The sequence below is a fragment of the Vipera ursinii genome, assembly GCF_947247035.1.
Source record: "Vipera ursinii genome assembly, chromosome: 2".
Lineage (NCBI taxonomy): Eukaryota > Metazoa > Chordata > Lepidosauria > Squamata > Viperidae > Vipera > Vipera ursinii.
In genome coordinates, this window is record NC_139513.1 from 56,408,947 (window position 1) to 56,553,125 (window position 144,179).

General features: G+C 37.2%; 2 protein-coding genes across 18 annotated transcripts; one reads left to right on the top strand and one right to left on the bottom strand.

Annotated features, from left to right (window-relative positions):
• Positions 1 to 1,772: 1,772 nt before the first annotated feature.
• SLMAP (sarcolemma associated protein) lies at positions 1,773 to 85,384 on the bottom strand. Of its 17 annotated transcripts, none has more exons than XM_083353866.1 (25): positions 85,298 to 85,384; positions 83,783 to 85,131; positions 50,952 to 51,099; positions 47,981 to 48,053; positions 47,004 to 47,040; positions 43,139 to 43,201; positions 41,419 to 41,514; positions 41,159 to 41,230; positions 38,538 to 38,678; positions 36,274 to 36,411; positions 34,023 to 34,191; positions 33,885 to 33,935; positions 33,386 to 33,436; positions 30,297 to 30,359; positions 24,923 to 24,982; positions 20,237 to 20,317; positions 19,973 to 20,032; positions 19,128 to 19,250; positions 18,486 to 18,560; positions 15,616 to 15,936; positions 13,754 to 13,871; positions 12,906 to 13,077; positions 10,566 to 10,700; positions 5,199 to 5,288; positions 1,773 to 3,596 (listed from the first exon to the last, which is right to left on the bottom strand). In XM_083353866.1, exons 2-24 carry the CDS (start codon positions 83,978 to 83,980, stop codon positions 5,205 to 5,207), a joined length of 2,529 nt encoding a protein of 842 aa, XP_083209992.1. In that variant the 5' UTR covers positions 83,981 to 85,131; positions 85,298 to 85,384; the 3' UTR covers positions 1,773 to 3,596; positions 5,199 to 5,204. The 17 variants fall into 17 exon arrangements, with proteins under 17 accessions (XP_083209992.1, XP_083209990.1, XP_083209985.1 ...); XM_083353864.1 differs by having other exon boundaries at positions 19,128 to 19,253; XM_083353859.1 differs by lacking the exon at positions 33,885 to 33,935.
• A 23,181-nt stretch (positions 85,385 to 108,565) lies between these two features.
• DENND6A (DENN domain containing 6A) lies at positions 108,566 to 143,454 on the top strand. The gene is made up of 20 exons (XM_083351610.1): positions 108,566 to 108,919; positions 111,228 to 111,266; positions 111,344 to 111,386; positions 114,595 to 114,707; positions 116,077 to 116,157; positions 117,194 to 117,299; positions 117,599 to 117,678; positions 118,674 to 118,736; positions 122,849 to 122,904; positions 124,768 to 124,890; positions 125,898 to 125,993; positions 134,652 to 134,746; positions 135,516 to 135,581; positions 135,671 to 135,735; positions 136,525 to 136,614; positions 137,282 to 137,335; positions 137,422 to 137,531; positions 138,934 to 139,036; positions 139,330 to 139,404; positions 140,416 to 143,454. The coding sequence occupies exons 1-20, from the start codon at positions 108,731 to 108,733 to the stop codon at positions 140,539 to 140,541; spliced, it is 1,773 nt and encodes a 590-aa protein (XP_083207736.1). The 5' UTR covers positions 108,566 to 108,730; the 3' UTR covers positions 140,542 to 143,454.
• Positions 143,455 to 144,179: the final 725 nt, after the last annotated feature.

Genomic DNA, 144,179 nt, shown 5'->3' on the forward strand with positions numbered 1-144,179 from the left:
CAAACTCAAAGGGCAGATTCAATAGGCCACTAAATCTTTTTCTGCCATTAGTTTTCGATGTGCCTATGAAATTGCGAATTGGAGGTGAGCATTAGAGATGGCTCTCAAAGGTGGTTGAAATTCATCTATTTATTCAGTCAAACTCACACCTTCATGAAAATATATTCTCTGTCAAATTAGCTCACTTCATTAAACCCCCTGGCTTCTGGCATGCTGTGCAGAAGAAAATTTTAATTATCAGCAGGACCATGGCAGCTGATAATAAAAAGGCATGGTGGCCCATTTTAGTTAATGAACCACAGGAGGGCAAGAGACTTACTGCAGGGTTGCCGTTTTTCATCAAGTGACACGCTTTTTTTCTTAAAATAACCAACATAACGGTTAAGATATTAAGATGCCAGATGTTAACAAAACATCTGGCATCTTTCTTCATATCTGGACTTAACTTATATTACTTATATTGCCAAGAAAACACTGTTGTGATGTTAGTTAATGCAGTGGTTTGTTTTTTGCTAGTAAAGTCTTATATTTCATTTTATTCACTATTCACCAGCCAATAAAGATAATGGATTTGTTAATTTCTGGCAAGGACTTGGGGAGATCCTCAACATTTTGGAAGCAGTTCTTTGATTTCTTAATGGCCCATTGAAAACTGAGGCTTGACATAATTTGCTCCAGAGTGGGGTTTTTCATTGCACCAAACTGGTTTACTGAGCTCTGCAAAATGAAGTAGAAATAATCCCTGAAGTGTCAACAGAGGAAGAGGATTTGCTTGAGCATGGCTTTATGTTCAGTTTAAAACCTGTATCGTTGATAAAGAAAGCTAAGTGTCATTACTTCTCCTGAATTGGGTCAAGGGGTCCAATTGGCCTGAAGCTTTGTGTGGGTAATTCCCGTCTTACTAGAGGGCAACAGGCAGCTGTCCTACTTGTGACAGTTTGCACAGCACTTTGTTGATAAAGTCACATTTACTATCTTCATCATGCCATTGGCTTTGATAAAGTAATAGGATGCCCTAAATATGGCTATATTTGATATTTGAAGACTTCTTCAAAGTTTCAATTGGTTCAGTATGTAGTAATTCAGGTATTGGTTAATGCTTTTCACCACAAACACATTACCTGCTGCATCAGATCCTATACTGGCTACATGTTGCTTCTAGGAGCAGTTCTGCCCAAGTAATGTCTCCTGAAAGAAACTGTTAGGGGTTCTCCACTTCTGTGAATTGAGACGGGATGAAATTCACAGGAACTTCTTTTTCAATAACTCCACCTATGTTAAGAAATAGCCTTCCTCTGGAAATCAACCTTGCCCCCACATTGCTGATCTTTTAAATTGATTAAAAACTAAACTATTTTGGAGCATCTATGGAGGCTGTGATGACACCATTGAGGGGCTTATGATCCTCTTTTATTATCTTATGTTAAATATTCACTTCAATGGATGATGTATTATTTATGTTACTTGTATTTTATTCTTAACTATTGACTGGTAAAAATGAAATCAGATTTCATTTTCCTGTTCAGAGTCGCTTCAAACTGTGAGATGGATGGAAAATACATTTGATAATAATGATAAAAATTAATGAAGAGTTGCCTATATTAAATCTCATAATCAGGTAATAAACCTATATGGCAAATATGGCAAGTAAACACACCTTTCATTATAAGCAGATGTAATAGAAACATAGAAATAGATAAGTTTTGATTATCATACTCTGCTGTACAAAATAAAATATGTGGTTATCAAAGAAGATTCAAATGAGATTCATAGGGAGAGTAAAGTTATTTTATTAAATCATGCACATCACATGTGTTAGTGCAAATAGTTCAATCTGTACTCCAGAAATTCTATTGTTTTTTATATCTTTACAAAATAGATTTAAAACAATTATTTACTTTTAAAAATGTAATTCTGAAGTTAAGCATTTTCAGAATAATATTTGCAATAACCTATATACAAGAGGTACTGTGTACCACTGGCATGTGTGTGTTGTGGGTGAGTTACAATTTCCTGCAACTGAAAATAATGAAATAAACAAAAATGACATTTTCTACATTTGTGAAGTAACATTAAATCTTAAATCTAAATGATCCTCCCATTAACAAATTCCAAATAGCTTAAGACAGAACCTTTAAAATAAAAATGACCCTCAAAGGCAAATAATCTAAAAACTCTATTTAAATATTGAACTAGATTTTGATTGCCATTAAATCCTTGAAACCAACTCAATTTTAGTTGAGAAAAATCTTCCTATGAATTTTCTACCAGTTGAATCATTTCATCTTTCAATTCTTTTTATTTTATTACAGATCTTAATAAACTGAGCTACTATGTACTGAAACCAGCACAGTCAGATGTAAGTTATGATTGCTCATATTCATAACTCAACTAGAAACATTCATATTAAGGTGAAACAAATTGTGATATAAAGCTTCTAATTATGGACACCACATTCTTTCAGCATAAATTGTTGCACAGAGGACCAATTAAGATATTACACCCTTCCTGAAAGCTGGCCCAATTTGATTTTCTTCCTCCTTTCCCCAACACTAAAAGCACCCAAGAACCTCACATCATGAAGTTATGCCAACGCAAGTACAATTAAAGAAACAAATATTTCCCCAGTTTGGTTCTGCAAATAAGTGACTGAAAAAAAATCATTTTTCTAATGTGATATGTGAGAAAATACATTGGGTTTTCATAGTGTCTATATACATGAAATTTAATAAATTACATTCAAACTAAAAATTGGATTACTGCACTATGTTCATCAGAAAATCAAGATTTTGCTCCCAGAAAAACCTTAATTCACTCAGGCACACACATGCACACAAAAACAGTCTAGACTTTTGCTTTTCACTCATGTTTTTTTTCTAGAGCTCTTTAAGGCTGACAATGAATTATACAAGTTCCAAATCATCAATAAAATAGGGCTTTTACTGAACAAAAATATTTGTTTTTATCAGAAGATATGGAAAAAAAGAAAATTGTTCCCAATAGCTCAGTGACTCACAGCAAGTAAAGATAATGATATGTTAATGTACAAATAACATCAAACTGAAAGGCACTGAGCACACTGCATCAACTTCCAAGTCTTTAAAGGATATTTGGCGTGGATATCCAAATAAGGAAAATGCATTGCTTTCAACTGGGCAATCAATTTTTAAAGTAAAATACCCACACACCTAACCATCAATTTGGTACCAAGAAGCCTACTTGAGGCCACCATAACAGTATTTAGGACTCCGACATATAATCTTAAGAATTATATATATGTGTAAGCAATAATATTGCTTACCATAGAATGAAATAATTATTTTATTCCCTCTTTATAACAGATACATTTTGTACAGTGTAAAGCAACGACCCTGCTGCTGCCAAACTCTGAAGGACTAAGAGGTAAAAAAAAAAGGGTTAGGAAGAGGATGATTCTCTGATTCCCTCAATGTGTGAATGATGCCAGCTTCTAGATGGAGGATGGGGTAGGGATTCAACAACAGTTCTCATGGAGAAGCTCTGGTGAGGCCTGGGTACAGCACCATGGCTGTCACAGCTACCAAAGCTGCCATCACAGGCATCCAAGGCCATTGGCTCTGTGTAGGAAAAAAAAAGAAAAAGAAAAAAGAAAAGAATCAATCTCTCATTTGTTTTAGTTGATATTACTTCTTTAACTTTCTTGGCAAGCCTAGAATGTTTTCCGTCAGATTTAGGTTTTGGAGAAATGTTGGCTGCATTTCAATTAATTAAGTATAATTTCATTTAAAAGAAATTCCAGTGGACGCAAATGTCCACGATCTAACTTTTTAAATTTTATTTTGGTGCTTTCTGAGTTAGCGTTGACTCTTGGACCGGTGTCTTCAGTTTCCTGGCAAGATTTTTAGAAAGAAGTTTGCCACTGCCTTCTTTCTAGGAGAGTGACTAGCCCAAGGTCACTTAATTGGCTTCATGCCTATGGAACTAGCAGTGGCGTAGCGTGGGTTGTCAGCACCCGGGGCAAGGCAAGTAATTTGCACCCCCCTTCCACAGTGGGCGGCGACCCAGCGGCTCGGATCGGATTCGCACAGCCAGCACTGCAGTGAGAGTGAGTGAGTGAGCCAGGGAGGGGCAGAGAGCTGTGAGTGCGAACGCGCCCCCCCAGATGTTGCGCCCAGTGTGGCCGGCCCCCCCTGCACCCCCCATGCCACGCCACTGGGAACTAGAACTCACAGTCTCCCAATTTCTAGCCTGGTACTTAACCACTAGACCAAATTGGCTGTCTCTTAATCGCATTAGCTTTATAATTACACTATGTAATGTGACTGCAATTCCTTTTGTTATAAATGATGCTGCCCAGAATTAATGTAAGGTATCTGAAGTATGCATACTGCCTTTTCTTATTTTAAAGTGTTTCCTATTAGTTCTTTGAGAATTTAATTCATTAACAGCATTTATGCTTTATCCCAAATAAACCTAGATAAGTCCCATGCCGAATTATGAATTCTTCTAAAATGTCTTCAAATCCCTTGAAATAATGCATGTTTAACTTTTCTTGCCTAGGTTTAAAATGAGTCAGAATATTAACATGCAGTATTATTACATGTATAATTGTTCATGTCCACTACTTAAAACATTAACTATTATGATTATTTTACATAAGTGGTTATGGTCTTACAGAATTCATTTTGGAAAGTAACAAAAACCACTGCAAGTTTAGAATTGGAAATGCAAACCCTCTACCTACTGCCCTCATCTTTGTCCTTCCCCCTCCATCTTTGTCACAATAGTGAGATTTTTTTTTAAAAAAAAAGCATTCAAAGAGAGAAATGTTGGAATTAGTTGACGGTAAAGAAAAAGAATTCAAGAACCAAATTGAAGCAAGCAAACATCTGATTTGCTAAGACTGAAATAAATAGTTAGGTTTCCTTCCAGGCCCTAACTACAGCACCTTATGTAAGACAAATGTGTATCGGAAAAGGAACAGAAAAACACGTTTACAATAGGATACTGTTAGCATTAGCACAGGGAAAACAGACAAATGTTAAATGATTAGTTTGCTTGGTTTGCCAATATTATAAATAATGGCTTATTAAATGAAGAATTGATTGGAGTCAGGTAAATAAGTACTCCCTTTTCATCATGCATTTTTTTTTTTACAAAAATGGTACACACAGGTGACAAGGGACGAACATAAATGGACCGAATAGTGCTTGTAGTACCTTTCTCTACCACAATGGGCTGTAACACCAAAACAGGAAAGCCAGGATAAGGCCGATGAATACGGCTGGGACAGGTGGAAATATGGAAGGCTAAAGGGAAGGGAAGGGATATTAAGATCACTTTGTGCTATACAAATCAATAAGGTAAAGATGATTTAGATAGGGGGATAGTTTAAAGATCAATTCTTGTTTCAACTGAAACATAAAGACATCCAACAAGACACAACTACTTTGGCATACAAAGTTAGTATACCACTGTACAGAGTAAACATGAATAATGAAAAATGAAACATTATTTTCTTGTCACATGGAATTTGCTACAGCAGCCTTCTTCAACGGGCTGGATGACTATCTCCCTTCAGATAGTCTCTACCCAGCAAGTCCAACATATCTGAAGGTGGGTAGGTAGGTAGGTACACTAGATGATAGTGTGCAGTACATTTTACATGTACAACAAATGCCAGGGTTTCACCCATACTCAATTCAGAACTTCAAATACTGATCCAGAACTCTGTCCATAAAGTACTCTTCCTCAAACTTATCTTTCTCTTCATCAATTTATCACTGTAATAAAATACAAACTCTGTAGCCAAATTATTGGTGGAGGTCACTTATATAATTTTTTCTTACATACATATCATTTCTATGAAATAAAGGTTATGAAATAAAGGTTATCTCCGAAGGAAAACAATGTCCATTGTAAAGAACACGCGATTTTGTATAACTATATGTATTCTTCAAAATGATGCCTCATTGTGTAGCTATAATTTTGATAATACTTTTTTCTGGGCTAAACATTAAGTTATGCACAATACTTTTCAACAGGGAAAGGAATAACAAGCATATTCACAAGCAATATTATTTCACTGTGTATAGTCCTATCTGAATCTAAAATGCTATTAACATCTAAATCTGATTTTAAAATAGAAACTAATTACTCAGGATAAAGGGGTTGCAGCAGTGGGTGAAACAACTGCACCCCAAGATTTGCTTCTGATTCAGCAACTCTTATCATGAACCTCATTGATAGTTTCTCATTATGTTCTCTTAAATAAAAAAGCAAAGACTTTCTAAGTCAAGTTCAATTGTTGGCTGACTATAGAGACATATCCATGCATTTTTCCTATAAACAATACAGAATTAGTTTGCCATTGCCTCCTTCTGGGATTTTTTCTTTTCTTTTCTTTCTTTTCTTTTTTTTTTAAGTTTTCAATTTAGCCCAAATTCTGAAGGGCACCTAATACTAACTAGTACCTTACTGGTTAGATTCTTAGTTCTTTAAGGTCAACTAAGATGATTAAAAAGTATAATGGGATATTTTGCAGTGAAAAATAACCTATACTACAGTACATACAGCATTATTGTGTCGGTAATGAATAGTATATGGTCCTAAACAGAATGAGAAAAATCAGATTGTGTGCACCCCAAACCACATGAGAATCAAAGGTAGAAAAAACAAGTGTATATTTTACTTCTAAAATTCTAATCCCACATTTAGAGAGTCTTATGACCTAATAATCAAATCTTGTTAAGGCATGTTAACCTATTAGTAGTATTTTCCTAAAAATGACCCATTTACATAATTGCATCCATTTCATATCAGAACAATAGGTAGGTAAATGGAAATTATGGATGATAAAATTAAAATTTTATTAGGTCTTATTATTATTAGGTCTTATCTCACAGCGATGAGAGCGGCGAGGTCTAATTACTTCTCCGCCCTCATCGCGTCCGCAGATAATCGCCCGGCCGCCCTGTTTAGGGTGACCCGCTCCCTCCTCAATCAGGAGGTGAGGGAGAGCCCTTGCAGGGTCGTGCTGAGGAATTTGGTCAATATCTGTTGGATAAAATCGCTCGGATTCGGACCGGCCTGGACTCCAACTGGGCAGAGTCTGACGAACAGGACACGGGCGGTCTTGTCGATGTTATCTGGGAGGAGTTTGATCCTGTGACTCCGAAGGAAGTGGACAGGATTATGGGGAGATTGAGCTCCACATGTTTATTGGACCCGTGCCCTTCCTGGCTGGTTTATGCAGCTCGGGAGGGGACACGAGGCTGGTTCCAGGCGGTTATATCTGCTTCTTTGAGTGAGGGTAATTTCCCCGCCGCCTTGAAGGAGGCGGTGGTGAGACCTCTCCTCAAGAAGCCCGCCTTGGACCCAGCTGTGTTAAATAACTTTCGTCCGGTCTCCAACCTTCGCTTTCTTGTGAAGGTTGTTGAGAGTGTGGTGGCGCATTAGTTCCCTCTGGTCCTGGATGAAGCGGATTATCTAGACCCGTGCCAATCGGGTTTCAGGCCCGGGTACAGCACGGAAACGGCATTGGTCGCTCTGGTGAATGATCTCTGGAGGGCCCGGGACAGGGGATATTCCTCTGTCCTAGTCCTATTAGACCTCTCGGCGGCTTTCAATACCATCGACCATGGTATCCTGCTGCGGCATCTCAGGGGATTGGGAGTGGGAGGCACAGTTCTTCGGTGGTTCTCCTCCTATCTCCTGGGACGTTCGCAGTCGGTGTTGGCAGGAGGGCAGAGGTCGACCCCAAGGTCTCTCGTTTGTGGAGTTCCTCAGGGGTCGGTCCTCTCGCCTCTCCTGTTCAACATCTACATGAAACCGCTGGGTAAAATCATTCGTGGTTTTGGAGTGGGTTATCATCAGTATGCTGATGACACCCAGCTTTTCATCTCGACCCCAAACCACATCAGTGATGCTCTCGACGTGATGTCCCGTTGCCTGGAAGCGGTCCGGGAATGGATGGGGAGGAACAGGCTTCAACTCAACCCGGACAAGACTGAATGGCTGTACATACCGGCATGTCAGGATATTCAGAGTATTCCATCTCTTAATATCGGGGGCGAGTTATTACCCCCCGTAGATAAGGCTCGCAATCTGGGTGTCCTCTTAGATTCACAGCTCTCCTTAGAAGATCATATAGGAGCTGTGACTAGAGGGGCCTTCGCTCAGGTTTGTCTGGTGCGCCAGCTGCGACCCTATCTGGACCTGGATGCCTTGCATACAGTCACCCATGCACTTGTGACCTCTCGTCTTGACTACTGCAACGCTCTTTACATGGGGCTGCCCTTGAGAACCACTCGGAAGCTTCAGCTGGTGCAGAGTGCAGCTGCACGAGTGCTTTTGGGGGTCTCCCGATACTCCCATATTACACCTCTGCTCCCTGAGCTGCACTGGCTTCCAGTTGCCTTCCGGGTGAAATTCAAGGTGCTAGTGATGACATACAAAGCCCTACATGACATGGGTCCGGATTACCTACGGGAGCACCTACTGCCAGCGTCAACATCCCTCCATCCTGTGCGCTCCCACAGAGAGGGCCTCCTCAGGGTGCCACCGCTCAGAGAATGTCGGCTGGTGACCCCCAGGGGGAGAGCATTCTCGGTGGGTGCGCCAATCCTTTGGAACCGCTTACCAGCTGAAATCCGGATGGCCCCCGACCTTCGCTCCTTCTGGCGTGATCTAAAAACTTATCTATTCCAACAAGCCGGCCTGGCCTGATGGATTTGGGTTTTAAAAATTTTTCACTCTGTTGCTTTATTGTATTCTTACTTTATTGCTCTGTACACCGCCCTGAGTCCTCCGGGAGAAGGGCGGTATATAAAACAAACAAATAAATAAATAAAACTGTAAGACCTGTATCAGGCAGTAGATCAATTAAGAAAAAATACTGCCAGCAACTTAATTAGTGAAAATATTTTGGCAATAAGATGTGCTTCACATAAAAATATTTACTGAGTGAAATAAAATAACACTTATGATTAGGTGTATGCAATGTTTTGGAATGGATGTAGGCATGCACACAGCATCAATTTGGTCTCCTTAAAAATAACTGCAATTTTTCCTGAGTTCACTGGATAGCCACTCAATCTTAGAAAAATACTTATTTGAGTTAAGAAACATACCCTGTCTCTCAAACATCTACCTGCATCTTGTAAGAGCTGCCTTAGCTTACATATGCATTTTTGAGTTAAGGAACATACCCTGTCTCTCAAACTTCTATCTGCATCTTAGCTTACATAGGCATTTTGCTGTTCTTGTGAAGATACCTTACAAGTCCAGGAAAAGATGCAACTTCTTCAAAGATGTACTAACAGGTATAGCATGCACATCATGCGCAATTCAGTGGAATTCCACAATACTGTTGTTTATGTTGCCTACATTTACTTAAACATGAGGCTGAAGTAATCAGACATTCTGTAAGCACACCTGTCAAATGCTTTCAAAATTCCAACTTTCCCTCTTGCTGAAAAAACCCACCTGGTTTATGATACAATGGGCCATATAATTTTTAAATGTTTTAAGTTTCAAATTATTTTGAGACTGTCCCCAATAGGAGTTAACATTTTAGTAAACAGTTATCAGTTTTAAAGAACATACAAACATGTTTGAATTTGTGATCCTGTATCTGTTCTTTATTCACTATTGCCTCCTTGTATAATCAGAACTTTGAAAACACTTTTTGTAGAATAAAGCTTCCAATTATATGAATTATTTTTTCAATATGCAAAAGAGCAAACTGGTTGCTCTACCAAAAGTGCAAGCTTATTAGCTCTATACTATTGATGCTAGTATATACTAGGATCAATAGCAGGCTAGAATATGGATATTTTATTATATTGATTAAATTATACACTGCTCAGAGCCCTCTGTGAAGGAGATGGATAATAATTTTGACAGATAAACAAACACAAATACATAAATAAATGATTCTATATTTTTCATAGTGAACTCTGGGTTAATTTAAAATTATTTTTAAAATAACTTTTTTGGGAAATTCAAGGTCTGTTGCTTTTAATATTAGCAACACAGTTCAGATGCCAATCACAATATTTATACAAAATGAGATGTCACCATTGGTCAAACTGTTAACATAAAAAAAGAACAACAATCAGATGCTACTTAAGCCATGATGCCTAAGAAAAAGCATATTTTTCAAGCCTCAGAATTAAACGTTTGGAGGGACAATAGCGAGGGTGAATGAGTGAGATCATCCTAATAAGCATCTTTATCTGTTTCTTAGTTTTTGTACCCCCATCTATTTAATTTCATCTTTATTCAACATAAAACTTTTCTTTGCACCTGTAAAATGGGTGCTCTATTGTAAGTCAGATTATATTCAGGAAAGGGAAAATAGTGGGGGAGTAGGAAGAAAAATCAATGTTTGGACCCTTCCAACTGGATCTGAAAAAAATATTCAATTTTTGGATAATTCACAAACAATTTAAAATTACTTTCTTAATGCTCTATCATCTATATCCAGGAAAATATGAACCAACTGCTTTCATATATATCTTATCCAAATACCTTCACAGTGGAAATTAAATACAATCTGGCATACACAATCTTTATTGACTTACATTATTTCCTTTTTCTTGAAGTAGCTTCAAGTTCTCTTTACACTGTTTAAGTTCATCTGTGACTGATTGCTTTTCCTGCTCGGTGATTTCAAACTTTAACCTCAGCTCTGAAAGCATGGTCTGTGTCTTTTCATACTAAAAGAAATAAAAATAGCAAAAGCAAAAACATATTTAAACTCTGAAAATAAGTTAAAAACAACTTCTGAATAATTTTTAATTCTTTAACAAATTACTACTCTCTATTATAAGGATTTGGAATAAAAATTTAGATGTTCACATGCTTTATACAGACTTAATTGGCTGATGCGTCTAATATTGGCAGAGAACTACAAATCTTCCGAGGAAATAGTGATCCAACAGAAACTCAGCCTCTATAGTTTCTCCAATGATGCCATCTTAAGTTCAGAATCTGACTAAGCTACATCATTACTAAAGCAAAAATTTAGAAAGTTCAGATTTAAATATAAAAGATCAAATAGAGATGGATGATTTTTCTCTTAATAGAACTAAAATTACCAAATTTTAGTGCCTAAACCAGTTTGACATAATATCACAGTTCCCAAATTTAGGAGAGCTTTAACTTTAGCTCAATTTAATACTCTCTCATCCTAGAAATATAGGAAAACCCCATTTGAATCCTGATAACACCCGTGTTTTATGTATACCACTCTGATAACTTTTATTTACACTGTCTGTTAAGCAATGAAAAAAAATATTTCTTTAAAAGAAGCAAAGTTTTGCTATGTTATGTGTAAACAAGTGGTTGTGAATTGTTAGGGATAATTTTTTTAATGTATTTTTATTGGTCAATAACTGAAATAGAGGTCCAGATAAAGACAAAATTCAAGAATGCATGCTCAACAGCCGTCAGGAAGAGAACTGATTTGCCAGTGATCACTGAGTAAGAATCCTGTTTTAGAGTTGCTGTGAGTTGGTGAGTATATAAATTTAATAAATTATCTTATTGTTAAAAGAAAAGTGACAAAAGACAAAAGCATTTCTTTGACCAGAACTCTTACATTTTTTCCATCAAGTGATAAAATGTGATATCGCTCATTAACTGTTAGAAAAGTGGGAATGCAGACCTGAAGATTTTGAAGTCAGAGGTTTGCCTAATTTCTTAAATAAAACTGATCACTTAAATATGCCTTGTGTGAATATATTACTATAATTGTACCTTCTCTAACCAGAACTATAATCTATAAACTAACTGTCCAGACCTATAAACCTTAATTTCAAATTTTATTTTCTATTTTTAAGATAACTCAGTAAGAGAAATAATTCAATAATATTAATTGGATGGCTTTAAAATAAAGATCTTACCTCTCCCAGACTTAAAAGCATCAGTTTAAGATGTGCAAAGCTAATCAAATGTCTGAAAGAATTACTATTCTCTCTGATATTTATCAATATATATATTCTTTACTGGCATACTACCAACTGATCAGGAAAAATATATAAAAAAAACTTGATTAGAATATTAATAAATTATTTATTATTAAATTTATATGCTGCCCATATCTTTTTCCAAAGTGATTCTGTGCAGTTCATATGATTCTTCACATATTGTCATTCAAAACAACCAGGAAGTTATTAAACAGCCCTGCACCAATGTGTTATTTTACGTTCTCTTGGCACTGCTCTAATTTGAATGGGAATGTTTGTTTATTTGGATAAAATATATCATGAAGTTAAAAGGATTGAAGAACAGAATATTTTGCACAAATGGAAACTTGAAAGTTTGTTTCTGAAAGAATTAAGACCAGTATATGATGAAAGTAGCACACAATTAAGAATATATTACTTAGTGAAACAACAGTGACCAGGGATATGTGATTCTGCCTTAGTTGTTTAATATATTTAATGCAGATACCCATGCTTTATGCCTAGCCATTTTATGTAAAATATCATTTTTAAAATGGTGCATAGTTTATTGCACTGAATAACCCAGGCACCAGCTATATTTCTCTGTTTAATGAAATGAGCAATGTTATTTAAAACTGAATAGCGATACAACTTTCAAATCTCTTGCTCAAAGAAATACTGGGAGAGAAGAGAAAGAAATCTGAGCTTGATTTCATTGAGTTATTTCATTCAAATTCATCCAATAAAAGGGCCAATGTTAGGAGAAGAAAATAGTACCCTAACTCTAGGCCTCTTTAAAGAAATGCAAATAACCATGTAATCCAGGGGTGTCAAACTCGCAACGTCACATGGTATGTCGTGACATATCACGACTTTTTCCATTGCCGGCAATGGGGTGGGCGCGGTTTCAGCATGATGCATCCGGCCCACGGGCCGCCAGTTTGACACCCCTGATGTAAGCAGTTTGAAACTTACCTCATTCTGAGCATCCTTAGCTTGATTTTCTGCCTCATTAAGAAGAGTTTTTAGAGTAGTTGCATCACGCTGATGTTCTTCTTTTAAAGAACCCATTTTATTTTCAAGTTCCTTTCGGCTTCCCTCCAGAACACTAAGATCACTGGTAAGTGCTAAACTCTGTTGCTGAGAGCTATAAAAGAAAGTAAAAAATCACAATACTTCATATTTAGAAATAAGTGTTTACACCAATGCATTATAAATGTGTGCTCTTTGTAATCGTAATATTAATTCTACTGCATAATCTTATAATTAAAGTTCTTATATATAGGCTACTGAGTACAAAAGAAGACATAATGTTCCAAACATGTATTGGTTTGAACAATCAGCTCAAAATAACACCAAAAACCAACCAAGCAGATCCCAACATTTAAAATCTAAAGTTTATGAAGTTCAATTGTTGTAACAATAAAGGCTTAAAATGTTAATTATATTGGAAGAAAACAGAAGGAAAATGAGTGAGCCCAAGAGGCTTATTTTCATAATGTTAAATGAAGCAAAGCTTATATATAATAAAATCAGCTGGGATTTGGAAAGAGGAATGATATGGGCACCTTCTATATATTTTCTAGGGTAGAAGACACTTTGGTCTCACATAATTATACTTTTTTTAATTAGCTCACTGAGGTGAATAAGTAGAAACAGAATTGTAGCTAAAACAGGTCAATTGAATAAGAGGGAAAATTTAGATGAACTGTAACATTCACAATAAATAGAAAGAAATCTATAAGTACTAACCCCTAAATCAGGAGACACTGTTTTGAATTTAATGCCTTTAACCTTTTTCTATTTGATTCAATGGCACTTACTTATGCAGCTCCTTCTCCTGTTGCTGAAGTTCACATGCAAGCAAAGAATTCTCCTTCTTTAATGAGACACATTCAGATTCAAGAACAGCCCACTCTTTTCTTAACTTTTCAAGCTCACCTACAAAGCAAAGAATGCTATAATATTCTTGAAGCTAGCTAAGAAATAACTATTTTTAAAGATTTACTAGTGCCAATTATATTAGGATTAAAAAACTGGTTTTCACTATGACAAATTAGTGTTTTGTGGGCTAAGCTTTTTTAAAAAAAACAACTTGAAATTAGTAATATGTTAGGCTCACTGATTTGGGAATGAACATTCTGGAGAATTCTGGAAATTTCTGTTTCCCCTTTGGACCTGGGAGGCTCAGCAATTTCCAGAATTAAATCCTAAAAATGAGAAATATATTCCAGATATTCCATGGGTAGTTCAGCCCAAAATATGCCTGTTTTGTCCAGAAGTTCAAAACATATCATATTGCTTCTTTTCCAAAGAATTTGTTTCCAGAAACCAACAAACCACCTCCAGAACAGCATTGGTCCAGAATAGTTCTGTCATACTCCTAAGGCAGAGGTCCCCAACCTTTTGGGCACCAGGGACCAGTTCCATGGAGAAAGGTTTTTCCACAGACTGGAGTGTGCGTTGTTTTGTGTGCTGCCTGAATCTCATGGATGGGGTTTTGCTTGTTTTGTGTGGACCGGTTGCTGGCATGCTGCGGTCCGGTACTGGTCCATGTACTGGTCCGGTACTGGACCCCTCCCCTAAATGACAATCTGGAAAATTAGTAAATGTTGTACATCCTTATTTGAAACCTTTCACACAGATTGAAGAAGCACCACTACATTTTTTTTAAATTAATCACTGCTTGTTCCTCCATAATATCAATCTCAAGCTGAATGATTTAACTCGAAACAGAATATGAAAAGATCCTGATAGGGTCTTACAATGTAATAATTTTTAGAATTTCATCAATAATTTGATAGGAAGAATGGACTTTTAGAACATCATCTTAATACAATGAAAACATTTGAAAACTAGAATTAAAAACTCCTTTTTCTATTGTTCTATAACTTTACAGGAGACAATTAAAATGTACAGTATAGATATCCATTGCAGTGAGCTTATGGCATGATTGCTGTCAAGACATATATAAGAAATGTGGGCCATTTTACTGCCTGGCCTTGAGTCACCAAATAAGCTTCCAGTGTTAAAGGTAAAGGTAAACTTAATTTTCCCCAATTTTATTCCAATTTCTTAACCACTACACTTTATAAGTTACCGTATGTAATGATACATTGTCTCCAATGTGGCGCAGTAAATCTAATACTTACATTTTGATTCCAGTAATAGTTCAATCTAACAAGCCACAGCCAGAATCACAGTATTTTATATATAATGCACTTTTAATTTGAGGTTATTATGATGGGACCTATATAATAATTTACAATTTTGTGTATTTTTATGGGGGCAACTCCTGGAAAATATACTTGAAAAACTTTTCGTTACAAGGCATTTGAGTTTTGGCTCACTTTTATGGAATGGCTGTACTCATGAACTACACTGACTACTGGCCCACCAAAGTGGACTAAAGATTTTAATTTTGGACCCAGCTTTCTTTCCAAAACTTGTGATATGCAGCAGCAGACAGTTGAAAGAACTAAAGAAACTGATTCTTTACTGTATCAAACTTTAAAGTTCATTAAGCCCACTACTGTCTTTACTACTATGACATAACTAAAACTCAAATATTTACTCTATCTCAACTTCTGTAATTGTTAACTTAATTTTTGTTAATGAAAAAGCAATGTATCCCCCCCCAACCCACTTTATACAAATTATTATTATTAAGACAGTTGTGCTATACCTTGTAAATGGGTGGCTTCCTCTCTCTGCTGATTCTCATACTGCTGACATCGTAGCTGAAAACTGGCTTGCAGACTGACAATTTCTTTTTCATATTTAGAAGCCTCTTTGTGCCATCGTTCAAGCTTAGCTCTTACTTTTTGAAGCTCTTCTTGTAAAATAGTGACATCCGTGTCCCTTTCTGATGTGGCCTTTTCTGCCACATCTTGCAACAACAGGATCTCATTCTGAGCACTCAATAATTCACTCCGTGTACTGGAGATCTCATTTTCCTTTTCTTCATGAAGACGTTCAATATCTTTTTGTAATCGATGCAGCTGAGCTATAAACATTTATTAGAAATTATATATCTTAAAATTGTAAGTACATAAATTCATATTATTTAAATATAACTATAAAATGTCCTTATGAAAGTAATACTACTGTATAAGATAAAAAATGCTTGCATTACATTACAATATTGCAGCATAAATTTTTACAAAGCTAAGTCTCTTATTGTTATATTTAAAATATTTAGACAAAATTAGAAAAATATCCATAAAAAGGGACTTTTTGAGTGGATTTATGCGGTTTACCATATTAAGCTTATACATTTATCACAACACTCTAAGTTTATATCTGTTTCTTGGAATCTATCTTCTTATACATATATACTCTTAGACAAAAAAAAAGATGTTGAGACTCTAGAAAGAGTTCAGAGAAGAACAACAAAGATGATTAGGGGACTGGTGGCTAAAACATGTAAGGAAGGGTTGCTGGAATTGGGTATGTCTAGTTTAATGAAAAGAAGGACGAGGGGTGACATGACAGCAGTGTTCCAATATCTCAGGGGCTGCCCCAAAGAAGAGGGAGTCAATCTATTCTCCAAAGCACCTGAAGGCAGGACAAGAAGCAACGGATGGAAACTAATCAAAGAGAGAAGCAACCTAGAACTAAGGAGAAATTTCCTGACAGAACAATTAATCAGAACAACTTGCCTCCAAAAGTTGTGAATGTTCCAACACTGGAAGTTTTTAAGAAGAGATTGGACAACTATTTGTCTGAAATATAAGGTTTCCTGCATGGGCAGGGGGTCACTAGAAGACCTCCAAGGTCCCTTCCAACTGTTATTCTGTTCTGTTCTCAGACATATTAGTTTTTTTTTTCAAGTATAAGAGGCTGAAAGGTGCTTCAATTATTAAATATAGGTAAAAGGGGAGTTAATTCAGCTTCACAAAATTCTGGTGAATGGCAAGAGATAATCAGAATGTACTGGAAAGAGAGTATAGTTGAAGTCAGCTCAGGTACTTATAGTGTAACCTTGTCCTGCACTTCAAGAAAACCATAGCAGCTGTTGCAAACCTTCCTTTTTTACAGCTATGTTTATCTATTAAAATAACACTTTTGTTTGCTTCTATAGCAACCAATCCCCTGCAGCTTATCTGTAATTATTAAATGAGCAGCTGCTACTTAAGGAGAGCAAATGCTTATATTTGTAATTTATTTTATTGTTCTTAAACTACAATCTATTGAGACTAAAGAGTCTCAATAGAGTTAGCTATTTTATTTTTTTCTTCTTAAAAATGTATTAATAAAAGTGGGTATAACTGTGAAAGACTAGAGCAGTAATAGTCCTATTTATTTTTTTCTCTAATACAGAGTGCAAAGAAAGGTAATAATGAAACTCTACATCGTCTTCCTAAAGCTTACTGACTGTGAATAGGAATACCAATACAATATCAAACCTAATTAAAAGAGAAAGTTTAAAGGTTCCCTTCAGCAGGCCTGATTTTTTAATAAGGATTATAATAAGAAAGATGTACACTCAACATTATTATGATGATGGGAACTTAGAAGTTATGAAAATAAAAAACTTGAACAAGACCAAAAGGACCAGAACAGACTAAGAATTATTTTTTAAATGAAAACTCTGTTACTTTTTAATTCAAATTCAAATTCACAGCTGAAGCAAATATTATGCTAGAAACCTAACTATGTTCTTATAATGCAATATTTTTAAACATTGATCAGTTTCATATTTACTCTTAAATGTTTTAAGAGTGAAAATTGCAAAACAAAATAAACCAGCAACCTATTAAGACAAATAGCTCAAATGGACTCTAGTGTCATCTGACAGGTCAATCAGCTATTTATAATGGCTTTCTCCTAGTATGCAATAAAAGTTGATATCAAGCTTTGCCTTCGATAATGTCTGGGGAATTTGAGCTAATCTCAAAACAGGATTCCTGACAGTCAAAGTCACTGTGCAGGATGAGCATGATTCTTCCCCTATGGAATATCCTCTTATCAGATATAAGAACTGTATTCTCCGTGTAGTACTGTTTTCAGGAAGTGTTTAGAAACATAGCTTTTTTAAATGTGCCCTTGAGGACTGAAGCAAAAATGAGAGATAACTGAGTTAGGTTGGATCTGGCTGCTTGCTTTGAATTGTTGCAATACACTATACGTATTCTTTGTTTTACTGAAAAGCACTTAAGTTACATGCCTGAACTGCCACAAAAGCATTTGCAATAATCACACAATATGGAACTGTACATGTCATGCAAAACCAACACTGACAATAGCACTGTTAGGCAGATTTTTAGAATGTATCTCCAATAAGAGCACATGCTACGCAATCATTCGTTAGAATAACCACTAAAAAGTATTCTTGTTCATTTAAATAAATAATTTATTTACATATTTATTTTGCTGCCCATCTCACCACATTTTTATCTCCTGTTACTGATAGTAGTTAATTTTACAAACCATTTTACTAACAGACATTTCATTCTACTTAAAGAATTTTGTATGGAAAATTATTATAAGTTCTGTTCTTTTCAATGACAACATATGTATTTTTCTATTAATTTTTAAGATTCTTTTTTTTACCTTGGAGAACTTGGATTTGTTTGGTGGACTCTTCAGCTTGCAATCGATATGCCTTTCTCTCTTCTTCCAACAGAGCTGTAAGTATTATGAAAATATTCAACATACCAATTTATTATGACTTTCATTATCAATTTTACAGTATATATTAGGTATTAGTTTTTAAACAGATTGCTTAGTTTAGTATGTCATTAAATTTTTGTCATAACCAATGTAAGTAAATTACCATATTTACATTGTTACTGTGCTAGTTATTAAACTGTCTAAAATTGTTTAAAATATCATGCACTCTTTTCAATGCATTCATGATACCATTCCACTTTGAAGAAAAAACTGACTATGAGAAAAACGGCTGATTCCATTTTAATTGTTTAAGCTAAACATTTATTTAAACTTAAAGCAAAAGGTGCTATTATATATCTCTAGGCTGAATCAAGTTCTACTAAGTTCAATGGGACTTATTCCCAATTAAGTGTGGATAAAATAGCAGCCTTTCCCCCCTTTGCTGAAAGTATGGTATAATCATATACCACGCATCTAGATTAAAAATAAACAGATCACAGACTCAAACGCCATCTTCAGTCACTGTATTGGGGCATAATAATTTCCTGTGAATTCTACAACTCAAAGGACTCTTCATCTCACCTTGCAATTCAAAGCATTTTTGTTTACTGGTTCTAGCTAGCTCTTGGGCTTCAATCAGTTCCTGGCGCAGCTGCTGAATTTCCTGTTTACTTTCAGTTTCTGATTGTGCACCCTGCAATTCATCTGCTAAAAGAATATTTTTCTTTAAAGCATTATTTTTGTCAATAGCTTAATTTCTATTACTTTGTGAAGTAACAGGAATCAGATCAAATTGGTTAACTATACATTATGAATTAGGGAAAGGTTAGGAGATAAATAAGACAAGTATCTATATACCCAAGCCATGCAAGAAGTTATAAAATATAAATTGGCAGCAACAGGTTGCTAATTCTAACCGAAACATATTTAGCAGTCTTAAGATTTTATATACAATTTTATATAAATATATTTCAAAATAATTCTAGTACCACTGATATTTCATTTCAGATTTTTTCATATTTATTATTCAAAGTGAAATACTGGGTTATTTTTTTTAAAGGGGAGAAAAAGACTGAAAGTTATCACTTTTGCTAATTTCTTGACATAGCTATCTTCATTTATAAGAGGTGAGAGTGATGGAACCTACTCCTCTAAGGACTTGATATATTAAAGAAAAATAATGCTTCATGTGCAGAATTAAAATTAGAGGATAAGGTACACTGAAATTAATTTGTTTTCTGTTTTGGATTATAACTACATTTCATATATAGATAAAGTACCAGTTTGCACTTTAGCAACAGTCATCAAAAGCAAATTACAGAGAACAAAATAAAATTTTCAACCCATGTTTCCAACTAATATTAATTCCACTATTAAATTATTTGCTAATTGAAATAGATTCAATATTAAGGAAAATAATGATTTACCTTTTAAGAGAGCAATTTTAGCAATAGGTTCATTTAATTCATGATCATCCATCTGAGCATCTAAAAAAGTGAAATTATTTTAGAATTTGAAGTAATATTTTTAAATCAATTTAAAAACTCAGCACAGGGCAAAAAGTATAAAAATTCAACTGAATTAGAAAATTAACAAGCTGTTTTAAATGATTTTTTAATTTTGCTTTTTCAAAAAAAAACCTCATTACAAATTATCACTTAAATCCAGGTTTACTGAAAGATACGCCATACCTGTAGTGTCGTCACTGCTTTTCTCTTTGCTTGGGCTCAAAGTATCTGAAAGCTCAGCTTCTTTTGCTTTTGCCTGATTTTCTGTAAAATATAAACACTAATTCCATTCAAATAAATGTGCAACTGCATGCATGCTTTCAGCATAAATTTTAACAAGTGGATTAAATTCCTGTTTGAACTGGATTAAATGGTTCCAGATCATGCATTTAATATTAAAAAAAAACCCATGCAGGATTAAGTTGGTTCATGCATTGCTTAGCCTTTTGTCTGAAACTTGTTCTTTGGCCAGTTGAAACCCAGAGAAATTAGTTGTTTTGTTTACTAATTCTGAGTATAAATCAAGAAAGAGGGATAAAGAAAAGGAATTCTAAAACAGTGAACATTGAAAAGAGCTACAGTATTAGGAATAAATGCTGCTCTGTAGCACTTAAGTGGATAAAGTAACAATAAGTTGACACATTACTTATAATACCATGTTTCAAACAACACAACAGTTAAAATGAAATGCTTTAAAAAGACACTGATAGAAAATCTATTTTTCCATTCTTAATGAGCTATCAACTATATCCTCTGATTCATCTACAAGTTTTCATATTTGTATAATGAGCTTTAAGGTTTAAAGAAGCCATTACAATTGAACAAAATACAACATCATTATAGAGAAAGGGAATTTGATTAGGAAAATATTTAATGTTCCATAATGCTGTTTAGCAAACTCATTTTTATTATAATTAATTCTATCACAATAACTTCACATTAGTTATATGCCATGTTCGAACAACAAGACAGAACCAAATAGCAGTGAAGTGTCTACTAACATATTAAACCCAAAGCATTCAAAATCTACCTTCACTTTGCAGAGAATAACTATAATCTGCCATTTACAAAATAATTCTTTTTAGGCATAATGGATAAATGATCAAAGTAGCTCTTCTGTTCCTGTTTTTTCATAGCTACAAATATTTTTCCCTGAAAATTCTTTACTGTGCTAAAAGCTCCCCAATATATTTATTAGATTTTTATCATGCCTTTGTATAAGAGCCCAAGGAATGCCTTCTTAAATAAACAGTGCAAAAAATAGATGAAAACAATAGAATAGGCAGGACCAGAGATCTCTTCAAGAAAATTGGAGATATGAAGGGAACTTTTCATGCAAAGATAGGCATGATAAAGGACCAAAATGGCAGGAACCTAACAGAGGCAGAAGAGATTAAGAAGAGGTGGCAAAACTACACAAAAGAACTATACAAGAACGAGCTTAATGTCACAGATAACCACAATTGGGTGGTCACTGACTCCGAGCCAGAAAATCTAGAATGTGAAATGAAATGGGCCTTAGGAAATCTGAGCAACAACAAAGCTAGTGGAGGTGACAGTATTCCAGCTGAGCTATTCAAAATCTTGAAAGACGATGCAGTAAAAGTGCTACACTCAACTTGCCAGCAAATTTGGAAAACTCAACAGTGGCCACAGGATTGGAAAAGGTCAGTTTACATTCCAATTCCAAAGAAAGGCAGTGCCAAAGAATGTTCAAACTATCGCACCATTGCACTCATTTCACGTTCTAGTAAAGTTATGCTTAAAATCCTACAAGCTAGACTCCAGCAGTATGTGGATCAAAACTACCAGAAGTACAGGCAGGATTTCAAAAAGGCAGAGGAACTAGAGATCAAATTGCCAACATACATTGGATCATGGAAAAAGCTAGGGAGTTCCAGAAAAACATCTATTTCTGCTTCATTGACTATGCTAAAGCCTTTGATTGTGTGGATCATAATAAATTGTGGCAAGTTCTTAAAGAGATGGGAGTAGCAGGCCATCTTATTTGTCTCTTGAGAAACCTATATGCGGGTCAAGAAGCAACAGTGAGAACTGGACACGGAACCACTGATTCTGAAGTTGAAACTCAAATACTTTGGCCACCTAATGAGAAGGAAGGACTCACTGGAGAAGAGCCTAATGCTGGGAAAGATTGAGGGCAATAGAAGAAGGAGACGACAGAGAATGAGGTGGTTGGATGGAGTCACTGAAGCAGTAGGTGTGAGCTTAAATGGACTCCAGAAGATGGTAGAGGACAGGAAGGCCTGGAGGAACATTGTCCATAGGGTCGCGATAGGTCGGACACGACTTCTCAACTAACAACAACAACAACTCCCTCCTCCCATGTCTGAAATGGCTTGGGTTGATAGGGAGATTCAAAGTGGACCGGTGAGCTGTTGTGGCTGAGACGGATTAGAACCTAGGTTTTCCTCCTCCAAGTGAGACACCTAGACCATATTGCTGCCATCCCCTCCAAAACACATATCAAAATTTCAAAAATGCATACACTGACATTAAAGATAGAGCTTGTAGAAAACTGATGAATACTAAAGAGAATTCTCTTGACATAGGTCTGGGCAAATATGGTAATTTGCAAATATGAAGACACTTTCACTGTATGAGTCATATAGTTATACAAAAAGAATATTTTATGACAGCTAGAAGATTAATGGCCATGCTCACAAAACAAACTATTGAAAGCATTTAGCTGTGAATAATGTGAAATGCCACTTCTCTAGTATTGAGCATATGAATTCTTTTAAACAATCCTTAGCTTTTATTTAAAGCTAAGTATTTTCTAATTTCTAACTAGCGCATTTAAAACTCTGAATAGCTTGTACTCGGTTCTGGAAAATATAAATGGATTTTTCCCATGCAATGCTATCTGCTGTGGGTTCATAAACCCTTCTCTTGGTTCCTTTACTTCTGGAATTAATTGAGACAATTACTACAGAGAATTTTTAATTAAGAAACTATAATTGTTTAAATTCTTCCTTTGCACTTGCTTGACTACCTTTCAAATATTAATCCAAGTCCCTTTATATTTTAATGGCTTTTGAGAAGGCCCAACATGCAACATTACTGTTTCTCATTCATCTGATGTTTTAAATTGCTTTTACTATTTCTTTTGAGGCTTTTTTTTAAAAAAAATTGTACTTATTTACTTGGTTTGTTTCGGGACTGTAAACAACCTTGAGATTTTTTGCACAATAAGTTATAATTAAAATGGGAGGATCTATCACTCTTAAATACCATTATCCTATGAAATTATTTTACTGCAAATAATTCAAAATAACCAAAAATGCTACAAGGTTTCTTGCTTGCCCATTAATTTGAAAATATTAATTTAAATGTGTTACATGTAGTTGGGTAACTGATACTTCCTTATATGGAAATAAAAGGAACAACTGGTCTCTCAGTATACACTAGTGATGAGTCATTTAAAGGCATGAAAAACAGCAAAATCACACATTTTTCTTCCACATTTTCAATATCTCTTTCCAATCTTAATTTACAGAATTTACAATCCTGATGGAATATTTTTTTCTGAATGACAAAAAAAATTGTACTTCAGTGAAAGATAAAGCTAGAAAGCAATACTGTACACACAACTAATAAATATGGTAAAAAGAGAATTATGCTTGTTTAAATTATCTGAATTCTATATTGTTAACCTAGTACAGATTCATCTTTCAAAATTTTGAGATTGATTCTAGACGTCAGTTACAACTCACAAAATATTTTAATGAAGTTGAAGTCTATACAAACCCAAATAAAGAGTCAAGAATGAACCCCAAAATTTAGTAAATGCTAGCACATTATACTTTGCTAAGCCATATCAATGTGATACCTGTTACTGAAATATAAGATGATTCAGTCCTCAGATCAATTATCAATATTAAACTTAAAGAGAATAGCAACCTCTCTTACAAGACAATGACCAACACCTTTAACTTCAAGGTTTTGGATAGAGAAATTTCTCATCACTGATAATTTTCTAATTTCTTTTTCAGGAAAGAGATCTGGCATCTAATATATTTATATTTAAAAATAAATTTTGCCTACTAACTCTAAAAGCAATTTCTTTTACATTTCATATATTTATTATATATATAATAAATATAATTTAATATCTATCAAGAATTATGTTCATAATATACAGTACTTTATTCTTTTTATACTTTATATTATTCTCTCTAGGAAAGTCTTATAAAATATAGGATACAAAATTTAATAATTTCATGACTGAATTATTTTCAAAGTAGAATACATTACATATTAATGCAAAATAATTCAACATTCTGCAAGATACTAGCATGCAAGCATTAAATTACACTTGTATTTATTGTCTGCATTCTTTTCCAAATATGGCATGCTCTCCTTGCAAAAACAGGAGAGCAGAAGCAGGCAAGATCTGAACTGTGATTTTCTAGAGACGAAAGGCAATAAATCTGACAAAATCAAAAGTTTAAAAAATGGAATATTTAATTCATAACAAGCTAATATTCAACCACTGATATTTACTGAATGGAAAATCTAAACATGAGAATGCTATGTAGTGAATGCTAATTCACTACAATCTGTAATAGGCATGTGTTTTAAACTAATTAATTCCATATTCCAAATATTTTTTTTAAAAAAAACCAAAGCAAAAAATATCTGCTTCAAACTTTTCTTCACTCAAATCTTGTAAAGCAGCTCACATTTTTAGGGTATATTTTATTTGGAAGCCCTTTAACATTACATAAGTAATTTTATGTATCATAATTCTTCAAATATGTTTCCCTTACATGAAATAAATGTCCAATGTCTAGGTCTGAAGATAAAATACATATTTCAAAATACAAATATTGTAATAAATCTGACCTTTCAGTATCTTTGTTTCATCTGTTCTGGAAAGATGTCCTTCGTCCATGAGCTTGTCTGCTGAACAAAATAGGGATTACTAACGAAGCTCAAATTCTTTGTACGTGTCTCTAATCTACATTCCATGCCCAAATTTAAACAGGGCAGTATTACCTCATACTTCCCTGCACAAGAATTAATGGACTTTTCCAGTTGAATAAAAGAATTGTAAAAATACTGTTAATCATCCGCTCATAAATAAAATATTAAAACACTGAATTGAAAGACAAAAACATTGTGTTGGAAGAACACAATAGGCCACCAAATCCTATCCCCAGTTCAGATAATTAAAGAATCTCTAACAGACAGTTGTCAGATTCCTGCAACATATGATAGAAGGATTACTAGCCCAGCATTGTTTCCATGATATCACACCACTGTAAAGACCTATGAAAAACTCTTAAGAACAAAGCATAAACGGACCTTTTCATTTGTAGATTTCTGCATACTGTCTGTAATAGTAAAGTTAATTTAGAGCTATCAGGACTAATAGTCATTGAAAGCATTCTAATCCGTGATTCATTTGCTGATATTTTATCAAAAAGAATTACAGCAAGACAGCTGAACTTTATAATAAATTTCAGGACAGACGAGTTTAAGCCATTGTACCAAATATAATGTATACAGAAAGAAAATTCATATTAATATTTATTCCACAATTCCTACCGAGTCCCCCATCCCCACGAAATGGTTATGCATGTACACATTAACTGATTTCAACCATGGAATTTTATTTAAAGATTTTATATGTTAGTACAAAAATATGGTATTATTCAACATAGTGAATATAGGTCACATTTCTTTATTAGAAGTATTACTAATTAACTGATAGTTGATTCTTGACACTAAGAATACAGGAATAAAGACAATTTTGAAGAGGCACATGTAAGAGGTAGTACAATTCCCACTTACAGCTCCTCCATAGACAGATAACAATTTTTATTAGCTTAGCCCTTTATTTGTCACTCATTATATTCCTATAATGTTGGATTATGTAGCATTTCAACTATTGTCTCATATAACTGAAGGGACAGAGTATATTTATGTTCTTTTATAATAATCTCTATTAAATTGATTGCAGAAGATAGTGTAATTTCTTGATTATTTGGAATAATGATTCCTAAAAAGGCTTGTAGATGGAACCTTTAAGACAATTAGGGGAAAATGTAGGGGTTTGGTAGCTTTCTTCTATATTTATAAAGTCAGGAAAGCACTATACAAGAGTCAGATCAAGAGACAAAAAGACAAATCAAGAGACAAATAGGAAGTATCAGTGGAGAGAACAAAGACAGAAAGTATAGTAACCTGGTAAATCAGAACAGACAAGACATAACCATTTGTAGCATAAGACAAACGGGGCAGAAAAAAATGCAGATTTTGCAGTGTGTTGAAGGCACAAAAAGCAAAAAAAGAAAATGATAAAATGCGAGAAGTTGTGGAAATAAATCTGAAGATTTACAAATACTAATGTTCATTGTTAAGTTAAATATAATTAGAACACCAAATAACTGAAACACCATAACAAAATTTCCATATTAATTTGCTCAACAAAACAAATCCATTTATTCAGGTCAAAGTGTACTGCAGAGTAATTAAATTATACGATAGATTTGTGAGATGCAAATGCTTGTAAGATTTTAAATTTTAGTAGGCATTAAGCAGTTCTATGTATAGTTTTGCTGTATAATATTAAGAAAAGTTTACAGCTATAAATGGATGGCCATAAAAGCCAATGCTTTTGCACAAAATGTCTTTTGAACTATTCTGGAGGGTTTTTTTGTGTTTGAGAGAGATGCCCTTCTCCCTCCCCTTCTGAAAGGTCCATGGAACACATGCAGCAGGGCTGAAGAATGAATTCAATGAATACAGATAACCAAAGAGCCATAATGACCAAAAAGATAATTCAAAGTATGAAATATGAACAGGGAAAAAAGAATAAAACCACAGAAATCAGTAATTTGAGTCAGATTTACAGAATGGGCTATAAATAATGTGAGAGGTGGTATCTATCAAAAATTCAGCTCTAGAACTTTTTCATTGAGGGTCTATACCAGGGGTAGGCAACCTTGGCTCTTTTATGACTCGTGGACTTCAACTCCCAGAATTCCTGAGCCAGCCTGAGTCTATACAAATGTAGATGTGAGGCACAAACTCATATGTGATGCACAAAGACCATGAAAATACTTCCAAAATAAACAAAACTATTTCAAGGTTTTAGGGTAAATAGACTAAGAAAGACCAGGCTATATTTCAATGTATAAGTCTAGTTACTGAAATAAACGCTGGTCAAACCTGATACTTATGCTCAATCATAAAGAATTTGAATATATTACTTTATGACTCAGGTAAAACAATTCTTCTTCAATCCTAAGGGGTTTTCTTTTAAATTTTGGGACAATGTATTACCATTTCAAGAACAGACCACCAAGGACCTCTGATAATATAGCAGAACCACGAGTAAAGTAAAGGTAAAGGTTCCCCCGCACATGCGTGCTAGTTGTTTCCGACTCTAGGGGCTGGTGCTCATCTCCGTTTCAAAGCCGAAGAGCCAGCGCTTGTCCGAGGACGTCTCCGTGGTCATGTGGCCGGCATGACTAGACGCCAAAGGCGCACGGAATGCTGTTACCTTCCCACCGTAGTGGTCCCTATTTTTCTACTTGCATTTTTACGTGCTTTCGAACTGCTAGGTTGGCAGAAGCTGGGACGAGTAACAGGCGCTCACTCTGTTACGCGGCACTGGGGATTCGACGAGTAGAAAATGTGTAATGTGCCTTTCCTGAATAAATGCAAGTGACTGTGATTGAAAAATGTCCCCATGTGCTTCTCAACTGTGTTCCTAGATGTATAAAATTATATCATTCTTACTAACAGCAAAGGTTCATACTTGAGATTGGAAAGTAGTTTTAATTTTAAATACAAATGTACCATCATACAGAACTAAATGTCTGAGGGACAAATCCCCCCCCCACAATTACTAGTTTAGCTAGCCTAGTTCATTTTTTCTTCCACAAACTTATTTTTATTATCTTTTTATAATTATTATTTATTTGTAATCAAATTATCCCATTATTATTATCTGGCAGCATTTAGAAATTAGAGCTATGCAGAGCATTCCAAAGAGGTGCATTGTAAAGTACATCAGTATAGCCCTGAACTGCGAAATCAGCCGTGTCTTCTGGAAAGCCCAAGCAATTGCTTTGAAGGGGTCCCCATGCTTCTGTTGGGGCTCTTAACCTTTGAAGGGAAACCACTGTACATACACACATACACTAGTCCTTCAACCTACAATTCATTTAGTGACCGTTCGAAGTTACAATGTCCCTGAAAAAAGTGACTTATGACCATTTTTCACACTTACGACCGTTGCAGCATCCCCATGGTAACGTGATCAAAATTTGGATGCTTGGTTTATATTTATGACGGTTACAGTGTCCTGGGGTTATGTGATCCCCTTCTGTAACCTTCTGACAAGCAAAGTCAATGGGGAAGCCAAATTCTCTTCACAACCATGTTAACTTAATACCTGCAGGATTCACTTGACAACTGTGGCAAGGAAGGTTGTAAAATGGGGCAAAATTCACTTAACAACTCTCTCAGTTTGGTTCAGTTATGGTCGTAAGTCAAGGACTGCCTCTATTGTACACCTGCAAGCAGTTAGGATAGCCTTCAAAGTAGCTAGATCAGGGGTGTCAAACTACCAGCCCGCAGGCCAGTTGCATCATGCAGAGGCTGCACCCACCCCAGCTCTGGCAATGTGAAAAAAGTTGCAATACATCACAATATGTCACGTGGCACAGCAAGTTTGACACTTGTGAGCTAGATCTTTTGGAAGTCTTATGCTCTGCTATAATATTTTGAAAGGAGATGCTTTGCTTGTGCCAATACACTGTGAAGCGCCTCTTTTAAATATTTTATCTGATTCCCAATGGAATTTTTTCATGATTCTATAGCTGTACAGTATCTTGCTTCTCTAAATTCTACTAAAATCTACCACTAAAATCTCTTCAAATGGCTGAAAGTATTCCATAATTTTGCTATTGTACTTGCCTCCACTACTAAGAAATGAACACTTCGTATGCACTAAGCGATTTGCTTATTTACAGAAGTTCTTGAACTCTGTAATACTTTCCTTGAAGTATTATAAATTGTAATCTTCTCTATTTTCCTTCATCTGGTTTTTGCTTAATGTACAGTAACTAAAATATATTAATTTATGTAATTATAATTACATATGTAGGTTAATAACAGACACTTTTTAAATTCTGTTTTCTTTATATTTTGGTTCATGTAATATTAAAATATTTCATCAACAACATTATTATCAACAATAATTCCTTAATGTAAGAGGTTTCATTATTGGTAGTCTAGAATCATTTTTTGCTTCTAATTATTTTGATGTTTTTCTATACGTATGATGAATCTGCCTTACAACTTTTGCTTGTTCTCTAATGTTAACTACTGGTTGTGACAGTTTTTCTTATGCCAAGAAACATCAAGGAGTTTAATTCTTCTAAGTTTAGAAAAGTGAACTGTGAATTAAATATATAAATTAGGGCCATTTATTTCCAAATCAGCTTGTGCTGAAAGTTTTGGTGTATGTGGTAGCTATCCTAAATATATATGAGTGATATTAAGATTTGAATTAGTAGAGCTTATAAGCAGATTCAACGGTCAGTTTGATATAGTAGTTAAAGCATCAGGCTATAAACCTGAAGATCATGAGTTCTAGTCTTGCCTTGAGTACAAAGGCAGAGGGATGACTCTGAGCTACTTTTTCTCAGCTCTTAGAAGAAGTTAAACCATTTCTGAAAAACCTGGCCAAGAAAATTGCAGGGATTTGTCCAGGCAACATTTGAACAGAAGAAACAAAAAGATTCAATATATATTACATTGTGGGATTTAGCATTTACCGAATCTATAATACTGAACCAAAAATTTGCCAGAAGAAATCCCTAATCTTTTCAAGATTTGTTTATCAAATAACAATTTATCCCTTCTTTAACCTTTATCAGGATTACTGTGTGAAGGTTGGGAAAAAATAAAGTTTCCACATGCCTTATTGTCTTTCACTGGTATTCAGTAGTTATTAATACTGCATATGTTACTCAGATTGCAGATTATATTTCCACAGCATTACATAGCTATCATAGTTACTCACCATTAAACATGTGAAGTAACATATTCCGTTAGTTAAAGGGACCTGAGTTTTTAAAACCGATGTAATCAATTTTTTAAAAAAAGTTTCTCATTGTCTGTTTTCTCAACAAAATTATCACTATTCCCATTCTATATAGGACAGACTTTTTAGTGAATGTGATGAATGCTGTGTACTCACTCTGACACTCTATGAATTGATGAATAAAAGTGCAGTCCCCTCCACTCTTTGAAAGAAAGTGCTCTAGTAAAGAAAGAAAAACCTTTAGGTTATATCTCCGTCTTTGAGGGCTCAAAAGAAAACATACAAGCCTCAGATATGAGGAAAGGGATGCCTCAAGAAGGCACAAACAAAAATACTTCTGCAATAAGTACAAGTGATATACCATGTATCAAATAAATGAACTGATCTGTAATAAGTTTATATGATCAGAATGCATAAGCTTTATAATTTAATAAATGAATTTAATAAATGTCTGCACTGGACATCTGTTCAGGAACATCTGTTAACAGGGCATCTATTTCTGAAATAAATGTTATTTACGTTTTTCCTCTTCTTTTGAAGCTTTATTATAAATGTGGTCATTTTACATACTCAGGCTGATAGCAAAAATCAATAGGGATAAGGAAAATAAAAAGAATTTTTAAAAAATCTCAAATATTAAAAAAAAATCTTTAAAGGGGATCTTTAAAATAGCTCACTTTGCCCTTCTATTCCATTATCCCTAGCCACTAATCATTACATAAGTATTTGTCCTTTTCTTGAAGAGTTGACGTTGCTTGTTTATATTTATTTAAACGATTTCATCTATTATTTTTAATTCATCCCCTAAAACCATATTTTTTTCTTAAAATTATATTCCAGATGTCTGAATTTTCTTTGCAATGCAATTTATTTTAGATAACATTCCTGCTTGAGTTTAGTTAAACTTTGATTACAAATATATATTCTGGTGCCATTACTGCATAATCTCCAATGTTGATCTCCCATTCTTGTATTGTCAGCAGAGCTTCACTTTTCTAATGTTCCAAATTGGATGTTGTTTCTGTCAGCATGTATCTTAGTAGATTGCTGTCTGAAATTATACATAATAAAGCATTTGTGGCTTCATTTCAAAGAGTGTAGTCTCTTCTAGCACTTCTGGTTGTGTGTGTGTGTGTGTGTGGTAAACTACTTCTGAAATGTTGCCAAGACTTGGTTTCCCGTCACATATTGTTTTTTGCAAATAATTTACTATAATGTGGAGTCCTAATTCTGGTGCTAAAGGCTGACCTCTTTTCTTGTGATAGGGAACAATAGTGCCCTGACATTCTGGTAAAACAAATGCAAGGCCTAATCGCAGGTGGTGATGAGGAAGTGGTAGAACACAGAATGGAGTGCCTGAAGCAGAATCTAAAGGAAATCCTATAAGATGGTCCCTTGTTAAAATTATGTAACAGAACCAAAATACTGGGAGTTCTGAGGCAACAACAGAGCAGAATGTGGCTTATCTCTTTAAAAATAAAGGTAAAAGATTGGCATCTGCAACTTCGACAGAAGAAAATAGAATTGGTAGTTTGGGCAGTGTTCTTAAAATAATTAAGATCCCATTTGTGGTGTTTCTTATAATCTCTAAAAGGTATAAAATCCAAGGTAATGAAAATGAAAAGAATGTGATAAAGATTGAAAGATTTTAATAAGAAAACTGAGTGTATCAGAGCAAGAGAAAAATGTTAAGGCAGAAGATATTTTGATGAGTATCACAGGGAGAAGGGCAACATGCAAGTAAAGTGTTGAAAAAAGTTATGAACAATGAAAGAACAGCAGACAAAGGGATACTGATAATATGTAACTAAAAGAATAAGTAATACTAGTAATACTTAACAAGAAAGAAGATAATAATTTGTTAATACGTTTTGAATGGAGTAAAATAGTCTGACCCTAACCCTAATCCCAACCTTTTACTCAGCAAAACAAGTAAATATATCTGCTAATAAACAAGTAAAGATGTAAAAAGATTTCAATATGAAAGCAAACACTACATCTTATTAACTTTAAATATATGTTATTTTAGAAATTAAATTGACTGTCAAACTGCAAATATACAAAAATAGTATTTGTGTGTTATTATTGGTTATCTACATGGCTAATCCTTACATTTTTGCTTTCTGAATAATCTAGAAACTATGTAAAATAATTACCAAGAAGAAAACTAGTTAATAGAAGCCATTATTAGTTAATTTTTAGTAACATTTATCTCTGCTTTGGCTGGGTCGGGACGTAAAAGGATCCAGATTTCAGACAGTAACTGACAGGTGTACTTTTCCATTTTTATTATTATTATTACATAGATTTAGCAGTTTTCGTGCAAATTCCAATTATTCTCCCCTAAATAAGCATAATATTATATATTTATAACGGATTAGCAATTCTGGCTAAAATGAATCCAGATGCACCTTTAAACTGAATGCGGATATGATTTTAATCAAGTTGTTTAAGTAGGTAAAAGGAAGAGTGAAGATTCGTTTTGGCTAAGATTAAAAGTTATACAATACCAAAAAGCTAGAGGAAGCCTAACCTTGATTTTGGCATCTTCGTTCTTTTATAACCATATTATCACCCTAGCTGACTATAAATAAGTCTTGCTGCATTAGGTATGGAAGATGGCAGTAATATTATGCAGAAGGCCCAGATATCTGAAAGCTTCTATGGAATTTGGCAAGAGTAAAAAAAAATTTTTTTAGCAGAAATTAAAAAAACAAATGGCAAATAAAACATCTACCCTAATCCAGAAAGACAATACAGATAGAAGTTAAAAATCTAAAAAAAACTCAGAAGATTTTATTAACAATATACATTCCCCACATTGTAAATAGCAATACACTATTAACATCCGAATAAAAGATACCATCTCATACACACCTGCCTAGGAGGAAATCCAAGTGAATTCAGCGAGGTTGACTTCTAAATAGTACACTGCAACCTCACTACAACACACTCTTTAATATAGATACAAAATTTTGCTATTAACATTTTCTCTGCTGGCATTTGAAAGATACAGGATCAGTCCCCTAGTAGAATATTTAGACATTGTACATTTGATTTTACTTTAAAGTACCATGCTTACATATTTTAAAGTATTTTAAAATATAATAAAATATTCCATGCTTAATATTTTAATCTATAAAATATAGTATTTGCATTTAATTATATTTTTATGGAACAAAAGTGGTTCATAACCTAAAATGCACAAATCACTGTAAGAAAAAATACCATCGAGAATACCCTACCTTTTTCTGTGCTTCCATTAATTTTAGGAACGAAGTCATCAACTTGTATGCCTAGAATTAACAAATTACATTAATTCTAAATATTCAGAACATATTCACTTGCACACTTATGCCTTTCTAATTGGATGAATTATAGTACTGAAAATTTAGCTTTCTTCTGGTGGTTCTTAAAACTGTTTGACTCAATTGCCCCTTTTCCTGGTCTCAAAAAATGTCATTATTCCCACAAAAAAACCACAGTTGCAGCCAAGGTTCTTAGCTGCATCCAAAAATATTCTATTCTTATTTAATATATTTTATGAAGTTTCATGAGCTAACACTATGAAAAATTAAAACCAGAGTACCCTACTATTTGCTGTAAGTTATTTATCAATGTTCCAGAAATGAAGGTATAAAGAACCAGAATATTTTTAAAATATTCCCACTGGTCAAGAATTATAACAATATGTAAATTATTCTATAAAAATTATTAAGCAAAGTACTTTAAGGTTATACCTACCTAAGCTGTTGTGTTCTTTAAGAGATTTCTCCTGAAGATGTTCTAACCGGACTGAAAACAGAATTCCAAAATATATATATATTTCACAATTTAAAAGAAAAACATGTAACATCAATATATTTGGACTACTGGACTTACCTTGTAAAGCAGTTAGCCGTTCATTGGTAAAGTCATTATCTGCTTGCAAAGCCTCTATTTTTGCTTGAAGTTCTTGCTCTCTTTCTTCCATCTCTTCAATTTTATGTTGCAATTCCTTTTTTTCAGCTTGCCCTTTTTGTTGGATTTCTTCTTGTCTACCTTCAGCTACCTATCAAAGCAAAAGAAAACAATCATCTCTTAATAAAAGCTTTTATGGAACCACCTAATAATGTTTTCATTTTCTACTAGCTGAAAACAAAAATGAAATGGTGGTTCTATAAAGTATATGATGCTATACCATGAAACAATACCCTCCTCGCTTTATTTATTTTAATCAAACATCAAATACCCTTCTTCATGTTTCAGGAGATTTCCATATGGCACTGTCAATTTTCCCCCAAACTCTAAATCAGGAGTCCCCAACCCCCGGTCCGTGGACCAGTACCGGGCCAAAGCATGCCAGCAACTGGTCTGTACAAACAAACAAAGCCCCATCTGCAGGATGCAGGCAGCACACAAAACCACACCCCCTCCGGTCCGTGGAAAAAATTCTCTCCACATAACCAGTCCCTGGTGCCCAAAAGATTGTGGACCTCTGCTCTAAATAATTTTGAAGCCAATTGTGCATCCTCATCACTGCAGAGTCAGAAAACAAGGAAGTTACACACAGTAAGTCAATGAGTCCTCTTTCCAGCTGACCAATAGGAAAGTATTTAAAAAAAATCATTCATTTAATTCCCTCATCAAAGCTTCTAATTCCAAGAGCAAACACAAACATACAACAAAAGAAAAACAAAAAAGGGTCATCTTATACTATAAAAAGGAAATAATTTGCTAGCCATATTCCCAGAATACATTCTGTGTTATTAAAAAAAAATCTAGAAACTGATGTAAAAGTTAGCTGCAGAGGTGATATGGAACTTATACTTCCTCTGTTGCATTTAAATACCCCATCATGCTATCAGTTTTGCAAGGAAACTCCATTGCCACATTGATTTTAACTATAGTTGCAAGTTACATCAGTGGCTGCAGACATATGAAAGACATAGTGTTAGCAGACAGACTTCAGGAACACAATGCTGAAGTCTGCCTAACAGCATGGTGGAGGAAGAGACTATTTAGAAATGACAAGAATCAAAGGAGAAAGAAAAGAAAATGCAGTGTCCAGGAGGCATTCACTCCAAAAGAAACAAAAGTTTGCATACTGTTACATTGTCAAAGAAATGAGAAAGCTGAACTCTTTCTATTTTTATTTGGGTTATTGTGTGCACAATAATAGTTGAAAGGACTTGCAGTCAAAAAGCTCAAATAAGTGCAGCTGCATTTTAAAGTGGCAGGTGGCATATATTTGTCTGCTTATAGAAAATGGAAATAAGATTATGAGTTATATCTGTAAAGGTGATCTGTGAAGCTCTCCAGTCATCATGTCCCTTGAAGGATCTGTGAATAAAATGCTATTTCAGCTGAACTCAAGGGAACACAATTCACCATCATAACTGGGAGCTTAGTTACTGAAAAATGAAATACCTACTTTTTTACCATTTCTGACATTTTAGCTGAGCTAGAAATAAATTTATTCAGCTGCTCAGCATACCTCTCTATGTGTGATTCTGCCCAAATAACTGCTTTCACTTGAGCTTGGCTCAGAATTATTTTGAACATGCTTTTTGCTAAGAAGTAACCTTAATTTTACTCTTTCTGATACGTGCCTAAAAAATTCCACTACTATGAAACCCCCCAAACTGCCTGGCACAAAGGAATTAATGGTAACAATATCAATGTCTGGAAGTATATGAAGCACTGGCATTAGAACACGAATAGTGATGACGAGGAAAGACATATAGAGATTATATTACTTTTTTATCCAAAGCATTTGGGATCTAATTTTAAACTTGACAGATGAGTTGGAGATGGTGATGTTTGGCGGTTTTATCTCTCTTTCCCTGTTTCAATATCTTGCCTAGAAATAATTCGTGGAGGCTGACACCATTCTTCCACCATTTGTAGAGGGTGCCCTCAAGCAATTATTTTTATAGCTTTTGTTTTTTGTATACTGCTAGTCATTTCTGATAGATACTATTTTAAATCTCAGCAATAGAGAAGGCTTCTTTTAAAAATCATAACTTTACATTCAAGTCACTAAACTCAGAAAGAACATTTATATCAATGGACAGCCTTTTTTAGCCAATGACCATATTCATATTCTGTGTTAATTGGCATAGAATAATAAATAAAAAGTGATAATCTCTACCTTTAGTTTGTCAGCGAGATCTTTGATTTCATTTACAGCTCCATTGTATTTGTTAGCTAATTCCCGCAATTCTTCCTGAGTCCGTTCATTCATTTCTTTCAAATGAGTACATTCATCTTCCGTGTTACTTAAACTTCGCTGCAAGGAGAAAGAAACAGTACTTTAAACAGAACAGTTATTTTGTGATCTAACTTTTGTAATCAAAGCAAGTTATATAAGAATTACAATAATTTTCTGAGAAATGCATAAGGCATTACTTAAAACATTCTTCTGCCAAGGTACACCATCCAAAATTGATGGCATAACTGATGGCATATTTTTTTATAGGACACATGTGAATAAAATTATATCCTTTATTAAAATAGAAACTAGGAATAACTGGTTAAGTACTAATGATGAAAGTCATCATGAACTACAACTTTAAACCAAAAAATAAGTTACATCAGGAACTGAAACATTTAAAGTTTAATATCCAAAATTGAGGACAACTGATTGCCAGATCAAACTGAAAGCAGCAATTTCACCTTCCAAAGAGATGCCCAAGAGATAGGCAGAGAAAAGATGGCATTGCCTATCTGCTTTTCTTTTATGGTTTCATTATCTTCAAGTATAATTTCAAGTTTCATTAATTAGTTGTGCTAGAATTAAATCACTAATGGCCAATCTCAGATTTAAAGACAGTGGCTACAAGAAGCATATCCTAATTGTATATCTTTGAGGCACACATTAACTGAAGAAGTATACTCTGTCTTGTTATATTGGTATAATTTTAGACTCTCTTCAAAAGCATTAAAAACACTTAACACTGTATTTACAATGAACACAGTGAATTTAGATAACAACTAGTTATGAATAACAGAACTTCAAATTATGTGTTTCAATAAATGACTTCAAAATCATTGACATGTTTATCTTTTTATTTTTGTTTATATATGTTTATATTCCTTAAAATATCATTTAAGATACTTTCAACCAGCATTTCATTAATGCTACTACTCATATGAAACTTATTTAAGAAAATTAGATAGGTTGGATGTTTACAAAGCTTATTTTAACATGTATTTGCAGTTATTAAATATCTCTGTGACAGAACAAAGAGAAGCAATGTCATACTACTAGTATCTCCCAGGCATACAACCATAATCAAAGTTGATTATAAATGATAATCTGAGGCTGGGAGGGAAAAGATCTTGCAGAGTCTATCATGAGGAAAAGAGGCTAAAATGAGCTAAGGAGACGGCAGAAGTGAGCGGTATTATATGCAGAGAGTAGGAAGGGAAAAAATGGCTACCAAACAAAAATTAAATTAGGCAGTCTTGATGAAAAAAAAAACGCAGGTCCAAGCTGATTCAACATCATTGAAAAAGGATTGCAATAGAAATAACTATGCAAGAATAGCAAAGCAGCAAAGATATCCATAGGGAAGAAAAGAACTGAAAGCGGAAAATATCAAAGTTAGACTAGCCAGGACAACAGTTAAGCTTCAACTGAAAACTTTTGAATATTTAGGAACATTGGTAGGCAAAGCAAGCAAATAAATAAATAAACAAATAAATAATCTCAGAATAGTATAGCATGTGTGTGAAAGCCCTAATAAGCAGGCATATACATAGAATGAAGGCTACTGCTAAGCTTGTAAGCCGCCCTGAGTCTTCGGAGAAGGACGGGATATAAATGGAATTAAAATAAAAATAAAAATAAAATAAATAAATTTAGGCATAAAGCAACATACATTTGTTATTCGAAGACAAGAGGGAGAAGAGAACTGAAACGATCTTGTACACAGGGGCTAAGTACTGCTTGCATAATTATCTGACTGAAACAATCTTGCAGACAGACCAATATCTTTCTAACCTTGATGTGCTCCCCCAGCCCCCCAAAAAACCCCCAACTTGTTCACTGGAAGGTCTTAGCATGCTGTATTCTGATCTGATCAATCCTAAGAACTAACAGCCATCCCCTGCTATGAAAGATTAAACACATAAAAGTAAATGAAAGATTTGAATGTATTTACCTAAATAGCAAAACAATTAAATCAGAGACCATATAAGCCCAACATATGGACCCAATATTTTCTGGGAACACTAACAATCGAGTGGAAAAATTTAGGAGAGAAAAATCTGCAAAGCATCCTAGAATTCTCAACACAAGTACAAATCAGACAATCAAATTGTTATGAAAAGTAAATACACTAAAGATTTGCTTGCGTGATCTGAACACTGAATTTATATTTAGAAATCTGGCAAAATGTAATTAGTAAATACCTCTACTTCTGAGAGTTTTCTGACCACTTCAATTTTTTCCTGAAGGACCCGCCTCAGGGATTCTTTGGCAGTTGTCTCATAATTATGCTTGTCTTCTTGTAATGCTATAAGTTCCTTTCGTAAACTATCTTCTGTTTGATTCTGAAATATAACATGGCAGAGAGTTTAAGCCCATAATTCTTATATAACCCCATATATTTCCTTATATTCTCAATGTTATAAAATATATGATCCTTTTTGGAATTTAAAAGCTTTGTCCAAGGAATAAAACCTTCAACTTTCCAGTATTTGCCATTTCGTGATTTCAGAATTATTTCTAGCCAATCACCTCAATATGTTCATTTAACTGACTTCATTTAATTGATAGTTCATTTAACTGACTTCACCAACAAATTATTTTTTTCTTATTAAAAATACTATGAAAACAGTGTCTCAGGCCATATAAGGATGTACACATAATGCTAACTTCTCCTCGATCATGTTAAATATCAGAAATCAATGTTAAGATTGATTTTATGTTTTTGCTGCTTTCAAGTACATAATTTTAAACCACCTAGAGATGATTACTTAGATGAGATGGACAGTGTGGAAATTTGGCAGAAAAATAAATACTTCTTAAATCTGATTAAGGCAAATATCAACACAGATTTAACTGCTGTTAATGCTAACATAGAAAGAGTAACATTTTAGTTTTAATTTTGAATCCTAACTGAATTATAATTATTAATCCTAATTAATTTGGATTAATTTGATTTCTAATTAAGTTTTAATATTAATCATAACTCGTGTATTTTCATTTTCTTTAATTTTAAAGTGAAAAGGTTATAGATAATTAACTAGTAAAAAAGAATGAAAAAGTACATATTCCCAATCTCTTAACAATGTTAGATCTGCACTAGACCATAGTGTTTTCTGAAACTCAGAAACAAAACAAAGAAATTAATACTAATATTACAGGACTCTTGTGTTATAACTATATCTCTCTCTGCACTTCTCTACCATTCTATGAGAGCCTGGAAGTTAATAATCTAATAAACACCAGAAGGCACACAGATTCCCTAGATACATTTGAACATCACAATAAGGCCTTAATAGATAAATTACCAGATATTGTTTCTATTCCAATTATATGACTCAACTGACATATGGGGTGTTTTTAACTGATTTTACTCTGATTTGTTTATAGTTTTGGTTCTGATGCATAAGTCTAAATATTACTTCAAATATAGGCTGTAGAAAGGGAAAACTCCATTTAAATTAATGATAAAATCAGCAGTACATTATTTGGTGATGTTAATTATGGCTTAAAATTTTAAAACTGCTATAATATAAACTAGTCCATTCTTCTTTACATGCAAATATTAAAATACAATCAGAATGTATTAAACTGTGTGCATCTGGTCTCAACTTTCTATTTTATGTAGAAGATTAGTGAAGTGTTTTGAATTTTCAATATTGCTGCATAAATATGACCTAAAACATGATGTTCTCCACCCAAATCCTAAAAGTAGACAAAGAGAACCGAATTTAAAAAAAGAACATTAGACCTGGTCATTTATTAATAAGGTAAATGATCCAAAACTACATATTTGGGGGGGGGAAGGAAATACCAGTTCCTTTGAAGGGGAAATTTCCAAAATTTCCCAAAAGAGAAACTAGGATGTAAGAAGACTAGGGAGAGGGTAAGAGAGTCGATTGGAATCCTGGATGAGAAGGATTACCTCAGGTGAGACTGGAAATAGTTTCTCTATAGCTAGAATTGTTTAAGGATGGGGTGGTTTTAACTTTTTTTTATCTATGCATTGTGTAACTGGAAGCTCAACTTCTTTGGGGACCTTTAATAAAGCTGATTTGTTTCAATCCTGGAGATAACTGGTGACCTTCTAGCATACCACTGTTTAGCTAAGCTGCTGATCCCCAGTGTTTTGTTTGGTTTCTCTCTCTCTGCCATTTAGCCAGACTTAGGTAGGGCAAGGATTTCTCTTTCAGCCTTCTTCTCGTCCCCAGAAAGTTGGTGGTAACGGGAGAAAGAGGTCTGTAGCAAAGGGGTGGTGGGAGTGGCAGCAAGAAGACCTAATCTTTCAGGAGCTGTTCATCACCAGGCACAAGTCGCTTCAAATTGACTCTGAAGGTGTCTTCAATACTACAACATAACTTGGATTACAACTAAAACAACAGAGTAAAAACAAAATACTGAAATAGTAACAGGATCCTTAAGCTCAACTTTATATTAATACTTTTGTTAGCATGGCAAGATGGTGGCTGGAAATGATGATACTCATAGGTTTAGACAGATTTAAAACTAACTATTAAACAGTTAATTCTGGAAACATCTATTAGGGAATATTAGGCATTTTTATTGATAAAGCCTCTATATTCAGAGATGTTGTGTTACTTAGTAACAGTTGCTAAAGGGAAGACAACATAGTGTGGGAATATTTCATTCCTTGCATGTAAACTTTTCAGAAGCACCTACTTGGTCACTCTGGGAAAAGGGAACAGATAGATCTTTGGACTAAATTAGCAAGGGTCTTCTTGTGTTTGCCACTAAACAAATAATAAATATTTTTATATTAGTAAGTTCCCAAAAGCTAGACGTCTTAACCGAGTACGGAACCTACTTTTGAACAAGCTTGTAACTGGTTTCCCATAACCTCTAACCTTGATAGAAGTCTATCTTCATCTATCAAAGCCTGTTAAAAAAGAAATCCAAACATGTCCTTAAATCAACACCAGTAATATAATAGAAACAATATTAACAATAGAAATTCACATAGTATCCCCACAAAGTTTAAATTAATCAGCAGAGTTCTATAATTTTGATAAATAAGCAGGTGTACTATCATGTTAATGAAAGGGGGAAGGGAATGGGACAAAATACCTGCCAGCTTGTATCTGATGCCTCTTGTGTCACAGCTAGCAACCGCTGTAAAGTGGCCAACTTCTGTTCTAACATTTGTTCCCTATGTAAGGCCTCCTGCATTGAACAACAACAACAACAAAAACCTCTTTAGTTTTAACAGCAGCAAATAACATTATTTAATATTTAAAATTCTGCATGGATGCTGTTTTAACTTTCTCTTTTACGTATCTATGATGTTTATTTTAAGGAAAAATTTAAAAGTAACAGTTTAAAATGGGAATGTTGCCTTTTAGAACTCACTGCTCATGCCTAAAACTGATTTCTTTTCTGTTGGTTTCAAATACTTGGCACAGGAACACGTTTTAATATGGTATGATAGTCCCCTTCTTTCCAGTAAGCAGGTAACATCATATATGGTATCTATACAGACACCCGTTTAATATAATCAGACTTATATGGCAAGATATTCAGAAGCACGTAGAATGATTTGTTTGTGCAAAAATGCTGCAATGAAAAGCTCTGCATATATCTTAACTTTTTTTCAGCCTCGCCATAATTATACACATAAGCATTACTGGAGACAGATAAGTTTTGGTAACAGCTTTTCTTTTTCTCTCTCTTTAGTATAATGATCAGAATAACTTCAAAACAATGGATGCATTATTTTAATGTGCTTCATAACTTCAAGATACCTTATGCGTGCTAAAGTTAAATATAATTATTATGACTTCTAGTAGTGCAAGTTAGCGGCACAGTCCTGGAAACCACTGGAGTTGGCAGTCAATAGATTTAAATTAATAAATAACCACCTAGGGGAAAATATTGCTTTCTGCAACTGATATGGAGTTCCAGACTGCTGATATACGAGTGCTGATATATATGTACAACTTATGTTTGGGCCATTTACAAATGTTTGTGTTCCTTTTGCTGTAAACCTTTCATGATAATAATAAATATATCAGGCTATTTCTGCTACAAGGAAAACAAAGCAGTTCAGTTATCAAACATCAGTTACAGAATTCTGAAAATAACACCCACTTCCTATGAAAGGATTACTGGTCTCTTCACAAACAGCCACTAGATGGCACACCTCACTCTTTTCTTTTCAACAGGCCATGTAGATAATAATACTTTGAACTTATCCTTAAATTTTCTGGAAAATTAGTAGGGTCAAGGCCAATCTAACTTTGAAGGGATGATGTTCCATAGGGCAGATGCCATGATAGAAAAGGCTCTCCTCCAGGGTTCCGCCAGATGAAATACTCTAGTAGATGGAACCCATATACCTTCTCTGCTGAGTCTGATAGGATGGCTAGATGTATCCATCAAAAAAAAGAGAGGCAGTCCCCTAAATATCGAGGCCCCATGCTATGTATGACTTTGAATATAATAAACAGCAAGGGGGGGAGACTGGAATGTTAACATTTTACCACTATTGTTATTTATATTATAGCTATATGTTCAGATTAATATAGCTAATTTGACAACTATGACTAAAGCTATGCTGTTATTTAGTTGTGCACCTGGGGTCTTAGATTAGCAATCTTTTAAGTTTTACAGCAAGAACTTTAGTTGTACATATTAGCAGAACATGATTATCAAGCTTCAGCCTAATTTCTTACATAACTATCATATTAGAACTCTTATTTAAATTTTATAATATAGTTTTATAAGTCTGAAGTTCATAGAACTTCATAGAACTTCAGAACTTTATATAGAACTGTACATACAATATTACCTGAAGATACTGAGAAAGCTGAAACAGTTCCTGAGAGTAAATACTGGGAGTGTTAGCAGCAACCTGTAAAAATGGGAAACAAAAGCCTCTATTATTCCTCTGGTGTCAGATTTCAACTTCTTTAGGGCCTTATATTAATATTTTCTATAAATTCTGGGCTACCAGATTTAAGCTGCAAAATTTCAGACAACCTCCAAGTAACACCAAAAAGGAATTTAATACACCTCTTCTATGTGTATTAGGGCTACCTCAGAATGGGTAGCCCTAATAAAATATTACACTAAAAATTCTGTTCCTTATTTTGATTGTGCAGCTTCCTTTCTTTTAACTTTTACAAATAACTTCTTCATACTATATCAAGTGGATATCTTGTCATTGTTGATATTCTCTCAAATTAACATGCAGGAGAAATTATTTGCAAGAAGTGTTTCAGAGCTCACTCAAGATCAAACGTCGATCCTCTGCTTTTTCTTAAAGCACGAGCTATATAAAGATGCTGCTACTTTAAACAATCCATCTTTTTAAAGTAAAGATGACTCTTGAAGCAGAACTTTTTTTCAAGCTGAAAAAAGTCAGATTATTTTAATAAAACACAAGGTGATGCTCATTTGTGCAAAGCCTGAAGCAATTCTTCAAGATACAAGAAATTGGAAAAAAAGACTATATTATAGAGATGTGCTATTGACCACCAAGCAAGACAGATAATCTGTATAAAGTCCTTATTGACCAGACAATGCTTCCCAGAATTTTTATGAAGGCAAAACATAATAAGGGGAAACTTCAATTACATGGACCTCGATTAGTAGACTGACTTTGCCAAGAGGAAAGGTCCCTAAAATTGTTTTATTTCCAAGAAGAAGATACAAGGGGATTTTTTTTTCTACTTCACTGCTAAGCAATAAGAAAAAACATTCAAGAGGTAAAAGCAATGGCAAACTTGGGAGGAAAATGATTCCATTTTGGGAATCAAGATAGTATAGAAAGAGAAATTGAAGCATAGTAATATAGAGTTTCGCATGAGCTGAGAGAATACATAAGAAATGGATAATGGCTGTAATCACTATGGAGGTACAGTATGTACTATCAGTTAGGCACATTCTATTAATGGTATCCATTTTTATATTTTGAGCTCTCAGACTTGAAAAACAGTTTTTATCTTACATCATGCATTTTACACTAGAAATTACATGACTCCACCACCCAAGAGTAACAAAAAAGAAAACCTAGGTAACCACAAATAGTGGGGGGAAAGCTCTGGAACAGACTATTAAATTGATAGTAGAAACCAAAATGGAGATTTATTAAAAACAAGTAATGTCAAATCTATCTATTCTCCTTTAATTACAATATAACCAGTTTAGTTGACAATGAGAGTGGTAGATAAACTATACTCTGATTTTAACAAAGCATTTGACAAAATCTCCTGTGAGATTGCAGTAAAGAGGATAGGAAACCTATGTGAAGGAGACAGGCCATTTCAAAATTAGAAGGATAAAAGATGATAGATAGATAGATAGATAGATAGATAGATAGATAGATAGATAGATAGACAGACGGATAGATGGATAGATAGATAGATAGATAGATAGATAGATAGATAGATAGATAGATAGATAGATAGATAGATAGATAGATATAGGGATGGATGGATGGATGGATGGATGGATGGATGGATGGATGGATACAGAACAGATTGTACCAATGACTCTATGACAATGACTCTGTATAAAGCTGAGGGGGGGGGGAAGAAGAATCAAGTGATACCTCATAGGATCCATTCTAAGCCCCATGCTGTTCAACATATTTATGGATTATATTAGGGGTTAAATATAATTATGAAAATAGCAGATGATACAAACATGGACTTGTAGCAAACAACTTACAGGCTAGTATCAAAGTTTAGGAACATTGTAATAAGATGGAATGAAGGGCAGATATCAGTAAGACTTTCAATAGGGATAAAACAGAAAGACCCACATTTACGTAGGAAAAATCAAAGGCAAGGATATAGGATGGAAGAATGATACTGACAGAAGTATATTCACAAAGGATCTGGGTGTCTTGGCAGATCAGCCTGATACAGTTGCAAGAAAAAGAAAAGAATCTTGCGCTGCTTCAAATGAAATATAGTGTAAGATTAAAAAAAAGTCACTGATCCTCTGTTTTCTCCATTGGTCAGACAGTCTGACTTAGACCACACCTGGAACGCTGCATCCAATTTTGGGTAGGAAGGGCATTGTCAAATTGTAACATATTCAAAGGAGTGTAATTAAAACGGTAAGGAGCCTAGAAGCAAAAGTTCATAATGAATGGTTGGAAGTAGTGAGTATGCGTATGATAAGTTATTTCCAAAGTATCTGAAGGATTGTGTTATGTTCCAATAATAGAGGATACAGGTAGCTTAGTGTTGAATTGTTACATTTTTACTTTTTAGCTTGCTTATTTTCCTGTGGATGTTTCACTACCAGATTAAGTAACATCATCAAAGTTATATAAAAAATGGATAGAATTGTTCAGAATAGTACAAATAGGATTAAAGTAAACAAATGAACATGTGTAATGTTTTTGATTTATTTAATTGGGATCTTTTTATCTAACTGTATGAAAAACAGAACATTTTAGGTCATATTTATGCAAAAATACTCAAAATTCAAAAGGTTTCTCAAAATGCTATGCACCACTATATACATTTTGATTCAATAAGAAAAGAAATCAGAAATGAATTTGAATTTGTAAACTTTTACAAAGAAAATTGGGGTTATTATTTTTTGTATTCAGAATAATTTGTATGAGGCAATATAAACACAGGAGAAATCAAATGTAATAACATATGACATTCATAAAAATGAGTTTGAACATGGAATGACTTCTACATCACATGCCAATCAAAATCCCTTTTTAATACATACAGTTTTAACAACTTTGTCCAGATATACAGACAATATAAATCTAAGAAAAGCCACACACGCAACATAGTATTAAGTCTAATAAAAGAGGAAAAAAATGTAATGCAGCTTTCTCTAGGGCTCAGTTTTCTTCCTTATATGGAAGAAGATAATCTAGTAAAATGCTTATTACCTTGGTAGAGTACTTAATATACAATTAGTCATTGTGCTGGAATGTTTAATGTTCAAGAAATTGTTTTTACATGGCCAACTGCAAAAGTACACAAGAATGTACCTGCACTGCAAAAGTCAACTTTCAAATCCACATTGGTATTTAACCTAGCCTCTATTAGTATGAAGATCAGACATCAAGAGTATTGATAATTAGATTGTTATTGCTACAACTCTTGAAACTGTCCATACATTCTAAATAATGTAAAACATAAGCAGTATACTATAACAACACCAAAACTTTGTTTTAGTTTCTCAGCAGATAACAAAATTCAGGAATAAAATTTAATCTTTTAATGTTGGTTAAAATTTAAAAATATTTAAATTAATCTTTTAATTAACTGATGACATGAGGATTCAAAAATTATAGTAATACAAATATCTATTTGATATAGTAATTAAAGGCTATCCCATGCAATTTAATGTATTTTGTGCCACAGCAAGTGAAACAGTTATTTAAGTGATGCTAATCTGCCTTCATTAAGTAATCTGAAATAATTAAAAATGTTGACAAAAGGCAAAAAGCACAACAGGAAGCACTGACCACCCAATAACTTTTTATTTATGTGTATTTATCTTAAACAGGAATACCACAAAAAGGCATCTACATTTATACTGCAGTATCATTAGTTTAAGTTTGAAGGGTTAAGGAATTATATAAAACAATAAATCATAGGCCTGATCTGTGAGAAATATCCTGTCTCCCTTGTCATCCTGGGGTACCGAAGGAGAAATGTTCTGAGGCTTACCTTATCAACAGGACTTGGTAATGGAGCATGGATGACACTATAGGGTGGAGAAAACAAAATTTATCAATTAAAAATCTTTCCACCATATTTAGCAAAGAGGATAGATATAGATATAGATATCTCCTCCCCCCAAATGATAGGATTAAGAGAAAAAAATATTAATGAATAACTAAGATATCAGGTTAACTGATTTCTATCTGCACATATCAACCATTGTCTTACATACAAATGCAGACCCTAGAGAAATAAAATTACAAAATTGCCTCCTTCCTTTTATCAAGAAACAGAAAAAAGGGGAAAGAAAAAATATAGGATGGAAATGAAATAAATGGAAGAGGTAGCTGCATGATTGCCTTAAAACTTTATGAAGATTAAGAAAGATGAAGAAATGATTGAATGAGGAAAGAAAAAAGGAGGCAAATGTTTATATTAGTGTTTCTTTATGCTAATATTCATGTTAACACCATGCCTGCATTCACTGGAATCTTTTGCTCAGTTCTTTGCTTTTAACATCTTTTTTTTATCAAGGAATGTATGAGTACCTTCCCAATTATTAGATAATTATTTTGGGAAGTACAGCATTTGTTATGTATTAGCATTCTAGAAATTACTATTATACTGTGCTATATTCTATAAGATTTCACAGATGCACAAAATTATGCATTATATTTAAAAAATTCAATAAAAAATTTCAGAAATCTTGGTTTGTCATGCAATAATAACATTGCATTGTCCAAACTGTTTATATTAAATAGATACATCATATTGAATACTCCAAACTGTACTCCAATATATAAAAAACCATTTACCAAAAAAGATAATATTCCTATTATCTCTCAAAATGGGCTATTCAAGCATGCCAGCCATAGCTCATGTATTAACATTCTTCAATAAAAAACAGACTATCCTTATATATAGGGTAATTCTCTAATATCCGAATATATTGGACACTAAAATAATGTTGAAATTGCACTTACTCTGACCGTAGCCTAGCTTCCATACCATCAGGGAGAAATAGTTTTATTGTTGAGACAATGCATCCATGAGTAACTGTAAAAAAATTAAGACTTTAAGTTCTAAGTATCCAGTTACTACAAATTACATTATTAAAGCAATTTATTATAATTGCAATAATGTTACCTTGAAGGGACAAAAGCAATACACAGATGAAAACTGAACACTTCAGGAAAAAGAAAGATCAAATATTCTCTTTCCAAGAAATAAAAAGTAGCAAGCCATTTAAAAATATCTGGAAGACCCAAGTCCCATACTATTTCCCACCTTGTGCTATGGATCCAATTCTGAAATATTCTGACATCTCCTAGAAAATTGAAACAATTTTCAGATAATTCATCTGGGATCACAAAAACACCCAGCAGATCATTTCACAAGTGCAGAACAAAAACAATAAAAATTGATCAATTCCCCGATGTAAAAGACTTAAAAATAGCTAAGAAAAATAGACAAAAATAAAACTAGGAAATTGTTTGGTAACAATGATAAACAAGGCTAAGGAAAGGAACCCTATTGATTTTATTTATTACTGAATAACAGTTAGCATTTCTCCCCAGTGATCACATAGGCTATAGCAATTGGAAGATGTATGTCAATATCATTTAAAGGGCAGTTCCTCAGCCTTGCTTTAAGTACCATGGAAGAATTTTAAAATGCCATGCACGTTATTCTGTGGCAATAAAATTATTTTCAAATTCTGAGAAGCTCTCTAGAAAACTGTCTTTCTTTCTTTCTTTCTTTCTTTCTTTATTTATTTATTTATTTATTTATTTATTTATTTTATTGGATTTGTATACCGCCCTATTCCTGTAGGACTCAGGGCTGTTTACAGGGCAGTTAAAACCATGAATACAAAAAATTAAAAACAATTAAAACAATTAAATTCAAGCCCCAAGAATAAATCTAAAACCCAGTTAAATTAACAACCCCATCGAAGAGCCAAGTTTTCATTATCAAGAAATTCTCATGAGTTAGAGTATCAACTCATGAGAATTAGTAATCTGCCCTGAAAAAGTATTGTATGCACTTTTGAATTTGTTTCAATTGAATCTGCTTCAGTATGAGACAAAAAGCAAAACCCACTAACAGCAATAGCACTTAGACTTATATACCGCTTCACAGTGCTTTACAGCCCACTCTAAGTGGTTTACAACGTTAGCCTATTGCCCCCAACAATCTTGTCCTCATTTTATTGACCTCGGAAGGATGGAAGGCTGAGTCAACCTTGAGCCGGTCAGGCTCGAACGCCTGCTGTTGGCAGAGTTAGCCTGCAATACTGCATTTTAACTACTAAGCCACCATAGCTGCTAAAAAATCACGAATGCGAGATTTTAGATGAATACTAAGTAACGTAAAGTTGGAAAAAGCATTTTAGAGATACATATGGTGATGACAGTGATAAAAATGATGTTATAAATGCTACTGCCCAAAAAATATAGATGAAAAGAAAGTCATAATGTTGAATAATAGTAAGGCTGTAACTGAGCTGCACTTAGAAACAAGTGGCAACCACTACAGCTTTGTAGAAAAGACATAATTTTTCATCCACCAATTTTATTATTATTACATTCTAGATCGGTGTAATTTTCAAAGACTTTTCAAATGTAACCTGAAAACAAGTACATACAGTTGCATCCAATTCAGATACAATTGAGGAATATTTTAAAATATATTTATTTAAATAAACAAACAAATAAATTCGTTTAAATAAGTACACCAAATTTATAAGGCCACTACTTCATATCTTTGAAAGGTCTAATAAATTTGGTTTATAAATAATATTTTAAAATCATTCTATAAAGAATCAGTGTGTTAGCTTAAGCTGAATAAAAGTATTTCTTATTCTGTTTTTTAAGCATCCTAGTACTGCTAGTCCATAACGTAGGGCCACAATTGAGCCCAAAATTTATGTTGTTAAGTGAGAAATTTGTTAAGTGAGTTTTGACCCATTTTATGACTTTTCTTGCCACATTTGTTAAGTGAATAACTGAAGTTGTTATTGCAAAAGGTGATCACATGATGGGACACTGCAACCATCATAAATATGAACCAACTGTTAAGCATCCAAACGTAAATCACGAGACCGTGGAGGGGGGGTTTGCTGCAACAGTCATAAGTATGAAAAATAGTCATAAGTTACTTTTTTCAGTGCTGAATGAACTGTTGTAAACTGTCTGTATAAGCTGAATCCAAAAGTTCCTTCCCTAAGATATAAAACTGACTGCTTAAGAGGTATGGTGTCTCATCCAAACTACACTGAATTCTTAGTCTAGAGACCATCTGCTTTCTACCCTACTCTGCTTTGTTGACCTATTAAACCCTATCCAGCTCATAACTGCTGCTACATAGAAAACCAACGGCTTCCCTGGTAATGGGCAAAAAAGAGAAACATGTTTGCTTATCTTATGTAGCACACCCCAATTTCCCTAACTTATCCCAATAATTTCATTGTAATACTCTAATCTCCAGAGGGTCTTCCAGTTTCGCCTTCTGTAACTTATTTCAGAAAGAAAGGAATTAATGTAAATGATGCCTCTCAAACCCACTCTCACCTGGCAGGCTAAAGGTAATACAGTCGCAGAATAAAAGCTCTAGTTATAGTGTCCAACTATAAGCATCGCCAGATATAACCTAAGACAACCCTCATGAATTCCAAGAAGTCTATAAAGTTGCTCCAATCAGGGTGATTTCTAAATCAGCACTGCACTTATCCCAACTAGCTCAGGTAGAATAACCACTGGATAAAAGGGAGAGCATCATCATCTGAGAAAGTAAGGTATACTTGCCTCACTTCTTGAAGAAACTCATTAAAGACAATGCTTTACAATATCGAGCTCAAACATCCACAGTCTGTGTTTGTTTAAAGCTTATTTTGTGATGAAATGTACTTGATATTACAAAGGCAGAAGAGAAAAAAGTGATCCATATTCTTACCTTTCCGTGTGTTCTCTGTTACATCTACACCAAACTGTATAATATCACCAGACAAAATTTCACATGGTGGACTCTCTTCAGATCCTCTGCTCAATCGCTGACTATTTATAAAGGTACCATTACTGCTCTTAGTGTCTTGAAGATAGAACTGTAAGAAAAACAGAAAAAGCCTGTAATTTTATCTTACGTTTTGTTTAAAGTTTGTCAAATTTAATATTAAAATGGCAGACAATTCACAAATATGAAAATCAAAAGAGATTTATGATAATTCAAGTACACTCAGATAACGTCTATATTATCATTGCAGCAGAGTAATAAAAGAGTTTATTTCTTATATTTTGAGAATGAATCCCACAGTTGACTGTCTATTCATTGGATTGCATCCACACTTATTCTGCTATGTAGAAATTTAGCCATATTAAACTTTAATAAATTATGTACCATCTGAATAGTTGTCTTTCTTTCTTTTCTACTTCACCCTAACTCTCCATTACTTCCCTGAGAGCCCAGTGTTGTTCCTCAGCAAAGTAGAAGTAGAAGCATTTGTAGAAGTTTATTTTTTAACAACAATATAAACATCCGGAATTCTATTCATGAGTGAGAGAGCTATGGAAAACAGTCATTCTGAATTTTCACTTCATAACAAGTATGTTTAAAATTAAGGCAAAAAATGAAAGGGAACAACTTGAGAATAAAGGTGCTCTGTGAGAAAGGCTTAATCCATTAGTGCCCTCCACACAATTTTCTTCATTTTCATTGACAAAATAAACATTGTGAAGGGAAAGAGATTCTATAAAACATACAACCAAAGAAAGTAAATTGTTGGTTCTTTCATCCAAGAGCACCCAATATCTGTAGCAGAAGTTTGGTGGGGGGAGGGGGGAGAGAGCAAACTCCCACTTCCTTCTAACACCGATGATGTTACCTAGTTTGATAATGAAATGTCTGCAAGAAAATCACCAAACTCAGAGAGCACCAAGAGCCCCATACTTACACTGTTTTCAACTGCCATGTGTTATAAAGTATTTAACAGAGCAGTGCTTACACAAATATCCTGTCTGAGCCATCAAAGCACTACATGTCCTTATAGGTTTAGTATTGCAGCTTTAAGGGCCTCCTCACATCACATAAGCAAGCATAGATATGTGCAGATGATAGCTCCACAACGAATGCCACTGAAACAAAACATCAGCTGCTTCGTTTTAACATCAGTTCTGTTGGAAATGTCATCCTCTATGTGCACACAATGTCCGACAACATGCAGGAGAAGTGCAGCCCCACCTCTGAGAGGATGATTCTCCAATACTTCAAGCAATGAAATGAGAGTTGTAAAATTCTTGCTTAATGAAACTTCCCTTTAATGATTCTCATAATTTTAATATTTAATATTTTGGACCCAATTTATTGTATTATAGAACTTCCATGTATGACAATGTAAAAATCTTTTAAAATGTAAATTTCAATTTAAAATTGTATGTGTTTTGTTTTCCAAGCATTAAAGTAGGCTAGCAAATGAAATTAGGCTCATCCTGTTTCATTCAGGTTCTCAGAACTATTTGCCCTTCCAATTTCAGAAATGTTACACCAACTTCATGATATATGCCATCAAATCTAAAAAAGAGCCATAAAGACTGGGTTCTAGAGACAGAAATAGTATTGCATGAATAACAGATTAACAGAAATAACAAAAAGCAACTTTTAATACATTTCTTTTGTTAGGTTCTTGATGCTCTTTGAGCTTTGTTAAATGTTTATGTGTTAAAAGTCTGAGGCATGTTCATCTCTAAATACTTAAACAAATACAAACACAAATTCAATTGGTAAGCAAAAAATATTTTAGATCAGACCCCAAAATTGTCTGGTAATTCCTAGAAATCTGGCATTCTAACAAATCAGCCCTATCTACATACCATTTAGTTTTAATTTGATGGAATAATAGAAAACACAGAAAATAGAAAACATCCAGTGTGGGCCAAATGTATAATAATTTCAGAAATACTGAGCACATTTATAGTTAATAAGTTGAGCGTATGAATTGTTAGGGTATAAGAAATGTTCTGTTAAAATTTTGTTTGGGCTGTAACATTCTGCTTATCCAGAAATAAATAATATTGGCATAAACATTTTAATTAATAAATAAAATATTTTATTTTTGTTAGCTTTAACTGAAGCCTGCATTAAAAACTAGTTTACTCAAATATTTCAGGGTATAATTGTTTTTATTACTTCTTTATTACCTAACACCTACTGTCTGTTATTTATGGAATTTAAACAAAGCTGAAATTTTCTAAATTGAATTTCATTACAATTAGTTGTAATTAGTGATTTCATCTTATTGTAGATCACAAAAAACTGTCAAGTAATAGCATCACCTAGTTTCTATAAGAGACCAACAGATTACATTCCAATAATAAAATTGTTAAAATACAATAATAATATAACAAAGTATTTTCATAAGACTTCTGTTTCAACTCTTTCTAGAGGCTCATATATTAAAAATGTACATACTCCTGGACTTCAAAAATCTAAACAACACAAGTTGGTCTCTGAATTTTGCCTGAATGCCATTGTAGTATACAGTAAAATGTTTGTTATGCATGACTTTTATTTTATTTTTTAACTATTATGGTGGTTTAGACCCAATCTCAGGCAAATGAACTGTTAATTAATTGAAACAGATATTGCTAGTGATAGAATGGCTTTTCTTAACTGTACTGCACAAAATATAGCACGAAAAACAGGAAGCTTTAAATATATATACCTCACATGGACTCAGAATTCAGAACTTTCAATGGATTTGACTCAATAAATGGTCAGAGAGATTTCATATCTATTGTCAAGATGTCTAGCAAACTGTACTCAACGAGTAGTCCTCAATGGCACTACATCCACATGGAGAGAAGTAAGCAGTGGGATACCACAAGGTTCCATCATAGGCCCAGCATTTTTCAATATCTTCATAAATGACTTAGATGAAGGAATTGAAGGGGAACTCATCAAATTTGCAGATGACACCAAACTGGCAGATGTAGCCAACACCCCAGAAGACAAACTCAGGATCCAAAAAAGATCTTGACAAACTTGAACAATGGGCCCTATCCAACAAAATGAGTTTCAGTGTGGAGAAAAGCAAAGTTTTACATTTAGGCAGAAAAAATCAAAGTTACAAGTACAGATTGGGTGAGACCTGGCTCAAAAACTGTAACTGTGAGAGGGACCTTGGAGTCCTAGTGGACAATCACTTGACTATGAGCAAGCAGTGTGCAGCAGCCGCCAAAAAAGCTAATATAATCCTGGGTTGTATAATCAGAGGCATAGAATCAAGATCATGTGAACTATTAGTACCGCTTTATAAAACCCTAGTACAGGGGTGTCACTCACAATGTCATGTGACGTGTCGCAACGTATTGTGACTTTTCTTCCATTGCCGGCAATGGAGTGGGCGCAGTTTCGGCATGACGCATCTGACCCATGGGCTGGCAGTTTGACACCCCTGCCCTAGCAAGACCACACCTGGAATACTGCAGCCAGTTCTGGTCACCATATCACAAAAAAGTTGTTGAGTATTTAGAGAAAATTTAGAGAAGAGCAACTAAGATGATTAAAGGCCTGGAGACATACAAAGAACCAGCTGCAAGACTTGGGTTTGAGTAGTCTAAAGAAAAGAAGAAATAGGGGAGACATGATAGCTGTATTCCAGTATTTGAGGGGTTGCCACCAAGAAAAAGGGGCCACATTATTCACCAAAGCACCAGAGGGCAGGAAAAGAAAAAATGGTTGGAAACTGATCAAAGAGAGAAGCAACCTGGAATTAAGGAGAAACATCCTGACAATGAGGACAGTTAACCAGTGGAACAGCTTGCCTCCAGAAATCGTGGGAACTCCATCACTGCAGACGTTTAAGAAGAGACTGGACAGTCACTTGTCTGAGATGGTATAGGTGCTCCTGCTTGAGCAGGAGGCTGGACTAGAAGACCTTCAAGGTCCCTTCCAGCTCTATTCTATTCTGATAGAATCTGGATTTGTAATAAATCTACTTTATTATAGGTTCTAGTGACTGGGTAAGTTATTAATTCTGCACTGTCTATGCTATTTTCAAATCAGTGCACATTGCATTGACCACTATGAACAAAGTCTCTGAATGGTGGAAAGATAATATTAACCCATGCCTAAATACTCATTGATTACAGGCTTCCAGATTTCAGTGTATTTGCCATCAATATAAGTATTTTGCGAATTGAGTGAGAGTATAAAGTATGTGTGACCTGGACTGGACTGATTATAAGTCTGATTATAACTTGCTATAAATGACACCGAATTTCCCTCGCTCCATTCTGTGGGAATCACCTGAACTGATTGCCAACTTAACCAGTAGAACAACCTGCCTCCAGAAGCTGTGAATGCTCCAACACTGGAAGTTTTTAAGATGAGACTGGACAGCCATTTGTCTGAAACGGTATAGGGTTGCCTGCCTGAGCAGGGGATTGGACTAGATGACCTCCAAGTTCCCTATCATCATCATCATCATCATCATCATCATCATCATCATATTATTATTATTATTATTATTATTATTATTATTATTATTATTATTATTATTATTATTATTACTATTATTATATTGTTGTTGTTGTTGTTTTGTTGTTGTTGTTATCTCTGTCCCCACAAAGTTACTTTTATTTTCTAATCTGTAATAAAATATTTTTCAAAAATAATTTTATTGCTATTTAAGAACACTGCACTTAATATTACTTAGCATATTATATGTATTTAACTAAATTGTTATTGTATAAAATGTTATGTAAAAGGAAAAAACCTAACCTATTATATAATAATGTCTTTAAGTTGGATTTTAGAAATATACTACATAACATTAAATTACCTAAAATGAAATCAGAAGAAAATGGTCCTGTGGAATACAGGATTCATAAAGTTTTAGTTATTTAGCTTTATTTATTAAAAGAATAAGAATTTTAAAAGAAAACTTTCTGTAAGTAAATCTGTATATATGTGTGTATCTAGCTAGCTAGTTATCTTACTGCAAGACTTGTCTCCATAGCTACAAATTACTACTTAGTACCTTTTCCTTCCTAAAATTTGTCACTCTTCTCCATAAGAATTGACAAGTATCACACCACATATTCACCACAATTACAATTTAGTTACCTTATATGTAGTTCTTTTTCAGTTTTCAGTTGACTATCTTCACTTCAAAATGCTCCTTTTTTCTTCATTAGCAAATTTAAAGACCATGAAACTTGTTTTCTTAAATAAAACAGGCATATATCCCACAGGAATGGTGATAACTGTCTATCTTTTAACTATCTGGATCCAATTTCTTTTCCATCTGTAGGGGCCATTAAAAATGCTTCCTCAATGGAGGGAAAGAGGCAATGTACACAGATTCTTTCCTGCTCTGTAGCAAACTTTTTGTTCTTGGGTGTGTGTGTGTAAGGAACTGTATGGAAAGGAATAATAATTATTTTTTTCTTTTCATCTACCACTAGTTAGATTTTCCAACTAGCTCAAAACAATTTGTATAGGAAGAACTTTATCCCTCTTGAGATGCTTACACTGAGCGTAAACAGAATTATTTAATAAGTGTAAACAAGTGTAAAAGTATAAACAATTACTATGTCAGGATTAAAAAAAACAGGATTCCTGTCACTAACAGAACATAGCTGTAGGAAAATGATAGAAGTCCTTCCAGGGCTTCTACCACAGACTAGAATTTTGATCAAGAGAGACCACACTAAATTTATCCTTAATATCCTTTCAAGTGAAAGCAAAAACAGCTGCAGGACTTGGTTTTGGCTAACCTAAAGAAAAGAAGAAACAGAGGCGACATGATAGTAGTGTTCCAGTAGTTGTGGGGTTGCCACCAAGAAAAAGGGTTGACGTTATTCACCAAAGCACCAGAGGGCAGGACAAGAAACAATGGTTGGAAATTGATCAAAGAGAGAAGCAAGCTGGAATTAAGGAGAAAATTCCTGACAGTGAAGACAATTAACCAGTGGAACAGCATGCCTCCAGAAATAGTGGGCGCTCCATCACTGGAGATTTTTAAGAAGAGGCTAGACCACGGGTCAGCAACCCACGACTGGAGCCGCATGTGGCTCTTTCAGCCTTCTACTGCAGCTCCCAGTCCTCCTCCGCCATTTGCAAAGAGAGAGACAGAGAGAGGTACTTGTGCTCCTCTCCCCCCCCCATTCTCTCTCTCTCTCTCTCTCTCTCTCACACACACACACACACACACACATCTTTTGGTCACCTAGCCAGCTGGCCTCATGCTGTTCTCCGACAAGCTGACTAGCTTATTGGGTGGGCTCCCTGCCCTTGCTGCGTCTCCACAGGAAGCAGCAGCGCTCTCTCTCGCTCTCGCTCTCTTCCCCCCCTCCCTCTCCCCCCCTCCCTCTCACACACACACAAACACACACTTTTACTTACTTAGTGGAGGAAGAGGACTGGCAAACCAAGGGCAGGGGAGAGCCAGCCCAATAAGATTGTGTGTCAGCTTGTCGGAGAACAGCGTGAGGCCAGCTGGCCAGGTGAGCAGAAGATCGGAGAGAGGGAGAGAGAGACAGGGAGAGAGGGAGAAAAAGAGAGAGGGAGAGGAGAAAGAGGGGGAGAGAGAGAAAGAGAGAGGGAGAAAAGAGATAAAGAGACAGAGGGAGAGAGGGAGAGAGAGGGAGAAGAGAGAGGGGGGAAAGGGAGGGAGAGGGAGAGGAAAGAGAGGAGAGAGGAAAGAGAGAAAGAGAGAGGGAGAGGAGAGAGAGAGAAGGAGAAGGAGAGGGAGAGAGAGAGAAAATATAAATATATGTTGTCCTTACTGGACTTTTAGTCAAGAACGTTTAATGAAATATTTTGATTTTTTTTTCATTAAGAGATGAGGTATGGGGACAATTATGCTGTATTTAAAGATGGTAGATAAGTTACTAAAATTGTTTTCACCTGTTGGGATGAAGGAGAAAGGTGGTTTTTTTTCTCCTTCTCCGGCATAAAAATTTGTTTTCTTTGTAGCAGTTCATTGATTTCATAAATGCAACACACTATAGTTTTTTTATACACAGCATAAAGGTAAAAAGGTTATATGCAGTGTTACCTTCATTTTAGATGTCAAAAGGGTTTCGTGACTCCCAATGTTTTCTTTCCTGTGAGAAACAGGTCCAAGTGGCTGTTTGAGTGTTTAAGGTTGCCGACCCCTGGGCTAGACAGTCACTTGTCTGAGATGGTCCAGGTCAGGGGTAGGCAACCTCGGCTCTTTTATGACTCATGGACTTCAACTCCCAGAATTCTGGGAGTTGAAGTCCACGAGTCATAAAAGAGCCAAGGTTGCCTCCCCCTGGTCTAGGTTCTCCTGCTTGAGCAGGCGGCTGAACTAGAAGGCCTCCAAGATCCTTCCAGCTCTATTCTATTCTATCATCCTATTCACAGCCAGTATTTCCATCTCCTTCCTGTAAGCTGTAATTTTTAAGTCCACCTTAAAATTCATTTCAATTGTCTTCAAAGGCGTTTGTTCATCTTCAGTAACAAATTTTAAAACACCAGTCAGCAGTTAAACAGTTCACACACACAGTTCAAAAGTTTCCTTTAAAGAAGCCATCATGTGCTTTACTAATTAACTTTCAAAGTCTTGTTATATGTTAAAATGTAAACAAAACACTTTTTTCACACATGAAATAACCTAGTTTCAAAACCTTTCTTTAAATCAGTTTCACAAAGCCTTAGCATTTAAATTATATAGAAACAACTTTAAAGTCTTGAAGTAATTTTTTTGCTGTTTATTGCCAATAGCTGCAAAAAAATGAAGATCTTGCAAAGCTGAAAAGGCATAGTTTCTCTTCTAGTAAACGGATTGAAAGCAAACTCACCTAGCTGCTTGTAGTTCCAAAGGTTTTTCCATTTTAAAGAAATGGTACAAAAATAATTCCTAAGCAATTAAAAAGATTGAGTCCATGAAGGCTGCATTTATGGCTCAGGAGGGAACCCATGACACCCAGTTGATCGCAAGTGAGTGCAAAAATTACAGTTTCTATAGCCTGCTCACAAAAATGAGGTGTCTGAAGCACATGAGAGTAACCCTGATTTATCTTTCTTTCAGCAATCTGGATCTCACATCCAGATAAAATGCTCCTGCAATCTGTGCAGAACAGAGAAACACTGATAGCAGTGTTCCAATATCTCAGGGGCTACCACAAAGAAGAGGGAGCCAAGCTATTCTCCAAAGCACCTGAAAGCAGGACAAGAAGCAATGGATGGAAACTAGTCAAGGAGAGAAGCAACCTAGAACTAAGGAGAAACTTCCTGACAGTTAGAACAATTAACCAGTGGAACAGCCTGCCTCCAGAAGTGGTGAATGCTCCAACACTGGAAGTTTTTAAGAAGAGACTGGACAGCCATTTGTCCGAAATGGTATAGGGTTTCCTGCCTTAGCAGGGGGTTAGACTAGATGACCTCCAAGGTCCCTTCCAACTTCTTCTTCTTCTTCTTCTTCTTCTTCTTCTTCTTCTTCTTATTATTATTATTATTATTATTATTATTATTATTATTATTATATTATTATTATTATTATTAATATTATTATTATTATTTATAAAACACGGGTAGAAGCTGGCCTCACCTCAATGAAAGTCCATCTGGGTTTAAATTTCTTAGATTATATGAAAAGAAGAAATTTAGTTTGTCCTGAATGATAAGCCTGTTTTAGTTTACATTTTAAACTTATTTAGTAGTACAGCCGTATTTTACCAAATGTCTTAAGTTTTAATAAACGTTATTCTAATATTACAAATAAAAATGTTTATAGATATAGATAAGTGTTCATTTTTAAGATTTATCTTTACCTTACCATACTGGTTCAGAGTTTATTCTACTTCTAAACTGATCTATTTAAAAATATTCCACATAACTCATTTCTTTTACCATCAGCAAGTCAAACCAACAAACCTTAAAAAGTAATACTATGTTTACATGAAGATAGGGAAAAATAGCTACTATAGCAGGCATCAAAACCTGACGGTCAACTATTACTTAGCTTCCCATCATTCATTCTAGATTCTACAAGGTTCTCTCTTAGCTTAACTTTAATATTTTTCTAGACTGAAAGATAAATCGCAAAGACTGGGCTTTATTCAATTTAATTTTACCTATCCAAAATTATATAGCCACTCAACCAACTCTGGGTGGATAATATAAAATTAGCTTAGTGTCTCCTTTGTTTTGATTTACTAAGAAATCTTGCATGCTAGAAGCAAGCTTATTTTTTTAAATGTTAGATTTTGTTTCTTTACAGCATTGCAAGCTTTTTGTTAATCAGTATAAGTGACCTTTTTAAATTATTTTAAAAAGATTTTAAAAATCAGATGTAAAACCATAGTGGAAACCAAGTATGTGTGTACATAACTGTCCATAAGCAATACATATTAAACCCCTGCTATGTTTATTAGCTTCAAATATATTATAGTATGTCCTATATATTAAGATTTTAAAAGAGATTAACTGTTTTATGCAATCATTTTCCATCCTGATTTTGCAACTTGAGCATTCCACCAGGAATATGAGTAATTAATTGGAAACAGAGGCAACTAAAGAAGGGTGCGGCCTTTCCAATTATGCAGTTCTTAGAGCAAAAACACAACTTAGAATATCTTGAAAATATGTGTTTAACTGAAAAATCTCCCTTATAACCAAAACAAAAATAGCTTAGAAAACAAGATGTTTCTCCTTTATTACAAATAATTCTTAAAGAGAAGAACTATAATAACTTGACATATTTTTGCTATGCCATAAGGAAAAAAATCCCTAAAAAACTGGGTACTATGTTCATGGGCAATATTTTATAAGAACTTTATAAATAGTTTTGTGGAATAACTATTTCCCCCATTTTATGCTGGGGAAAACAAATATATCTATTACCTATTTTCAGCACAAAGAGTAAAAAAATGTTATATAAAACTGGTCATATGATTCAGAAAAAGCAATTATGTATTAACATTTAAATATTTATATAAAACTTAGGAGACTGCCTAATATTTTAGAAGAAAAGATGGGAGAACTATAAAATCCTGCAGGTCGGGTAATCAGTGAAATGAACAAATTAAACAAAAGATAGCTGTGTGATGCAGCTGATAATAAGGCATAAGTAGAAATATAAGAATGGAAAGTAATTCTCTACTTTGCTTGAACAGGCCCCACTTGGTATACCATTCCCAATTCTGGGCACTGCTATTTAAAAAGGATGTTAACAAACTGCATTTACAGCTGTTTACAGCATCCTGGGGACGCGGTGGCTCAGTGGGTTAGGACGCTGAGCTTGTCGATCAGATGGTCGGCATTTGGTGGGTCGAATCCTGAGTGCTGCGTAGCAGAGTGAGTGCCTGTTACTCGTCCCAGCTTCTGCCAACCTAGCAGTTTGAAAGCACGTAAAAATGCAAGTAGAAAAATAGGCGTTCCGTGCGCCTTTGGCGTCTAGTCATGCCGGCCACATGACCACGGAGACATGCTCGGACAAGCGCTGGCTCTTCAGCTTTGAAACGGAGATGAGCACCGGCCCCTAGAGTTGGAAACGACTAGCACGCATGTGTGGGGGAACCTTTACCTTTACAGCATCCTGAGATCACGTGACCACGCTTTACGACGTTTGCTGGAAACCTGCATTTATTTCCAGTTTCTGGCAAACTCCCCCCCCCCAAAAAAAACATAGCCACTACTTCAAAACTGGTTGTAAAATCAGGTGCAATCACACAGTGACCTGCTTAATCACCAGCGTGACTTACAACTTTAGCCTCAATTATGATAGTAGGTTAACGACTAACTGTAAAAAAAGGAATATTCATAAAAATATCATAGTCAACAAAAAGACCTATTTAAAAAAGGAAAAAAACCAAACCTACATGGGTAGTATGGATCAGTGAGGGCAAGAGCTGCAACAGATAAGGATTCTCAAAAAATGACATTGTTAATCAATGGGAGCAAAAAGTGTTTTTTGATTGTTTTTCACACTTACGACTATTGCAGCACCCCTATAGTCAGGTGATCAAAATTCAGATGCTTGGCAACTGGCTCATACTGTATTTATGATGGTTGCAATGTCTCAGGATCATGTCATCACCTTTTGTGACCTTCTGACAAGCAAGGTTAATGGGGAAGCCAGATTCACTTAACAACTACAGCAATTCACCTAACAATTGTGGCAATTGTAAAATGGGCAAAAGTCACTTAACTGCCTTGCTTAACAAAGGAAATTTCGGGCTCAATTATGGTCCTAAGCCAAGGACTACCTGTACAGTAATCCAATAAATAGATGATCAAGATGTGACTGTGTGAAAGGCCTTCAGAATCAGGAGCAATTGGGGTACTAGATGAATTTGTACAAAGGCCCCCTTAACCATAGTTGCCACTTGCTCTTTTGAGCTGGAGCTGTGAGTACAAGAAGTCCCTAAGATTACATACCAGTCTCGAATGGGGAAGCATGACCCATTAAACACCAATGATGGACTATCCCCAGAACGGGATGGTCCAAATAAGCTCAGGCATTCAGTCTTGTCAGGATTGCGCCTATTTCTGCTTCTCCCAATTCAGACCAGCACAGCATCCAGACTTTGACAACATATTGATGTTAAATGGTCCCAAATCAATAATTGACCTCACCCAACAGTTTCACGTAGATGTTAAACAAAAAGGGAATGACAACCAAGTGTGAATGTCTCTCTGCCGATCCACACCAAATGAAACCAGCCACTATCAGTCCTTCAGGGTAGACCAAGATAGGAAACCCCCCACCCTTCATGTTTGTGTGACGTACATGCAAATTGTCTGGGAAGTTTACTCACTCTTGCCCATACTCAGGCCCTTTCTTCCTTTTATCTGATTGTTACCTTGGTACTGGCTCTTCCTCCTTCACTCAAGGCCATTCCCTCTTCCCTTTATGGCCACAGGGAAAAGAGAAAAACTACTGCAAAATAAATATTTAAGGTTCTTTCCATCTCTAATTTTCTAATTAAAAAATACTGAATTTTAAAGACTTGGTTTATCACTAGATACATTAGTATCACAATGGGTAATTTTTTTACCATCTGGAAGTGGGCAGGCAATAGAATCTGTTTTCAGAAGGAAACATTACTTAATTTGGGGAGCTTGGCAACTAACACATATTTATGACTATAGGATATTAGTCCAATAACCACTGGAGGTGGCTACTGCACTTACAGCCGATCCCATCCCCACTGCACACCCTGATCCCTCCCCAACCATCTTTTAATTCATATTGCTGTACTTTCGTTATTTAATTTTACTGTTTCATTGTTTTACTAATGTATTTACACTTTTTATAAATTTACATTCTACTGTTGTAAGCTGCCAAAGTAACCCCATGCCAGGCTAAATTTAATAATAAATAAATAAAAATACATTAAAACACAAGCAACACCACCACTAACAGCCAGACTGTTGTGGTGGCTCAGAAAGTGGGTTGAGGACCCTAAAAATTACATTGTCAACATATTGATAAAACCACAGCCATGCTAGAGCTCCATCAACATACCATCCCAAGTGACTGGGGGTCAAGATCTTCACAGGCCTTCTGAAAACATAACAGTATCGGGGTCGACTGTATCTTGGAGGGGATACTTGCTCTACAATACAGAAGCCATGATAGGGAAGAAATGCTTCTTGAGACCCACGAGATGCTGCTGCTTCACAAGTGGGAACTAAAGCACACCCACTCTGTCAAATCTAGAAGGATGTACTAAAACCACTGTGGATAAACAGTCCACAGGTAATCTGCCCTATATAGGGTTTTAGAGATCAACAAACATCTTGAATTGTACACAGAAGCCCCCTGAAAACCAGTTCTGCTCATATAGCAATAGTGTCATATAAGCATATTGTGGTATATCAAACCACAATACACCACTGTTTTAGACCAGTTTACACTTTCAAACACTCATCAAGGACATTCCCATGTTATGCATGTTACAACAATTTAATCAAGAGATGACTACAATGCAGGTGACTATGAGATGTACATCACAAATAAGGAATGAATATAAATGGTGTTCAAGATGTAACCATACAAATTAGCTTAATACACTTTGTGCTATGCAAACTGAATAAACAAATTTTGCAAAAACCTTCCTGGTCACAGATACCATCTTCTCCTTGAGCAGAAGCCAGAAATCCTATAGAACCCTCAAACTGTGCATCAATTCTGCCTCAGGAAATATGTTAGCCCCCCAGATTTTCATAAGTTAGTGATGAAGTCTAAGGACGTTGTTGACAATGCTCTAGGGCGGCACAGGTTATATAGCAGCAGAAGTCCGGCTGGGTGAGGATTTGATGATAGATTAGACATGATGTAGTGGTTAAGGCTAGAAAAACAGAGACTGAGTTCTGGTATCATAGCCAGCTAGGTAACCTTTGGCCAGTCACTTTCTCAACCCAAGAAAGGAGGCAGACAATGCATTTCTGAAAATTCATGCCAAAAAAACTCCAAGAGTTGTCCAGTTTCTGAGTTTCAGATATGATTGAATGGGACAACTAAAAAGGAAAACTACATTTTCATACTATTAAGTGCACACTTAACGAGTATGTTAATCAGAATGTCATGGGAAAAAATTTTCAGATGTTCTGCTGAAACAAAGAAACATTACATTATGGCCACAATTGGGAGCAGAATTTTGGTTGCTAAGCAATGGGGTCGTAAAATGAAATGTCCTGTGACCACATTGCTTAATGACTGCAATAGTGGCACTTCTGGGGGGGCTTTGTTTAACTGTGAATCATGGCTTGTCAAGCAGAGGAAGTCCAAGGCAACAAGGTGGGGTGCATTGTGGGAAGAGCTCTGGGAGACCTGGGGTATGACATGCATAAATTGGGGGATGCTACAGTACAGCACAAAGGCACAGCTGCCCCTGGAAGCCAGCTCAGCTCCCCTACCCAGCCCACCAGTGCTTATGCCTGCAAGGTGCTGCAACTCTCTCCCACCAGCATAACTCTGACCCAACCGGTCTTTGCCATGTTCACCACTCTGCTTGGCAACACTCATTGGCAGCAGTGCCACAGCTGGTAGAGGCCTGGGGCCTTGAGTAGAGGCCTGGGGCCTTGAGCGGTCTCAGTCAGCTGTCACTGACTTAGCCCCTGCTTTAGCCCCACTTTGGTACCACTTTGGGCCAGTCACTTTCCTTAGGACCACCCACTGGCTTGTTGATGTGGGTAAACAGAAAATAGAAACATTAGGTATATATGTCACTTGAATTTTAGGTGGGCTAAAAAAAAAATCAGGTAATAAACTATTTGAAAAATCAAGTTCCTTACAGATTGATGGTTTTACAATCTGTTCTAAAATCTTCCCCAATATAAATGTTAGACTGATTGATCTATAATCTCTGACTATTGTTTCCCCTTTTAAAGAAAGTAGTTTTGTCCTCTTCCAGTCATAGAGCTCTTCAGCTAGTAGAAATTTTAGCATATTCACAGCAAAACAAGTATTCCTTTTCTTTTATCTCAAACCACAATCCTTCCCCTTGCTCTTTAAAATGACAGAACACATAAAACTTAACAAAACCATATGCATTGCCTGTAAGGATTTGGCATTAACTGTAAGCTTGTTTCACTGAACAGCAGCTGCACTGATTTTTCTCATCTTTAATATTAATTTTATATTCCACTTTTTGCTTTGCTTTTGAAAATTTAAATATAGATTATAAGCATTTTGATTAGATGTTTGTCTACTTGTAGGCAATTATATATTTTAAAGAGACAAGATTGTTCAAATCTTAAGCAAAAACCTTTATATAATTTAAACATGTGAATTCACAGAATAAAACTATATGGAAATCTTGGTGCTCTCTGGCCTTGTTTGCAGGCATTTCATTACTGAGCTAAACGACTCATGATGGTGGTAACTGCAATCAAGCAAACTATCAAGCACAGAGAACCAAGAATTCTACAATTCAACCCCAAGTTAGAGATATTCTTTTCTATTGGAACTATATACTAAAATACAGAGTGAGCGCCTGTTACGTGTCCCAGCTTCTGCCAACCTAGCAGTTCGAAAGCACATAAAAATGCAAGTAGAAAAATAGGGACCACTCCGGTGGAAAGGTAACAGCATTCCGTGTGCCTTTGGCATCTAGTCATGCCGACCACATGACCACAGAGACGTCCTTGGACAAGCACTGGCTCTTCGGCTTTGAAACGGAGATGAGCACCGGCCCCTAGTGTATTATATGTATAAACATCTTTAATATGTAAGTTAACAGGTCAGACGATGAGGTAAAACGATTGACAGAAGAACACGCGGGAACTTTGACAGCTGTCAAAGTTCCCCGCAAGGCGCAGGCGCGACCACTGACAGCTCGCGGCTGTCAAAACACCGAGCCATGCGGAAGCCAGAGCTGTCAAACACAGACGACGCGGATTGGTCAGGAGAGACGCGGCGCCAAAACGAACAAACCTGATTGGCCCTCACTGACAGCCGCCGGCTATAAAAAGCCGGCAAGTTATTCTGTTCTTGTCTTGCTCTTAATAAATCTTTAAGTTAACTAGCCTGTCGTCCCGAGTGGTCCTTCGGCTACTTCACCTAGAGTCGGAAACGACTAGCACGCATGTGCGGGGGAACCTTTACCTTTATGCTAAAATATATAGAAATATTCTCCTTCCCCCTTGCCATCTCAAATGTATCTAACAAATTCATTTCCTAACACTATACATATTGTCAATTTTTGAATGTTTCATGGGAGATAAGACAGCATTCTCTGTTTGTGGAGGAAGAAATAGCTATGGGTTGGTCCAGAAGGTCTATGATGCCTCTCCTCAAAAACATTTGATGGCATATCTTTATGCCCATTCCTCCAACCCACACTCTTTAAATGACTTTAGCCTTATCAGGTTTTTGCAGAAACCCATGCTTTTTGATAAAATGAAAGCAACTGCATATAAAATCATTATCTAATATGTCCTTTTGCCCTAATGACTTGTTCCAAAAGACATCATTACTTGCAATTTATTTCCTTGTTACTAGTCTCGTCCATCATGATTTTTGTCTTGGGGAGGGGGCTGCCACACACATATACATAGACAAAAATGATCCAGAATATGCTACATAACCTGCCTTCGCTGTAATTAAAGTTTCATTCAGTTAAGTAGAGTTATTTTATATGCAAAGCATGAAAGTCTAAATAAATACAGAAACCTTTCCATTTATCATGTCACCAGCTCAGTGAAGCAACCAAAATCTAAATTGGTCAATCTAACATTCAGGAAGTAAACACAGATTAATTATTAGGTTACAGAAAACGTATGGTCCAGGGCTTCATGAAACCTCCAACTTATTTTTTCGATTCACATACAGCAAGAGAGCAATAACTGTAAAAGCAGCTTACTAGTCTATCATTAGGCCAACATTTTTTCTTTTAGTGTATGGCAATTAGGCTGACAAAAAAGCACGGCAAGGATCTCAAACTTGCAACCCTAGATGGGGCAAATCAAGGTAAGCATTTCCTACCACCACTGCAATAGCTCTTCCTGTTATAGATTTAGAATAGGAAATATATCATTCAGACAACAGAGGCTAGCCTCACACTGAAATGTCCAAGCCTGTCAACTTGCTACTCACACATGTAGTTGCACAAGAAACAGCTAAGGGGGTTGGAACAGGTCCCAGTCCTATCTGGAGGGATGGCAATGACTCTGGCTGAAGCTGTGAGATGGTCATACTCCTTTGCCCCCTAAAGGTTTTCACAGCAGAGTAACAGTAAAATTAGTAATCCTAGCACAGGAAAACAAATTGGCGGTGGTTGCAGCAAGAGACGTGAATTCATCTATCTCCACACAAGAGCCTGTCCAACACATCCCCAGTCCAATGTCTATTAGAAAGCCTAAATCATCACTGTGCAACTATCAATGTTATCGAACATTCTTGGCCATTCTATCACACCAATCCCTTCATATTTTATTGAATAGCCCAACTTCTAAAGGCACAAAATCTGCCCGTATTATCCCCTCTGCTAGCTTTTGCTGATATTAGCACTGCTATTCTGAAAGCACAACATACTATTAATAAACATCACCATTGAAAAAATAAACAGAATAGTGCATTTGCACAAACTCCAGACCATTCTTTTTTATCCTCATTAGTAAGTCAGAAATTTAATTTCTGCCATTTAAGCTATTTGTTACATAATGGATTGCTATAAATGGATTAGGATTAGAGATTAAAAGTGTCAATAGCTTGGGAAAAGAGCCTTGGTGGAGCAGTGGGCTAACGCCTCCTTAAGTAACACCAGCTGCCTGCAATTAGTGCAGGTTCGCATCCCACCAGGCTCAAGGTTGACTCAGCCTTCCATCCTTCTGAGGTAGGTAAAATGAGGACCCAGATTGTTGGGGGCAATTAAGCTGACTTTGTAATAATGCCGCTTGGGGGGGGGGTGTGAAAGCCCTAATAAGCAGGCATATACATAGAATGAAGGCTACTGCTAAGCTTGTAAGCAGCCCTGAGTCTTCGGAGAAGGGCGGGATATAAATGCAATAAAAATAAAATAAATAAATAAAAAAAAGGAGGAGGCGGAGGAGAAAAATTATTATGGAAGAAAAAAGTGGGGAGAATTATTTTTTTTTACAGAAATAGAAAGTGAATTCATGCCTTATTTATCATAAATGGTTCCTGTTCCCAAAGAATACAGGAAAGCCTTGACGTATGACTGTAATAGAGCCTGGCAATTATAATAAGTCATGACAGTCATAAAGTGGATCATCATGTGACTGTCCAACTTTATGACGTTTTTTTACTATGGTTGTTAAGCAAGCACCACAGTTAAAGCAAGCAGCACAGTCGTTAAGCAAATCCATTGTTCACCATGGCCCAATTTTTGCCAGAAACCAGAACTAAACACCGTTTTCCCAGCAAAAGTATCGTAAATCACAATTACAAAGGCCTGCAGGACATGACCAAACAACTGTAAAGGCTGGCCAGTTGCGGAGCATGTAAAATGTAGCCATGTGACCAGGGGGACCACAGGAACTTTGGAACTGGGTTGTAAGTAGCTTTTGGGAGGCCCATCATAACTTGTACTATATTTGCTAGCACTACTATATGAATCACCATTACTTATTTGACTTCTATAACTGCCTATCTCAACAAGTGACTCAGGATAGTGTACGTTAGAAGACATGAAACATTTTTAAAAATTAAAACAATTAAAAATAAATATGTATGGCACTAAGCTGTTACTATGGGTATTAATACAACCAGGAAACGGGGCCTTTAACACACTCAGGCTCCAGGCCCAGGCACACCACCAAATTTCCAAGGTCTTACAAAAGGCCACCAGGGTTGGGGTCACCCTGATATCTGAAGAGAGAATATTCCAAAGGGCAGGGGCTATGGCAGGCAAGGCACATCTCCTGGTTGCCCAGCTGACATCCCTTGCAGCATGCCAAATCTTCCTGACGGAATAGGACATAGGACCGGGAGAAAGAACTGGGAGAAGACTTTTACATAACAATATCTAGCCATGAAAAGCTTTAAAGGTGATAACCAGCACCCTGAATTGCACCTGGAAACCAACTAGCAACCCATGCAGCTCACAGAGCAGTGGTCTAATATGTGTTAAATACATGACACCCTTTACTACCCAAGCAGCGGCATTCTGCAACAGCTTCTGAATACTCTTAAAGGACAGCCCGATGTAGAGTGTGCTGCAGTAATCCAGACAAGAGGTCATGACGGTATGAGTTACTGTGAACAGTACAAAAATTAAAGAGGAAAAAGTTTTACAACAGCATTGGGAAATGATATTTTGAAAAATATTAAAGCCTAGAGAAGATTCAGCAAGAGCAGGGTTTGTGGTTAATAAAAAATTCATTTTACAGAATCCCTAGTCATACAATAATGTCTTACAAAATCAATTTGTAATTTTTATATCCTCTTACGAAGTTTAGAAGGAATAACCTTGTTCTCCAGGACAGCTGCAGATAAAAAAAAATACCTATGATGTGAATAACCCGCCAGCATTCACAATACTAGTCTCCCTGCTAATCTAGAAAATGTTTGAGACTGAATATATATCTACTCTTAGGCATGGCATGTACCATGTATAAACAAGAGACTTCATTAATTGCTCCCCTTCTTAGGTAAGAGAAAAAGTTTCGATCTTTGAAAAGGCAGAACTCTGGAGATTTAAAACAAGTTTTTCTCCCTGAGTTCAGAAAGCAGGAAGAATGCACCTTCTCTCCAGTGGATTGATAAATGATTGGAGGAGTTATCCCAAATACACAGGGTAAGTCTAGGGACAAAGGGCTACATAATTCAGCTTAACTGAATTAAGAAACAGATAGCTGCTCTAGTTAAACACTGCATTCATTCTAATTTCTTTCGCTTGTGAGGGTTAGAGAGTGTTAATCATTCTCCTACTGCTATTTCCCTGGGCAAGTAGAACCCTCTGTTCAATTTCAGACTATTTTCCAAAAGATTTGTCTTCTTTATTAACTTATTGTGAACTGAAAATCTAGCTTTCTAATTATAGTGGACCACGACTACCTTGTGTGCCAATATATTAATGGCCTGTCCACTCACTGTTCAGGCCTGGCTGCACAAGGAGGAACGAGGGAGGTTGGAGCTCTGGCTGTAGTAGTGCCTAAGTGCAGAGCTGCACCTCTCTGAAGTCATAGCAAGGAGACGGAAGCAGCAGTGACAGGCAGCGGCTCCTCAGATGGTCTTGTTATTTAATTCTCCAAAGGAGGGAGGGAGAGGGAAGCAAGGGAGAAAGGGAGGGGGGAGGGGAAGAGGGGGGAGGGGAAGAGAGACAGACAGATTTCTACAATTTTGTCTCCAGAAAAAATTGCCAAGTTACATACACACACGCATACACCTAAGTTTTCTCATTTTTCAGAAATTAACAAATGAATATTGATATCATGGTTGACATGAATAATTGCAAGCAACACTAAGGATGCAGTCATCTCAGGATTAAAACCAAATATTGTTCTAGTTAATTAAAAATGCTGCCAGCTAAATTGCCAAAATGAAATGACTTTCTTTTACAGAAAATGTGACTTTATTTATTAAATGTATGATTAATGGACAGTACCTGATATTCATTTTCCTCCTTTTTGACTCAGTAAGGATTTTTGTATCGACATATAAAAAGGCTTCAATGTTATTATCTTTATGCTAATGAACCAGTTCTCAAGCATCATGCGTGATGTTTTGAGTTTTAAATCCTTAGGTTAAAACATTATTTTTGAACTTGCATCACTTGTTTAACTATGATTCAGAATCAAGGTCTTTGTGAGGACATGATGATGATGATGATGATGATGATGATATTTCCTCAAGAGAGATCTAACACAGAGTTATTTTCTGATAGTGAGAACAATTAATCAATGGAATAGCTTGTGTCCCAGAATTGTTGGTGCTCTATCACTGAAAGTTTTCGAAAATAGACTGGACAACTATTTGACCAGGATGGTATAAGGTCTCCTGCCTTGAGCAGGGGGTTGGACTAGAAGACCTCTGAGGTCCCTTACAGTCCTATGATTGTATGTTGTTTGTTCAGCTTCAAGTGACTAACAGATAGGTTTTTCTCTGTGACTCACTTAGCCAACATTAAAACAAAGAGTCAGGCATTTACTTATCTCCAGAGGTGTCAGATGCAAAGGATCAGGGCCATATGTTAAGTTGTAGTACATAAAAGGCATTCAACCTAGTCAACTAATGGTCAGCAGTAAATTGGCACAAGATAAAGATCACAAAATTTTGGGGGGGAATGGATTTTGATCATTTATAGCAGGGGTGTCAAACTGCCGGCCCACGGGCCGGAACGTCACGGAGAAACCGCACCCATCCCATTTTCGGCAATGGGAAAAAGTTCCGAGACGTCACGAGTTTGACATGCCTGGTTTATAGCATCTGTAAAGATGACATAAGCGACGCGGTGGCTCAGTGGGTTAGGAGGCTGAGCTTGTTGATCAGAAGGTCGGCAGTTTGGCGGGTCGAATCCCGAGTGCCGCGTAACAGAGTGAGCGCCTGTTACTCGTCCCAGCTTCTGCCCACCTAGCAGTTCGAAAGCATGTAAAAATGCAAGTAGAAAAATAGGGACCACTACGGTGGGAAGGTAACAGCGCTCCGTGCGCCTTTGGCGTCTAGTCATGTAGGCCACATGACCACGGAGACGTCTTCAGACAAGCGCTGGCTCTTTGGCTTTGTAACGGAGATGAGCACCGGCCCCTAGAGTTGGAAACGACTAGCACGCAAGTGCGGGGGAACCTTTACCTTTAAAGATGACATATTTAACTCTGCTGTTAGCCTGCTCTTCTCCTACAAGAGACACACATTTCTTGAACCTCATCCTGAATCTATCCCAAATTGCTGTATGTTTGCGATCCTAAATGAAAACTGTACTTCTTTTTGGATTGAGGTACTTTGAACAATTTTCAAATTTAAATTTTTATATTCAATATGGGCAGATCCTTAATTAGACAATTCCAATGTTCATTTGAAAATCATTCTTCAGAACAGGCAAATCTTGGTTGCACCTCTCCCAGACCCATGCACGTTTGTATGTGTGTGCACATGCGGGGGGGGGTGTCTCCTTGCAGCCCCACACTGTGACATTGGGGAGGAAAAGAACGGGAAAGGTGAGAGAAGCTGTGATGGAAGCTTCTTGCAGCCTTCCACGAAGCTTGGGGCGGGAGCTGAGGGGAGCAGGGCGCAATGCGATCGGCAGCACATTGAGAAAAAGAAACAAGTACTCCAAAAAACAGCTTTCATTAGTTTGCAGGGAAGGAAGGAAGGAAGGAAGGAAGGAAGGAAGGAAGGAAGGAAGGGTTATAATGAGAGGGAAATCCTGCCTTAGCACATGGCCATGACCAGCCCTGCTGCCCTTTTGCTATCCCCTTGTCCCCTCCACCTGACTCTCCTGGTGGTCTCCCATCCTATCGTTGACGATGTTTTGGTTACAAAGCCAGGTCTCCACACATGGGAGTGGGCCTCCCTCTGACCCACATATTTTGCCCTCTCACACAGACCATGAGCAACCTGGCCAAGGAGAGCAAGCCAAGCAGCAGCAGCCTCGAGGAGAAGGTAAGCACAGCCGGGCCCCCTCTTGGGGAAGGCTGGGCTGAGCTGGGTACTTTCCCTCCACTGCCCAGGGCTCTGGGCAGCCTGCACCGCTGGGGGTCCTCTACATGGCCTGAGAGCAAAGGAACCACTACCGAAGAAATTAAAACCAGTAATTTTTTCCTTTTTTTCAGTTTGTAACATTTTATTAGATGATGGAATAAAATACAAAAGCAAATAGTAGGACACAGTGGGGAGGAAGAAGGGGGAAAGTAGTGAGGGGGAGAAGGGAAAAAGGCAATGACTTCCGACTTCCTCTATTGCAGCAGAAGGAAGCATTAACATCGAACCTCAACTTTTTACTTTTCCATAATAGTATAGACTAGCCATTTGTTATATAACAACAAATGAATCTAATCAGTAAAACCCAAAATCCCACCCCCTTTTTTCAGTCATCAAGTTTTTGACATCTTGCTAAGCACTGGTGGTACTCAAATACTGTCATGTCCTAAAAGTGGTACAGTTTGTGAAAAGGTTGAAAAGCCCTACTCTATATCTAACATTAGCCAACATGTCAGTCGGAATAAAAAGGTATTTGTTTCCCTTACTTTGTAATAAAATAAAAATACTAACCGTGTACAAAACATTTCAAGAGTCTGAGTTCGGAACAGGCTGTTCCAACCACACTGAAGTTAATCCAGTGGTACTCCAACATTGACATACTATTTCCATCATATAAGGCAGTTTTATCAATCTGACTGATATAATCATACATATCTTTCTTCTCTCCTGTGAATGCTTGTAGTAAAATTTGTAGTAAACTTCTATTGTTAATTATTATTGTCAGTTAATTTTCCCATTTAAATTTAATATGACCACAACATCTTGGGTTCCCTCAATATATTCCAATATGTTTACAGACATAAACAGGAATATTTGACAACAATTTAATTACAGATGTATTTTGTTGCTTGCTGAGCTACTGTACTAGGAATGGTAGGAACAATGCTCTGAGAGATGCTCTTAGAACTTGACTGCTTGCATTGCAATTAGCACTGACAGCTTCCATAATAATCCCTTCCTGTTGCATGAGATTAGGATGGATTAGTACGTGTGGATCCTGTGCTTCATTTTTCTGTAACTTCCTGTTTGAACTGAGCACAGAATCGTTAGGTTATGTAAAATGTTGGATGAAATATTTTGTGATAATATTTTTTGTGTTGTTAGTATTACTAATCAATAGTGATAACATCAATAATGTTATGTATGAATGAGAATTAAAAAAGTAATACTGAATATTGATAATATTCAATATTATTACTTTCTGTAATTCTCATTTCTACAAAACTATGTTTTAAATGAACAATGAGGTAAGGGCATAATTAGATTTTTTTATGTAAATTATACCATACAATATGAAAAGAAACAAGAGAATTAAATTTAAATTGCCTCTTATATAAACTGCTTTGAACAATTTGTGGAAAAATGGTATATAAATAAAGATATTACTAAAGTGACTATTATTATGAAAAAATGACCAATCTCAGAAACAATAAATTATGTATCCCTGAAACATTATCTTTACTCCACATAGCTATCACAGAACTCATTTTAATTCTTTTTCCCTAACATAACCAATTCCTGGTTCCACAACACAATATGCATTTACATTCTATTTCTGCATTGGAAGGTCTCATTGGATGGTCTCAAACAATGCTATAAAACTCAACATCATGCTTGATCATGCTGTAGTATGAAACTAAAACAGTCTCTTCACAGCTTCTAGCATAAACTAGCAAAAGGCAGCCCATAGAATACTATGTAGAGAAAATTTCATACCTATCGGTTCATAAGATATTTTTTCTTCTAGTACTAAATGGCGCAGCAGAGCTTGTACACCCAGGGAAGGCCAGAGCACACACACTGCACATACAGCACCACAATTGGCCGGGGGACAAGGGGCTATAGATTAATGATAATAAAACTTGAGAGAAATGAGGTTATTTGGGTATCCGCTACAACTAGCCAATATCTTTTAAACTATTTTTAATGATATTTTCATACTAATTTTTATGGCTTTGGGGCCTAAGCATTATCAGTTTTACCTGTCCACCACTGTCACAAGAACCTTTTAGCCTTGACCAGTTATTTGAGATTATCCACTTTAGTACCACTTTATAAAACCCTAGTAAGACCACACCTGGAATACTGCAACCAATTTTGGTCACTACAAAAAAGATGTTGAGACCTTGGAAAAAGTTCAGAGAAGAGCAACTAAGATGATCTGAGCCTGGAGACTAAAACATGAAGAACGGCTGCAGGACTTGGGTTTGGCTAGTCTAAAGAAAAGAAGAAATAGGGGTGACATGATAGTAGTATTCCAGTATTTGAGGAGCTGCCACACAGAAGAGGGGATCAAGTTATTCACCAAAGCACCACAGGACAGGACAAGAAACAATGGTTGGAAACTGATCAAGGAGAGAAGCAACCTGGAATTAAGGAGAAACTTTCTGACAGTGAGGACAATTAACCAGTGGAACAGCTTGCCTCCAGAACTTGTGGGCGCTCCATCACTGGAGGTTTTTAAGAAGAGACTGGACAGCCACTTGTCTGAGATGGTATAGGTTCTCCTGTCTGAGCGGCGGAGGGGGGGGCTGGACTAAAACAGGGCTTTTCAACCTTTTCAGAGATTGTACCACTTTTAGGATATGGTAATATTCGATTACCACCGGTCAGTCGCCTAGCAGGTGGATGTGGCCTACTCGATGCCACTACCTGGACACAGATGACTCGAGACAGCTGGGTCGGAACGGAACAAGTTGCACCAGAAAACTCAATGTGGGGAGAACTCGGTGCCCCACAAACTCCTCGCCTCCCCAAACTGCTAGCAGCCAAGCATATGTGGGTGCACACATATGCACACACACCACATTCCAGGTTTGGGGACTTTAATCCAGAGAGGAAGGAGAGGGCCTTCTCCCCAAGTGTAGGCATGATTGGCAATTTGCTAGCTCAGATGTGGATACAAGTCTCCAAGCTTCAAGTGTGTGTGTGTGTGTGTGTGTGTGTGTGTGTGTGTGTGTGTGTGTGTGTCTGTATCTGTGTGTATCTCTGTGTGTGTGTGTGTGTGTGTGTGTGTAGCATGCTAAAGAGATGTTCTTTTCCCAATCCCAGACATCACTGGTGTCTTCCTGTCCGGTGCCCCCTCCCGGCAAAGCAGGAGGTGGAGGACGTTTGCAGGAAGCAGTTTCCTCCGAGTCCAACTTTTATCTTGACTGATCTCTGGAGAGCAAGAGGAGGCGGCAGGGGAGCAGCACTCCCGGGTCCTGCACAAGGGAGGCTAACCCTTCTTGAAAAGGAATTCCCATTTCCAATCATGCATGGTAAGGATACTGGCTTGTTGGGGCAGACCTCCCTCACACAGTTCCCCTGCCACCCCCTCCTCCTCTCCAGAGATCTGCAGGGGAGACAGTGATCTGGAGACCAAGGTGCAGCCTCCATATTGGCCACTTCTACCTCTCCAAGCCCTCCTCGATTAAACATACATTATATATAAATTAGAAGGGACACGGTGGCTCAGTGGGTTAGGACACTGAGCTTGTCGATCAGAAGGTCGGCAGTTTGGCGGGTCGAATCCCAAGTGCCGTGTAGCAGAGTGAGCTCCTGTTACTCGTCCCAGCTTCTGCCAACCTAGCAGTTCGAAAGCACATAAAAATGCAAGTAGAAAAATAGGGACCACTACAGTGGGAAGGTAACAGCGTTCCGTGCGCCTTTGGTGTCCAGTCATGCCGGCCACATGACCACGGAGATGTCCTCAGACAAACACTGGCTCTTCGGCTTTGAAACGGAGATGAGCACCGGCCCCTAGAGTTGGAAACGACTAGCACCTTTACCTTTACCTTTATATATTAAATGAACACAGCCAAAAAGAAAACATAGCTAAATCACTAATTACAGGTCTTCACATATTTTCTGGAAAAAACCACCTTTATTGATGTCAGGAAGGAAGAGCAAACCTTATTAAGGAACTCTCAATAGGAAGGGAATTTAAGACCCCAAAAGGTCTCATTCTTTCTAATCTGCCTTCCCTTTAAGCCTTTAGTTCTCATTATTTTATTATTATGTATTTAAGAAGATCAAAGGCCTCCATAGCTCAGGATAATTACCTTAAAATCAGAACCCAAAAAAAATTAGTTAATCCACAATACCGCCCTATGAAGAATGAAGATGATCTTTGGGCCCTGAGAGCATACAGATGTCAAGTCAGAATATTACTGGCACACCTGTCAGCGACTGGAAGTGCATAAGTCCACGTACTTCCCTTTCCTGTCTCACAACTCAATCGATACATCCTTTAATTTCCAGACACATCTTTTTCTCATAAGCTCCTTAAAAAACCAACAAGGTATACTGTAATTAGCAGGAAAAATATATTTAGCACTTCTGAAAGTTCACAGCCTGCAGGTTGCTAGCAAAGTCGTCAAAGAACGTAGTCATTGATGCTAGAAAAGAATGACGAATCAATTTTGCAGCTCTCTCCTGTTACTACATCTTCTTACCTCTCTAGACTGTGGCCTGGGATTGCACGAGGGGCTAGCAGGCTAAAATCCAGTTGAGTAGTTTGCAGCCAGGTGCTCAGTACAGACCTTGCCAATGTGATTTTAACAGCCCAGGAAGGGATATGAAAACCCGAGGAAAATTTGGCAATCAATAAACCATAGTGGACTAAGCTTGTTTGCCCTATTTTGATTCTCCTCCCCAGCAGCAGCCCATGGATTTTAGAATTGCATGGCCACAAAAATAGAGGCCTTCAGTCTCCCAGTCCCTGCTGAGAGAGGGATTTGCATTTCGGCAAGAGTCAGGCCACACACCCCCAATCAAAGGAAAAACCTGAATCCAGCGTGTCAAAAGGCAGCCCAGCCACCACGCCCCTCCAGGGTGGGATTTGCAAGTACCTCCGTCTGCTTTGTTCTGCAAAGTGGCGCTCCCACCTGCCGCCATGCTGACAGCCCCGACTAAAGGCTGAGCGCTCCAGCCTCGCCCTGCCAAGGAAGGGGGTGGCAGCCGAGACTACAGCAGATTTGCAGCTTGTCAGGGGCACTCAGAGGCTGTCCAACTTCACTCCGGAATTTCGGGGTTGGAAAGCAGAGGGGCAGTACTGCATTTGCAGGCCTGGCGGCACCTGCTGCAGACTCACCTACTCCCCCCCCCGCAGCTACCTCTTTTAGAGCCTTCCTGGTCCCGATAGGCCTGCTGGCATACATCTGCCCGCTTTGTCCTGCAAAACGCGGCTCACCTGGCGCTCTCCATTCACACACACACATTCCTCCAATATCCTTTCCATTCACACACACAGGTCTCTCTCACCACTTCTCTGACAAAAGCCTTTTCTCTTCTGCCTCTTTCTCTAGAGCAGTGATGGCGAACCTTTTAGAGACCAAGTGCCCAAACTGCAACCCAAAACCCACTTATGTGTTGTCAGATGCCGGGTGGGCGTGACCCATTGGGTGGGCATGGCTGCAGTGGTAACGGCAGACTGGGTGGGACTAAAAAGTTCAATCAATCAATTCCAACTCTGCGAGATCTTTTTTTTTCCTGCGAGAAGTTGAAATTGATTGAGTGAACCTTTTTTTTTTGCACACAGTGGTGGAGGCCTAAAGCGAAAGTTTTATAAAACCCAGCTGAAGGCCTAGGACTGGGGCAACGGCGCACGTGCCCTCAGAGAGGGCTCTGCGTGCCACCTGTGGCACACGTGCCATAGGTTCACCAACACGGCTCTAGAGTCTTTTCTTTTCTCCCTCTCCCGCCAAAACTGCCTCCTTTTATAGCCTCTCCTGTCTCCACCCCCCCTCCTCCTTTCTCTTCCAGGTGAGCCAGAAGTGCCGATCCTGGGGCCTTTGTCTAACCCCAAGCAGCTCTGCAACTCCTGAGGACTCTCTCAAGGCAAGTCCTGCACTGTGCCACTTTGGCTAGTTCCATTCTCCCACTACACTTGGCTGGGCAAGGCCACGTACCACCTGCCAGGTGCCAAAGTACCACGGGTGGTACGCATACCACTGGTTGAAAAGCCCTGGACTAGAAGACCTCCAAGGTTCCTTCCAGCTCTATCCTATCCTATCCTATCCTATCCTATCCTATCCTATAATGTCTATGTAAGGTAAAGGTAAAGGTTCCCCTGCACATGCGTGCTAGTCGTTTCCGACTCTAGGGGCCGGTGCTCATCTCCGTTTCAAAGCCGAAGAGCCAGCGCTTGTCCGAGGACGTCTCCGTGGTCATGTGGCCAGCATGACTAGACGCCAAAGGCGCACGGAACGCTGTTACCTTCCCACCGTAGTGGTCCCTATTTTTCTACTTGCATTTTTACATGCTTTCAAACTGCTAGGTTGGCAGAAGCTGGGACGAGTAACAGGCGCTCACTCTGTTACGCGGCACTCAGGATTCAACCCGCCAAACTGCCGACCTTCTGATCGACAAGCTCAGCGTCCTAACCCACTGAGCCACCGCGTCCCTAATGTCTATGTATGCATATGCAAATTAACACATGCATTTTAACAATGACCTCATATTAAAACTGATAGCCTTCTATTGCTTCCACTAATAGTTACTGTAAGTCAACAATTGAATTAACATTAACTAAAAATGCTTAATGCCCATTTTAAGTCAGCACTGGAAAGCTAACTTTTGGAAAGCAAACATTTGAGATATATATAAAATTTCATTAAATTGTTAAGGTTCAAAAAAAAACTAAAGCTATGTGAATATACTGGAGCACCTCCAACAATTACAGTATTAGCTCTGCAGCAATGACTACATTAGTATCTCTGCAGGAAAATCCTGATCAGTAGGCAGTAACATCTCTCAGCTATTAATTGCAGATGTCACTTCTTTTCCAAATTCTAAAATAAAATATTGTTAATATTAAAGCTGTTTTAATTCAATATAAGAACAATTTTCTCCTCTTGTAACTAATGCTTTCTCTGTAAATTACTAACTAGAAACTGCTTCTGAGAACATTCACTATCTGGAGAAAGAAATGCCTTGCAATACTTAGGAACACAGATTAAATCTGACCAAAACATTGCACTTTTTATCCCAAAATTATTAGTCTGATTTTTTATTGATGGAAACTTTATTTGATTGTTTAAGATATTGTACTACATTACATGTTAGGTGTTCCCATAAATACTCCTAAATCAGACACATTCAACTCTTAAAATATTTAATAGTTACAGATTTTCCATTCATCAGATTTGATATAAGTGTGGCAAAAGCCTGAACCCTGATCTGATGTTAATTTACTGTGTAAAAGTGTTCAGATATAGAATATAGAATATTTAACAATTGACAAATGATATTCTAGGGTCATTATAGTCTTGATAATGAGCAACTGACTACAGATCACAGATTACAATTGCTCAAGGTACATATATATTTTCCCAGACTGCTTTCATTCTTTGACAGAATCTAAATATGTAAAAATAAGCCCACAAGGATCACTTTTCTGCCAACATCTCTGCTACACAATAGATAATACAGGTTAGACAAATCATTCTAGTGCCAGCAGTCACAAGGCCAATGGGATGGTGGGGGCCAAAGCATGCCAGAGATTCCAAACAATAACTTGAAATCTATCTTTTTACCCTTGTGCAACCTCAAAAATCTCAAGGATGATTCTGCTAGTTAAAAGTATGGTAGCACCTAATACTCTTTATCACTATTGTGACTGCCAGATGAATGGAGTACAAGTGTGGCCACATTAACTTTCGTGGAGGACAGCGATCCTGCAGATACCAGTACCAACTTTGAAAGCATTAAATAATAAAAGGCCTAATGTTTAAATTGAAGTTAAACAGCTCTCAATCTCATTTCAACCATTACAATATTTGTGCTTTTCAAATTCAACTATTTACAACTGCTTACAACTCCACTGTTCTCCATTCCTATTTTCAAGAGTTCATAATAAGGAATTATGTTCAAGAGGGCAAAGGTAAGGAGGATACATGTAGCATTGCTCCCTATCCACTGTGAACTAAGACAAATACATGTGACAACCAGTAGGAAGATAGCTTCAAGTAAGTGCATCCACTTTAGTGTGAGGTGAAAAGTGACAACTAAAGCAAGATATGCAAAATCTCCTATTTGTTCCAAGATTGTAGTATCCATATTGAAACTCGAAATTGTACCTCAGCTGAACAATCTGCCACTATGCAAAACTGTAGTATAGTTTTAAAATAATGTATAGAATTAGATATAGAAACATACTTGCAGAAAGTATTTCAGCATATTCAGTCTAACTAGAAAGATTGATTTTAGGACTGAAGACAGACTTTAGTGACAAATTAACCAGTACTATTTTAATACTTTCTTCCTTAATGTTAATTTTCACTATTAAAAATAACTCAAAGCAGGACCTTTAAAATATTACAAGAAATGTGAGTGGATTGTATATTTTGAACTGTTAATTTGCACCTTAAATACAAGTTACTCTACATTAAAGTCATATGACCTTCATGTTACAACTTATTCAACTTTCAGTTTGTTCTGTTTTTCCTATTGCATAATGTACAGGGGGAAAAAACATCCTTATCATGTCATGCCATACTGTGCCAGGTGGTAATTTTTGCTAATATATTAATTAGTAGCCTTTGCCAAAATAAACCAAAAGAGTAAAAGTATTTTCAAAATAATAAATGCATACTAACACTAAAAATTTATAGTCACTGAAAAATACTACAAGTATTTTTACTTACAAATTACAACAATTTATTTAGTGACTGGTTGTAATCACTGAATGAATGTTCAAAGTTACAAAAGCACTGAAAAAAGTGACTTGTTTTTTACACTTATAACCATTGCAGCATCTTCACAGACACTTGATCAAAATTTGGATGCTTGGCAACTGGCATGTATTTATGACAGCTTCAGTGTCCCAGAGTCTGACAAGGAAAATCAACAGGAAGCCAGATTCACTTAACAACCATGTTACTAACTTAACAGTGATTCACTTAACAATGGCGGCAAGAAAGGTCTTAAAATGGGACAAAACCTACTTATCAACTGAGCAAGGGAAATGTTGGGCTCAATTGTAGTTGTAAATTGAGGATTACCGGTACTTTAAACAAATGTAATTACTGTACAACTTGGATAGCTAAAGCATTGATTTGAACATATTGCAGCATCTGAATATCCGATTTTAGTTTCTACTTCAGAAAAATAGGTATTATGGCATGCTTAATATTTAAGAGTATCTGCCTTTATACCACAAAAATGTTTAATATAAGCTAAAGCTAAAATAATATATAATTCCTATGCGACCCAACATAGTCTTACCAAAAAAGAAGTTTTTATAAGAAACCTAGACTTTTCATTGTATCTTTCAGGAAATGATTGACTTGTTTTAAATGATATTAGTGACACGTTTGATCAAACCAGTCAATCAGTTGAGAACTTAGTTATGATTACTTTGTGTACCACTGATTTTTAAAAAACTTAATTTGTATCCAACCCATTGTATACATTCCATCACAGTGCTAATGTAAACTACAATAGCCAATATAGGTATTTCCAAATTTTTGTGCTAACTACAGGTAGTCCTCAACTTACAACAGTTCGTTTAGTGACCACTCAGTTACAATGGTACTGAAAAAAGTGATTTATGACAATTTTTCATAATTATGACCTTTGCAGCATCCCCATAATCATGTGATCAAAATTCAGATACTTGGCAACTTGTTCATATTTATGACTGTTTCTGTGTCCCAAAGTCATGTGATCAGCTTTTATGACCTTCTGACAAGCAATGTCAATGGGGAAACCAGATTCACTTAACAACCAGGTTACTAACCTATCAACTGCATTGATTCACTTAACTGTGGCAAGAAAGTTCGTAAAATGGGCCAAAATTCACTTAACAAAAGTCTCACTTAACAACAGAAATTTTGGGTGCCATTGTGGTCTACCTATACTTAAAATTAAATTGTATATTCTTAAAACTGGAATATTCTTGCTTAAATATATTTTAAAACATACAAACCAAATAAGGAAACATTGTTCAGATGCAATCAGTTATATTTTATGAAAGGTGAATATAACCATTACCCAAAGGAATCCTCAATAAAATATGTATCTGCTTGCCGTGTAAAGTTGGAGGTTTAAATTATAGCTTCAGAATATTTAAAAATTACTTCACTGAAGTATTGCTTTCCTCAGAATGACAAGCAAAAAACTAGCTGCATCATTAGTTATAGCATTCAATTTTTAAAAAACTGGAACATTTGTCCAATTTTAAATCAAATTATAATCATAAAAACATATAAGCCTAGGCCCTAGACAGTGGAGATCAAAATTGATTTATTTTTTAAATTAAAAGATTTATTACAGAAGCAATGAGTAAGGTACTTCTGATCAGGTATGGAAATATCTGTTATTCTTCAGACATCAAATTATATAGTACTAATGCAGTGTTGGAGACAATAAGTCAATAGTACTGTTTGAGATGGATGTGAAGTATCTGCATACAAGCCATTTCTCAATTTCAAGTATATACTAGTGCAATGAGAAGATTGTTGTCAGAATAAATTCAACAATTATTTCTAACACTTTACCAGCTAATAGGGCCAATTTTTGATAAATAATTTCTTAAAAACCATTACCTTGGGCAAAATGTTATAAAATTTGAAACATGCAAATCAACATTTCAATCTTCAAAAAGTTAGCAATATTAAAGTTACATGCATGATCATAAAATTTTCTTGAGCAATTTAAAATGTCTTACCTTTCCAGTCTTGTGGTCAAACCAGACAAGTGCATGATTCCTAGACAGGACTTTACAGTCAAAGGTGGCATTATTTTGAGCTGGTCGACATCGAGCCACTGATCGTCCAATTTTGACAGGCTCATCCAGGTAGACATGACGTTCTTGAAATGGATGAGAGTTCGGGCGGCAAGTAAAGATAGCCAAGGCTGAAGGCATTGAGGACAGATATGTGGTGCCACACCAACCAGGAAAGAAGAGAAACTCTTCTTGATCCAAGCCCCCCTCCACAGTTGATAAGCAAAGCTCCCACTATACTTCACATTAAAGCAGGACAAATATTACCTGCCATCAAGATCTAACAACTCATACCTCCAGTCTGTGAACTAAAAAGCAGGCAATAATCCAATAGAGAAGCCCCATTGTTTTCTTTAATAAGGTTTGTAGCACGTTTAAGAAGTTCCACTTTAATCCATCTCCCTCAGTGATGTGAACGAGCATATGACCATTCCAAAGAGAAACAAAACTTGTTCAAATTAAGGTGGAGAGAGTTATAAATCCAAGCGAACGAATGACTCACACAAAAATACTTGTTTGGGATGTACGCACTCTATCCTCTTCCGTAATCACTGCCCAAGCTTTTTCTTCACCAGAGAAACAATAAAAATTTCAGAGAGCGAGAGTCCAGAGGTTTACAAGACAGGAGTTAAGAACTGGAAAATGATCCAAGGATAAGTCTGTGGTTCGTCCAGTTTCACACATCAGCAGGATCAGGAAAGGGAGGGTGCCTAGCTAAAAAAAAACAGGTTCTCCCCCTCCCTAGGCAGCATAGGCCCAGACTCCAATTTTTCAAGGAGCCAACGGAAACCCCAGTGCGATCATTAAGGAAATGCAAGTATTTCCCCACACATCTTAGCGCAATACACCTGGCCACGTATCTGAGCCAGTGAATAACACGGGTCTTTCTCAAGTAGCGAGAAACGGACAGGAGGCTAAGTAGCCAGACGACGCCCGGTGAAAGCAGGGGTGTCGGGGTCCCTCCGCTGAGGGACTCTAAACCAACGCAGATAACTTATGGGGAAAGGGGGAGAAAAGCCATCCGGCGGCTCTGGCCGAGGGAGGTCTTGGAGCAAACGGCGGCAGAATCTCCTCAGGAAAACTGGGAGGGCGAAGGCCGGGGGAACCGCGGGCGACGAAGAGTCGGGACTGCAGGTGGCTGAGAAGGAAAAAAAATTCACTCCTCTCCCGAGGCGCCTTTTGCTCGCCCGCCGGAGCTCTGTCCCGCTCCCGCCCGGGGAGAGGCCTGGAGGCCGGACGCCTTACGAGCTGGGTGTCAAAGCGGCCGCCGTCAACGAAAACTTTCCCTCGACCTGTAAAAGCAAAACAAACCCGGTCAGCCTTCAGGGCTCAGGCGGGCCCCGGCTCGACCGCCCCTCGCGGGGCTTCTCCGCTCGGTCGAGGCGCGCAGGGCGAAAGGACAGCGGAACGCACGAGCCTCAGCGCCCTCCGCCCGCCAGCTCGCCCGCGCGCTCTTACCTTCCCAGCAGCAGCAGCAGCAGCAGGAGCGGCCATACTGACTAGAAACCTACCCGGTGTAGCAGCCGCCGCCGCCGCCGCCGCCGCGCTGCCGGGGAGGGGAAAGGGAATGAGAGGGGAGGAGCCGCTTTGCCATGGGCCTGACCAAAAAGAAAGGCTGACGGCCAGCCAGGAGCTCGACGCAGGCGCGAACTGAGAACGCGCCACAGGGAATCATGCGCACAGGGAACCACTGAAGCTCTCGGTGGGCTACTGGCAAGCCGTGGTTGCCCGTAACCTAGGAATGCGCTGCTGGCGCTGTTTCCGGGTAGTAAAAAAAAAAAGGGTAAAAACTCACCACAGGACTCAATGGAAAGGCCTCGGTGACCGAAGGAAATTTAAGTTCTGCAGATTTTTTTTTTCCCCCAGGAAGGGAGGTAGAGGGGAAAGCATCACGTTGAATGGTGAGGGGTGGAAAAGCGGACAGCCAATAGCTTTACCCGAGGAAGACGGGAAATCTAAGGCAAAACTGGATATCGTTACTCCACGGAACGAGTGAGAAAACTTTTATTTCAAACCTTTGGAAATGCCAAAGAGACACAGGTCTTGCGAAATTGTTGCAGCAAGACACCGAGGCGGAAACCGTATTCATTTACCTGGGGGTAATTCCACATAAAATAGAGGCTTCCTAGTATAACAGTCAATTCTATAATATACACGTGTGTATCTATTCTATAACTGTTTATTAAGCACTTTATTCGTTCCATGAGATTTATTCCAGTATACGTCCGGATCGATTTGCAGATAGTTCCTTTTAGCCCTTCGTTCCCTTTCCCACAAATGCCTCCTTTATTTTCATCGATGTCAGGAGGAGATACGTCAAACAAAACAGTATTTAAAATTTATCTTGAACTGGAAGGTGGAGTAGAAATCAAGAGCAACATTAGCAAAACCAAGGTCAAGTTTAAATTGTTGAGGAAACAACGGTACAAGGGTAGGAGATAACTGGTTAAAGAACACCATTTAAATTAGCTGGGCTTCAGTAGTCCAATTCTGCTTTGTTCATGGAGAGTAAGTCCCACTGAATTGAAAAAGGTTGCACTAATTTATGACTGTCATGCAAATATAATCACTTAGTACAATTTATCGCATCAATTGTTTTTAAATTAATCTGTTTTTTCATATTCAATATTCAAACCAGTTAATTAAAAATTTAAACACTGGCTCTGTTGACATGAGCACATTGAATATGGAGCATCTGTCCAGATTATATAAACTTTGCTAATGGGTAATTACATGACCATTGAATCCAATAAGGTAACAATGGTTAATTATGTCATTGTAAACACACCTATTTAAATATATATAATTTTGAAACAATGATAAAATCCTAATTGCTCAGGTATTTTCAAATCATAATAGCTGGTTTTTAAATGTGAACATCCTCTTTCCTAAAAATCAGTCTTTCCTAAAAATCATTTCCTTGCTAACACTTTTCCTTTTTTTCCATATAAATTACAATCCTGATTTGTAATTGTATTTGTAAGACATCCTTTAGCAACATGCAAAATATGCTATTTTCTTACCTCTCCTTTCTGCCATATATGTAATTCTATACAACAACAATAGAGGTTTAATATATCTGAATCTCAAGCAAGTCCAATGTTGGATGTGCATAAACAATTTAAAATCAGGTTGAAGATTTCACTTCCAATTTACAGAAGTCCAAAATGGTAACAATTTCAAGTTTATATGATACATTAAGTCTCAGGTAATTCTTAAATCACACTTGGATCCATTTCTGTGGTTTACTGTGATCTGAATCACAATGTCTAAACTCCATTCGTGTTTGTCTAGTTTCTTTCATATACAGTTATGAGTTATGGCTACAATTGGGACTGGAATTTCTATGGCTAAGTGAGATGGTCATTAAGTGAGTCACACCAGATATTACAAGCTTTCTTGCTGTGGTGTTAGATCTTGCGGATATTAAGCAAATTCAGTTTCCTCCCCATTGACTTTGTTGGAATCCAGCTACAAGGGGGCAGATAACAGTCATGTGACTCTGGGCCAATGAAACTGTCTTAACTACATTCTGGTTGCCAAGTGCCCAAATTTTGATCACGTGACTGTGGGGATGCTGCAACAGTTGTAAGTGCAAGTACTGGCTGTAAGTCACTTTTTTCAGTGCTGTCTTTTAACAGTTGCTAAACTAATGGTCAGAAATCATTTTGGCTTAGCATGTTTTCGGAATCCATCAGATCTGACATCCAAATCCAAACTATAGGTTAAACTGTAGTAAAAGCAGAGCTTAATCACAATTTATAACCATACTTTATTGAAGGCTAGTTCACTGTAGTACAGCTAGCCAACTAGACTTATTTATTTTATTTATTTATTTATTTTATTATATTTGTATACCGCCCTTCTCCCGAAGGACTCAGGGCAGTGAACAGGGCACATATAAAAATACAGAGTACAAAAATTAAAAAAGAATTAAATAGGAGCCCGAGCTAAAACAATAGAATAATATAAAAATCCACAATAAAAACCCCAACACATCCCCCATCAGGCCAGGCCGGCTTGTTCAAATAGATAGGTCTTCAGACCACGTCGGAAGGAGCGAAGGTCAGGTGCCATCCGGAGCTCAACCGGCAGCTGATTCCATAAAGCCGGGGCGCCCACAGAGAAGGCCCTCCCCCTGGGGGCCACCAGCCGACATTCTCTGACCGGTGGCACCCTGAGGAGGCCCTCTCTGTGGGAACGCACAGGGCGGAGGGAAGTTGACGCCGGCAGCAGGTGATCCCCGAGGTACTTAGACTATTGGTTAAATTATAATTTAGGAATTAATTTCTTCAGAAAAAAATGATAGGGAAGAAAGCAATACAATCACAAACCAGAGTGGGTCTTGTACAGTAGAAGGATTTTCTCTGCCTGTTTTTCACTGCTGCTTCCATCCCCAGGTGCACAGGGAGCTATTTTCAAAACAAAGAGGCTAGGGGAATGAAATAGCTTTGCATGCGTGTTGCCTCACTGAGCTACCATGATTTGTTTATTTCAATAATTCAAGTAAATAAAAACAAATAAACAGGAATAATTGACTTACAAAGCTCAATAAAGTTTACTAGGTTACCAAGTGAAACAGTAAATTGTCAAAACTTGTCTGTAGTTTGCTAGGTGGGGCCCTTAATGATGATTAATGCTGAATCTTCCTTGCTTTGTCACATAAACAAGCCAGATGTGTTCATACCAGCGTATTAACCTACAAACTAACTAAATGCATTACACTAGTGCTGTGCATAGCTTGAAAAGAATTGCTTTGAACTTTGCTCAAACACAGCACCTTTGTATGCTTTATTAAATCACAAGAGGCTTCCATGAGAGTCTGAAAAATATGCTGCTATTTTTAAGAATTGCATTAAACATATACTGCTTTAATAATTTACTTCATTACAGAAGCAGCAAAGGCATCCTGAGGATTGAGTGCTTTTATCAAAAAGTTGAAAATAACATCACACCATCACAATGCAACCTCTACCTCTTAGATGCCTGGTTGTTTATAACCGACACAACATGCACAGAAGAGGCAGAGCTTGTGTTGCCTCACCGCAAGGCCATTTTCATCATTTGTCCCTCCTTGTGGATGCTCTTGAGCAGCAACGTCATTTTCACACTTGCACAAAAAAATTGAAAAAAGACACTCAGATTTTAATGAGCTGCAGAAAGGTATTGTGTTCATTCTAGATCCAAGTACTTCTTTTTTTAATCATTTCTGAAGCATGTATAATTACAGTTCAGTGTAGTGTTTTACGTAATGTCAACTGACATGGTCCATTTATGGTGTGTTTTGATATATCTGAAAAGTTAGTCATTGCTATAAAACACAGTTAAAATAACAATGATATGTTGGGCAAAATTAGTCCTTTTAAAACATCTGACTAGATATGCCTAGGTACGCCTATTAGAAGGCATCAAATTACCTATCCTTTGTCTATGCATTATTAATCTATATATGAAGTTTCCCTACCCCTCACCTCGAGGTCTAACAGTTTCTCGCATTTTTTCATCTCCTTCATTACTTTTTCACTCATGCAGTTGCTTATCTAGCAATTCCCTTGTCTCTGACTACGTCTTTTATTAACTCATTAAAATATTTAAATCCTGCCTTTCCTATAAGCAATGCTTCCCAAACCCAGGTAAACTACCCCAAATTGGGTAAAAGTGGTTTGGGGGGGGAATAATGACACACAAACCCATCACCAGTCACAACAGGGACATTGAAATAAAGGCTTTCTGCTAAGTAGTTTTGGGTAATGGAGGATAAAGTTTGGGAAGCATTGCTCTTTAGTCGAAAGCAGACATGTCAAACACAAGGCCCGGGGGCCAGATACGGCCCACAAAGTGGTTTCATGCGGCCCACGAAACCATCCTGGAAACAGTGAGGGAACGGCCCCCGCTGCCTTGGTCCTGGCCCAGAGACCCTCAGATCTGTCCCACTCCTGCCCAGGCCCCCATAGGCACCCTTGATGCAAACGATGTACAGCTGGCCACGCCCATCCAGTAGGCCATACGCACTTTAGCCTCGCCCACCCAGTAGGCCACGCCCACCCAGGCCACACCCACCTGGCCCCCTGAGGGCAACCGCAATGCTGATGCAGCCCTCAATGAAATTGAGTTTGACACCCCTGGTCCAAAGCATTACAGGGGCGGCTCACAATACCAAAACACAGAAATGTAAAAATAATAATTGTTTAATTCAGATTAATTTTGATACTAGGAGATGGTTGAAATTCCCTGTGAATCTGTGGGAGAGAATAAATGTTAAAAGTAATGTTAATTTAAAATGGATATATGCAACTAAGTCGATACCCATGTTAATATTTTCTAGATACTTTAAACATTGCTAAGACAATGAGAAAATTTGTTTTGGATGGATTGATACTTCTTTTTCTAAATTACACTTTTGATATGAAGATCTTTTTTAATCTACAGTATATTGATTTTCAACAATATTATTGGACATATGTTTCTATTAAGGGACGCGGTGGCTCAGTGGGTCAGGACGCTGAGCTTGTCGATCAGAAGGTCGGCAGTTTGGCGGGTCAAATCCCGAGTGCCGCGTAACAGAGTGAGCACCTGTTACTCGTCCCAGCTTCTGCCAACCTACCAGTTCGAAAGCACGTAAAAAATGCAAGTAGAAAAATAGGGACCACTACGGTGGGAAGGTAACAGCGTTCCATGCGCCTTTGGCATCTAGTCATGCTGGCCACATGACCACAGAGATGTCCTCGGACAAGCGCTAGCTCTTCGGCTTTGAAACGGAGATGAGCACCGGCCCCTAGAGTCGGAAACGACTAGCACGCATGTGCAGGGGAACCTTTACCTTTATGTTTTTATTTCTTTTTAGAAGTCATCTCCTTTATCTCAGCTATCATTTTGGACACAACTCCAGAGATATCTTGGAAGGGACTAATCAAAATTCAGATTTTTTTCCCCATTAATAAAGACCACAAGAGTTGTTTGGATATGTTGTAAAAATAACTATACTTTTGGTTAATCCTGATTTGAAAATTTCAGGTATTTTTGGGGGGGGGAGGGGCTTTTGAGCAAAAAATTATCTTACTGCTTTACAGTATTTTCCGGCGCATAAGACGACTGGGCGTATAAGACGACCCTCGACTTTTGAGAAGATTTTCAAGATTTTTCGTCTTATACGCCGGAAAATACTTACATGCCAGTTGCCAACTGTCCGACATAAGCCCGATTCAGACCCGTCTGATGCAGATGATGCAAAGCCCTGCCGGTTTCCGCCCAACGCCGGACGGCTCCGCCGGTGCTGCCTTGAGAGCGAAGGGCGTGAGGTGCCTGCCACAGCTCCCCGAGGACTCCTTAACAGCTGGGGAGCGCGCGCATGCACAGGACTGCCCTGCCGGCTCCCGCCCAATGCCGGACGGCTCCGCCGGTGCCGCCTCAAGAGTGAAGGGCATGAGGCGCTTGCCACGGCTCCCCGAGCACTCCTTAGCCGGGGAGCGCGTGTGTGTGCAGGACTGCCCTGCCGGCTCCCGCCCGACGCCGGACGGCTCTGCTGATGCCAGCTCAAGAGGGAAGAGCGTGAGGCGCCTGCCACGGCTCCCCGAGGACTCCTTAGGAGCCGGGGAGCGCGTGCGTGCACAGGACTGCCCTGCCGGCTCCCGCCAGACGCCAGCCTGCCCTGCTTCCTCCACAGTGAGAGGGGAGGGCGTGCCTTCCCGGGCTCGCTGACTTGCAGTCAAGCCGGAGCCGAAAGGGGCTTTTCCTTCCACCCACCCTTTGGAATTGCTCCCGGGGTCTGGCGTTTGCAAAGGGGAGGGGAAGGGGCTGAGAGGCTCTTGGGGGTGGGAAGGGAGAGTCACATTGGAGCGGGGACTGGACTAAGGAGGCTTGAAGTTGCTTTGCAAGAACGGGGGCGCTCAATTGATTTACGTACTATTTTCCGGCATATAAGATGACTGGGCGTATAAGACGACCCCCCAACTTTTGAGATGATTTTCATGGGTTAAAAAGTCATCTTATATGCAGGAAAATACGGTATATCTAATGTTGATCAATCTTTAAAACATTTGAACTGCTTCAAGAAGAATTTTTTAGATTGCCTAAAATTGCTGAAAGGCAATATTCATCTAAAATATCTTTTGACCAAAACTTATATTAGCATTGGAAAGAGTTTTCAGTTATACTAAACTAACTCCATATTTTGAAGTATTAAGATAAATTGAACATCTGCAAGAAATTTGGTATAGAGTTGGAATATCCTCTTTTAACAAATCAATAAATAGAATTTTAAATAAAGCTAGTTGTATATCTTCTTCTTTAATTTGTATTCTACATTTATTATTTTTATAAATATGGTGGAGACGCTATCCAACACACCTTCTCCTATTTTTCTGTACAACAACAGCCCTGTGAGGTGAGTTGGGCTGAAAGAGAGTGACTGGCCCAAAGTCATACAGCTGGCTTTCATGGATAAGCAGCACTTGAACTCATGGTCTCCTGCTTTGTAGCCAGGTGCCTTAACCACTAGATCAAACTGGCTTTCTTTATATAACTTTTACATTAAAATAATTCAACAGAACATTTTGTAAGTTTAGTTGATACTTATCAACTAAAGGATATTTATAAAAGACTAAATGACTTAACTTAAACTATTCAGGGAATACTGCCTTATATAATTTGGGTTTATTCTATAGTTGTGACATATTTCTAAAAGATTCTTATGAATATTCATATCATGTTAGAAAGAGAAAGTATGACATTATACAACATTAAATTATATACTAAAAATCTAGAATTCATTCATCAAAAATTCTGTATCTATAACACACTGAGCATAGTATAAGAAAATTGTTTTAGTTCAGTTGTCATGATTCCGACGGATGAAACTTCAAAGAACTTCGAGGCATTGTTTACCTTAAAGAATCTTTATTCAAGAAGCATAGCATCAGTACTTACATAGTCAAAGCCAAAATCTGAATTCCCCTCCCCTGAGCACATAGTATCATAGCACAATTCCCTCCTCTAATTTACAGTCATAAATCACATTCTCCGATTAGTTTGAAATGCAGGCTCTCCCTCCAGTTCTCCAGCCCGCCAATTCTTATCATCTCTTACCTACCCATCTTTTATAGCGATTCAAATTGATCCATTTTTACCATCTGGTTAAGGTTTAAACATTGGTTGTTGTTTTTTAACTATGTTTATCCATCAGTATGTTTTAATTCTTTTTAATACCTTTTCTACTTCTTTCCTTAGAGGGATAAAGCAATACATTGAAAAATAGTATCAATAAGTGAACAGGTTTATACAAGAAAAAGCAATCCTTTAATACTGTACCTTGGTCCTCAGTCATTTGGAGCTTTAAAAATCAATAGAACTTTGAATTCTACCTGGGAGGAGTCTGTAAACGAATGCACTATTTTCAGCAAAAGAAACAAGCGTCTACTGCCTGCAGCTCTTCTTATAGATCCCATGTGAAGTTTTGACCTAGTAAACCACTTTTTCCCTCTACGTTGCAAATATTACAGCGGGCAGATTTGGGCTGCAAGACCAGCCACTGCTAGATAGTAACAAACAAGGTTTTGTTTTTTCATGATCTCATAGGCATCATCCATACTTTTGCTACCCAGATCGGTTAGTCTTGGCAAACACACAGGTAGCTTTACTCTCCAAAGAGCAGGAATGTTTTGCATGACATCTCCATGCTACTTTATGAGCTCACATTATCATAAGAGCCAAGCTGGCACAAAGGAAAGGTCGATCCACTCGAATGTTTTACTGTCACAGCACAGAACTTGTAACTGAAAGCTCATAAGCAGAAATAAGGGTACAAATAGTCCTCTACAATGCAGGTTTCATAACAAATGTTAACCAAGAGGCATTTCCTTTGAAAAATAACACCCTCTTAACTAGTAGCCTAAAAGCCATAGCCTCCATGACTCTGCTTAATTTCCACTTCCGGGTTTGTGACTAGTACAGTACCTTGCTGCATTGAGGCTTTGCTATCATAAGCTCAAAATCAGGAGTCTGGTAGCACCATTCCTATTTGTGTCTTATTAAAAGTCATAAGCTTCTGTGAGCTGTATGCCTGCTGATGGAATTGCCTTTTAATAAAATGTGTTAGAAAAGGTGCTACCAAACAACTTCTAATTTTTTTTCCATCATAAACTAACATGGTTCTCCTCTTACAACAGTATAAGTTTGATGCATTTCTTTTTCTCTCTATAACTCCATAACACATACGCAGGCATGGCTAAAGATAGGCAATCTTGTCACGTCGTCTGTTGTCGAAGTACAACACCCAATATCCCTAACCAGTATGGCTAGTAGTGATGGATGTCAGAAGTGGTTGATCAGCATTATCAGTAGGATCGCAGTCTCCTCTAAACAAAATAAATTTCTTTTCTTAAGCTCCACTCATTGATCTACACTACTGTGTAGAAATGAGTGCTCACCCTAAGGAATCCTATCAAATGTTACAGTCTCAACCCAGTCTTCAGATACATACCACACAAGCCTATTATACAGGTAGTCCTTGACTTACAACAGTTCATTTAGTGACCGTTTGAAGTTACAACTGCAAAAAAAATGACTTATGACTGTTTTTCACACTTACGACCATTGCAGAATCTGCATGGTCACATGATCAAAATTCAGATGCTTGGCAACACTCATATTTATGACAGTTGCAGTGAGCCAGGGTCATATGATCACCTTTTGCGACCTGACAAACAAAGTCAGTGGGGAAGCCGGATTCACTTAACAGCGTTATCTTACCAACTTCTGTGATTCACTTAACTGTGGCGTGAAAGGTAGTAAAACGGGGCAAAACTCACTTAACAAATGTCTCACTTAGCAACAGAAATGTTGGGCTAAGTTGTGTTTGTAAGTCGAGGACCACATGTACTTGTTTTCTCAATATTTGAACTGTATATTTGAAATATAACTTTTGCATTATAAATTCATTTGTAGTTTCAAAGATGTTATATAAAAATAATTTTGCATTTCTTTGTGTAGGAAACTGACATCCAGTTCTGCAAGTACATTTGCCATAATTGCATAATAATTATGCAATAATTTCCCTTATCAAAGAATCAGAAAGCTAGAAGAGAAAATTTAGGCCATCATTTCCTACACCCTTCTCAGTTCAGGAATCCAAAGTAATTATCTGGAATACATCCAAATTTCTACCTCTAGGTTATTGCTTTGCATACAGAATTTTTATCCTAACCTTCAATCAGGTTCTGGGAGAATAAAAAACAGGTCATGCATTCTTCCATTGGCCACATTTTCAAGGAGTTATATTCCCTCTCGGTCTCCTAATCAATATTAAGTATCCAATGGTACTTAAAAATTTGTGAAACCTTTTTTTTATTTCAATACTTTTGCATAAATATGACTTCAAATGTGATGTATTCTCCACACAAATCCTAAAACTCTTATCTAGTAAGAAATGAGTCAAAAACATGCAGATAATCCTCAACTTACAACCACAACTGGGACCAGAATTTCCATTGTTAAGCAAGGCAGTTGTTAAATGAGTTGCACTAGATTGTGTGATTTTTTTCCCCCTACAGTTGTTAAATGAATCACTTCGGTCTTTAGGCAAATCCAGCTTTCCCCATTGATTTTGCTTGGTCAGATGCAGCTGGGAAGGCCCAAATGCAGTCATGTGACCCCGGAACACTGCAATCATCACAAATACATTGTCAAGGACAGGAAATCAGGAGTCCAGGCAGTTCAAATGAATATATAGCTTTATTGCATAGTAAAGCTCTCTAGAAGAATCTGAATTAGTAATGGTGAAAGTGAGGTGGTGATAGCTAACAGTCGACGGAATTGAAGGTGGGCTGGACTCAGATCTCTTGTTGGCACAAAGGGACTCAACACTAATGGTGCATTTGACCCCTCCTTTGGCTCAGCCTGGTCATCTCCTACATACATGTTGGTTGTATTTACACCTTGACTACGATTTGGATCACACGACAGTAAAGAAATATTGAAAATTCAAAAGGTTTCATAAAGGTTTAAGCACAACAGCACATGCTTCTTTCCATCTTTCCTCATACAACTTTGTTGCACAGTGACTACAAGAATAGGATACCAGTCCTCAGGGTGGGATCCCACTAATGGAGAAAAGAGCTGGCTTTTTTCTACTGATGATCTGGGAACGGTTCCTTTATTGCTACATGTTAAAATTGCATTTGCCTTTTTTGGCAGTAACTTCACACTGCAAATTTGTATTCAGCTAGTGTTCAAACTACCCAAGGTCTTTCTTTTTGCATATCCTGGTACATTTCATATTTTTCTTTCTTTTGGTATGTTTTAAGTTCCACTCTATTACTTTCAACCTATTTCTCCAACCTGTAAATTCACTTTTAACATCTTCTAGAATATTAACTATTCTCCAACTATGTTTTGAATTGCCTGCATTTCTGATAAGCATTCTTTCTATTCATTCATGTTACTAATAAAACACAAACAATACAGTAGGTGGGTCTTGACTTATGAGCCTACTCATCAGAGTCATAATTCATAAAAATGGGTTGACAAACCTGATTTTATGACTGTTTTTGCAGTGGACATTTAGCAAACATTGCTGTTGTTAAGTGAGCCGATGACTTGCTCTGGGTGCGGTTTTGCCAAAAGGCGGAAGAAAATGCCAGATGTTGGCAAACCATCATAAACTGCAATCATATGACCATGGGACATTGCAAACAGACATAAATAGGACCTGGTTGCTGAATGCATGAAGTTTGGTCATGGGACTGCAAGGGGAACCCAACCATTGGAACCTTGACTTCAGGTCATAAGTAGTCCCCAGGTAGGTCCATTATAACTTTGAATGTCACTAAGTGACTGATCATAAGTAAAGGACTACCTGTATGAGATCTTGGACCAAACTTTGTGGCACCTACACAATCCCTTATTCCTGCTTGATATAGATAAAGTACAGAGCAGGGGTCCCCAAACTTGGCAACTTTAAGATCTGTTCTGGGAGTTGAAGTCCACAGGTCTTAAAGTTGCCAAGGTTGGGGACCCCTGGTACAGAAATACACTCACGCTCTTTGTAGGAAAACAGCTTTATTATTTAAAAAGTTATCTGAAACATATATTTTTAGTAAAATAAAAATATTACACATGTAATTAAGGGCATTCCTAAGAATTTGGAGTCTCATATTCTATGATTTAAAGAAGCTAATTATGACACATGTAGAATATAATTATAATATCCAATGTGGAAAAACAGGTAAATGTTGTTTAACAGTTTTTTATTTGCTATCCTCAGTAGCTGTTTGCTACAATTAAATAGCTAGTTCACATTCATTCAGGTGGAGCTGTGAAAACAGATAGGAAAGTTTGCCACCCATTCCAAGAATTATAAGATAAAGAGATTAACATAATACGGTAGTCATCTCAGTAAGATAAGGAGACTCCATATATTGCATGTCAAAATATAGGAAAATTTGAATGAAATTAAATTGTCTCAAACTCTCAGGATAATTAGCTAATTTTAGAAAAGATAGACATTTAGTTTGAAATTCAATATATCAGTTATTTTAATTTGGGATACATATGCCCATCTGTGAACAGTGAGATATCATAAAAATATCTAAAATAAAATAACTGCCCATTTAGTTTTGTTGAAAGCCAGCACCTACCCACCCTTCTAGAGAAGGAAATACTTTGGGGAATATTAAAAAGGTAGAATATTATATTTCCCCAAAGGAATAATGGAGAAAAATTTTAAAGGCAGCCCCTGCCCCCAGGAGAAACTCAGGAGGCCAGCCCTGAGAAATGCAGTTTTGGCAATTCAGAAAGACTGAGGCAAATCATTCATAAGCAAAATGCCTTCATCCCCACAGCTGAAGGTATTAAGAATTTACCTAAAATCTAAGAACAGGACATGACCATTAGGACATAATAGGATTAACTCACCACAAGACTAGCAAAAGACACAAGAGCCCATCTCATTGCATAAACCAGAAACATGGCAATCTAGTCCCTTTTGAACTGCCATCTGTCAGAAATGGTGTAGGGACTTCTGCTTGGGCAGAGGGGTGGACTAGATCAGACATGTCAAACTCACAACGTCACACGACGTCGCATGATGTATCGGAGCTTGTTTTACATTGCTGGCAATGGAGTGGGTGCAGTTTCCTGATGACGCGTCTGGCCCGCAGGCTGGAAGTTTGACACCCCTGGACTAGATGATCTACAAAATCCCTTCCAACTCTGTTATTCTGTTCTGTTCTGTTCTGTTTTCTGTTCTGTTCTGTTCTGTTCTGCTCTACTATACTCTATTTCCACTTCAATGTCTCAGAGCCCCATAAAGATCCATCCATTGATTCAGCCATTTGGTCAGCTGTCCCAGAACCACATGCTGCTGGTGATTCTGCTCATCATTAAACCTTCTTTGCAAATAGCCAGCCTCCATTTTATTTCCAGCATCTCCATTTTATTTACTCCCAGCTTGGAACTGGACCTGTTGATTTTTCTTTCAACAGTTTTAATCAAACACCCATCTAAAGGTAATTTTTAACTGGCTAGCAAAACTATTTACTTCATTGACAAAGAGAAAGCTACAAAATTTGGTTTTCTTATGATTCCCAACAGTAACTCAAAATTTCATTAAGTTTGTATATTAGCTGAATTCAAACAGCACAGCTGACTGAATGTGCCATTATTATAAAATAAAAGATTTACCTGGTGTACCAGCTAAAAACAACTAATTCGTGGGGGTTGGAGGACAACTAACCTGTTTTGTTCATGATCATACATCATGGGAGTTCTGGTTATTTTGTCAAAGTTTTCAAGCAAACAATAGTGGTCCAAATGGGTTAAAATAACTGTGATTACAATGGGATAAATGTGTAAAAAAATACCCAGAACCAGTCCTGTTTTATGATGCCATTGTAAGAATCCATCTGTAAGATTGTTTCCAGATCCTGGAAGAGAAAGCAAATAACTTTTTTATATCTGTTATTAAAAGAAAGCCTCAAACAACCGGTTGTTGTTTTTTTTACAGGTTTTGTTTTGTGTCAGTCTTAATAAACAAATGTGGAAAATAAAAAACAAACAAAAAAACAATGTTTTCAGGTTGAGCCAATACAATATAGGACTATCATATTAGGTTGGGAAAATCTGGGCAATCATTAGATCACAGGTCTGCAACCCGCGGCTCCGGAGCCGCATGCAGCTCTTTCAGCCGTCTCCTGCAGCTCCCAGTCCTCTGACATGTGCAGTCCAAAAAAAAAAAAAGTGGGACTAAAAAAGTTCAACCAATCAATTCAAATATGCAGGGTAGGTGCATATCTCACCTTGGCTCCACTCTTCAGTCAAACCCTGTTCTGCACATGCGCCCATGTACGCGCATGTGCACACATTTTTTGCGGCTCCCAGTTTTTCCTTTTGTGAGGGAGCCGGTTCCAAGTTGCTCTTTCACTGTTTCAGGTTGCTGATCCCTGCATTAGATGATATCAGAGAGCCAAGTGTGCATTGTGAAGGTGGTAACAATAAGTACCGTAATTGTATATAAGTTTCAAATTATATAATTTGGCTGAAATAGGAAATGTGCTCTGCTGGAACTTGGGACAAGTAGTTTCTCAATGTGGGAAATCAGCTTTGCCTGGATTCCCAATCCATCAGCTGTTAGGAAGCTGCCACACTAATCAGATGAATGGCTTAAGCAGCATTTGATCATTATCCCATGGAAAAATAAATGCTGCAAAGCAAGGAGGATAGGGTATGGGTCCCAGCTGGCTACTAATCCTTGTTCTCCCTTTTGGTCAACTGGAAGAATACTAGGCAGCTAGCATTCCTTCCATTAGCAGGTACTCCATAGTATTCCATTAGCAGTTCCCAGGACTGTGTGGCTAGCAGAAGAGAGGACATTTGCAGGAGGGTTCAAAAATGTTTTTGAAGATAGGGTGATACTGATAGCTTTGTGGAAATTAGAATATATGGTAATTTACATATATTTAACAAGTGACTAAATCAGGAGTCAATTCTGAAAGTTCTTATCCATAGTAGCAGTCATACAGATAAGTTGGCAATAGAAATTGGACCTCTTTAGGAACATAAAATTAAACATATTATTCTTAAATAAGATAAATCCCCCTCTGGCTAATCACATTTTCTGAAAAAGTCCTTCTGTTCTGCAGAAATTGAAAATGTTTGGTTTAATTTTAATGTGGTTAACTAAGATCATTTAAAGGCAAATTTTAAAAATTAGTCTGTTTCCTGTTTTTCCCTTATTAAACATTTATTTATTTATTTATTTATTTATTTATTTATTTATTTATTTATTTATATTTATATACCGTCCTATTCCCTGAGGACTCAGGGCGGTTTACAGGGAATTAAAAATCCAAAATACAAAAATTAAGAACAAATTAAAAAGTATTAAATTAACCCTGTAGTCAGTTAAAAAGAACCCCTAATTAAAAATTCCTCCTCAGTCTATTAATATTATTTTAATACAATTTTTAACATCAATATGTGTATAAATTAGATTTTCCTACTTGCAGCAGTGCATTTTAAAGTATTATAATATGTAGCCAAAAATTTTTTTGAATTTGGGTGGTTTTGGTGTTGTCTTAATGGAATTTTGAGCAAACATGCTTGTTTCCAAAAAAGATTAATAAAATTGCTTTGAAGTATACAAATCTTGCACTGTTGTTTTTATTTATACAAAACACATATTTTGATGAATGGATGTTTCCCAGATGTGCTGATCCGAGTACATATTTCTGATAGAAGTGTTCTTTCCTGTTTGCTTAATTACAACATTTCTCCTTTTTTTTAAACACACACACACACACAGACACACACACACAAATAAATGATAAAAGAAAGAAGAGCATCACCATCTCATCTGAAAAAGGTTCTAGAGTTTATATTCAGCTATAGTCAGCTATGAAGAAAATTCAGTGTAAATCTTTGTGTGTCAGGTAGATTAAAATGTAAAAATATATAATCGAATAGCTCAGTGTTTAGATTCTAAATTAATGGCAATATTTCATAATGCTTGTACAAAAATAGGTAGGTTAAGTTCTTAACTTAAAAGTATTATGCTCCATATGACTTAAGGCAAATTAATTGCTACAGAAGGAAATATTGAATTTAGGCAATAATTTATATAAAAAAATCTGTACTGTACTATAGACAACCAGTTCTGCTTACATTAATCTAGTTAGACTTTGCTACTGTCTGGCACATTGCCACTAAATATCAGCATTTTTGCAGAGATATATTTATTTTTATCCTTTCAGAAAGAAAAAAAATACCTAGATAAGATACATACATTAAAGATGATTTAGGAGTAACAAGCTGCTATGGATTTCCAAAAAATACTTTTAGGCTGACTTATGAAAAGTTAAAAAAAAAAGTCCCTTTGAAATATTTTGGCCAAATGCATCTCAGAGTGCTAAAACTAGAATTGTATAATACAGTAATCAATAGATTGTGTACACACACAAACACACACACACACACACACACACTTGTGTGCATATCAATAAGCTGGTTCGCATATCACAGTAACTTAATATGTGGTCTTGCTTTAGTTTAGCAAGTTATACAAACCCAGCCACGATGACGATGAATTATAGTTTAAGGCATTGTACAAGCCCAGTCAGTCATTAAAATTTGAATAAATAAAACAAGAATTTAAGAAGCAGTCAACATACTTTTGCTTCTCACAATGACCATCACAAGAAAAGCTGCTAAATTAGGAGAAGGAGGCAAGGGTTCACTAGAACAATTTGCAGATGAGGTCATTTCATCAGATTTATTTCAAAAAATGTTTGAAAAATTTGGCAAAAAATGACAGCAGTGGTTAAAAAGGAAATGGAAGAAGGACTTGCAAAAATAAAAGTTTTGAGAAAAGTTAAGAAGATTGACAAATCTGTAGTACAACTGGCTACAACCTTAAAACAAATACTGTAACTGACACAGTGGAAGTTTTGGAAGGCAAGCAGAAGTTATAAACAGAGAGAGGGAGAAAGATTTGGACAATTTGGCATTACTGGAACTGACAGAAAAAGAATTTTGCTTAAAATTTAGAGCAATTCCAGAACAATGTAGGAGGCTAACAATTCTCTTCAGCACTAATGGATAAAAAGCTAGAAAAAAGCTATTGAAGATTATTTCAATACATGATTACTGTGACAAGATTATTATATACTCAGGGAGGGGAAGATTTGACACTACCCACTTTGAAGGAAAACTTTGTTAAATATTATTTTATTTGTTTATATTTCACATTTCTGAACTGCCCATCTCCCTCAAAGCTGGACTCTGATTGGTGCACAATATAGCAACAAAACATAAAACAGTATATAAAAATTAAAATGCTAGTTAAAATTTTAGAATTAAAAATTTAAAAATTTTCGAGGCAAGAATAATTAAATCCTGTTGAAAATTAATTGACAAAGGCAAAGGAAAGGATCTTATGGCATCAATCAATTCCATGACTGCTCCCCATGCAAGGTCACAGAGCCATTTTTAACCCCTTTTTGGAAGTCCAGGAGAGTAAGAGTCCGCCTCACCTCCAGGGAGAGAATATTCCATAAGATAGGGGCAATGGCAGAGAAGCTCTCTTCCTAGATCCTGCCAATCAGAACTCTTTGATTGATGGGCTCTGCAGCATATCTTCCCTGACTGATTGAGTGGGACAGGGTGATGTTCTATAGGTAGCCTGGCCCCTTGCCATGTAGGGCCTTATAGACCTTGAATTGGACCCAGAAGCAAATTGGCACCTAATGCAGTTCGTAGAACACAAATCCTACATGTGCTCTTCTTTGGGCATCCAATACAGCTCGCACGGTTTTGTTCTGTACCAGCTGAAGAGTTCAGATACTTTTCAAGGGTAGCCCCATGTACAGCGTGTTGCAATAGTCCAAATGGGAGATAACAAGGACATGAGTGACTGAATGGAGAGCCTCCCTAGCCAGGAAAGGCAATACTGGGGCACAACATGAAACTGAGCAAAGGCCCACATAGCCATGGCCACCACTTTTTCAAGCCGAAGCCATGAGTTCAAGAGGACCCACAAGTTATGCACCAGATCTCTCTAGAGTAATGGAACCTCATCCAAGACCAAAGATGATAAACTCATGGATACAGATGGGGAGGTGGGAGACAGGGTGACAATTGTTCAGAAGGATAGGAACCAGTGATACGAGTCTTGAGTAGGAGGCATATCAGTGTCTTTTTAAAAGGAGCTGGGAACACCTCCTCCAACAAGGATGAAGTCATTATTTCTTGGACCCACACACATGACACCTCCTGGGTGGCTTTAATCAGCCAGGAAGGATATGGGTTTAAAATGCAGGTGGTGGTATTTGCATTCTGCCACACCCTGTCTATTTCCTTAGATCCAACAAAATCAAAACATTTCCAGATAATTGGGTAAGTCTGCTCCCTGGGCATCTCCACAGGACTTGCACCATGCTTGGTATCCAACTAGGAATGAATCTGAGCAATTTTATCTTCCAGATGCCTGAAAATTCCTCCTTTGAGTCACCCTTTCCAAAAAGAGTGCAGGTGACCTTAAAGAGGGCTGCTAAGTGACAGCTGTGAATGCAGTAAGAGTGAAGAAGTATTGTTGCTTCACCACTTTTACTGCCACGAGGTAAACCTTATAAGCAGCTTTAATTCGTGTTCAGATGAATTCATTCTTTGTTTTCCTCCAGTGATGCTCTTGGCATCTCTCGACCCTTGTCAACTCCTCAATAAACCAAGAGTGATGGGCTAGGAGAGGCCACATAGGCACAATCTTTTCTAAGGCTCCGGCCAACGCCCTATTGCAGACATCCATTGGGGCCTCTGAAGGATGATATAGCAGATCAGCACCTATTTTCCCCAGCTTTCTTTGAAGCTCAGTTGGTTCCATCAGTTGCTGGGGATAAACCAGTCAAATGAATCTAGCCTCACTGGGAAGTCCAGCCTCCCTACACAGGGGGGCAGTCCAAGAGAGCCGCAAAGTCACTGGGGCATGATCTGATCATGACAGAGGAACTAAGGAAAGCTCTTCCCCCAGGTCACGTTGCTACTGTTCCGATGAGAAAACCAGGTCTGGGGTGAGGCCATTGTCCCAAGTCAAGCCAAGAAAGGCCCAGGGCCATCAAGGAGGCCATGAACTCCTGGGCTGCTTCATATGTCCACCCCAGGGATGAAGTCCTTGGGATGAAGTACCCCAGAACCATAAGCCTAGGAAACACCACAGACAGCCCTGAGATGTCCTAAGGAATTTAGGCATGGAAGTTGCTATGCAGCAGAGAGGCTGGTATAGTAACAACAATCCCAATTGCTCCCAAGAGCCTAACTTCAGGAACAGGGTCTCACAACCAACAATTTGTGGAGCAAGGCCCCTGATGGCTACCAGAGATTCCTGGATTATAATCACTACCCTTCCTCCCCTGCCCTGGGGTCTCAGCTCCTGCCAAACCCTAAATCTAGCTGGGCATATTTCTGAGAGGGCCACCTCCCACTAGGCCTAGCCAGGTCTTGTAAATACATGCCAGGTGAAAGGAACTATGGAAACAAGATGTTTCTCTTCAAGCAATTACTGATTTTGTACATAATTATTAACTCAGCTAATCTACTTTTTAGACATATCTACTGAGTAATGTGTAGAGTCTCTAGGATTGGTTTCAGCTAGAATTGACAATCCAAGATTGAAAAGTTGAGCTTTGCACAGGAGGGAGGGGATCTTTTTAAATTCACATTGTCTGTCTGTACTGCACGGTGATAAATGAAGTACATGAGGAGTAATAAGTTTAATTGCATTTAATTACATTAAATTATAATCATTTTAAAATCAAACTTCAAAGTAAATCAAATTTTGTTAACTTTCTGAGTCTTCCCACTTCTTCCTCCCAAGCCTGTCTATGTTTTGGACTACAGTATGCCCTTAGCAACTACAATCTGTGGCACTGCTCATCCTTGTTCTCCTTGTGAAAGATGTAACAGTAATGGATCTCAGCCATATGTTTAAAATTGTAAAGTTTTGACTTTTGATTGTAAGTTGCTTTTAAAGACCCAGCTATTTAATAATTTCAGTCATTGAAATATGCAAGATTATCAACGGGCAAAAAAATTTGAAATAAAAAAGTAGATTGAAAGATAGAAATATAAATTATTATTGCTATAAAAATTCCTGTCTACTAAACTGCATTCCAGAAAGTCTAATAATCGGGTATAATAATAATAATAAATATAATAAGAATAAATATAATTAATAACAATAATAAGAATTATAATGCATCATGAATGCAATTTTAGAAGGATTATCATAAAACTAAAATACCTGTAATATACAGTGGTGGGATTCAGCCAGTTCACACTAGTTCAGTAGCTAATTTTTTGTTGCCCGAGCCCAGAATGGACTTCCAGAATCGGCACCCACACAGAGAACCGTTTGTTCACATATTTGAATCCCACCACTGGTAATATACATTTCATTTTATTATACCATTAATAGTTTTGTTTGTTCAGATTTATTTAATGCAATTTGTATGCTGGATGATAAATTTTTATAATTTAGTCTTATAATTTATTTTTACTGGATTCACACATTGCAGTTCACATTACATGACTTTATCTTAGTGTGTTTTATGCATTCAACACATGACTTAGTAAACAATCCCTGGCTTAACCTGGTGTTCTCATTCATCAATGGATTTCAGTATTTAGAATCCTTACTCTTTTTATCGTCTGACACTTCACGTTCATAGTAAACATTAAGCTCCATCTGGTGCCAGCAATGGGTAAGCCATCTGAATGGTGTCACATGATGCAGAAACCAAAATCAGCTTGCTGCTGACTTGTTATTTTAGATAGTATCCTAGAACCTTTGGCCAACACTTTTTGTTTGTTTTTTAAACATTAATTTTGCTTAAAAAAACACCATTGGTATTACAAAAGGGAAAAAAAGCCTTTTAGACAGTACAGCACTGCAAAAAACATTAATTGCATAAAGTGAACCCAAGTAGATCCAGTACCACTTTCATTTCAAAAATTCAAAAATTGTAGTCATTTATATGAGGAGCAAATTAATCAGTGGAACAATTTGCCTCCAGAAGTTGTGGTGGTGCTCCATCACTGGAGGTTTTTACAAGATTGGACAACCATTTGTCTGAAATGCTATAAGGCAGGGGTCCCCAACCTCCAGGCCACAGCCCACTGCCAGGCCTTGAGCCGTTTGGACCTGGGCCGCAGAAGAAGTGGTGAGCATGCATGCATGCATCCCCACTTGTGTGAGTAGTGGGCGAGTGCGTGCTGTCCCGGCTGCTAGCACAGAACTATCCCCTCTTCCCCCCCCTCCATTGGCTGGGCCGCAAAGCCAGAAAAGTTGGGGAACTCTGGCATAGGATTTCCTGCTTGAGCAGCGGATTGAACTATATAAAATCTCCAAGGTCCCTTCCAACTCTGTTATACTGTTATTTTGAAAGAAGCTTCATTTCCATCAATGCACGGAGGAAATTTCAAGTTACCTTGCAATAGTAATTTTTCTTGAGCCAAGATACACCCACAGTGGAATCCTTGAGTGAATTCCAAGTCCCATTCATTAAAATAGGATTTTGTAAGTTCATTATGCGAAGTACACATGAAGCAAAACCATGTTTCTTACTCATAGTCACTATTATTTACAACATATTATTATAGACCACAGGAAGATTCTCTCATAGTGCTTCTATGCTGATGTCAATTATTTCCAGTTATCCCACAATCAGTTATTTCCCTTCCCAACTATGGGATTTAGGTTGACGTTTACATGAACTTTTAATCTTAAATGACACAGATACAATTACTAAACCTTGAATGAGGATGCCCTTCTGGAAAATTCAGCACTGAATATAGTGGCCCATCCAGGATGGCCACAAATCAGGGGAAATTGCCCTAAACATGCTTATTGCTACATCACTAAGTGATTGTGACTTGCACTAGAAAAGTGCCTCAGCCATATAAATGAAAACTCTGAGCCAGCCATTGTCTTAACCGAACCGACTGTTCAGGAATGATGTAGAAAAACTAGAGGAAATAATGCTATGCATCTCTGAGCTATGACAATATGATTAATTTATGGTTCAATGTACCCCGGCAATCTAGAAAATTTAGTTTATTGAATAAACCAAGAATATCATGTAGACGGTTTTGCAGCATGAAAACTTTAACCAAATGAGTGGATTCCCTGAGCAGCTTGAGCCCCAAACATAGTTTAGGAATTGACTAGCCTTGCTGATGCAGCACTCTAAGCCCAAGCCATACAAATAAATGGCTCATGTAGCACACAATTCAGTGTTTCACATTTTAACCACTTGGAAAACCAAACAGAAAGCTTAAAAGACAAGTTCCATTTATTTTATTAGAAAACTAACTGTATCATGTAGGGCCTGAAGAAGCAGGAAGTAAGCAATCTTCAGTTAATATGGATTTTAGCCTCACAAAACCATCTTCTATGCAAGTAAATAACTGTAGCTGCGATACTGATGCGCTTTACCAAACGAAGCCTAGAAAACAACATGGTACTTACCATAATTAAAGGTAAAGGTAAAGGTTCCCCCGCACATGCGTGCTAGTCGTTTCCGACTCTAGGGGCCGGTGCTCATCTCCGTTTCAAAGCCGAAGAGACGTCTCTGTGGTCATGTGGCCAGCATGACTAGATGCCAAAGGCGCACGGAGTGCTGTTACCTTCCCACCATGGTGGTCCCTATTTTTCTACTTGCATTTTTACGTGCTTTCGAACTGCTAGGTTGGCAGAAGCTAGGAGGAGTAACAGGCGCTCACTCTGTTACGTGGCACTCGGGATTCGACCCGCCAAACTGCCGACCTTCTGATCAACAAGCTCAGCATCCTAACCCACTGCGCCACCGCGTCCCTGGTACTTAAATTACAGCACAGTATTTCATCAACAGTGAAAAGTCCTATCCATTTATAAAGCATCAGAAGAGTGGAGAGAGGAAGTCTGTCTTGCTGCAGAGAACTAGATCAATTGAGAAGTCCTTGGTGCTCTCTGAGCTTGTTTTCTTGCAGACATTTCATTACCCTAACTAGGTAACATCATCAGACAGACAAGCAAGACACCAGAATATAAACTGACAACACTCCTTAGTAGCACTGATGATGTTACCCAGCTAGGGTAATGAAAAATCTGCAAGCAAGCAAGCAAGCTCAGAGAGCACCAAGGACCCCCCTATTTCAACCCTGAGCTACAAATATTCTCCTTCATTGGTACTAGACCAGGGGTAGGCAACCTCGGCTCTTTTATGACTCATGGACTTCAACTTCCAGAATTCCTGAACCAGCTTGGCTGGCTCAGGAATTCTGGGATTTGAAGTCCATGAGTCATAAAAGAGCCGAGGTTGCCTACCCCTGTACTAGACCAATTGTCGGGATCTTCCAGTCCTCCAAGCTGGAATACCAATGCGTCCAATTTAAGAAACCAGTTCTTAAACCCGCACGTTCTGGACTGAACTTAACTGGGATGCTGAAAAAAAGGACATTTCTCTGCATCCATAGCACCCTTGCTGTTTCCCAAGAATCTTGCGTTCCATAAAAGGGGGAGGGGAGAGAACCTTTCAACATCTTCCCTTTGTATCTACCACATTGCTTTAGAAACTTCCTTTCCTCCGCGCAACTGTACTTTAGTCCCCTCCCTTCGCTCCATTCCCCCCCCCGCATTACTAATTTGGACTCTTCCACGTCCCTCCTTTCGAATCGCTGTGGATTTTCCCACAGAGAGTGGGGGAGGGTTGCCCCAACGAGACGTGCGTCATGCGGTCCTGCTTCCTCTGGAGTCGGGGCTAGGAAGGGGCAGCGCCGCCTCTTAAATTGAGGAGGAGAGGAGCTCGGCCGGGTGTAGAGACTGCGGCGGAGGCGGTGCCGGAGCCGACGCCGCAACCCTGCCGACCCGCCATGTCGCTGCAGAAGCCGGCCGAGGGCGGAAGCGGAGGATTGGCGGGTTCTCCAGGGGCGGAGGAAGCCGAAGATGGCTCGCCCAGTCCGTCCTTGCCGCCGCCGGTGTTGCCCTGGGACCGCTTCTCGGCCTGGCTGCACTGCGTGTGCGTGGTGGGCTTTGATCTGGAGCTCGGCCAAGCTGTGGAGGTGGGTGACGCGCCACGCCGCGCCGCGAGGGGGCTAGGTCGGGTGTTCCGCCCGTGCCAGCCGGTCCTCGGGCGAGCCAGGGACGGCGGGCTAGGCGAAGGTCGCCGGGGCAGAAAGCCAGGAGGGCCTTTTCTGCCTTGTGCTTTTTAGGAGATGGGGACCGCGGAGGCGGCGGCGGCGAACGACGTTTGGTGGGTTGCAGAGGATAGGCGCCCAGAAAGCGGGAAGAGGCTCTTTCTTCTCCCCCTTTGGTGCAACAAACAACTCTAGCGCAAGAATTCCGCTTGCCATTGAATGATAACTAACCTTTCTGTCTGGGGTTTTCATTCGCAGGTCTTTTAATACAAGCAGTGTTTTCATGCAGGCTGGAAAATAAACAGGTTTTTTTAAAAACCCTTTCAAATAGATTCACCTATGGGTTTCATTTCTGCCCTTCTAAAATGCTCCAGGTTGCTTAATGGCAACTTATGTAATGTTGGTTTATTTATATGGCTGTTGGTCCAAATGTGGTGTTCAGAATGGCTGTAATTTTTAGAGACATCCCTGAGAAATATAGGTACCTGCGTGAAGAACTCCACACACTGGATCTCATTGCTGATGGTTTATTCCAAAATTAAGGCTTATTAAGCCTTCCAGATAGATGTTTGTGTATGTGTGTGTGTGTGTGTGTGTTTAACTTCCCAGGACAAGCAGTGCAATCACAGAGGCAGCAGTTTGCAGGTCTCCCATTTCTTCTGGTCATGACTGTTCAGTGTCTTTGCTGAATTGTGTGCCTTCCGAGCCTTCATACCATGTGTTAAATAGTTAAAGAGATAAGAATAGCCAAGGAAGAATGGAACAGTTAAGACAGGAAAATGAAAGATAATCTGGGATTTGAATGAATATGCGGTTGCAAATGAATTGCCTAGAAGCCACATTGAAACTATAATGTTCCGTTTGTTGCTACTTGTATTAAGCTAATATTTGTGATTAATATTAATCACAAATATTAATATTTGTGGTTAGGTTTTGTTTCAAATAGGAGTAATTGAGCATGTGGCAGGAGTTAAATATATGCATCAGGCTAGTTAATTTCCGTCCTTAAGAGTTTACTAAACATGAGTTTGCTCTGGCCTGGCCTAGCTGGAAATAAAACCATGGCTTTTGTTGTTGAAAAGGAATAGGGGTAAAGGGTAATTTTATTCAATGCAGCTTAGTGTTGATAGACGTAGACTGACATTTATGTTGTTAAACTTACCATTCTTATCTGCCCTGGTCTGTACTTCTGAAATGTCTCCATAAATTTATGTTACAAATTGAAAACTGTATACAGTTTTCTCGGACTGTATCACTAAGATTGTAGTATAGTGATGTTTCCTAACCTGATGCCCTCCAAATGTGTAAGATTTCAGTTGCTATAATTTTCAGCCACATACTAAATAGATTAGTTAACCCCATTTTTTATTTTTTTATTATTTTTTTATTATTTATTTTATTTTTATTATTATTGAATAAATAATAACCCAGTATTAAGTATTCCATAGTTCTGAGAGCTGTTAGAAGAAAAAGGAATTGCGACATGTATTTACTAAATAGATCTTAAGTTAGAGTTTAATGAAATTATAAACATCTTGTGACAAGTCACAATTTCATAACACTTTTTTCCTCAACAACATTCATGAACATAGAGTTTGGGCATTAAGTAGCCTAGGGACCCAGGTTGGTGAGCTTTTGGATTTGATGAGCACATTTGGAATTTTCCATACATATTATAACAAGTTGCAGAAGTCTAATCGGTTCTCTATCCATTTCCCTTATCCTCTTAATTTCCACAACTGGATTTTGCTTTTCTTAGGGACAGGATGGCTCACTTCCCCAAAAAAGCATTTCTCCAGCTTCCCCCTTTAAAAAAAACTGTTTGGAGCCCAAGTTAGAGTAAAAGATATTTTTATAAATCAGAAGAATGCTATAGATTTAATAAATGAAGCATGACAGTTTAACACTTTTTAAAAAATACTATAATAATTAAGGATAAGTATTAATTTGTGTAAGGAAGCCAGGGAAAATAGGTTATAAGCATGCCAGGTCTTTATTTGACATGATTGTTGTTGGAACTGCTTGGGGAAATATTAATTTAGAAAAATCTTATTGGAGGCATTTGGTGTTGAATATGTGGTATCTTTGAATTACTGTAGGAATATAGGTTAGCAGTGTGTATGTTCCTTTTTGGTAATAACCAAGGGCCCAGTCATATTGGTACCTGGTCCTGTGCACTATGTGATAATAAGAGTACCTTCGTTTCTGGACTGATAGAGATTCTCGTTCACAGGTAATATATCCACAGCATTCAAAACTTACGGATAAAGAGGTGAGTAAAACCATTAAGAAGACATTTATAAAATACATTTTCCCCTCCAAAATGTAACTTCTATTTTTCTCCCCTAGAAAACCAATATTTGCTATTTGTCTTTCCCAGATTCCAATTCAGGTAATCAGATATGTATGTTACTTACATATATGTTTGTATAAGTTATTCCTGTTTAGCTAGAAATGTGCAATAGCTATTATTTTGTCTTTCTTTCAGTTTTATCAAGTGAAGTATAAGTGATAAGTATACTTTCACAGACAGTCAAAATCTAGGAAGCTGTTGGGTTAGAAGGTATACAATAATTGGATGCCAGAATTATGTAAAATATTTGGAAGAGGATTTTCTTCACAACTGCTTGTAGTAGTATTCAGAAGGCTGCATTTCTTAAAAGTTCAGGGTCACAGCTTAGAAGCCTTGTCCACCAGAAGTGCCTTCTGCATATGCGCATGTCTGCCCTGAACACTTAGACATTGCCTCAAAAGGCCGTGCTGAGCTTCTAAGAAATGTGGCAGGCTCAATACTCCCAGCAGGAAATTTTGAGAAATACTTTGCTTGCTCCAGAAACTTCCTCTCAATGCTTCACATAATCTTACTAATATTGATGGTAGGCTTAAGGCATACATTGTACTAAGCCATAAGGTTATTTGTTTTTTTTAATATTGCATATTATGAGAATTCATTTAGTCTATAAAGTATGACCTAGTATGTTGTGCCAATGCACCCAGTTTTAATCTAGTCAGTAATTGTGGTTAAGCAAACCATAACTTAGCATTGAGTGTAAACTCAACGGTACCAATGTAGAGATGCAAAAAGATGCATCCAGAGGAGGATCAGTAATATCAAAATGGTGGGGACAATGTGGCAATCAAAGCCCTGCCCCTTGTTCATGTGTTTCATGTGTGCAACATATGTCAAAAGTGGTGGGGCTTCAACTGCACTTTTGTACCTGTCATTTTGATTTCATTGATACCCACCACGTACGTACACTGCAAATGTCTAGACACAAAGATTGTAGGTACAATTGTATGTATACCTATTCAGAAGCAAGTCCTACTGAAATCAGTGAGATCTGCTCCTCAATAATGTGCACAATATAGTACTGGAAACATCTTACATCCATTCCATAAAAATAATTTCAATTTGCACTGAAAGTAAGAGTTTTGCAGATATCTTAATTATTAGAAATCACTTAGTTTAAAATTACATGCTTGTAGTGCAGATGAAAAAAAAAGTATTTGTGGTAGTTGAACCTGGAATTTTACATAATGAACTGTAGTTGTTGGCTTAAGTGATTACAAATTTTTAACTGAGATTATTCAGTATTTTGTATGATACATTTCTTAATTTTCATTTTAGAAATTTTATATATATTCAAACTATGTACAGTTTGGCTGCTTGGACTATCTTAAGATGACTATACTGTTTTGAAGGCAATACATATAATATTACAAATGATAATTAAGAATGTGGGCATCCATAGGAAGCAAATGGGAAGAAGCAAATTACATGTTTGTAATCACATCATCACACAAATACTTTGAATCATCAGAACAGGCACCTGTGTCATTTTGGCATCATCTTAGTTAATTGTGGATACCAGCGGCTAAGAATATTTTATAATATTCAAAAGGATTCAGATTAATCTCTAGCCCGGAGTAGTAGTTTAGGCTGGCACCTAAGCATAAGGTTACTTAAATAAAACTGTTTATAAATTACTGAATGTATTAAAATGTTTTTTAAATAAATTAAAATGCTTGTCAGTTGTTACAAATACTTTGGATGTTTTCCTGGAATATAGGTTACAAGGTTTCTTTTTTGTCAGCAATTTGGTAAACATTTTGTAGACAATTCTTAATTTTTCAAGCCTTTTCCTTAGAGGCTCCACTAATGTTTTCATAATAATGGTAATGAAGGTGACTTATATTTTTTTATATTAAGGGTTTTAGTGAAAGGATTTTTTTTTATCAGCTTGATGCTGAAGGAAGAGAAAAGCTTGTTTTTACCTTGTCTTTTAAAATTTACAGGGTTAGAATTTTATATAAATGGGGGGTTCTTATATATGGAAATCTGTGCAGCTATAAGAAGTGTAAACCTTTTGTAGTATGAATCTTGGTAACTATGAATTTACATTGTGAGATTTTGGGTGGAATATATTCATTTTTCTTATAGCATTTAGAATATCAAAAAAATACCTTGATATTTTTTGAAAGTTCCATCTGGTGAAGTGCGTATGGATTTCCAGTTTCATCTGATTTGAGATGAAGTTAAAATCACATTAAAGTTAAAATAGTGTTTTCTACAAAGTGCTGCCCTGAAAGTTTTTGATGCAAAGCTTTAATCTGCAATTATTTTAATTGGCGACTCACATTCAGTAGATATTGCAGGTTCTTCTTAGATCATCTAGGCCACGGGTGTTAAACTCGCTGCATCACGTGACGTGTCACGATGTATCACAACTTTTTTTGCATTGCTGGAGCTGGGATGGGCGCGGCCTCTGCATGACGGAACTGGCCCATGGGCTGGCAGTTTGACACCCCTGATCTAGGCAGAAGGAAATGAGCATCACAGTTCCACATCAGTAGTAGGCAGGACAATGGGGTTTCCTTTAGATGGAGTAATACCGCTTTCTAAGGGCTTTCTGTCCTTTTGGAGATAGTTAGCATCTAAAGGAGACCCAAGTAAACCAGTGAAAAGAGGCAAATTATTCTCATTTTAATGCCTGAAAGACAGTAATCATTGCCAGGAGAATATAAGTATGCACATGTGACCACTTTAGAGTGCAAAGTGGTCACATGTGCATACCTATATTCTCTTGGTAGCAGGGGTATCCACAGAGTATGTTTTTTTAATGTGAATTGCACCTAAAAACAAGAAAAGCTTTGAGCACACCATCTTGACATCTTTTTATTATAATATGGCAGAGATTTTTACTTATTGGCAGAGAAAGAGGTACAATTTGCAGCAACCATAGTATTATTCAGTGGACACCCCTTATTGGCAGAGAAAAAGAGGTATAATTTTCTGCAACAATAGTATTTGTGTTTACCATTCAACAAGAGAAGACAACATCATACTTGGACTTTGTCAAGTAGAAAGTCTTCCAGGAGAAAACACCACGTCTGCTTCTTTACCCTTTTCTCAATGTAAAACATATTAGGTTTGATTTCTGCACATGGAGTTACCTAAAACTGTGCTTGGCATTTAGGGAGCATTTTAAAAACTTACAAATATTTGTTAGAAGCACTTGCTAGTTACATATATTCTTTTAAAATATTACCCACTCAGTATAGTCCTTTGCTGTTTTTCTCCTCTTTCCTTTTTGGCTTAGGTTGCCTTGGAAACACACAATTTTCTTTTAGGTTTCGGCAGTCTTCTAGCAGAGAGCTTTCGTGGCACTGTTTGCTGGATCAGTTGGACAGAGATCTACCAATTTATTTGAAGGTTGGGAAAGTAGAATGTTTTATCTTGTCCAGGCATCAAGGTGTCTTTCTAATTCTAATTATTGTGGTGGTATTTAATGGTGGAATTGTAAGTTTTGTACCTGATAAGACATTGTTTAGTGTACTGCTGCATTGCCCTGTATTGTGTGGCCAATAACTTTCATATTGTTTTAATGATGAACATATTAATTATCCTTTCTGCTGAAATAGTAATAATTAAAGCTGCTTTAATTGTGTTTATAATTGGGTGGTTTTTTGGGGGGAACCTAATTATAATGCTATTGTATTCAGCTGTTTTAGACTTCAGGAACCCCTTTGTCCCTGAATCTTGAGAGGATTCTGGGAATTATTGAACTCCACTTAATCTCAGGACATACCCAACCCGTTCAGGGGCTGGCAAATTGTAATGGGTAAAAGTTCAAAACACTTCTGTTTACTATTTTATAACTACCAGAAATTACATATTAAAATTTTAGTACTGCATAGTATTCTTCAACATTACATACAATTATGTAATTCACAATTATGTAAAGCTGATAAAGAATTGTGGTCCAAAGCACCTATAGTGTAATTTAAATTGGGGTGGGGGGGAATCATTGTTTTTCCTTCATGGAGACTTATCATAAGTGACATAATATTGTCACAGATTGCAGATAATCTGTGCAACAATTCTTGTTCCTCTTCTGTAAATATTAAAAATGTTAGAAACAAGTATATAAAATACAAGTAGCTCTTTAATTTTTGGCCACTTGCTTAGCAGCTGTTCAAACTTATAATGGACTACCCCTAAAGATGCTTACAACCTGGTTGCAAAGTTCCAAGACACATTTCGGCCCGTGACAAATCAGCCTGCATTTTTGGCCATTTGCAATGTCCCATCGTTCTGTGACAGATTTACAATTTGGTTTTTGCCCAAAGCCAATGTTTAATTCCAGTTTTCAGCAAAAATACCCTATAGCCAACAATGCATTTGCTTAATGACTGTGGCATTCACTTAACAACCATGGATTCACTTGATGAATTCACTTAACGACTACTGAAAAAAGTGACCTGGTTTATGACTGTCATGAATTATGACTGTAATGGGCAGGCTTCATTATGGTCATAAGTTGAGGATTACATATGTAGGTTAATTGTGTAATGAATGTTGTGTAATTGTAGTAATGTTAGCTCCTGTAGGTTCTTAATTTTCATAGGCTTGATCTAGAATGTGTTAAAAAGTTTACAGTGACATCATGTCTGAAAATGTAAATTATCCTGAATAATCCTCTTGTGATTTTAATAAAAGTTCCTTAAAGAACACCTGCTAAGTACACAGCATTACTCAGAAAGTATTCAGTGTTTTGGAATGTTTTCTTTTTCTTTTACAGAGGGATCCTGCATATTTTTATGGATATGTGTATTTTAGACAAGTACAAGACAAAACATTAAAGCGAGGTTACTTTCAAAAGGTAATTTGGTTTTAGCTAAATTGTTCATGGTTGTCTTCTAAATATACTCAAGAAAAAAAAATAAGCTCCATTTAAATCAGTGGAAATTTTTGCCTAGAATATATTTAAGATTGAGGAGTTAATATTCACTCCCCAATTGTAAACACTGGCTAATCTGAAAGGCCAGAATACATAAATCACAATGCTATTTGCAGTACATATTTGGGTCTTAGCAAATGAAATTAGGTATATGTAAGCAAAATAAGTGAGACCTTGTTTGGTGTAGATTAGAAACTGGGAGACCATGAGTTCTAGTCCTGCTTAGGCACAAAGCCATCTGAGTGATCTTGGGCCAGTCCACCTCTATCAGCTCTGAGAAACGGGTAAGGGCAAAGCAGTTCTGAAATATTGCTAGGACAACTGTAAGGATACTGACTCAAGGCATTCAAAAACACAACAAACTGATTGCCTTACCTTATCCATTGTCCTGTTCTACATTTGTCATTATTTTCATATATGAAGCTGACTTTATCAGAAAACTCATGGACATTAGCTGTGCTGAATGCAGTCCATGGTTACCCAAATGAAATAAAGAATATTTTAAAATGTATTCGTTTAAAAAATTGTTGAACACCTGTGAGATCGCTTAATTTTAGTGTTCCCACCGAATCACATTGGAACATGTTGATCTAATTAGCTTATAAAATCTGCTTATGAATATAGCACCCCCTAGAAGTAAATATATACAGGCAGTCCTCAGGTTGTGTCCATTCGTTCAGCAACTGTTCAGAGTTCCGATGGCACTGAATGAGGGAGACTGGTCCTCAAAGTTCCAGCCATTGTACTATACCTATAGTCACTTATTTATGACCTGGGAACTCAGTTTGTGACTATAATGTCATAGTGAGCCACAGCCAGAATCACAGTTTCTGACATTTTTCCTGTTGGCTTCGCACAAGCAAAATATCTGAATTTAGTGAGGAATTAATATGATGCTTATTATAAATTACAGTGGTTTTAGAAGAATTAATCATAAATTATTTTGCTTCTCTTTTAGTCTTTAGTTTTGATTAGCAAGCTGCCTTATATTCACTTATTTAACACTGTGCTTGGACAAATTGCACCTGAATATTTCGAGAAAAATGAACCCTTCTTGGAAGCAGGTTGGTAATGTTGATGGTTTGCTGATATTGTATATTTTCAAAAAGCATATCAATTACAATTTTTCACCAGTCTATAATTTGTGAATTGTAGTGGAAGAACATTGACTTTGATTTCAAAATTGCTATTTCTGACATACTAGTGAGGATGCTGTTGCCAGTTTATCAGCTAATCCAGATCATCTGATAACTATCACATGAACTTGATTAGATTTAATTTAGTAAATCTATTCACAAATGTTAGGGACCATTGTTAATAAAGTCTTTTCTATACAAATCTGATTACTTCTCCTTTGCTTTAGCTTGTAATGATATTGATCGATGGCCACTGCCAGTCCCAGGGAAAACACTCTATTTGCCTATTATGGGCATTGTAATTAAGGTAATTTTAAATTTCTTCCATTCTTGTTTGTCGCTTGAATTCAGCCAACTATATCTGTTTTTATATATAATACGTTTATTATGTATAACAGTATCATTTTTAAAGCCTTAGTCCTATAAATGTATATTTATTTCATACTTGCACAAGTAAAAGGAAAAGAGTACCTAAAGGAGAACCTGGTATAGGTAAAATCCTAAAGGAACAGTGTGTTTCTAAATATGTTTTTCAGTGTAGATCTGTCGTTTTAAAAGATGCACTTGTCTGCCTCTGTAGGATGTATGGGCTCTTTTAGTTGAGCACTATATTTAATTGGTTACTGTGGGAGGGATGTAAGCATGCATGTCATTTCTTAATGAACTCTGCAATGGCATTTGATATTGTTAGTGATTATTCAGTTGATCTTTGTGTGAGACTTTGATGAACTTAGTTAAGCAGAGCATTTACCCGTCTTCGGCAACTTAAATAGTTTTTTTAATTGGTACTGCTAGACTTTGATTTTTAATTGACTCCTAGCTTGTCGATCAGATGGTCGGCAGTTTGGCGGGTCAAATCCCTAGTGCCGCATAACAGAGTGAGCGCCTGTTACTCGTCCCAGCTTCTGCCAACCTAGCAGTTCGAAAGCACGTAAAAAAAATGCAAGTAGAAAAATAGGGACCGCTCCGGTGGGAAGGTAACAGCGTTCCGTGCGCCTTTGGCGTCTAGTCATGCCGGCCACATGACCACGGAGACGTCCTCGGACAAGCGCTGGCTCTTCGGCTTTGAAACGGAGATGAGCACTGGCCCCTAGAGTCAGAAATGACTAGCACGCATGTGCGGGGGAACCTTTACCTTTACCTTTAGTTCACATTCACACACACAGAGGAAACTTTAGAGTAGTATATTTTCACAGGTGTAAATCTAGCAAAGTATTGCTTTCTTGAACAATGTCTTAAAGCTTAAAGCTAATTAAAGTTAACATTTTGGGTGAATGAAGAATACATATTTTTTCCCCTAAGGTGCGGATTCCTACCTGTCGTGACAAGCCTGGAACAACTCAAGTATTACAGTTGACACATCAGGTAGTTCACTAGCAGAATAGTACTCCCTCAATACAAAGATCTAACTTCAAACACTTCATTTCCTAGCACCTTAGTCCCAGGTTCTGCAGTATAATTTTTTTAATGAAGAGAAGGTTGAGGGGTGTCATGATAGTAGTGTTCCAATATCTCAGGGGTTGCCACAAAGAAGAGGGAGTCAATCTGTTCTCCAAAGCAACTGAAGTCAGGACAAGAAGCAACGGATGGAAACTAATCAAGGAGAGAAGCAACCTAGAACTAATTTCCTATAGAACTAGAGAACTAATTTCTTGACCGTTAGAACAATTAATCAGTGGAACCACCTGCCTCCAGAAGTTGTGAATGCTCCAACATTGGAAGAAGAGACTGGACAACCATTTGTCTGAAATGGTATAGGGCAGACATGTCAAACACAAGGCCCGGGGGCCGGATCCGGCCCACGAAGTGGTTTCATGCAGCCCGCAAAGCCATCCTGGAAACAGTGAGGTAATGGCCCCCACTGCCTTGGCCCTAGCCCAGAGACCCTCCTTCTGCCAGAGACCCTCAGATCTGTCCCACTCCTGCCCAGGCCCCCATAGGCACCCTTGATGCGAACAATGTAGAGTTGGCCACACCCGCCCAGTAGGCCATACGCACTCTGGCCACGCCCACCCAGTAGGCCACACCCACCCTGTCCATACCCACTCGCCCCCCTGAGGGCAACCGCAATGCTGATGCGGCCCTCAATGAAATTGAGTTTGACACCCCTGGTATAGGGTTTCCTGCCTTAGCAGGAGGTTGGACTAGAAGACCTCCAAGGTTCCTTTCGTTGTTGTTGTTAAATGTGACAAAAATTAAAATATTTTTAAAATTTAAATTTGAATTGTTAAATTGTCCTGTGGCAAGATGGCTGTAGTGAGTTGGCTGCAGCAAGTTGGCTGTGGCGAGTTGTCCCACTCCGTCAGATTTGGTAAACAAGAGCTATTCAGCCTCAAAGGAAGACGAAGGAAGAAAGGGTTGGCTATTAAGGAGTCCTCCTGTAAATGGATCCTACTGTGCAAACATTTCACATTTTAAAAGTTATTTAATGGAATTTTGATAATTTAAATATTGAGGAGATTTTATCATTCCAGAGAATACTTTCACTTTGATAAATCTTGTGGATATCATTTATTTTCAGCCCATCCCTTTAAAAGATCATCCTGCCTTTAAGAAAAATAATGTGTGTGTGTGGGACTCCTACTTCTTCAGCTTACTGCACATTGTTTTCCTCAACCCCAAAAGGGTTGGAAAAAAATGTGATGCCTTTAGAACAATTCATAATCCTGTAACACTCTGACCTACAAGGTGATCAGAGCTGCTTAATAGAGAAAGATTCTGGTTAAACAGATAACACTGTAAGAGGATGGGCGTGGAAGTGAAAACTCTTTTCCTTTCCTTTGATAGACCAAGAAGGGCCCATTTTAGAGAAGAGAAACACACTTTAAAAGCTACGCAGTTTCAAAAAGGGAGCTTGCTGGACTGGCAGGAGAGGTGGGGCTGGATTTCAAAGTCTTAGAAGCGGAAAAAAGAAAAGTTAAAGAGGAGAAAAAGAGACATATAAACACAAGAAGCAAGCCCAATGTTGCTGTGGAAATGAGGAACCTGCAGCCAGCAGCATGTGAAAGCCTGTGATTGGGGGTGGGGTGGGGTGAAGGCCTTGGTAGCTGGAGTGGAAATTCCAGAGACAGTTGCCTGCAGCAGACTCAGCCGAAGGGTAGGAGAAGAAGAGTCCAATTGGGTGATGCCAAGAGAAGTCCAAGTGGAGTAAATTCCCTGGAGACCACAGCACAAACAGAAAGTTTAAGCCTTAAATGACTTAAGCTAGAAAAGCAAGGAGAATTGGTTAGTTTTCCCTCACCCTCCCTACTCTCCTCCCCCCCCCTTTTTTTAAATGGTAAGATAGAGGGGATACAGGAGGCAGCCTTGAAGGCTGGGCTGACTGAAGTGCAGCTGCAGTCTGTTAAGAGTCACCAGAAAACAAGCAGAGCAGCAGCTGCCCCCCACACCCCCTCTCGTAGGAGGAGGCAGCAAAGCATAATTGAGTGCAGCAGTGAAGGAAGGTCAAGAAAAGATTCTGAGAGAAGCCTTGGGTGGAAGCAGCAGAAGCCAGGAAGTGTGATTAGACTAGCAACAACCAAGGGGCAAGAAAGGATTGAACCAGACTTAACCAAAGGGGTCAAGACAACCTATAGTCACAGGATAGGACAGTGACAGGTAGCTTTCTTTTTTAATAAAAATATGACAAAGTATATCAATTTTATGTATTGGTTGTTTAATCAGGACAGCTCATTGATAGAACTTAGATGAAGCTCAGATCACCTTTTGATTAGAGTATTGCAGGATTACAATTATTGCAGGACAGAGAGGACTGCTGGTTTGAAAGAGTGGTCAAAGAGGCCATCTATGTCAAAATTGAACAGCCCTCTCAACAGAGGGGGAGTGATCTGACATCATCTTATCTCCAGTCTACAACACAGTCATTTCAGCACTTCCAAGAAGGCTCCACACCCATCTGCACTATTCAGGTGACCCTGAAGACACAGATGAGCCTCCAGGTAGCTTTAGCGGCTCACTAAAAGAATGCGAATGAACAGCTGTCTGCTAGGTATATAAATCCTTCCGTTTCCCCCCCCCCCCCCATCCAGTCAGAGCTGAAGAAGCTTCTTGGGTGGGAAGCAAAACGTCTTCAAAGAAAAACAAGAAAGTCTAGTTGCCTCATGAAAAAGCACCTTCGGGATAACTATGACCTGCATGATAGAATCTCCATAGACATGCAGGATTACAAATGCTATAAAGGGCTCTTAAACTGTCTTTTCATAGAATCAAGGAGATGGGGGTGTTCTAGTCCAAACTCTTGATCACTGCAAAAATCCTCATATTCTGAATAAAAGGCTATCTGATATATTCTTGAAAAGCTCCAATGATGGAGCACCTGCAACTTCAAGAGACAGGCTGTTTGATTGCTTAGTAGCTCTCACAATTGGGAAATTCCTTAGTTTAAGTTTGGATCTCTCACTGTAATAGTTCCACCCATTGCTTCTTGTCCAGCTTTCATTGCAGCAAGCCCAGATTTGCCCATCTCAGCTGTTTGGACTTGAAAGGTGAGTTAAGGAGAGGATAATAAGCATAAAATTCCTCAAAGAGGCTTTACTAGTAGCTTTAGAGTTGTCTTCCCCTTGGGCACCTTTCTGATCTGTAAACTTCAACTCTGAATTTTTAACAAAAGCCATGCAGCTGAGGGAGGGTGCTGAAATATATTCATTAAAGGAAAGATTGAAATGGAATAAATCTAGTTCAGAAGCAGATATGTACTATAGACTCATGGTAGCTGCGGCTATATTGTGTGAAAGTTGTGTCCCTTCCTAGACTGAAAAGCCTTCTTGCTCAGTCACCCATGCTATCACCACCACCTGTTTGGACTCTTGCAATGTATTCTATTTGAAGCTTATAACATTCAGAAGCGATTCTGATCCAAAATACAGCCGCATGAATAATAATGGATGGTCCCAATTTTGCCCATGGAACATATCATGGTTTACCAATGGGCCAGTCTGTCTGCTGCTGTTTCTGTCCAGGTGATATGTTCTGGACGAGTTGGTACACTCCAGGTCCCAGCTATAAAGCAATGTCATCTTGTGGGACCCTGGACATGCATCCTCTCAGTACATGCTGAGGAACAGCATTCCTCTGAAGTCTGCATGGGTCTGATACTTTGACTTCTTATGGGTTAAAGGCATAAAAGCCTGGTTCTTTCAGCAACCCCTGGAATAGATGTAGTGATTGGTTCCCTGATGGCTGGTTGGGAGTAAGTTTGTTAGTTATCCTTCTCTGATACGTGCCATTTATTTTACTTTTGAGTTGATCTTTTTATTTTTACTAGTTGTGTGAATTCTATTGTGTAAAATGCCCAGGGTAATTTTGTGACGGGTGGTATACAGATTAAGAAATAAAGTAAGGCATATAATGAAGGGCACTTTATAGATTTATGCGATAAGCTTATTATAACAGATCATTATTGCAAAGATAGCGTGATACACTTTTTATTTTGCTGTTTGGTGCTACTCTGCTCACAAGGTTTTTGTCTTTTTTTTTAGGCAGATTCACAAATCTCCATTGCTTTGCCAACTGTCTGTGAAGTAGATCTCTTTAGGTAAAGATTAAAAAGCATCTTGGTTTAATTTCTTGAAGTTCACACATTACATCAAAGTTTCAGGAACTGGAAGCATGAATTGATTAATTAGCAAAGAGACTGAGATAAGATATCCTATGAAACACAGTTTTTAAATTTATGTTACATGCATCTTTGTATAATATGTAGCTGTTTACGTGCTCTCACAAGAAACAGTCCTGTCATTTTCCTATGTTTGTGGCTCTTTTGCTAGCATTGCCTATCTGGGCAGTAAAAGCAGATAGCTATTTCTTTTCCTTTCACTGTGGAGAGACAGCATTTTCATTACAGTCACTGCTGAAGAACTTTTAAAATTAAATAAACTTTAATCTTGCTTCTAATAGCAATGAGAAAGCATGAATCTTACTCATTCTTTGGATTAGTAGGGATTAAAGCTTTTCTACCATGTTTACTGTTTACTGTTTATTAAATTTGTATACCGCCCTTCTCCCGAAGGACTCAGGGCGGTTAACAGGGCATATATAAATAACAATACAAAAATTAAAAAGGAATTAAACAAATGCCCAATTAAAAGTTACAATAAGAATAAAACAAGGGAGTCAAGCTATTCTCCAAAGCACCTGAAAGCAGGACAAGAAGCAACGGATGGAAACTAGTCAAGGAGAGAAGCAACCTAGAACTAAGGAGAAACTTCCTGACAGAACAATTAACCAGTGGAACAACCTGCCTCCAGAGGTGGTGAATGCTCCAACACTGGAGGTTTTTAAGAAGAGACTGGACAGCCATTTGTCCGAAATTGTATAGGGTTTCCTGCCTGAGCAGGGGGTTGGACTAGATGACCTCCAAGGTCCCTTCCAACTTTATATATATTATTATTATTATTATCCCCATGAGGCCAGACCAGCTAATTCAAATAAGTGGGTCTTCAGCCCACGCCGGAAGGAGCGAAGGTCCGATGCCATCCGGAGCTCAACCGGCAGTTGGTTCCATAGAGATGAGGACAAATGTTGTAGAGATGAGGACAAAATTGAGGTGGGGAGGAGACGTATACCATGTCCATTTGTGCATTTGAGCTGTGGTGGCACAATGCAGGCTGCTTCTTCTGACTGCCAGCAGTTTGGCAGTTCAAGTCTCACCGGCCCAAGGTTGACTCAGCCTTCCATCCTTCCGAGATCGGTAAAATGAGGACCCAGATTGTTGGGGGCAATATGCTGACTGTAAACCGCTTAGAGGTGGATGTAAAGCACTGTGAAGCGGTATATAAGTCTAAGTGCGATTGCTATCTGCTTAAAGTTCTTGAGCCCAGTCCAGGAAAATTACGCATCCTTGTTTGATGCACAGTATAATCACTAATGTTAACATACTGTTACTGGAATTTGGTCAGATTTCTTTTTGTGTGAGATAAGTCTATAGAGGTTAGAGAGGAACTCTAACTGCTAATTAGAAAAGCAATTCCCCGCTAATTAGAAAAGCAATTCCTGTTGTTTCTTTGCTTCCTTTATGCAAATTGTTATTGTTGTATTTCAGAAAGTGTCTATGTTTGCAGTAAAAGAAATCAGAAAGTCATTTCTTGAGAATTTAACATTCTATGTGATCTCCCATTGCTAATGCTGCAATATGAGTGAATTCAGCTTTTATCTTGTCCTGATAGCTGGCTAAATGTAGGCACCTGGCAACTGTATGGTTTGAACCAAAAGTTCAAATCCCACTTTAGCTACACAGCTTTTCTACTTCTGTGTTTTCCAAGAAGCTTTAATAATTATTTTGCCCTAGAGTCTTGAGTGTGCAACCCAAGGTTATATTTCCATTGCAAATTTTGGTTCTGCTGTCTCTGCTATAACTAGGCAAGGAAAAAAAATATTTACTTTTGTGAATCTGTTTCAGATGTTTCTTGCCAGTGTTCTTTCACATCCAGATGCTGTGGGAACTAGTGTTGTTAGGGGAGCCATTAGTTGTCATGGCACCATCACCATCAGAATCTTCAGACACTGTCTTGGCACTTGTGAGGTAAACATATGGAGTATTTTAAAAAAGCTGTATGATGGGGCTCTTGGAGTGAATCAAATGGAAAGGGTGTAGCTGGATTAAAAGCCTTTAAGTTTTTATTTTAAAAAAAACAGAAGGAAAACTTGGATTGGATGTCCTAAGCCATAAAACTGGTTGCTTTTTCATGATTTATCATTGTGGATAACCCCAGTTAGTAATACTTTATTCCACAAACAACAATTAAACAGATCATCTCTTAATGTGATGTGTCCCTAAATATATAGGTAATTTTAGAAGCTGCAGGGGGGTTGCTGAGGGTAGTAAATGGGATAGCTTCCAGTTTAACCAGCTGAGTAATTAATGTTACATAATACTTGTTTTTGTGTTGATAATTTTTTTAAAAAATATTGAAATTAAATACTAATAGATGTTAATAAACAAAAGTTAACCTCAAAAAAAAGGTACCAGGCAATTGTGAGAAGGACAGGAGATTTTACCTGAATGCATCAACAGGTCACCATGGCTGTTTTCTTTCTTGTTATGTTATGCATCAAGGCAGCCTGATTTTTTTTAACTGTCCATACAGATGTACATTTTCACTTCATTGTAATCATCACAGTGTTTTTCTCAGGCAGTTTTTTTCACTTTTTACTTCACATATTATTAGACTTAAATACCACGCCATAGTGCTTAATAGCACTCTCTGAGCAGTTTACAATGTCAGCATATTACCCCCCAATAATCTGGGTCTCATTTTATTGACCCTGGAGGGATGGAAGGCTAAGTCAACCTTGAATGCGTCAGGATCAAATTCCTAGCAGTGGGCAGAGTTAGCCTACAATACTGCATTCTAACCACTACACCGCCATGGCTTCTTTAACCAATGGTGATGCACTTTGCATTTGTTCAGGATTTCAGTTATATATTGAAAGACAGTAGAAAATTGCTACATTTTGGAAGTTTTTATTGATTAATTAGCAAACATGTAATAAACTGAAACTTTTATCTCCTATATGTTCATTTCACAGCTGTATCTCACCTTTGAAGTACTACAGTGATTTTAGACCTTATTTTACAATACATGACAGTGAATTCAAAGACTATACCACTCGTACACAGACCCCGTAAGTAAATGTATGGTCATGTTAAACAGGTTGTTTGTTAGAGTAATTTTTCTAACATAATTTGGCTTGACAAAGTACCTTATGCCTTTCTACTCAAAAGTGTCTCACTGAATTTGGTGGTGGAATATTGATTGAAAAGATTTGGAAATTTTAACAGAGGCAGTTTTAACAGGAATATATTCTTCAGCTTGGCTTTCCATAATTAATTGAATTTAAATTGAGAATTGGAAAAAAAAACCATTGCTTGTTATGTTATTTTCCCATGTGGAAAAGAAATGTAAAATAATACGTTTTGTGGATTTTCTTTAAAATGTCATCTATTCAGAATGATTAAATATCCAAATATGGAAAACATATTTCTGTGCAAGTTATTTTTAGAAATTGTGTTGTGCTTGGAATGTTAATGACCCCATTAAACAAATGTAAAAGATGAAGCAACTTGTGGCTTAGCATATACTGTTATTTCAAACAGAGCTGACATCCCTCTATGAATATTTTGTTTTCGGGTCTACACTTCCTTGTGGTCTAATCTTTTTTTTTTTTTATTTAAAAAGTTTTACAATACATTTTGACTTTAATCCCCCCCTCCCCCACCCCTATCCCTCTCCCCCACTCCCCCCCCCCGACTTCCCAGAGCTAAATACAGGGCATAAAATCAAAAAACAAACATAAACACCCCTATATTATCAACAATAAACTATAAATTCTATCTCTCTCTAGCTCATATAAAATGAGTACAAACAATATTAATATTACAAATAAAGTAGAAAAGAAAAAGAGGAAAACAGAAAAAGATCTTTACTCAAAATAAATTGAGAAAAGAAAAAAAAAACTTTCACCTGCTATTTGCATTCTCCCACCTTTCTCTAATTTCCAAACAAATTCTCAGTTACGCACCAAAAGCGCTTATCTCTATTAATCTTAATAATCTCCAACCAAACTAAACTATAGTCAAAAATAGTTCTTGCATATATCACGCCAAATGTCTCACAGTTCCAAATCATCCTTAAGTTCAAATAAAAGTTCAAATAAAAAGAGTATATATAAAAAAAAAAATTAGGCAATCTCTAAGACAACTTGTTGTTAATTAGGAGTTTACATACCCACTCTTAGTTCAACACATACTTTAAGTCCATAACCCTAATATACTTTTCTAGCAAGCAAATAACATCAATCTTAAATTGTATAAAATATTAAAAAAAAGAAAAAAAAACTTTCTTTCTCCTCTATAATAATTTTACTCCATTGACATTCTAATCTAAAAATTTAATCAGCAATCTTAACGCCCCAAAACTTTTGGAGCACCTCTGTCATGACCCCCAAAACTTCTTTAGACCGCTCTCCTCCTACATCTTCATTGTAAGCACACTTTGAAGATTCCATAACTTTCCGCTGGTCTTGCTCTTGCTCTCGTCTCGCTCTTCTTAGGGCGGCACGCGTCATCTTCTGGCCTCCTGCAGCAACCGATGAGACTGTAGCTTGATCCCCTCCAACACCATTGTCCACTGTCTGTCTATCTGCAACATCTTGAAACTTTCCCACACCGTATCCTTTTGCAGCTTCCAAAAATGATAGGGGGGTTGCTTTTAACACATTACTATAAAAATCACGTGCCTGAGCCACAGTAACCAAACGATGTCTTTTACCTTCGTGCGTTGTCACCAACCCAACTGGAATCTCCCATCTGAACTTAATATCACGTTTCTTAAGTTCCTGTACTAGAAATGCGAAATCTTTCCTTCTCCTTAAGATCTTCGGAGGAATCTCTTTTAAAACCAAAACTTCTTGCTCAGCCACTACCAAATTAGTATCATAAGCAGCTTGAATGACTTCATCTCTAATTACTCTCTTTGTAAAATAGACCACCACATCTCTGGGTAACTTCCTCTGTCTTGCAATCCATGAATTTACACGAAAAACTTTGTCCATATTTCCCTCAATTTCAGATGCTGACTGGCCCAGTACCCCTTCCAGAGCCTCAGAAATCAGCTGCTTTAGATCTTCTTTACCATTCTCCTTTAAACCCCTAATTCTAATAGCATTCTGCATCTGATTATACTGAACAAGGCTCAATTCTTCGTCCATTTTATCCCTTATATTTTCATTTTCTAATACCTTTGCTTCTAATATAGAGTTCTTTTGACTGAGATCCTCCACTTTTATATCCAGCTGTAGCACACATTCAGCTACGGATTCAACCATAGACAAAATGTCCACCCTCATTGCTCTCAGCTTCTCTTCCATCTTCTTCTCCAATTTCTCCATTTTCTCCTCCATTTTCTTCTCCAATTTCTCCTCCAGCTTTTTCAACTTTTCATCCATCATATCAGACATCAGTTGTGCGTGCTTTCCAAGAGCATCTTGTAAATCCTTAAGCGTCAATACCGGGGGAGATGCAGGAGGAAGCAAAGCTTGCAGTGAGGTCTCTTGCACCAGGGAAGACCCCGCATTCCGAAGAGCTTTAGAAGTTTTAGCCGCCATCTTCCCCCACTTTCACTTATTACGCACTTTCACTTTAAAGCTATAAAATCTATTGAGCTAGAGAGTAAAGATAAAGAGTCCACTTCACCTTGACCTCCTGTACCGCTCTGCCTGCATCTTGATAATCAAAAGTATTTCCTTTTGGCAGGGGTGGTTGTTAACGCCTGGCTCTGCTCCAAGAATCCCAGAGCAGAGGCGCTGCGCAGCTCGGAGCAACCCAGGCTTCGGGGGGGGCTCATCTTTCAGCCGCCCTAGCTCTCAGCTCAGGCGGCCCCAGAGAGCTCAACCCCTACCTGGGGCCTCACCCCCTCCTCTTCTCCCAAGGAGGGGGCTTCAAATCCATCTAAACAGCTGATTGGCGCTGTTTACGATGGAAAAACACAGCTGCGGAGCGGGCAGCCCGAAAACGGCTGTCTTTCGACGTCGCGTCGCCACCGGAAGTCCCCTTGTGGTCTAATCTTAAGCAACATTTCCAGTTGTCACATCTGCAGTTTTTCACCACCAATACATTCAAAGGATTATTCTGCTTGTGTGTGAATTTACTAGAACGGTTGATTGAAAGACTTTATGGTGATAAATTGAGAGGGAGATGAAATCATGTCTAAACTGAGTAAAATAAAGTTAAGCCCATCAAAATATAAAGTAATGTTCATTTTAACAGCTGCTCTAGAATGCCCTGTATTTTTAAGCAACTGTGGGAGGATTCTTGAGTTTAACTTAGCACTGAATCTCATATTCTTTTTCATTTTTAGTCCCTCCCCAAGACTGGTATAAGTTTGCATTTATTCCCAGTTGTTGCATTGATACTGTGCTTTTTTCTGGATATTGAAAGAGCATTGCAGCAGGTTTATGATTAGTAATTTGATTTTGGTATTTTGTTGTAATATCATCATTAGTTTTAAATCAACATGAAGGAGCAATGACCAGCCCCAACTGCCTCCTAATTTGTTGGTAAAACAACTGGATGTATACTACAAGGAGCCTTCAAATGAATGCAGAAATTTCCTTGTGAACTGAATCATCCACACTCAGAATTTCAGTTCAGAAGAAAGAAATCATGAATAGAGTTAGTGGAAGCAATTGACTTTTAAGCAGGGAGATCAGTTTTTTTACTTACGTCACCCAGTGCTTTTTTTTCTAAAAAAAAAAAAAGTGCCGGAACTCTCATCTTGGCAGGCGCAGGAGGCGGGGGGGGCGGCACTGCTGTGGTCACGAGAGCGAGGGGTGTTGGTGGCGGGCTGCCCCCCCGGGCCGGAGCCATTGCGGCTGGTGCTGGGAGCAGCGGGGCCCGCTCTATATGGCGGGGCTGCGCGGAGCAGGCAGTGGAGGTGGGGTGGGCCAGGCGATGCAGGTCAGCCACTTAGGCACGCAGGGCAAGGCGACAGTGGCACAGGTCCAGCACCAGGTAGGCCACCAGCCTGGCTGACACGGGTGAGCACAAGGAAGGAGTGCACATGGACTCCACAGAACCCACCTCCCACTCCTTGTTCTCACCTAGTTGAGATGGTGTAGTTGGGCAGCAGGGAGGGATGCAAAGTTCCTGCCAACTCGCCTTTGCTGCAGACAACTTGCCAGTGCAACGTTTGCTGGCCAGGTCTTTTGGCACGATCAGCAGCAATTCCTATTGGCTTTTGAAAGCCAATAGAGGGAGTAGCATAGCTTGTGCAAAAGCTTTTTTGTGTGTGTGCAAAAAAGGGTGCCGGAACGCCATTCTGAGCGTTCTATGAGGAAAAAAAGCCCTGCTTTTATGTTTTATGATTTTAAAAATATTGTGAGTTGCCCCAAACCTCGCCATGTGGATTGCATACAAATATACAGGGCTTTTCTTCTCATTGAACGCTCAGAACGGAGTTCCGGCACCTTTTTTGGATGGAACCTTGTACGGTAGGCAAGGCGGGTTGTATAACGTGTGAGTTCCGGCACCTTTTTCTTTTACAAAAAAAGCACTGCAAATATATAATCGGTAAATAAAGGTAGAACATATGTTAAATATACATCAAATGATAATATGCTTCCCTACAAAGTCAATTCTTGCTCATTGACAGACCAAGGAGTTAACTCGGAAAGGCAAGAGGAAAATCTAGAAGAGGTCTGTGCAACTTGTAGAAGGGAAAGGCCCACACTGATAAATAAAAAATCTTTGTGGTCTGCAAAGGAATGCTGGTGGGCTAATCAATGATTTGGCATCTACAGTGTTGGAGTTTGTGGTCATGATAAGCCATGGAGGAACTAGGCAACATGACTTTCAGAGCAGTGGTGGTGATTTTATTACTTTTTTTAAAAAAAAAAGTCTGTGCTCTGTACAAGGCTGCTTGGTAAGCTGCATGTACAGGCCTGGTCTAGAATTTATTTTGGAGCATTTAACTATCTAGAGCAGGCATGTCAAACTCATTTTGTTTGAAGCAACTTCTTATAAAAGAATTGCCATTAATTTGTTTTAATAAAATAATTTAAATCAATTTTTCACTTGATTTCAAATTAAATGTATTATATTGGTTGACAATGAGATTTTTTTTTAGTACAATTGCCAAATGCAATAAACTAGTTTTAGGTATATGTGTGCACTAATTATTTCAACACCAATACATTTTAACAACATATTCTATTTGTAAATGAATGCAAATGCAAATTATACAATTTTTTTGTGCAAAAATAAAAATAAAAGATTTAAGAGATTTAGTTATCCTTAGATAAGAAATAATTCCATCATCCAAAACTTTGTTATACTTATTTAACGAACAGATGCTTTGGGATTAAAAAAAAAGACTGACTACATTTGATTTATTTATTTTTTATTTTATTTTAATTCCATTTATATCCCGCCCTTCTCCGAAGACTCAGGGCGGCTTACAAGCTTAGCAGTATCACCATGGCATTAAAACAAAATTAAAACAAAATTCGAACAGTGTATGAAAAATAAAGTTTCCCTAAACATCTGCTGGCTATATCTATACATTTTCCTTTAGCACTCTATTGCCTTCTTTTTAGCCTTTTTTTCAACTTCCCAGCTTAAAAAAGGTAAGGCACCGGGAGCTGAAAGTTACAGAGACTGTTTAAGCAGGTTGCTAAGCAACCTGTTCACACTCAGCCCTTCTTACCCTCCCACTTTTAAATTAGCCTGTATGGATCACATTTCCTTCGATTTGAGCCATCTGAAGGCCTGTCGCTGCGATGCATTCTGCTGCTCTGCTACCTGGCTGCCTGAGGAGAATTTGGCTCTCTGGAACAGTTTCCTTCAGCATGCGTGTGTGTGTGTGTGTGTGTGTGTGTGTACGCGCGCAAAAAGTGCTGGAACGCCGTTCTGAGCGTTCTATGGGGAAAAAAGCCCTGGATATATCACATATAATTGAAGATTGTAATTAGTTGCGTGTGCATGTTCAGCAAGTGTGATGTATTTGTGCTGGCACTTCTAGGCCTCTTTCCAACCACATCCAGAAAAATTTGTAACAAACATTGGAATTCTTAAGGCCATGTTTGGTATTTCCCAGCAATCTGTTACTGGAAGGAAAAAGCAATCCCTGCTGCGTTACAGATCCCAGAGAAGCATTTGCATGTATGCAGGTATCCTTAGGGTGCCATAGTTATGGATGAGAAATATTGGTTGCAAAGTTGGCATTTCTGGATGTAATATAGATATTTTGGACTTATTTTTGTTTCTTTGCATGTTTGATATTTTTAAAAAGGCATATGCTACTGACTACGCTTATGCATATATGTAACATCTTTTGCTAGGGTGCATGACCACTGCTTTTCCAGAATGTGAAAAGTGAAAGATTGTGACTAAACAAAATTTTAATGTACAGATAATACCACCAGAAATTATTTTAGCCTTTTTAATAAATGTTGTTATTGATGTTAAGCTCACCATGGAAAACGTCATATATTGTTAGGTACATACTAGGTTAATTATTTAAAGACTGAAGTGCAATTTAACTAGATTCGAAATAATCTATTTTTCAAAACACACAACAGTCCAAATAGGAAAAGTAAAGCCCAAATTTAAGAATATTTTATTCTTAAGAATTGTTTAATTTAAAGTGGTTTAGTTGTAATAGATGGTTAGATTCAAAATAGTTTTCAAGAGTATGTACATTGAGAAAAAATTTTTCTCATTTCTTTCCTGTTACCTTTATTGATTTCATTGCAGAGATGTTAACATAGGAAATAGATTATTTTGTTATCTAATTTTACCTTCCAAAAGACAGAAGCAGATGAAAAATGTGAGGTTCTTTCCTGCTGGCTTTTTTAATTATCTGTTTTAGATTCTAAAAGTTTAGTTCCTAAAGAAGTAACCCTGTAAATAATTTTAATGTCCTTCTCTAGTGCAGGCTCTTTTATGACTCAAGGACTTCACAACTCCCAGACTTCCTGAGCCAGCATGGCTCAGCTTGGAAACCTCTCCCTTTCCCGTCAGCATGGCTGGCTCAGGATTTCTGGGCGTTGAAGTCCACGAGTCATAAAAAAGGGCCAAGATTGCCTAGCCCTGCAATAGGCTTTCAGAGGGAGCTTTTTTTTTTTTTTTTTTTTTTGCAAAAAAGGTGCCGGAACGCTGTTCTGAGCGTTCTACGAGAAAAAAAGCCCTGACGTCACCAATCAAATTTATGAGGGATGGGAAGGCTGGCTCACCACTCCTTACAACATGTTGGATCAAACACTTAAAAAATAACATGTAAAGCATTATTACTGTTTTGCAGAATTCCAGTTCAGCAGGTTGATATATGCATTTCATTTATCTCATTTTAAAATTAAATTGGTGAAATTTTAGCCAAGTCAATGATTTTATCAAGTATGATAAGTTACTACATTGGTTTTTCCTTTTCTCATGATACAGGTTTAGTTTAGTTATTTTTATCATAATCCTTTGTTAAAATCACTTTAGCTTGCATTATTTTACTTAGATTTTCTACATTTTTAAAATAATCCCCATTTCTTTTTATTTCCAATCTCATTAGCTCTTTTGCTTTACAATTGTTTGGTTCTTATAATGTCGACTATATTTGTATGATGTTAGCATCAATTTCTAGAGATGCATGCATGGTTAACTAAAATAAACAATTAGATCTGCAAAACCTAGATGTATAACTATCAAGCTCTGCCAGCTGAGCATAAATCATCATACATCTGAAGAAAGCACTCTAGGTCTAGGACGTGGAATGTACTGAGATGTGGCAAGTTCTCACTTAGCATTCAGTCACGACTGAAGGGCCTGAGCATGGAAACAGGATCTTCCAGATCTTGTGAAGGCATCTAATTCTCTGGGGAACTCTTATGTTCCTCAGTTTTAATGGGGACAGTTTTGCTTAAGCTGTGAACCATAATGTCCCCAGACAGAAAAGAGCGGAACTAAGTTGGGTAATAATAGACAATAAGAATATGTCATTTCTTGTTGAGGATTAGAGGCGGAAAAGGACACACATTCTTTTCAGTTGGGGGGGGATAAAGGAAAAGGCTGGGTACCTTTGTTTTCTTGTGTGCTGCTTGTGCACTTTCAGGAATGGAAAGGGGCTCACATATCTGTGCCTTCCCAATCCACTGTGGTTTATAAACTGTTAGATGTGGCTTGGTGTGTAGTGTGAGCTCAACCTATTGTATCTGATTGAACAAACACTGATGAAGCAAATCATGGCTTTAGACAATATGTTCATCTACTATTCATATTTACGAGGGCTTTCATCCTCCGGCACCTACAAGCAAGTCTGTTCCCCCCCCCCCAAAACACACTTTTCTCTTCAAATTTCAGCTAACAAAATTGGCTGAGGAAGCTGTTACTGTTTTGAGGGGTAAAGCTTTGGCAGATCCCCTTTATGGGAGATCTATGAACTTGAACATGTCTCACTAAGAGAAATTGGGAAATGCTTTTTTTTTTCTAATTTGTTCATAAGTGCAGATTGGCTTAAAAAAACAGCATGTAGGAAGCACAGCAAGTTGGAGGGGAATTTGCAAAATTACAGTCCTTTCTGTGAACAGCAGCTTCTGTCATTGGTGCTGAATCGAAATTCTTTCTTATGAATGTACAATGTGAGCCCTTTTGTTCGGCAAAGAGCTACATTGGATCTGAGCTTAATGTAAAATGTGCTGCATATTTTCTGGTTATGTGTTTTCCAACATGCTTCCCCTCTGGAGCTTAGCAGATTTCCACCTCTTACTGGTCTCATTTAAGCATCTTGTGTATTACAGGCCTTCTGTCATATTAGGAGTGACAAATCCATTTTTTGCTAAAACACTTCAGCATTGGCCACACATCATTCGAATAGGAGATATCAAAGTCTCAGGTAAAGTATTTAAATTGATTGGTGATTTCTTTTTTTTGAGATGTACAGAAAGTTAAACCTATATTCTTCCTTCCGTGTGGTTAAATGTTGATAAAATATGTGTGGAACATGCATGGCACCTATACTTTGCATGAGTCACTGCATGTTGTATCAGTTGCAGTTTTTTGCTATTTTTCAAGGGTAGCCCAATATAAAGTGTGTTGCCTTGTCAAGGTGGTGAGAATAACAATGTTAAATGCAACTGATATGTTGCATGTACAAATGGTTAGAGCTTTGATCATGCTGATGTCACCACCATCTTGCCTCTTTGGTCATAGTGTGAAACCTGATGTGGGCCAACATGTTGACCCTCTCAAAAGGTCTATCAAAATAGTGAGTCTTTTCCACCACAGTTAATTTTTTCCTTATCCTGGGGAGCCGGATGGTTAATAACTATGTGTCACATTTCCCACCTATGGGCTTTTCAAGTGACTCTGAGGCATTGTTTACCTTAAAAGTCCTTTATTAGCCTAATACACCGGCAAATGCTTGCTCAAAGGAATCTGGAATCTGAGACTTTATCTGGGAAATTGTCAGCAACCTGATCCTTCAAAAAGAGTTGGAAGCAGGTATTCTCTTCTGTATCTCTCTCCCCCCCCCAGTGGGGGCCTGGCATTAACTAAAATGGAAAGATTTTTAGCATATAGAATTACTTGATGAACATGAGCACCCTGGAACATTAAGATACCAATATTTTATTAAAGGATGACCTTTTCATGCCATTTGGCAGGTGAGGTTCCGAAGCAAGTTAAAGTAAAAAAGCTGAAGAACTTAAAAACCTTGGATTCCAAACCAGGTAATACATTTTTTTTCACCTTATAAATTTCCAATTTGGAATCCATGTGGGTCAACCCCAGAGATAAATTTAGCGTTTTTCCTTCCTAGGTGTTTATACATCATACAAACCATACTTAAACAAAGATGAAGAAATCATAAAACAATTGCAAAAGGTATTATTTCAAACTTGGAAGTATTAGCAGTAATTGATACTGGAGAGAGACAATGCTTATTTTCTTTGTTTTCTTCCTTTTTTTGAACAAAATATGCTTTATTTTCACATACGGAAGATGGCCATGTCCCCTTGTTATTTGGGTTGTTGTCTTGTTTGGTATTTATATGTTGATGAGGTATTCAGGAACTGAGTTGTGGCTTTAAAACTGCAACAATCTTTCAACCTTTCAACTAATTTTCACCTCAGCCAACCTGCTGCAAGATACCTATGATAAAAACATTTTAACGGTCCCTTTCTAGCAGCTGGCTACTTGGCAAAGAGAGAAAAGGGTGCAGAAAGGTTTTTTAAAGTAATGTCAAAGAAGGAGTCCTCATTCTTTTCTGTATTCTGGTTCCACCCATTGCTTACTTCAGCTTCATCCATCTTGCAGTCCCCAACAGATTATTTCTGTAAAAATGGGAGCCTTAAAATACCACCATCACAATGTTTTCCATTATTCACATATTTGTGCTCTATTGTCATGTTACGCAAAGAGCAAGAATTGGATTTTACGTTTTTGGGCCAAAGTCTTTAACCTAAATGGGCTGCATTTTATCCTTGTCATATGTTAAAGATCTATATCAATGGTTTAATCTGTGGCTTTAAATAATTTGACAAAAATTCTGGCATACATTCTCTTCCCCCCATTATATTGTAAAAACATTATCAGTATAACCATTGTACATTAACAGTTGCTTATCCATTTCAGTAGAGTGTATCTGCAGTGAACATAATTGCTTTTTTTCAGGGAGTACAACAGAAGCGTCCTGCAGAAGCCCAAAACATAATCCTTCGTCGTTATTTTTTGGAATTGACTCAAAGCTTCATTATTCCTCTAGTAAGTGAATGTAAATGAGAAACCCATTTGTTTCTTAGTGGGAACTGTATTTTTTATCATTTTTATCATTTATTTCTAGGCCTCGAATGGAGACAATTTGAACAGTAGACTTTCTAAAAAAAAAGAATTATACAAAACCTGTTTGATAATAAAATAAATCATAATCCTGAGTGCAGTTTCTTTTTAATTGTTTATTTATCAAAATGTGTAAGTTGCCTAGATACCAGTTCTAGATTCTTTCAAAGGAATCTGAATCTAAAAACATGTTTCTTAGCAGTACGTTCTTTTGCACCTTGTAATTCCAAGACAAGTAAACACAGCTTTTCTTTCTTAATTTGTACTGTGTCCATTTCATAATTTATTTTAGGATTTCAAAATTCTAAGAGTTTTCTCAAGAATAAAAAGTACTAGATCTTGTACTAGATCTTATGCATGTACTGTTGTGCATATACAGAAGTAACACATATTTTGAAGTTAGGCAAGGCTGCACTTCAAAATTTGGTCTTCCACAGAATAGATGCTAGAATTAGCATGCCAATTTTACACCTTTTATTTCAAAACAGCTCTTCTAGTCATTTTTTTTAATCAAACTACAATACGATGTTAGATTTGGCTAATACCTGCTTTTCTGTACAGTATCTTATTTTTGCATCTTGTTTTTCTTCAGGAAAGATATGTAGCAAGTTTAATGCCTCTGCAAAAAAGCATATCACCTTGGAAGGTGAGAATATTTTTAGAAGCTCAGAATTTGTTATGTATACACGCACAATTTCTGCCCTGTTAGCTTATAGTTCTGTCTTCTCATAGAGTCCTCCACAATTGAAGCCATTCAGCAAAGAGGAGTTTATGAAAACTCTTGAAAAAACAGGGCCTCAGCTTACTTCTCGGTTAAAGGGGGATTGGATAGGATTGTACAGGTAATTTTTTTTGTACTAAAAGAGCCTTAGCATGATACTCATTAGTAGACCGTGTACAGCTACATTAAATTTTATTTATTTATCAAAGGTATATAGCCACATATCTCACAAACATGACTCTGGACAGCAGCGTACAATAAAGCAGTTAAAACATATTTAAAATAACAATTAAACATAAATATGAATAAGATTGCAGGAGAATGAACCAGCATCCTACACACAATGTAATCATCTCATTACACTTGCCGTTTCTTGCTTATAAAATGCATACTTTTAAAAAATCTTATTTTGTGTTTTGAAGGCTATTACTAAGGCATTAAAATGTGTTTTGATGCTTCTTAAAGAATCATGCTAAAAGTATACCAGCACAAAATGTAATATGCCATTCTTTCCAGTTGCTAGCTAGGTCAAATATTGCCCTTTATCCACAATCCCTTGTAAAATAAGCTTTAACTGCTTTATAGTTTGGGAATGGAGTATGTAGATGAAGGATGGATAGAAAATTCATGATTAAATTGCTGTTTATAAACAAGTCTCTGAAAATTATGTTAAAAAGTGTGTGTGTGTGTGTGTGTGTTAAATGTTTGTTAAGCATTCAGAATACACTTGCTTAGTCCCAGACACGGGACAAATCTTATTTCCTGTTTCAGCCTAGCCCAAGGCCATCCACAGGCAGTAGTCATATTTGTCTCCCTTTATTCTTTGTTAGCAAGCCAAAAAATTTACGTGTGTGTGTGTGTGTGTGTGTGTGTTTTAAGTGTTAAGTATTTAGAATACCTTGCTAGGCCCCAAACACGGGTCAAATCTCATTTCCTGTTTCAGTCTAAACCAAGGCCATCCACAGGTAGTAGTCACAGCAGTGACAGCTCATATTTGTGTAAATTTTTTTGATTGCTAACAAAGAATTAAAATCATATCAGTTTCCCTTTAATTCTTTGTTAGCAATCCAAAAAATTTGCGCGCACACACACACACGTATGTATGTATGTATGTATGTATGTATGTATATAAAAATTCATTCTTAAAACATCTTCCGATAAGAGTTTCATGGGCACTTCACAGTATTTTGGTTTGTGAGATAGTTCTTTGGAAGTTTCTTCTACATTCAAAATATTATGTTTTCAAAACACAATAATGCTGAAGTTCATAAGCATTCTTCCTCTGGCTGCTTATATTGCAAATAAAAAGCCAATATTTGTTACTAACCCTAACTCTAATTATAAGTTATGAGACATAGTAGACATATATTACAAGAGGGTTCTTTGTCAACGTACAAATGTAAGTAACTCAAAATTATATCTTATGCGATTTCATTTGGAAATACATCTGGTTAAAAAGATAGATATTTGCTTTGATTGCAGAATATTCTTGTAGTGAAACAAATTTCCCCTTTGTCTTAAAGGCATTTTCTGAAATCTTACAATTTTGATGGTTGGTTCCGGACACGGCGAAAAGAAATGACACGGAAACTGGAGGCACTTCATTTGGAAGCATTGTGTAATGAGGTTAGATCAGCATCTTTCCATCAAGCTTTTTCACCTATCCATTCTTTAAGTGCAGAACAGTGTTTATACTTGAAAATCCAGTTGAAAATGTGCATATCAAATTGAAATACCAAGTGCTGAAGATAGTTTCCCACCCCTGGTTTTAAATTACATTGAAGAATCTTGGTATGAGTAGTAGTATTAAAATCGATAATAGTTTAGTTGTTTCAGAATTGGTTTATTTTTCTTGCATCTTGCTTGATGTAATATTTATGTATGTAATTAATTTTCAGGCACATTTTTTCTTTTTCTAGGACTTGCTTTTCTGGAGTCAGAAACATACTGAAGTGGAAACAGTGGATCTAGTCTTAAAATTAAAAGCTAAATTGGTATGTAGATTTTTTTTCAAAGCATTCTGTATGCCTTTGCTAATGTTTAGGTGTTGTCCCTCTTTAATTATTCTACTTGACACATAAATTGTCAGAAAGATCCAAGAAAACTATATTGTATATTTGTCCATTCTCCTATCCATGAAAGGATAATGCAAAGGAGTTTTGATGATCAATAACCAAGGTTCCCAATTCCTTCTAACTAGCATTGTTACTCCCCGGTCGATAGTTTTTCTTCCTGGCATCTTTGTGGAACATGTTTACTGCAGTTTCACATGAACATATCAGTTGCTCTAATTCCTTAGACTGAGAAATAGGCAAACGTCTTTAGACCAATGGGCATTTATGAAATGTTGAGCTCAAAAAAATCCCACCCATTTTACCAGAAGGTTTCTTGTTAATTTGCAGCACGCCAGCTTCCCATTTTTTAAAATTAATATTATTGATTAAAATAAAAATCAACTAGAGAAGGAGGAGCTGGCTGGGTCCACTTTAACATCCCAATTTAACATCCCCCAGACATTGCCTGTCCTCCTTCCAGAGTATAAAAGTGTAGTGCTTTCTATTTTCATTACTACCAAATATGTATTGATGTTATTTTTTTAAAAAAGGTGCTTATCAGAATAATATATTTGTTCACAGCTCCATCTGCTGGTCAAATGCAGTTGAAGGGAAGAGCTATTTTCCATTTAATTTAAAACTGAATTTACTTCCAAGAGGTGGAAAACATTGAAAACCTGTCAACAATGAATTAGTAAAAGTGCCCTATATCATTGGTTCATATCTCTGAATATAGTTCTCCATATACTGACGGACAGTAGCACTCCAGTTTCAGAGAAATATCTTTCCCAGGCCTAACTGAAATATTAGAAAACTTGAGCCTTTGATCTTTTATTCTACTGCTGAATTTTGCCTTTTAGAATTAGGTAGATAGATATTAGATGTAGCAGTGATAACTTGGTCTTAGTTTAACATTGTAAAATGTTTTAATTTGCATTTTTATAATTATAGACTGATGGAGACAACTTACCTGTGAAACCTGGAACTATCGAAAAGTTAAAGAAGCACATTGATTCAATTATACTTGCACAGCCAGAGGATTTACAGGGTATTTTGACCAACACTGGTTCTGTGTGACTAGTGAATACTGCCATATTCATCATATCACACATTTCAAAGGCTTAAGGAGGAGACTTGGAGAACTGCAAGCATGAAAAATATCTTGTTATGGAAACACACCTGATCAATGCTTTTAAAAAGCCTTTTAAAGCAGACTTTAAAACTCAACTTGAATACAGAAGAAGATGGTGTCAATTATGTGTAAAATTAAGTGCTCTTATTGAATCTTAAATGTATTTTAGAATTAGACGTGCAATGCTGGCGTTGCAGAACTGCTTCAGCTGGTGGTGCTCTGCCTGATTTATTCCACTCAGGGGAAGCAATATTCCTGCTGGTTTGGAACACTGCCCACCAAGATGATAGCTTATATTCTCCAGTGGGTATTTTCTTATTTTATCTCCTAATAAAATCTCAGATCGCTGCCTAACCCTGACAGCTCTTCTCAGATATCACAGTTCTGTTTGCCAAGGTATTCTGTTTGCCAGCATTCGGGAGCACCCTGTGGTCTTGTACAGATCTCTTGCTCTTCTACTTATCTTTTGAGATCTTTGCATTAATTGTAGTCTGATAAACTATCCTGTTCAAATTATAGGCAAGGAGAGGTCTGAACTGAGGTTGAAACCCCTTCAGATCCTGGTTTCAGGAAGACAATTGATTATCAGTTTAACTTAGATGCTCCAGCAAATTATGATGTTATTAATGTGTGGATGAGGAGAGTTCATGGAAAAAGAGGACAAGGAAAAAAGGGAAATACATTCCTCTAGTCACATCTGCTTTGTGACACCTGAATGGAGCTGATTGTCACATTCTATGCATAACAGTACATTACTTCTTTGATCACAGATCTAATTCTATATGTTAATCAGCTAAACTATAACATAATTAAACGCTTTTTCTTAAAATCATTTTCTTTTTAGAAACCTATGAAAAAAACTATCATTAGTTTATCCTTCCTTCTCAATTTTTGTAGATTTCAGTCAGTATTTCTCACTAAAGGCCTTTTTAATTAGACCTTTACAGCAGTAGGTCTTACTGTAGTACTGAAGTTAAAATTAAAGTGTAATTCATTTTCAAAGTATAAGTAATTAGAAATCTATATACAATGATCAGCTGCCTCTCTTACTTCAAACATCACAAATCACTTTCTTGGGAAATGTTTGAAACAGTCCTTACCTCTCATCTCCAGATATTATTAAAATGAGCCAAAGTTCATATGAATGAAGCAGTCATATGGCCTTCACGTTTACTCATTCTACCTGCTCTATGTAAAATACCACACATCAATATGTAACTAAACATTAAAATATTTTCAAGAATATACACATCAGGCTATAGAAAACATTGCACATCAAATGGGCTACTGTACTGGGGGAAAAATGTTTCCTTATGCGAAATATATGTTAGTGGTCCCTTCTGACGTCCTAGTGTAAAGAGAGTTTCCTCAAAGGCGACCTACTGTTTTATGTGAATTCCCATGACACATTAACTGTAAGTGCAACTAGTGAGCGTGCTCTTGCTGCCATGTTTCTTTCTTCCCCCTGTGGTGCACTACATCAGGCAGACCCTATTCAACTAACCATCATGGATGAATGGAAACTAGACTTTGTCCCTGTGGTCTCTAGATTATACACTGGTTTATGAAAATCCAAAATGACAGTCACTTTAGGCCATAACATGCAGTAAATTGCTAGTCTCAGAAAAAAAATCATGCAACAGGGAGTAACCCAGCAAAATACTAGTGTTCATTAACAAGTAATTTGCAATTCATGTAAGTACAGGTACTGTTTTGGATTAAACAATCCTACAGATTGTAACCAGATTATGCAGTTTTGTGCAAATACAGTTGATCCAAAAGGACAGACTATAGATGTAATTTTCCCACGTTGGACTGGACTAACAGTTATTTCAAATTATGTCTGCTGCATAACTATTGAAAGAACACTAATTTGCATTAAATTACTGTCTGTTCCAATGTTATAAAACATTTAAGATGTTTTGCTATTACGTTATATTAATTTAACTTATATTTCTTCAAAGAGGTTATGCAAATCGCATCTGTCTGTACTCTTAAGTTCACACAATGAGCCATTTTTCACAGGCAATAAATAATTGCTAATGTATAACTTTTTTGTTCAAACAAGCATTTTATAATGTATATGAAATAGGACTTGGAGAATTTGTTCCAAGAATGTTAAACCTGTTCTACTGTGTCTAAAATTATATGTACATATGTACATTCATATCAGAGATTTCATAATTATTGTTTCACTGAATATTCATTTTGAGTAAGATTAACATATAGGCCTTTTGTAGAGAATTGTCTCTTGACATTTTGTACCATTATTAGAGTTTAGATTTAGTTCCAAACTGCTCTCTGTATTTTTAAGAAAATGTATTTTAGTATTCATTTATATGAATTCCAAACCAAGATGAAATTGAATTGTAAAAAGCTGACTTCTGCAATTATGCCACTATTGCATTATTGTCTCTCATATTCTTTTTGCACATTTTAAATAATGGCCACTAAATCTTCATTAACTGAAGCATTACATAGTACATTTGAACTAGCTACATTAGCTTATTTTCCAAGAGTATTTTTAAATGAAATAAATATCACTTTTATAGAAACTTTCTATGTTTATTCAGTGTGTTATGTGATGGAAAACGTTTGGTACTTCTAACACTCAAGAAACCTCAAAAAACCTCTATGCCAATATTTTTACCTCTATCCCCTTAGCCTAGTTTATTAATACTATCATTGTGTCATTTTAAACTTTTAAAAATTATGTCTCAGAGCCTTTAAACTCAAATTGAAAATGTGAGAGTGGTGACACAGGTTTTTTTGTGAGAGAAAAAAAGAGTAATAAATCATGATGGATGGAGACCCTACCAAAAGGGAGCCAAATTGCAAAAGACATTTGAAAATGGATTCTATACACAAATCTTGTTAAATCTCCATACAATTGTTGGTGAAACTTTTGTTGTTGTTATGGCTTCCAAACTGCCTCAGTTAAATATATACAGTATTTTCAATTATTTGATTTTCCTTTTGAGTTTCTAAGGGATTTCTAATCCTCTCTGGGAGGGAAAGCCTGGTAATTGTAGCTTTTTATCATCTACAATAATCAGGTTAATAAGTTCCAAAAATGAAAGCTGTTCTAAGATTTCATCACTGGCTTGGTAAAGTCAGCAGGCAAAAAGTCATGATACAAAAAACTATGGTACATGTGGCAACGTGATACAAATCTTTGCCTTAGTGTTCCTTCAACTGAGCATCTAGTGCAAGTACATTTGTCCTGGATTTTGTGTAATTTTACATCTTTCATCACTTCTTACCTTCCTTTGTAGATGCCCATATTGGTTGTGTTTGTGCTACATTTTAAAGTATTTAACCACAGCATGAGGTAGCTAATTAAATGGAAATTTAAAAGCCATGTGAGGGGAATGGGGCCACATGTTCTCTCACTAAGGTGTCTTGCTAGCATGTAGTATGATGGATATGGCAACTTGGTTAGGATCCTTCACCCATTATTGATAATCCTGCCACAAGGATATTGTATATACTGCATATTGTGTTCATACATATGTGTGTGCACTCGCCTTGAGTCTGTTGTCTCCTCCTGTAGTAGCCCCCACAGCTTTCTTTGCAAGATTTT

Bases quoted from the DNA above. Each gene is read 5' to 3' on its own strand.
- DENND6A (XM_083351610.1), top strand. From the start codon at position 108,731: ATGTCGCTGCAGAAGCCGGCCGAGGGCGGAAGCGGAGGATTGGCGGGT. The intron at 111,387-114,594 runs GTAATCAGATAT...TTTTTGGCTTAG, and splicing joins TTTCCCAGATTCCAATTCAG to GTTGCCTTGGAAACACACAA. The intron at 116,158-117,193 runs GTAATTTGGTTT...CTTCTCTTTTAG, and splicing joins AGCGAGGTTACTTTCAAAAG to TCTTTAGTTTTGATTAGCAA.
- SLMAP (XM_083353852.1), bottom strand. From the start codon at position 83,980: ATGCCTTCAGCCTTGGCTATCTTTACTTGCCGCCCGAACTCTCATCCA. The intron at 43,202-47,003 runs GTAAGCCTCAGA...CCATTTTTACAG, and splicing joins TACCAAGTCCTGTTGATAAG to GTTGCTGCTAACACTCCCAG. The intron at 38,679-41,158 runs GTAGGTTCCGTA...GTTATATTTCAG, and splicing joins AGTTACAAGCTTGTTCAAAA to AATCAAACAGAAGATAGTTT.